A 108331-nucleotide genomic window follows, 5' to 3' on the forward strand; every position below is an offset into this window, starting at 1 on the left:
CTGCTCGTCTTGTCTTACTGAGTCACTCGTTTCTACACACAGCAAGAATGAGATATATTGCAAAGGACAGCAGACACAATGTACGTTACTGGAAAAGGTTCAATGACAAGCACAATATGCTAAGGCCCCTTCACGGACAAGAAGCAATACAAGCAAACTTCACTTGTCACAAAGTTAGATCTCAGTGTATTAAAATGGCTTAGAGAAGTTGACTCAAAGAGCCTGGTTTGGTTAATCAAGATTGGAGGTGAAGTCTGCTTATGGCAACAGTCTACCCTGCTAATTCAACTATGTCCTTCCTCCACAATGGCTCCACTTGAGGTGATTCAAAAGATGCCCTCCGTTGGAAATGTACATATCTGTACAAAATGATTGTTTTAATTTCTCAGATCGTGTTGCAGCATAAAGTTGTCGTCTGAGAATTATACATGTTCACCCTTAACTGGGAAATGCCTACAGTCTCTCCACCTAACAATACTCATCCACTTGTACATGCACATATAAATACATCTTATTTATAAATTGGAGAGGACATTTATCCACTTTCCACTCTAAAGCTACAGAACAGCTGACCTTTACCCTCTTACATTGTGTGATTAAAAGAACTTAAGTACAGACCGTAACCTAACCATCTGAGGGCACTTCCTAACCTGATGCATTGAATTCCCCACAATAAATAACTCGCTTTGGATGACCTGGTGGCCATCATGTTGCTTTAGTGCAGAGACTGAGAAATAGCTGGTGAAAACTGTTACATTTCAACATCAAATCCAGAGGGGAAAGTGACCATCACAAGAGAGAACTGGCCACTTACCATTCATTAAATAACAATGTTACAATTTGAAAAAGTGTAGAACAGCCAATAGAAAATAACAGTAACGGTGTACTTTGGTCAATAAATTACAAACAAGCATTACCAGTGTGGGGTAGCCCTAATTGATGAAAAAAAAAAGTCTGCATCAACTAGTAAACACTGATGTGCAAAAAGTAACATTGGATGGATGGGCACACTGACATTCCCGGACTGCAGGTACTGCCCAGCCACACTCCTCTCTGGCTCCATCCTACATTATGGTACCGGTCAATTGTGATCAAGCCAAAGAGAACATAAAGATGTTTTTTAGTCTTCCTCTGACCACAACAATGGAATATGCACCGTCACTCACACACCGCTTTCTAAGATTGCACAGGAATAACCACTAGCTGGGTGATTGTGTTTTAGCACTAAGAGATTTGGAATTAAAATTTCCATTAGGTCTTCTCAGTTTAGGTAAACACTTTCCTATGCACCGAATCATTAATATGGTATTTCTGCTTTGAGGTAGGCTATAAGCATTTCGCTACACTCGCATTAACATCTGCTAACCATGTGTATGTGACAAATAAAATTTGATTTGATTTTAATTGGAAAGTGGAAATCATATTTCTTAAACCTTAGCTCTTCAGTTAATTTCCTCCCTGAAATGTTAAAATTCATGAGCTTGCCCTGAAGTGTCCTAAGGGGTTCTAAAATAAAGCGACTAGTCTTCTCTTTAAGGCGGACAATAATAAGACTGACAAGCCCAAAACCAATATCAATGTTAGGTCAAATGTATAATATTTAATTCAAGTTATACATTTCCTTTAATAGAGAAAAGCTAGAATCCAAAATGTCTCATCTGAGATCAGTCAAATATAATAGATACTTTTAAATCATGATCTGTAATGTAACAAAAATAAAATTGGGAAAATAAACTGGACTGGTATAAACAGAATTTGCTCTGTGCTGCAGATGAGTTGTAAAATGAAAAACGTTCTCCTTCCTCGCCTTGTGTATGAATGTCTATTCCCCAAACATTGTGCAATTAAAAACACTGCTTCCCTGCTCGATCCACTGTTCTTCCCACTCCATGATGTTTGTCTTGGCTCCTTAAAATATGTGCATATTTCATCTTTGTGCTCAAGCCATCCTCTTGGTTTGTGTAACCTTGACAACAAGCCAAGCCAGTTGTCCATCCCTCGCTCTTTGCCAGTGTTCCGTTTATGTCTTGCAGGAATTTTAGGTGTCAAAGGAATGCTAAATAAAGGAATGGATGCATCATCTTCAGTCCATGCGTGTACATTTCAATGTTTTATGAGATATGTACACACCAACCATAAAGCATACAGTCAAAGAGTTTCAGTGTGTGTGTGTGCGCGTGTGTGGGGGGTGGGTGGGGGTTGTAAGAGGAAACAATGGACAGGTGGAAATGTTCTTGTCGGTTATGCATGGGGATGAGTCGTGCCAAGGAAGTCACTGGAAGAAAAATGAAATCAAAACAGAAATACGTTTAGCACAACTCGGTACAAAGGCAGCCAAGAATGTAGACACCCAGTGTACAACTAATTGCCTACATTTAATCATTTCTGCTCAGTTGGCCTAAGGTCAAGACACGAATTGTCAACAGCGAAACACTTCTTGCCACAGTGTATATGTGCGCAACTGGTCTAGTTGCTGTACCTGAGTATGTGTGGCAGCTCAGGACTCCTGTAGATGAACTTGTGCTTGTAGGCCAGAGAGACAGGAAAGGGGATGAACTGAAGCTTGTGTCCACTCAGGCTCTTGGACTGGGAAGCAATGTTGTACAGCTGGGAGGAGGGGGAAGGAAATAAACACAATGGAGTTATGGGAGGATTGTGTTCAGTCCAGGTTAAAAGAACAGCCAATATAGAACTGGCCCTGCTCTGAACTATGACCTCTGTGCTATAAAGCATTACAGAGGTCTGCAGTGGTGATGAACATTTGAGAGGATCATATTTATTTTTTAGAAGCCAATGAAAGAGATGACCAATTAATTAAAACGAGAATAAATAAATAAATCATTTTTTCTGTGTTCCTTCACTGCTATAATACAGTAGCTCGACTCAAATCTCAGAATAGTTTGTGATTTTGGCAATGGTCCTTTATCAACTTCCCCAGAGTCAGATGAACTTGTGGATACCAGGAAGTTGCCAACTAGCATTAGCGCAATGACTGGAAGTCTACGGGAACGGCTAGCACGCAGTCATTGTGCTCAAGTTAGTTCACATTGGCTCACAAAACTACCTCAAACTTCATTCATACTGGACGCAGCGACATAAAAATGCTATCCAAGAGTACATCTGACTTTGGGGAAGTAGATTTGGGGCATTTTAAAGATATCATTAAAAAATATATACATTTTAGCTCATTTAAGTGATAGGAATTTGAACAGCAACAAGCGAGTCGTTTTCAAGACGACAGCTGATTATTAATGACCTGTATTAAATCTATGAAATTAACTTAGCTTTTTTTGGTAAATCAAATAGCTTCCTGTGTCCTTTGAAAAAGGAGGACCAGATGAAGGCTGTATGAGGTCACGATGATGTGGCTGACTTTTATGAAGCCCAAACTAAAAAGGATATACCTTCTTCCCTAGATGGAAGGGCACGACTGAGTCATCCTCGGCATGAAGGATAAGCAATGGACAGGATATGTGGTCCACACTACAAAAGAGAAGAAACAAGCTCAAATTACAGTCAAGTCTCTGAAGATCTTGGAGTGTCTGAATATGCATGGTTGGTTAATGGCCCTTATACTATACTAGTGCTTGGCAACTCCACGAGAAAGTACTGCACAAAGGAAGTCTTGACATAGATGAATGTCCTCTGTAGGCCACCTATAATACAAGTCTGACCTTCCGAGTTAGTCACCTCAGCACCCCTCAGGTTCAGACTATGCCTCTGCTCTTTAACATGCAAACACGCAGTCTGTTAAAATAACATTTGATACAAGGGTTTGAGCTCTTGATGAATGGTTGTGTGTCAGAGAGATCTTATTGACTCAACAAGCCGTTTGTATGAAGACACCAGTTTGAAAACATATGAGCAGGAACGAGTGACGTGACACACGGCTTTAAAACTAACGTTAAACTAAACGGTCCGGAAAGAATCAAGTTCAACCTACTTTTCGTCACTGGCAAATCGAATGTCGTTTGCTGAAATGGTATCTAAAAAGAACCATTCAAAGCCTGGAAGGTACCGGTAGACCTACAAGAAGCAATGACACAGACGCTAGCTAATAAAATAAAAACGTTACATCAAATACAATTAAATAAGACTCAACATGTAGTCAAGGGATTAAGAGGAAATGCTTGCCATAGAGAAGGGGTGGCTCTTGGCCTCCTCTCGGATGTTGGTGAATGGAGATTCCAAGACTAAGGAGTTTGGGGGCGTCCCTAGAAAATAGAAAAGTCATTCAAATCAAACCAACCTTCATGAAACATAACCATACGTATCTAAGATGTAGCAATAAGTTGCCTTGAATTCACTTCCTTCAGACATTCACTTTCTTGAATAAAGCAGTCACAACAAGCCACTTTCTGTGACCCTGTAACCCAGTCAGATGGGTGTGAAAAATTCAAGCTGTGGACACTTGAGCTACCACTGGAAGAGGAGCCTTGTGTCTGGTGTGTTAAGGTCAACAGCCAATGAGTTAGTTCCTCCGGTAGTACACAACACCAAGTTAATGTTTCTCACTTGCTGTGATCGACTATACTTGAAAATGGGATGAAGCCTTATAATACTGTATGAGCATTCAACCTGTACAGGCCATTGGGTGAGGAATGCTTGTAAAGGCGTGCAAGCATGTGCCCCTCAAACTTAACGTTACATAAATGTCAAAATATTTTGTCAAACTTTTCAGAATCCCACCCTGGACTCCAAAACAGGCTCTCCAAGCACCCAACACAAAGAGGGTAAGTTGACCCACTTCATTTAAACAACTTTTGAATAGTTTAACTTGGTGAATTTTTTATTTTACCTTATTTTAACAGTAATAAAGAGCACATGTTCAACTAAATACCCCCCCCCCCCCCCATTTCAAGACGTTAAAAAAAATAAAAGACTAGAGTAAATGCCTATTAAATGCCAAATAAAGTAAGTGTTGAAGTCTTCATCTTTTAATCAGCCTCGAATCCACTTGTGGCAGGGGGAATGGTAGCTTGTTGTGTGCACGGAGGGGTAGTTGAATGCAAGCGTGACACAGATATTTTTTTATTGTTCAAACATTTCCAGCTTGTCAACCCTGCTACCCATAGATGGACGTGTTAAGCTCAACCTGAATTTTTCTACCAGAAAAAAAAGAGTAGAACCAGCTCACCTGCTTTTACACTGTGATTTGACTATTAGATGTTCAATGTCTCTTGAAAAGTTGTTATTTATTTATTTTAAATGGAGGGAGTAGTTATATTTTTTATGAATCACTAATAACATTTCATATACAATATCTGATTTATTGCATTTTAAAATGTGGTCCATCTTAAAAAGGGCACTTAATTTAATATAACAGACTGAAAAATAGATATTTGTGCACAATTTCTACTTAAAGTGCAAAAGGCACTCATTTCATGGAACAACCCATATAACACCTTAATTCTAAGGCCACTTTATTTAAACTCAAAAAATGTGTGACTCTTGTTTATATAAAACATTTTGTTGCGTGATACACGCAGCACCTGCATTCACTAAAGTCTACATAAATAAAGTACATACAGTGCATTAGGAAAGTATTCAGACCTCTTGACTTTTTACACATTTTGTTACCTTACAACCCTATTCTAAAATGGATTACATTGTATTTTTTCCTCAATCTACACAAAACCCCATAATGTCAAAGCAAAAACTGGTATAATTTTTTTTTGCAAATGTATCAAATAAAAATAACTGAAATATCACATTTACATAAGTATTCAGACCCTTTACTCAGTACTTTATTTTATATTGATTTTATTTAACTAGGCAAGTCAGTTAAGACCTTGTTCTTATTTACAATGAAGTCCTACCAAAATGCAAAAGGCCTCCTGCGGAGATGGGGGCTGGGATTAAAAATACCAAACAAAATATAGGACAAAAACACATGACAAGAGACAACACTACATAAAGAGAGACCTAAGACAACATAGCATGGCAGCAACACATGAAGCACCTTTGTCAGCGATTACAGCCTCGAGTCGTCTTGGGTATGACGCTACAAGCGTGGCGCACAGATATTTGGGGAGTTTCTCCCATTCTTCTCTGTAGATCCTCTCAAGCGCTGTCAGATTGGATGGGGAGCGTCACTGCACAACTATTTTTAGACCTCTCCAGAGATGTTCGATCAGGTTCAGGTCCGGACTCTGGCTGGGCTACTCAAGGACATTCAGAAACTTGTCCCGAAGCCACTCCTGCATTGTCTTGGCTGCGTGTTTAGGGTCATTGTCCCGTTAGAAGGTGAACCTTCCCCTCAGTCTGAGGTCCTGAGCACTCTGGTTTTCATCTAGAAACTCTGTACTTTGCTCCGTTCATCTTTCCCTCAATCCTGACTCGTCTCCCATTCCCTGCTGCTGAAAAACATCCCCACAGTATAATGCTGCCACCACCAACACCATGCTTCACCATTGGGATGGTGCCAGGTTTCCTCCAGATGTGACACTTGGCATTCAGGCTAAAGAGCTCAAACTTGGTTTCATCAGACCAGAGAATCTTGTTTCTTATGGTTTGCGAGTCCTTTAGGTGCCTTTTGGCAAACTCCAAGCGGGCTGCCATGAGCCTTTTACTGAAGAGTGGCTTCCGTCTGGCCACTCTACCATAAAGGCCTGATTGGTGGAGTGCTGCAGAGATGGGAGACCCTTCCAGAAGGACAGCCATCTCAACAGAGGAACTCTGGAGTTGTCAGAATGAACATCACCTCTCTGACCAGTCTCCCCTGATTGCTCAGTTTGGCCAGGCAGCCAGCTCTAGGAAGAGTCTGTGGTTTCAAACTTCTTCCATTTAAGAATGATGGAGGCTAATGTGTTCTTGGGGACCTTCAATGCTGCAGACATTTTTGGTACCCTTCCCCAGATCTGTGCTCGACACAATCCTGTCTCAGAGCTCTACTGACAATTCCGTCGACCTCATGGCTTTCTTTTTGCTCTGACATGCACTGTGAACTGTGGAACCTTATATAGACAGGTGTGTGCCTTTCCCAACCTGGTCCAACCAATTGAATTTACCACAGGTGGACTCCAATCAAGTTTTACAAACATCAATGGAAACAGGATGCACCAGCTCAATTTTGAGTCTCATAGCAAAGGGTCTGAATACTTATGTAAAAAAGGTGTTTTTTTTATTGAATACATTTGCAAAGACTTCTAAAAACCTTTTTTCGCTTTGTCATTATGGGGTATTGTGTGTAGATGAGGTAAAAAAAAATATTTCATCCATTTTAGAGTAAGGCTGTAACAAAATGTGGAAAAAAGGAAGGTGTCTGAATACTTTCAGAATGAACTGTATTTAGCCTGGGAGGTCGGAAGTCACAGCCTTAATGAGCAGATGCTTACCTCTGTCACACAGACGTCGGACTAGGTTAGTGGCCACCCTGGAAAATGTGAAAAATACATATTTTAAAAGTTACCACTCTGTAAATTGACTGATTTACCAGTACAAACAAATTCACCCAAAGTATATGTTCATCCAATTGTTGGTTCATAATCATACAAGTGTTTATAATTTTACACAAAATGTATTTGTGAAATGTTGAGCTGAATGTGATGAGAGAGATGTGTGTTCCTACCCTGTCCCCAGTGAGTGGCCCCAGACGTTGAGGGGTTTGCTCCCCACCCTCTCCTTCATCCACTGGTAGAGGAACAGGGCATCTGACGTCATTCCGCTCTCAGAGGGGCTCCCGTCTGAATCACCCCAACCTGGAACAACCAGAGAAGTATGAAAGAAGGGATGAATGGTGACCTAAGATCAGATTATCTTTTTAAAAGGGATATTGTGATTGTTAATAAACTTAGAAACAGCTCAAAGTAGAACCCCACTTACCTCTATAATCAAATGTGACTACGTGGTAGCCTAATAAACTAAGGACCTGGGGAGGGGAAGCCGAAACGCATCAAATCTCAACTCCAGATCAGACAAAGCAGGTCAATTCACAAAAAATGTATTGCATTCTGTTTGTTGGTCAGTACTCAATATAGCTAGATACAGTATGGGTGGGATACAGGCGAAGCAAGTTAGTGTGTTTGCAATGAAATCCTCTCACCTTGTAGAGCTGAACTCTATGGTCCCCTCCTCTGAAACAGACAGGATGGACAAGTTTATAAACCAGGTGAAAGGTAAAGCAACATATCTCAGCCATTCTAAAGAGCACATTGTGTTAATATGGTCCAAGGTTGTGAGTCAGCTTCGACAAACACATTTAAAAAGGTGGAAGGTTGTCATGTGAGTTAAGGGTATACACCAGGGGGTACTGCACCAGAGTAGCACTGAGATGGTACAATTAAAAGTGCTTTTTAAACCAAAATGTATGATCACCTTGTCCCAGCGTTGCCGTGAAGGTACAGCATGACTGGATAGGGCGATTTAAAGGTACTGTCATACCACTCTCTGTCCTTCCCCTGCGCCTCTTTCCACATCTGGTCTGGGACTGTGTGCCTGGGTAGAACAGGAGCAGTGATATAGACAAGGAGAAAGCTGTAAGCAATGTACACCTACTATAGACTAAGAGGTGTGGGGTGGGGCAAACTGGTTTAATATACGCTAGCATCTCATCTGTACTTCAGTCTAACTGGGGACAAAGACTATACTGTAAGAACTAGCAGATTGGAGTAGGCTACATGTTTTACATAACTGGACACACAACCCCCATGTTCTAAGAGAATAGCCCTGAACAGAGACGTGTCTATTTACATATCATCACCTCAGCCTTTAGTCTTTATCTACCACATCCCACACTGCTAAACTCCTCTGGGCTCAACATGCCTTTCCCACAGTCAACGTTCCCCAGTTAGTCTGCTCAAGTTCCTACCCCCCCGGCCGGTAAACATCCACAGGGACTGCGGTGGTCTTCCCCCCTGTGGTCCAGTCTCTTCTGTATCATTCTCAGACACACAAAAAAACACACTGCACCTTTTCCCCGAGAGGCAGTGTGGTGTGTGTTATTGTTTTCCCAGCCGAGGAGTTCATTACACCCCTGAGACAGCGGGACAGCTAGAGGGCTGTGTGTGAGAGAGAGACAGCGAGAGGGCTGTGTGAGTGAAAGACAGAGAGCATATACAAATGGCGCCGGAGGGCATGGCTGCCGTTTTACGGGCTCCTAACCAACTGTGCTTTTTTGTTTGTTTTTTCACATTGTTTTTAACTTATTTTGCTACCATCTCTTATGACTGAAAAGAGCGCCTGGACATCAGAACAGCGATTACTCACCTCGAACTGGATAAAGAGTCCAACGCAAAGGATATACTGCTTCCTGGAGACCAGGCCCAAATCCCATCATTCACGTGAAGAAAAGACGGAGATACAGGGAGTGAAGGCCGGGGTGCATTGTGAGGATTCGTAGGCGAGTGAGAAAATCACCACTATCGGTTCTATTGGCCAATGCGCAATCACTGGAAAACAAACTGTATGCTCTACAGTCAAAACTATCCTACCAACTGGACATGAAAAACGAATATCTTATGTTGTTTCACCGAGTTGTGGCTGAACGACGACACGGATAATAGAGCTGGCTGGGTTTTCCGTTCATCGGCAGGACAGAGCAGCTACATCTGGTAGGGCGGGGTTGTGTGCCTATTTGTCAACAGCCTGTGCGCAATGTCTAATATTAAAGAAGTATCAAGGTATTTCTCACCTGAGGTAGAGTATCTCATGATAAGCTGTACACCACACTATCTATATTATTCGTAGCCGTTTATTTTCCACCACAAACTGATGCTGGCACTAAGACCGCACTCAACGAGCTGTACCAGACCATGAGCAAACAAGAAATTGCCCATCCAGAAGTGGCGCTCCTAGTGGCCAGGGACTTTAATGCAGGCAAACTTAAATCCGTTTGACGTCATTTCTACCAGCATGTTACATGTGCAACCAGAGGAGACAGAAAGAAAATACATACATACACTCATACATACACACATATTTTTGTTTAACTCTAGACAACCTTTACTCCACACAGAGATGCATACAAAGCTCTCCATCCTCCATTGGGCAAATCTGACCATAACTCTATCCTCCTGACTCCTGCTTACAAGCAAAAACTAAAGCAGGATGATGAAGCGGATTCTACACTAAAGGACTGTTTTGCTAGCACAGACTGGAATATGTTCTGTGATTCATCCAATGGCATTGAGGGGTATACAATCAGTCACCGGCTTCATCAATAAGTGCATCGAAATCATCGCCCCCACAGTGACCGTACATATCCCAACCAGAAGCCATGGATTACAGGCAACAGCCGCACCAAGCTAAAGGCTAGAGCTGCCACTGTCAAGGAGCGGGACACATAATCCTGACCCTTATAAGAAATCCTGCTAAACCCTCAGACGAACCATCAAACAGACAAAGCATCAATACAGGACTAAGATTTAATCCTACTACACCGCCTCTGACGCTCGTCAGATGTGGCATGGCTTGCAAACTATTATGGACTACAAAGGGAAACCCAGCTACTGCCCAGTGACACGAGCCTACCATGCTCGCTTCGAGGCAAGCAACAATGAAGCATGCATGAGCACCAGCTGTTCCGGATGACTGTGTGATCATGCTTTCCGTAGCTGATGTGAGCAAGACATTGAAACAGTTCAACATTTACAAGGTTGCAGGGCCAGGGGGATTACCAGGGCATGTACTGTGAGCATGCACAGACCAACTGGCAAGTGTCTTCACTGACATTTTCAAGCAGACCACCATAGTCCCTGTGCCCAAGAATGTGAAGGTGACCTGCCTAAATGACTACCGCCCTGTAGAAATCACATCTGTAACCATGAAGTCCTTTGAAAGGCTGGTCATGGCTCACAGCAACAGCATCCTCCAGGATACCCTAGACCCACTCCAATTCACATACTGCCCCAACATATCCACAGATGATGCAGTCTCTTACACTCCACACTACCCTTACCCACCTGGACATAAGGATCACCTATGTGAGAATGCTGTTCATTGACTACAGCTCAGCGTTCATCATCATAGTGCCCACAAATCTCACTATTTAAGGACCCTGGGACAAAACACCTCCCTCTGCAACTGGATCCTTGACCACCGCATTGGCCACGCTGATCCTCAACATGGTGGACCCTCAGGCATGCGTGCTTAGTCCCCGCCTTTATTCCTTGTTCACCCACGACTGCGTGACCAACCACGACTCTAACACCATCATTAAGTTTCCTGATGACAACAGTGGTAGGCCTGAAAACCGACAACGATGAGAGCCTATAGGGAGGAGGTCAGACCTGGCAGTGTGGTGCAAGGACAACAACCTCTCCCTCGATGTGAGCAAGACAAAGGAAATGATTGGGACTACAGGAAAAGGTGGGCCGAAAAGGCCCCCATTAACTTCTTTGGGACTGGGGGGCAGTATTGAGTAGCTTGGATGAATAAGGTGCCCAGAGTAAACTGCCTGCTACTCAGGCACAAAAGTTAGAATATGCATATAATTAGTAGATTTGGATAGAAAACACTGACGTTTCTAAAACTGTTTGAATGATGTCTGTGAGTATAACAGAACTCATATGGCAGGCAAAATCTTGAGGAAAAAAATCCAACCAGGAAGTGGGAAATCTGAGTTTTGTAGGTTAAGTCTTTGCCTATCCAATATACAGTGTCTATGGGGTCATATTGCACTCCCTAAGGCTTCCACTATATGTCAACAGTCTTTAGAACCTTGTTTCAGGCTTCTACTGTGAAGGGGGAAGAATAAGAGCTGTTTGACTAAGAGTTCTGGGAGAATGCCATGAGCTAAGTCAGGCGCGCGGCCGTGAGAGCGAGCTGCATTCCTTTTCATTTCTAAAGACAAAGGAATTGTCCGGTTGAAACATTATTGAAGATTTATTCTGTACAAATAGTTTGACATGTTTCTACGAACTGTAATATAACTTTGACTCGCGCATTGTGCATTTGGATTACTGGGCTAAACGCGCGACCAAAAAGGAGGTATTTGGACATTATCGAACAAAAAACAACATTTATTGTGGAATTAGGATTTCTGGGAGTGCATTCCGATGAAGATCATCAAAGTGAATATTTATAACGCTTTGACACCTCTCCTTCTTTGGAAAATGGATGTATGTTTTTCTGCGACTCGGCGCTGACCTAACATAATCACATGGTGTGCCTTCGCCATAAAGCCTTTTTGAAATCAGACACTGTGGCTGGATTAACGAGAAGTTTATCTTTAAAATGGTGTATAATAATTGTATGTTTGAGGAATTTAAATTATGAGATTTCTGTTGTTTTGAATTTGGCGCCCTGCAATTTCACTGGCTGTTGACGCTAGCGTCCCACATATCCCAGAGAGGTTTAACATCGACGGGGCTGTAGCCGAGCGGGTCGAGAGCATCAAGTTCCTTGGTGTCCACATCACCAACAAACTAACATAGTCCTAGCACACCAAGACAGTCATGAAGAGGGCACGAAAACAACTTTTCCCCCTTAGGAGACTGAAAAGATTTGGCATTGGTCCCCAGATCCTCAAAAAGTCCTAAAGCTGCATCCTGACCAGTTGCATCACCGCCTGGTATGGCAACTGCTCTGCATCCAACCAACCGTAAGGCAATACAAAGGTTAGTGCGTACGGCCCAACATGTCACTGGGGCCAAGCTCCCTACCATCTAGGACCTATATACCTACTAGCCGGCGTCAGAGGAAGGGCCAATTTTTTTTGGAAGACTACAGTCACCCGAGTCAGCCTGTCCTCTCTGCTACCGCACAGTAAGCAGTACTGGAGCACTAGGTCCAAAAGGCTCCTTAACAGCTTCTACCCCCAAACCATAAGACTGCTGAACAAATAATCAAACAGCCACCCAGACTATTTACATTGGTTTTTACACTGCTGCTACAAGCTGTTTATTATCTATGCATAGTCACTTTACCCCTACCTACATGGAGAAATTACCTGGACTAACCTGTACCCTTGCACATTGACTTGGTACCGGTACCTGCTGTATATAGCCTTGTTATTGTCATGTAATCTTATTGTGTTACTTAGCAAATATTTTCTTCACTCTATTCTTGAACTGCATTGTTGGTTAAGGGCTTGAAAGTAAGCATTTCACGTAAGGTCTATCTATACCCGTTGTATTCCTGCGCATGTGACAAATAACCTTTGGAGAGACGAGAGCGGGATCGAGAGAAGCCATCATGAACAGCAGACTGTGGTCACTGAGAAAGTGCAGTAATGTCCTGAGCAAAAGTCAAAATTGGATTCCTACCAAATGATCAAACATCAGACCATATGTATACCTTACATACCCTAATTGCCTTTTTACTAGACTCCACTCATATAACACACACACAAAATGTGCTCCACAGGGAACTTCAACTTGGCCGTGAATGAACTGAAAGAAAGGAAGGAGGGCTTTCTATGCCATTGAACAATCTAGTAAATTAGACATAGCAATTAGGATCAAGGTTAAAAATATTCTGATCAATAATAGAACCAATTGCACTATATGGCAGTGAAGTGTGGGGTCTGTTTACAAAGCAAGAATGACAAATGGGACAAACACCCCTACTGAAACCCAGCAGGAGGAATTCTGTAAGAGCATCCTCAGAGAACAGAGAAAACAACTCCAAATGCATGCAGAGCAGAATTAGGCCAATTCCCTCTTCTGATTAATATCCAAGAAAAGAGCCACCAAATGTTATCATTTAAAAAACAAGTGACCACCAGTCCCTACCATTACAAAGCCCTCAAAAGCCAAGAGATGACCATAGAAATGAGTCCTCAGCCAGCTGGCTCAGTTCACTAACCCCTACCTACCCAACAAAGCCTCAGGACAGCACTCAGAAAACCTGTCCCAACCAAATCACGAAGCAAAAATAAAAAGCTCACCTATTGGAAAGGCACCACAAAAAAAATCAAAGTAAACGTCAACGCTATTTGGCCCTAAACAGTACATGGAAGCAGACTATATTACCACCGTGACTACGTACAGACTAAGTGAGCACGGCCTGGCAATAGAACCTGACCGTCACACTCTGCCCTCAGAAAGGTTAAGACAGAGCTGCATTTTCTCCTACACTGCGGGAACTATACAGACATGCGGACAATTTTCTTTCCTAGAATCTAAAATAAATAGTTTGAAAACAGAAAAGGAGAAAATCCAATACCTAATGGAACAAAAAAACCTTTATGCCATATTAGCTGCAAAATATGTAGCTTCCTGCCACACCCATAGAGTCAGTCAGTGGAACGACCAACCAGAGCAATAACATTGCTACTTGTTTCTCAACATTTCATTATTGCCCTAAATCATTTCTGCCTGTAGTGTCCTGTTAATGGTCACTACTCATTGAGTATTATTATTTTTCCTATTGTCACCGGTGTCATCATTGACTTGATATGTGAAAGTAGAGAGCGAGAAAGTACGAGATCCATCCCACACAGTCTTAGCCAAGCAGCTGGTGTGTGTGTGTGAGCATGTCTTCTTACCATACACCAATGTTGACACCAGTCTCTGGCTGCAGGTAGAAGTTATAGGTGTGGTTCAACCCATGGTCTTGTGGCCTTTTCAAGTCAATGAAATAGGGCAGCCGCACTGCAGGGGGTGGGGTTGGGTAGAGGGTAGACAGAGGCTGTGTTAGATGTGCTAAGACAATAAGATATCACTGACAAAGCAGCAGCACTCAGCTAAAAATCCACAGGACAGCTGCTCTAGAAATAGCAGGGCTCTGCCTCTTTCCACTCAATAAGGTTACACGAGACAGTCACAAGTCAATGTCCACTTCCTGTACAGACATATACTGTTTCACTTCCTCACTGAATACAAAGAAAACCTCCAACTGTCTGCCATCCACAAGACATTTGGGTCTTTAGCTGCACTGCAAACCATTCAAAAGATCCCAAAAGAAAATCAGGTGTCACTGAGTGGGACAGAAGAGCATGTTCAAATCTGATGGGGTTACATGTTTTACAATGGATAGTTCCAGTACTGGATGTTGATTGGTTGAAACCAAGTAACTAGAATCAGACGTGGTCACAACACACCACTCAGTACTACTGAATCAATGTTTTAGGTGCAATCCTGCCCATTGCTGCCTATAATGCATGAAACTACTACAGTTACACACGCACACTGCATATCAGATGGAGGGAGCGGTGAAGGTATTGGATGCTTGCAGGTGGAATATACACCCTCTTAACTGCCTCTGTCTGGAGTTTCATGCTGTGTTGGGTTTCAGGTTCAACTGATGAGCAGGCTCTCATGTGCACACATTAGCACATGCACCCTTGCTTATGTATGCAGTATGCACACATACTAAATGAGCTACAAGTATCCACCTACCAAATGAAACACGCCAAGGCCAGAGCTAACTGATGAAGCAAGCTTATTTAGTCTCATGTTTTATTTTTTATTTTTTTTAACAATTCTTATATCAATGCAAACAACTAGCTCGAACAAAACATACCTTACTGGTTTCTATATCTATACTCACCAAAATTTAAAAATACTAGTTTTGCCTGAATTGAGGGGCATAGTTTGACGAGGAAGGGGATGGTTATGTAGACTCCCAGCACCCACAGGAGGATCCTCTTCAATCTGCCCATTAGGCCATATCTGGAACACACACGCATGGGAGAGACAATGTCAGCATTTTACATTGATCTTCAAAAACTAAAGTAGAAAACTTTAAGATTTGAGATGGCAGGTAGCCTAGTGGTTAGAGCGTTGGGCCAGTAACCGAAAGGGTTGCTAGATCGAATCCCCGAAATGACAAGGTAAAAATCTGTCGTTCTGCCCCTGAACAAGGCAGTTAACCCACTGTTCCTAGGCAGTCACTGTAAATAAGAATTTGTTCTTAACTGACTTGCCTAGTTAAAGGTTAAATAAAAATAACAGTTAAGACTGCTATCCATTCCAAATTGCACACAGATGTGTACAGTACAAAAATAGTTAAATATTAAGCCTAGATCATAGTGTTATCAGGATGGGGGTTCAGAGTTCAGACTGTTTAGGAAATAACAACTCTTCCCTGTTCATCCAGAGTAAAACCAGATGTTGCTTGGTTCTAGCCTAAGAATTCAGAGGGTGATGTGGTTCAAAGAGGGTCATGACAAAGTCCTCGTTACAGCCTGTAACCTGCACCTTTCCTCCCTTCCTTCCTTCCAAACTGTTTCATCCAGGTAGACGTCAGTCTGATGTTACTGCAGAATTCTGACCTGGGAGCAGTGGAGATCATGACATCTGGCCATTTCAGAGAGACGTTCAAAATATCACAGGAAAATGCTGTGTAAAACACACTGCACCTTAGCCTTGCTCAATGCAACCCTTTATAAATGAGGAAGTTCTACATGGCCGTAAGTCAGAATCAAGCCTCGTTCACATTACCAATAATGTTACGTTGCGCCGATTCCACTCCATTGTGGACACCCCCATTTGAAATGCATGACGCATTTCAAATGGGGGTGTCCACAATGGAGTGGAATCGCAACACCCCCTTGAGGTTGAAGGCTCCATTGCGAGACGGACGCCACATACTTTCAAATGTTCCAAAATAAGCATCGTCTTCAGTCCAGCCAGTGTCGAAGAACAGGAAGTTACCAAAACTCTGCACGTTTTCAGTGATGGCTTTATGGGATAGCTAGCAACTTGTAAACAATTACCCATTCCTGTAAGTGAGTACTATTTTAATAGTAATGTTAAATACACACTGGCTGTTGCCTCCCATTTAAGTTTAATGTGATAAGGACGTTTTTATTTTATAACAATTATTAGGGGGAAGTCACTAGATATAGTGGCATCTTAAACCTGCAGTGCAAGCCAGCTTGACTTGCTATAAAGTTAGAGAAACAAGTTGATGAAAAAGTAACAAAACATGTTTTACCATCACCTAAAACATTTATCCTTTCTTGAATTAATAGGTCATATTTTGCAATCTTCCAAAATAAATGCCATCTTGCGGTTACACTTGTCCGTTCAGTAGCGAGGCGAGACTCTGAAGATGACGTACGGCGTAATGAAATACGCCACGATGCATCACGTCTAAATTGGTGTCAGCTCTTCTCTGAGCACACCGTATTTCCTAGAGTCTTGCTTGGGACAGAATGTGTAACTTTATGGCAAGTTAATAGGACTATCCTTTTAAATCCTCTCTCTGGGAGAGCTGCTGTAATAACAGAGGGACTGCTGATAGTCACGAAGTCACCCATCTCCCTTCCGGATCTATGGACAAATCACTTTGTTTTTCCTCCAATATTGATGACATGCCTTATGACATAACTTACCCCACATGGAGGGTGAAGTCCCTGACAGATACTAGGCCCAAACAGCACACCCTGCAGCAGAGGAACAAAACAAACGTCCTCCAATCTGTGAAACGGACCCCACAGACGCCAATGAAATGAACGGAGATGACCCCAGTGTGACAATATGCAAGAGGCACGCATGCATTCAAGGATGTGCTCATGTCTCTCAATGTCAAAAAGGTCAGGGGAGGGCTGGAGCGGACCCTCTGCTGCCCTCCCCTCCGTCTCGCTGGCGTGTTGCATAACGGATCTCTACGGCCCGGTGCACCCGGGGGACTCGGATACTGTATGTCATGATGATGTGGCTGGAGCGTCAGTCAGGGAGGGGGGCCAGGGGAACTTTATTCACTACTGGGGGTGTGTCATAACCTCTAATTTACTGGATGTGTGATGAACGTAAAGCAAGCAGTGGAGATACTGTATAATTACTGTATGAGTGCAGTGGCACAGGAAAGGCTGCTTTATGGCACTACAGACATGTCACTGGGAATAGCGTATAATGAATTATTCACCAAAAAAATATATAATATGGACAGTTCAACTGACCTAAATTAAGTCTTATCCTGGACTAAATTGCACTTTAATGAATATGTATGAAAGGATCCAGTCACAGACTCCGTAGTATAGACAAGGTTAACTAATGCTCATGAATTCTATTTTTAGATTAGCAAAGCCAGAAATAAACCTAGGCCTACTCCATTTAGTCTAGCCTAGTTCTTAAATAGCCTACTTACATTCACATTTAAGATGTTTGTTACATCTGCTGTTGTTTTCAGCCTCTCTACCTGACCAGCTTTGCCAGAGATGGAATCTAACAGCTCTAACAAAATGCAGACACACACACACACAAATGCACCAAGTGCAGTTTGTGCAGACATGGTAAACCCCTTGGAGAGTGTACACAGAGCTCTCTCTGGCCCTATGAATAATGCAGAGTGCTTGAGAGAGCCTGTTAGATACTGTGTGCTGCGTTATCAAGAAGCCACTGTGAGAAAGAGAGACATCAAGTTAGACACTGGAGTAATACAACAATTAAAAAAACACTATCCACGCCTTCATTTGGATGCATTGTATTAGCTCCACCTCTGTCCCACCCATCCAACTTACAGCTGTAGTTAGCACAGGCAAGAAGTACATCTTCACAGCTTGACTGGCCCTGCATAAGGTATTTCATAGTGCTTTTAAATTCTTATTATTTACAAAAGGAATGGTTATTCTGGTTGCCAGGTAGCACAGTATCTTATGACTGGTCAATAGCATAGCCCTAGTCTCGTTCACTCAACAATTGGAAGTCCAGCGAACTTCAGATTTGGATTTCGAGTTTTGAATGGAAATGGTGGCCTTCAGCGCCTTTTAAACGCAACAACTTCAAAGATTTCACTGAGTTACAGATCATATAAGGAAATAAGTCAATTGAAATGAATTCATTAGGCCCTAATCTATGGATTTCACATGACTGAAAATACATATGCATCTATTGACCACAGATATCTTTTTTAAAAAGTTAGGGGCGTGGATCAGAAAACCGTCAGTATCTGGTGTGACCACCATTTCTCATGCAGCACGACATCTCCTTCGCATAGAGTTAAGCAGGCTATTGATTGTGGCCTGTGGAATTTTGTCCCACTCCTCTTCAATGGCTGTGCGAAGTTGCTGGATATTGGCGGGAACTGGCACACTCGGTCGTACACGTCGATCGAGAGCATCCCAAACATGCTCAATGGGTGACATGCCTGGTGAGTATGCAGGCCATGGGGAGAAAAAAGAAAAAAAAAAACTGGGCCATTTTCTGCTTCCAGGAATTGTGTACAGACGTTTGCGACATTGGGCTGTGCATTATCATGCTGAAACATGAGGTGATGGCGGCAGATGAATGGCACGACAATGGGCCCCAAATTGCCAACGATAAAACACAATTGGGTTCGTTGTCTGTAGCTTACGCCTGCCCATACCATAACCCCACCGCCACCATGGGGCACTCTGTTCACAATGTTAACATCAGCCCAACACAGTTGAAACCGGGATTAATCTGTAAAGAGCACACTTCAGCGTGCCAGTGGCCACCGAAAGTGAGCATTTCTCACTGAAGTTACCCACGCTGAACTACTGTCAGGTCAAGACCCTGGAGAGGACGACAAGCACATAGATGAGCTTCCCTGAGACGGTTTCTGACAGTTTGTGCATAAATTCTTCAGTTGTGCAAACCCAGTTTCATCAGTTGTCCGGGAGGCTGGTCTCAGACTATCCCGCAGGTGAAGACAGTTGTGGAGATCCTGGGCTGGCGTGGTTAAACGTGGTCGTGAAGCTGGATGTGGAGATCCTGGGCTGGCGTTGTTACACGTGGTCATGAAGCTGGATGTGGAGATCCTGGGCTGGCGTTGTTACACGTGGTCATGAAGCTGGTTGGACATACTGACAAATTCCCTAAAGAGGAGGCAGCTTATGGTAGAGAAATTAACATTCAATTCTCACTCTAAACAGCTCTGGTGGACATTCCTGCAGTCAGCGTGCCAATTGCACGCTCCCTCAAAACTTGAGACATCTGTGGCATTGTGTTGTGTGACAAAACTGCGCATTTTAGAGTGGACTTTTATTGTCCCCAGCACCAGGTGTATCTGTGTAATGATCATGCTGTTTAATCAGCTTCTTGAAATGCCACACCTGTCAGGTGGATGGATTATCTTGGCAAAGGAGAAATGCTCACTAACAGGGAGGTAAACAAATTTGTGCATAAAATGAGAAACTTTGTGCGTATGGAACATTTCTGGGATCTTTTATTTCAGGTCATGAAACATGGGACCAACACTTTACATGTTGAGTTTATATTTTTGTTCAGTGTATAACTAAACACAAGATAGTTCATCTGTGTCGATTTCAATGGGAGCATATTGAGCATAGTAGGCAGACCCAAGCACAAGCTAGCGAGATCCTTGGCGTGTTCTAGCATATTTCCGTTATGTTGGGCATACACTACACAATTGTGCCACGTTTTGCCATCCCAGACACATGATTGGGGTGAAATCTTCTGGACTAGTTTGAGGGGGGTCAAGGACGCACCGATGACGGCTGTTCCGTTCTCCAGACTCAAGTCAGATGTCCTGAAAATCTTCTGACATGTTAGAAATTTGGTTTGTGCCTCTTGTTTTATGCGCATTGCTATGACACGATTGGGCAAGGACTGCTGCCAATAGCCAATGAGCACTCAGCATGTGAGACCAAAACAATGGTGAAGAGAAAAGCAACAACATGAACCGTGTGGACCAAGGTGATGAAAGATTGGAAGAGCTGTAAGAGAACGCAGCTGCCTTCTCAATAAAAGTCTTCTATTACCTCCAATTCCCTCTGTACAATACAAAGTCCATATAGTCCACGTCTGCCCAACAACAATTTGCGGGTCCATATCCTGCGCCTCTGCTCTTTTTTGATGTTTCTGCACACTAATAAAGCAGCTCGCTGTTTGCGTGTAAACATATCTTTTTAACCCCCCATACGACAGAAACGTAGAGCAGGATCAACTAGTGAATCATCGTGTAATGTGAGCACCCACGTCCTGGGGTTGAGGATGGATGCAATTAAAGATTTGGGACCAGGAAATCGGGAAATTTGAGCACGTCAAAGTTGTTAGAAGTTGTGTAGTGTATGCCCAACATTAGGGAACACCTCTGAAGTGAATGTAAGCAATAATTCAATTTGTCAACTACTCCTTGTAACACAATTTTTGTAAAAAAAATCATAAAAAAAAAAAAACTTAGTGCACTCTGTTCGTAACAGATGTAGTTTTGGGAACAGAAAACTAATCGAGATCTTGATTTTCTTTGACAATATCTGCAGACTGTCGGCCCAGTTCAATCTCGCTCCATACTCTCCCACTGCCGGCCACTGGGCTTCCTCTCAACATATTTGGTGGGGAGTGGAAATTCCAACCGTATGCTTCAGATTTATACATCCGGTGAAACATCTGGCTCCTTGTTCTGTGGTAGAGGCATTCCCTTGTGTTTTGTTTTTGTTTTTCTTGTTTTTCTCTTTTCCTACAGTGTCAGAGAATATTTTAGTAGCCTATGTAGTATCCGTTTTGTATTGGAAGTCTCTTGAACTCCATCCATGCGGAATCTTGATAAGTGGCAATGCGTCACTAGTTCCCATCTAGACTCTGCCGTACTCCACCCCTTTTTATCTTCTTTCTGAAAGGAGATCTTCCCCAGGCTTTCGAACAGTACAGTAGAAGCCTGGGCTTCCAAGGCTAGCATAGCCCTAACCAGTCACCACCCTCTCAATAAAATCAACATTGCTTTGTGACTAACATGTGCATGGTTTAATTTGTCATGTGCAGATGACTCCGCACAAATAAGTACACCATAGCCAGTCAGTACTTGACAATAGTATGTTACGCCTGCCTGAGTGTGCATACCAGTACATATACCAGAGGGATATAACAGAAAATGCCCATCATCCTCCTCCACAGATAATTAAACAAATAAGATAGGTTTTGAACACTGTGGCAGATGCATGTTCAGCCAACTGGAGCACAAGGCTGACCAGTTTTGACCAAGCGGACAGCACTCTTGCTTTGTTCAGAACAAGCAGTGAACCAGTCATGCCAACCAAACAGATGGTGGTCTAACTTCACAGGCACGTGGGGCCCAGCGTTTTCTTATGGGGTACCTACTGCAGACAGACCTCCAGATGAACCATTGGTGGGCTGAAGGTTAATTGCCATGTAGAGAACAATTCCGTCAAGGGTTACGCAAACAGATCTGCCTGTTTCCACCCTATGCAGGCATAACAGCAGGAGGCACTGTTGATCAACAGTGGTGCAACAAGACAGCAGGACAACACCTGCCCTGCTAGCTGGCCTCCAGGCGTTAATGCGTTTAGCTCAGATGCCATATGGACCTGATTACAGCCTGGTAGACATGACGAGATGAAGCTACATTGCATTAGATCACATTGGTCATCAACTTGGCAGAGAGTATATGTTTTATTGTCACTTACACCAGATAGGTGCAGTAACATGTGTTGTTTACAGGGGCAGCCATAGTAGTATGGCCCCTTGGAGCAAATTATAGGCTAACACCTATGCTACCTGCTGCACTAACCATTCAATAATCAGATTCATAAAGGACTTCAATAAAGCCATGTTATCCATGTAAAACAAGGCGACAATACCATGGCAGTGTGGTTTTAAATTAATTTAACTATCATTCAGCTATTCATCCAGAAGACTGAAGTCCATCCTGTGGCCAGTGCTGCTTCGCCACAGCTCCCTGTAGAGAACTTCCCTTCCCCCGATCCCTGTCCAAGGTGACAGTGTAACAGCCAGGACCTTGACAGAGCCATGGCTGCCAAAGTAGGGCCAATCAGGGCAGGAGATAACTAATGCAGTCTGACATGGGATTTTGAGAAGAGGCTTTGAGCAGTGTCAATGCCACCCTGTCTGGTTGGGCGGAAAAAGAACAGCCTAGAGCCCTAGGACCAGAGCAAGACTACGAGACAGTCAGGGGTCAGGTATAACCAAAAGGGATCTCCAAGGACCAAAATAATATACACTTCAGATGGGTACTCACAGCAGAATATGAGTTACAGTATGATAAAAAAAACAACACTAGAGCTAGGTTCAGCAGATAAATATATTCAAACCCTTTGACTACTGCTGTACATTAAGCAGCAGCTGCAGGAGAAGCACCTCCAAGGTTAACAGCTTCTGTGTCTGAAACCAGATTCTTCTTGGTCATTGACACCATAGAGGCTGAACTTGTCTCAACTTCAAGTTGGAATACTTCAGCCCACGAGAGAGCTGGCCATCATGTTCTCAGTGAGGCTTCTAAAAATGAGCCTCTGCGATGAGCACACCCACACTATATTCCATAGAGAAATAGAAATCCTCTGCTAGCAATGGGAGAGCTGTCAAGAGGGCTGGAGGGATCCTAAAATAACAGCCATGACGCAGCCGATTCCAGCCGCTTGAGCCTAAACAGCCTCGGACAGGGCCAATCAGACCAAAATAATTAATCCCCTCACGGGAGGGCCAGTCAGCCAGAGCAATCACAGCCCTGTTTCAAAATAAATAACAGAAACTTAAAAAAATTTAAATCTGCATGCTTTGGTTTGGTATGAAGGGCATAACAAAGCAATATTTTATTAGCTAGGAGGTCTGGCAGGCACAGTCGGACATAATCTGAAACAACTACAGGGTGTTAGTACATGTGCACCCCTATAAGCTAATCAATACTTGGGTTTTAAGCAGAATTATTGCCACCATGCTAGGGGGGAAGGCAACAACACTAAATTAGTTAACCCTAGTTATTCCTCACTAAACTTGATACTGGGTGCTTAGCACAATTTCCCTTTGGAGATTTACGGGCACAGCCACAGAACATTCACACTTGTCACCCTTGTGTGCGAAGTTCCTTCCAGTCAGATCATCATGAACCAACTACAAGCCAGGAAGACCCATTGAAGTTGCTGGCAAAGAGCACCTGAAATTACTTGGTTGATGTCATGTGCAACATGAAGGTCATATTGGACCGTATACAGTGGGGCAAAAAAGTATTTAGTCAGCCACCAATTGTGCAAGTTCTCTCACTTAAAAAGATGAGAGGCCTGTAATTTTCATCATAGGTACACTTCAACTATGACAGACAAAATGAGAAGAAAAAAAAATCCAGAAAATCACATTGTAGGATTTTTAATGAATTTATTTGCAAATTATGGTGGAAGTATTTGGTCAATAACAAAAGTTTCTCAATACTTTGTTATATACCCTTTGTTGGCAATGACAGAGGTCATACGTTTTCCACCATAATTTGCAAATAAATTCATTAAAAATCCTACAATGTGATTTTCTGGATTTTTCCTCTCTCATTTTGTCTGGCATAGTTGAAGTGTACTTATGATGAAAATTACAGGCCTCTCATCTTTTTAAATGGGAGAACTTGCACAATTGGTGGCTGACTAAATACTTTTTTGCCCGAGTGAGTGAGTGAGTGACATATACATATATACACATACACATACACACACACACACACACACACACACATACATATACATATCAGCCAGTCGTGGTGGGAGGAGTTATTCATGTGCATTAGTACAGTCAGTTCATGAATCTAAAGGTGACTGCACATACTGTAGTTATGAACCACCCAACAGCCCTGTACAGTTGTGCAGTAGCACACAGAACAGCTAGTTCCTCATGTATCACATGGGAATGAGTGAAACCTACTCCTCAGCCTGAAGTTACGCTAGCGAATAGCTAGCTTGTCGCTGACTGGTGAGACGCTTCAGGGTGTTCACTTTCACGTGTTCACGTGTGCTAGCAAGGCAGAGATCCTAAGTTTGTGCCCGGTATGGGCCAAATTGGGAGGAAGTGGTACTCCCTAAGCAAGCAGCGTGACATCCTTTACACTCTCAGTCTAGAAACACAGTGAAAAAAATAACATAAGAAATGTATGGTGCAGTCCATCCTGCAATATCTTGCCCAGGCCACTAAAGACTAACTGGCTGGCTGAGACTTCAAGGCAAAAAGAGACCACTGTAGCTAAATAGGCTAAGGAACTGCCACTCATTTCTGCAGAGTAAATAAATATCCCTAAACTTAGCCTAATAGTTTGATTAAGAAATGGGGCATATGCTGCCAAATTTGCCCAAAAGGTCAGACAATGTCTCCTGGACTTTCTGTTGAGGAAAGTAATGCTAAAAATGTAATGAGACAAAAATAAACAAAATACAGGAAGTGGATCTGCAAGACCTTTGTGTCTCAGGGTCTGACGGATTCCAGTGTGTTTATTGGAAACAGGTTAATGCACTATGACAGGGCAGCAGCAGTAGCTAGCAGTCTTGCCAATTGCAAATCTGACAAAATTGAGAGAGGAAAAAAAAAACGTGCAGTCATCTTGACAGATTGCAGCTGTGGGAATAGACTGACAGGTACAACACATGACACCTCAATAAACCAAGTAGGCAAGAGACACTAAGGAAACAGAGTGACCCTGGGAAGCCTATTCCTGAAGTGTGGGTAAAAGAGGGGAATGTTGAGAGGAGCACCTAGTGGGAACTGAAAGTCGCTGTGTAACGCTACATATTCCGCAGGAGGGAAGGGAAACTGTGCTTTCTGCTCTCGGTTCTTATTTCCTTTGCACTAATGCGTGTCCCTGGCTTTCCAGCCGGCCTTCTGTAAATTGTTTGAACAGTGATGCCAGTGCAAGTTAGCAGTGTGCCTATATGCAATGGTCCTGTCCTGTACACATTTCTATTAGATGTCCCATCAATGGACCCACATTCACACCCAGAAAAGACTGTTTGAAGCAGCAGTAGCCTAAACAGAAAATTTGAGCAAGTTCTAATCTAGCCTAGTTTTGATACCTTGGAGCTTGCAGTTTAATAGCGTTCTTAAGGTTAACTGGCCAACACCCCTGCCCGAGGTAACAAAATCAGTGAATATAATTTATTCTCCGGAAGAGGGGAAGAATAGCAATGGAGATGTCACATCCAGAAGAATATTTATCACCATCATTAAAAAACAGGACCTCACGTCACACCTGCCCCAATGACCAGAACACAATCATATAGTCCTCTGTCCTCCCACCCAGTTAGTAGAGTTCAGTGATCACAAGAGGTGCCCTTGAAGGATGTTTTCTAACCAGCAAGCTTGTTATCTTTATCATCATAGCCAGCCAACTCAAATGTGAATCACTCCAACATGGCAGTGTTGAGTTCCGGCCTGAATTACAGTTCTCTGAACAGGATAGTGACTAAGGACCTGACCACTGTCCTGATGTGAACTGGCATCAGTCCAAGTGGTTACATGAGCTTCAAGGACTGAGAACCGTGGCACTAAAAATACCTCTTCATGAGTCTCTAATAACCAGTCACCAAACCACAATGACTAGCTCAGATAAATGGAATGCAATGCCTTCTTAACTAGAACCAATGTCAAGCCACAGCTTATTTATTGTCGAGACAGAGCTGTATTCAGACTCAGTGGACAGGGCTCTAAACAAGCCTCAAAGCTCATCTCCCTCACTCTGCCTAACCTTGGTGACTGGCAAAGGTTCTGAAAGGAGACCGAGGCTATTGAATATTTAATCAGAGTATTCTAGTCACCTCAAGCCAGCCCCTACCCTCGAGTGAACTGAAGACTGGTCTTTCAAGATAAGAGCGCCGGGCCAAAAAACAAACACAAACTAGGCTAGAATGACTTATCACACTTCCCAAAATTAGTATTGGAAAGTGAAGAGGGCAGCAATAGCAATCACATTTGCTTGATGATCACTGATGCATCAACATGGATTTCATGAATACAGTACAATTACAAGTTCGAATTCCATCATAGTCTGAAATGTGGTACTTCTTTCAGGAACAGGTCACAATAACAATGCATAAAACAGGTATGTTCTACAAGAATAAATCTCGAAGGGACTTATACCCATTTGTGTGGGATGTTAGTGTAGCCTACTTATTGTTTTTAGTTTGATTAAGTAAAAGCATATTATCTTGCTGTGCATTTCTGATGAAAATAATTAGATACAGTAGGCTAGATATAGTCCAACTGAGCTGTCATTTGGATAACTAGGCTCAAAGTATAGGGTTGACATTTAGTCCACTTGAAGAGCCCTTATACACTACATATACAAAAGTATGTGGACACCCCTTCAAAATTTGTGGATTCGGCTATTTCAGGCACACCTGTTGCTGACAAGTATATAAAATCGAGCACACAGACATGCAACCTCAATAGACAAACATTGGCAGTAGAATGAGCTCTTCAGTAAGACCAGTGACTTTCAACATGGCACCGTCATCAGATGTCACCTTTCCAACAAGTCAGTTCGTCAAAGTTCTGCACTGCTAAAGCTGCCCCGGTCAACTCTAAGTGCTGTTATTGTGAAGTGGAAACGTCTAGGAGCAACAACGGCTCCGCAGTGAAGTGGTAGGTCACACAAGCTCACAGAACGGGACCACCGAGTGCTGAAGCGCTTAAAAACAGTGTGTCCTCGGTTGCAACACTCAATACTGAGTTCCAAACCGCCCCTGGAAGCAACGTCAGCATAAGAACGGTTTCGTCAGGAGCTTCATGAAATAGTTTCCATGGCCAAGCAGCCACACAGAAGGCTAAGATCACCATGCACAATGCCAAGTATCAGCTGGAGTGGTGTAAAGCTCTCCAGCCATCTGGAGTGATGAATCACGCTTCACCATCTGGAAGTCCGATGGACAAATCTGGGTTTGACGGATGCCGGTAGAACGCCAACTGTGTGCTCCAATGCATAGTGCCAACTGTAAAAGTATGGAGGAGGAATAATGGTCTGGGGCTGTTTTTCATGGTTCAGGCCCCTTAGTTCAAGTGAATGGAAATCCTAACTCTACAGCATACAAAGACACTCTAGACAATTCTTTGTTTCTGACCTTGTGGCAACAGTTTGGGGAAGTGCCTTTCCTGTTTCAGCATGACGATGCCCCTGTGCACAAAGCGAGGTCCATACAGAAATGGTTTGTTGAGATTGGTGTGGAAGAACTTGACTGGCCTGCACAGAGACCTGACCTCAACCCCATCGAACACCTTTGGGAGGAATTGGGACACCGACTGTGAGCCAGGCCTAATCGCCTGTGCTCACTAATGCTCATGGCTGAGTGGAAGCAAGTCCCTGCAGCAATGTTCCAACATCTAGTGGAAAGCATTCCCAGAAGAGTAGAGGCTGTTCTAGCAGCAAAGGCGGGGATCAACTCCATAATAATGCCTATGATTTTGCAATGAAATGTTCGATGAGCAGGTGTCCACAAACTTTTGGGTCATGTAGTGTATAATAAGGGGATTATAAAGTATTCACTTGGAAGACACAGTAATCCCATAAGTAATGTGGGCATACCCATAAGTCTTAAGATGTAACTCAAAACACCATCCTCAGATAACAGCATATCAACAGCTCTGTGCCTACGGTATGTACATCGTTCCACACCCACCCCAAGCAGTTCCACTCCTAACAAAAGACAACTAAAGTTATCCAGTAAAACCTGTGTGACCGGAGGCAGAGGGATAACTGTTTCATATAACTTAAAATGTATTCACAGTGAAATGTCCCTCCTATAACCTAATCAAAAGGTGCAGGCGTAATGTGATTACAATCTTGAAATATGAATATGTCCTCATGTCAGCCTGCCTGGAGTAGAAGCTTGAATTAAAGTATGTTTGTTAAATACACATTTGTATTCTTGAACCCCCAATCTTCCACAACACAGTAATGAGATTAGTGTACTGGCTGGATAAATGTAGGTTGCCTATTAGACTTCCATGGTGCAAACGTTTCTTACCTTCGAAATGGTCTGCCCATTTTTTTGTCTGATTCCGAGCTAGATGGTACACAAGGCTCAGGAACCCCTTCCCCTCTCTTGTGACAGTAGTTTATATCCGGACTGCTGTCCAGCAATGTGTTGGTGGAAGAGCTGTCATGGTCCACGGTGAGCGAGTTATTTCGCTTTCGCATCACTGAAATGTAAAAGCACAATGTGAAAGAAAAGCGACAAAGGATGTGAAACACCGTCTATCACTATTGCATTTGATTTGACAGCAATACTAGGCAGCGCCGGTGATGTAGTTTGGCAACGAATTCTCGGTAAGAAGCCGGGTAAAGATGAGGTCAGGGTGCCGTTGTTTTCTCCCCAGCACCGCTGACTATCAGCACTTTTGCTAGCTACATTGTTTGTAGAAGTCCGATATCTGCAGAGACCAGCTGATCAAATCAACCTTTCCCCTGGGTTCCCATTTAAGCCAATCAGAGCAGACCAGTACGCCATCTTTTTAAAGGAAATGTAGCTACAAAGCTAGTTCGCCATTTAGAGCTAGCTAGCAACTTTTCAAAACCCACCACCTCAGTTATCTAGCTAGTAACTAACTACATAGTATTGCAGAATAAACCCCCATATATTCCAACATTGAACTAGCTAACATATGAACTGTGACATCTAAACTATCTCCACTAGCTAACCTAAATTGACAGCAAGTGGTTTCGCGTTAAACACTAGCTAGCTAAGCAACACAACGTGATGTTTGTTGTTGTATTCGAATGCAAATACTATTTATGGTTTTAATCAAATGAAAATGATAAAAATACAATACCTTTGTTGTTATTTTTTTATTAAACTGACAACATGACAAGCGAGGACACCGGTAATGTGCTGTCCGCCAGCGGTGACAGCAGCAGGTGTGGTGGGTTGGTACAATTTGTCTTTCATCGGTACCCATAGTTTCCGCTTATGTGATCATAACAAAGCATTTTGCCGCGAAAACTCAGCCGCTGTCTGACAGTAACTATTCACATCATTCTAGATACGGTGAAATAATTACAGGATAATCACTAATTTAATGCGAGTGTAAGGTTTAGCCTACTGTTAAGTCTAACTTGATATACGGTATCCTATTCATTTATAACAATATTTACCAAGAGAGATGTTTTGTGAAAAGGCAATCGAAATAATCAGAGAACTTCACCGGATGGGCGATGGTCAACTGCCTGCATTCAATGTAAGTGGCACATTCAGCAGGTTATAAAGATATACTGGATTTGTAGCCATTAGTGCAGATGGAATTGCTAACTAGTTAGATTGTTAGTTTACTCTAGTGATGCAGGAGTCAACACTGTCTTGACACGTGATACCTAGTACACCCAACTGCCACACATAACATACTATTATTGGCTTAGCCATATCAACCTCCTTAGGGCTGCACAATTAATCGCATTTTCATCGCTATTGCTATATAGACATGTGCAAGAGGCTGCATATTTTTTTTTACGCCATGAATGTAAATTCTAATGTAATAAGGGTCCCCTGAGAAACTCTAACCAACACTTTGTTCCTATTCTGTCACAACAACGTATACGGTACCTGTCTTTTTCATTCGTTGTCATACCAAACAACACCAACCATATGATTTAAATACTACTTTGATTTATATGACTCCAACAGTACAGTGTTTTGATCTAAATCGCAAGTAAAATCTCTATCGCAATATTTGGTTAAAAACAAATCGCAAGTAAATGATTTGCCCATATGGTGCAGCCCTATTCCTTGCCCTGCTCTTCTGACTTAGGGTTCTTGAGAGCTAATATCAACCTAGCCAGCCATCACTAGAATGCGTTTCACTCAGTAATAGCTAACATCAACCTAGCCAAATTATGAATACAAAGTGAAGACGTTTAGATCAGTTTGATTGTTAGCAATTTGGTTATAATGCCACTGACTACATGGTCATTTGACTTTTATTACTGCTCACTAACTGACACCTTCTTTGCATATATGCTCTCTGCAGGAAGATGGTATTCGTCAGGTGCTGGAGGAGATGAAAGCATTATATGAGCAGAATCAAAGTGATGTGTGAGTTAAGACATTAAACATTGTCACACATTGACATTCTCTTTGAGTATTCATTGAATATTTGAATGTGTCTCTTTCCCATCGAGTTCTGAAATAATTACCTTGTGGGTTTTAACAAATACGTTTTATTTCACACTTCAAAGCAATGAAGCCAAGTCTGAGGGAAAAAGTGAGTTGATTCCAACCATCAAGTTCCGTCACTGCTGTCTGCTGAGAAACCAACGTTGCATCGCTGCCTACCTGTGAGTGCCTGATGTGATGAGTTGATTTTGAGCTCATCATCACTACTAATGTTTTTGTTGACAGTTACACTGACCATCTCATAGTTTCTTAGGATAGGACAACATCATTGCTAATTTCCTCTCCTCAGCTATGACAGGCTCCTACGCATTCGGACTTTGAGGTGGGAGTACGGAAGTGTGTTGCCCACAAACATCCGCTTCCACATGTGTGCAGAAGAGGTATGTTTCTTTCTTTCAAAGGCAAGAAACAAATTGGACAGAAGATGGCAGGGTGATGGCATCTGACTCTTAAAATGTCATGTTTCATTTTGAATAGTTGGAATGGTTTAACCAGTACAAGAAGTCACTGGCTACCTTCATGAGGTCACTTGGAGGAGAGGAAGGACTTGACATAACACAGGACATGAAGCCTCCAAAGAGTTTGTACATTGAGGTAAGATACACAAGGGAACTGCATGCCCGCAAGGACCTGACCAGAGACTAAGTGAATGTTGGTAGGGACCACTTGTGCCGTTAGTCAACAACTGTATCAATTAATTCAAACTGCAGCACATAGACCCTTGACTATTAGGTGCTCCTTCCTTTGGTCTTCATTTAGATATTTTTACATATTGGTCATGTTCTATTGATTTGACCCTCTTGCCATTTAGTTTTTCTCACCATGTATTTCTCTCCATAGGTGCGCTGTTTAAAAGATCATGGCGAGTTTGAAATAGACGACGGGACCATCATTCTTCTGAAGAAAAACAGTCAGGTATAAAAAAAAGAAAAAGTATTATATGTGAAAACCATCACTATACTTGCACATTGTGTAAAGAATTGAACATGAGTCACTCTTGTCTCCGCAGCACTTCCTGCCACGATGGAAGTGTGAGCAGTTGATTCGCCAGGGGGTCTTGGAGCACATCATGTCTTGAATCAATTGCCAGAACTATATTACCTTTTTTTTTCAGAGGATTATCCATTTAAGTGAGACAATGCATAAGGTGATGCTATTTTGAAAAAGATCTTTAAAACAATAATTAATTCAAATACACTTATCTGTAGGTGATTTATTACTGGGTCAGTTCTGTTTTACTTTAATTGTGGAGTGATTGTAGTGCATAACAAATCCATAGCTTGCATGTTAGTGTTTTTACAATAATTACCTACTTACATTGTTCGATTGACAAGACATTGTCGCAACAATCTTTTTTAGTACTCAAATAGTTTAGGAATTAAAAGGTTTGACTGTACAGCAGTGCTTGAGGATTGAACATTGTGCAGATGTATCAAAACTTTACATTTGTAAATACTGTGCTTTTGGTTGGTAATTTAAAATACCACAAAGAACACTTCATTAAAAGTTGCTAAACCCTTTCTTTGATTCATTTTGTGATTAAATTAGGATTCAGCCTTTTCACATACAGTACCATTCATCTCCTACAGTCTGACAGACTTAACGTTAAATTCAGTACCTTGAGTGTGTTTGATGATCAAACTGGAATGTTATACCATTGGTCCCATTATACATCTAATCGACTCTCAGACCTACCAACACAGCATGATGCTGGAGGATAGTCTGTAACCTAACATACTGCCTGCCTCTGCAGAGACCGAATAAAATACTTCATGTGAACTTTGATTGACCTTCACAAAAAAAATGAGTCTTGCGTTAACCTCAATAAAAAAATATATACACAAAAAATAAAGTACATGCATAATACCCTGGTGGCTGAAAACACTTAAGTCTTGTGCTGTTCCACTTACCCAAATAACTTGTGCTAATTGTGTGCAATCAAACCCACCATCCCACGAGGGAGTTGTGACACAGTGATTTTGTTATGGATTTTACAGAATCATTGTGGACCACCTGCCACATTACGCATCAATGTTTCATTGGGATGGTCATCCAATAATAAGGTTAAGGGAAGGAAACTTAAGAGGTCTTTCACAGTTGTCAATGTCTTTTGGGGAGTAGCGTTGTTCTGAGTAGCAGGGAACTGCTACGCAGAGAGGGAGGCAGGGGTGATCTTACGAAGGAGCTTGTTGAGGGCTGTAATCTTCTCCTCTAAGACAAAGTTCTTTTTCTCTGCACTCTTCTGTCGCTGCTCAGTGACCTGCAGTGCCTTCATCAGCTGGGAGTTCTCCACATACAGGTCCTTCAGCATGATGTCTGACTTGGCATTCTTCGCCAGCTGTGGGTGGGACAGGGACAATGAAATACAGTCAGCTTTTCAGGGCATGTTTCTCTGCCATTTGTCTTGTATGAATGGTAAACTGACCTGCTCCTTCAGCTGGTTGACCTTCTCCTGTAGCATCTTGCGCACACTCCTCAGCTTGGTCTCCACCCCCTCCATCCCCTCCTGCATGTTCCCTATCACCTTCTCATATTGCTCCTGAGCACAAACAGAGAGCCAGCACTTACAGCACGTAAAAGTTGGAAGTTTACATACACCTTAGCCAAATACATTTAAACTCAGTTTTTCACAATTCCTGACATTTAATCCTAGTAAAAAATCCCTGTCTTTGGTCAGTTAGGATCACCACTTTATTTTAAGAATGTGAAATGTCAGAATAATAGTAAAGCAAATTATTTATTTCAGCTTTTATTTCTTTCATCACATTCCCAGTGGGTCAGAAGTTTACATACACTCAATTAGTATTTGGGCATTGCCTTTAAATTGTTTAACTTGGGTCAAACAATTTGGGTAGCCTTCCACCAGCTTCCCACTATAAGTTGGGTGAATTTTGGCCAATTCCTCCTGACAGAGCGTGTGTAACCGAGTCAGGTTTGTAGGCCTCCTTGCTCGCACATGCTTTTTCAGTTCTGCCCACAAATGTTCTATAGGACTGAGGTCAGGGCTTTGTGATGGCCACTCCAATACCTTGACTTTGTTGTCCTTAAGCCATTTTGCCACAACGTTGGAAGTATGCTTGGGGTCATTGTCCATTTGAAAGACCCATTTGCGACCAAGCTTTAACTTCCTGACTGATGTCTTGAGATGTTGCTTCAATATATCCACATAATTGTCCTTCCTCATGAAGCCATCTATTTTGTGAAGTGCACCAGTCCTTCCTGCAGCCACCCCCGTGCTTCATGGTTGGGGTTCTTCGGCTTGCCAGCCTCCCCCTTTTTCCTCAAAACATAACGATGGTCTTTATGGCGAAACAGTTCCATTTTTTTTTCATCAGACCAGAGGACATTTTCTCCAAAAAGTATTATCTTTGTCCCCATGTGCAGTTGCAAACCGTAGTCTGGCTTTTTTGTGGAGGTTTTGGAGCAGTGGCTTCTTCCTTGCTGAGCGGCCTTTCAGGTTATATCGATATAGGACTCGTTTTACTGTGAATATAGATACTTTTGTACCTATTTCCTACAGCATCTTCACAAGGTCCTTTGCTGTTGTTCTGGCATTGATTTGCACTTTTCGCACCAAAGTACATTCATCTCTAGGAGACGGAATGAGTCTCCTTCCTGAGCGGTATGGCGGCTGCGTGGTCCCATGGTGTTTATACTTGCATACTATTGTTTGTACAGATGAAAGTGGTACCTTCAGGCATCTGGAAATTGCTCCCAAGGATGAACCAGTCTTGTGGAGGTCTACAATTATTTTCCTGAGGTCTTGGCTGGTTTCTTTTGATCTTCCCATGAGGTCAAGCAAAGAGGCACTGAGTTTGAAGGTAGGCCTTGAAATACATCCACAGGTACATCTCCAATTGACTCAAATTATGTCAATTAGCCTATCAGAAGCTTCTAAAGCCATGACATAATTTTCTGGAATTTTCCAAGCTGTTTAAAGGCACAGTCAACTTAGTGTATGTAAACTTCTGACCCACTGGAATTGTGATACAGTGAATTATAAGTGAAATAATCTGTCTGTAAACAATTGTTGGAAAAATTACTTGTGTCATGCACAAAGTAGATGTCCTAACCGACTTGCCAAAACTATAGTTTGTTAACAAGAAATTTGTGGAGGGGTTGAAAAACGAGTTTTAATGATTCCAACCTAAGTGTATGTAAACTTCGGACTTCAACTGTACATTTATGGATCACTTTTAGTTCTGTGTTAAACTATGGTTGATTCTTCTGAGAAGTCTGAAAGGGTGCAAATCATGCCTATTGAACTGTAACCAGTGGCTGGATTGGGTGCATCCTGTACACTACCTGCTGCAGGCCTATCTGGGTGCTGGCTTGCTGGGCCTGTGTGCGGAGGGTCTGCTGCAGCTTCTTCCCCCTGCGCTTCTCATCTGCCAGCTGGGCTTGAAAGTGTGCCAGCTGCTCCATGGAACCCAGGCCTGCCTGCTCCCTCAACTGCTGCAGCTCCTGGACATGCTGGGCCTGGGCTAGTGTCAAGGCTGTGTCCACCATCAGTGCCTGCACCATAAAACAGTGTGTGTTTGAGAATCAACTACATTGTAGTCAGACTGTACAGTGAGCCACTAATAGCCTAGCACCCCAAACTATTCTTGCTCAAACTGATCCCCTCAAACACGCTGATAGACTCAATAGGATATGGAGTTTGGAAATGTTCATGAAATGAATTTCTGCAAGCCTGGATTAGTGCACATTTGTACCATGGTGTTAGTTGCTCAATTTGAGTTTGAATTGGCAAACCTGCATTCAGTTTAGAATTATATTTATCAATTATTTGACCAAAATGTTTGAATTAGTCACCTGATCCTGTGCCTCTGCCCTGGCAGTCTCCAGCTGTGTCTGTTTGTTCTTTAGAGTCAGGCACTCCTCGGTCAGACTCTGAACCTCCACATCCTGGCCCTGCAGCTGATACACCTGAAGGAAACAAAGCACAACAACCACTTCAAAAATAATTCACCTTGAAAATAAAGCATTGCATGCAAGCATCAGTGACCGCATTTGCAGACTAACAGTAAGATTTAACTCAACAGAGCGCACATTCAAGGATCAGCCCAAAGGCTTCATTATTTGAAGAGGTCTGAAAAAATATGGGCCTATTTTCATGGAATTCTACGTCATTTGGCAGATTAGAGTCTTCTCTTTTTAGCAGTAGATATTTGATTTCCAAACTGTGTTTTCCAGTGATTGTATTTTGAAATAGAAGGCCAATTTTACCTGCTGTTCACTGAAAGCCGCAACTCAACAATCAGCTGATATTGGGCTCCCGAGTGGCACAGCGGTCTAAGGCACTGCATCTCAGTGCTAGAGGTGTCACTACCGACACCCTGGTTTGAATCCAGGCTGTATCACAACCGGCAGTGATTGGGAGTCCCATAGGGCGGTGTCATCCGGGTTTGGGCCAGTGTCATCCGTGTTTGGCCGTCATTGTAAATAATAATTTGTTCATAACTGACTTGCCAGGTTAAATAAAATAAAACATATTTGCCACGCACTGCCCAAGTTGCAGGCTGTAGTTGCATTTATGCTTAAAAACAATCCACCACAGCTATTTTTTTAAAGAAGCTAGCTATTGGTCCTCTATGGCTAAATTATAGTATCTGGTGTAGTATTTAGAATTTGATCTATTTATGTACAAACAAGAAATACTACATACTGAACAAAAATATAAACGTAAAGTGTTGTTTCCATGTTTGATGAGCTGAAATAAAAGATCCCAGAAATGTTCCATATACACAAAAAAACGTTCAAATTTTGTCCACAAATTGGTTTACATCCCTATTCGTGAACATTTCTCCTTTGCCAAGATATGCCACAACGGTCAGGTGGATGGATTCATCATTACACAGGTGCACCTTGTACTGGGGACAATAAAAGGCAGCTCATAAATGTGCAGTTTTGTCACACAACACAATGCCACAGATGTCTCAAGTTTTGAGGGTGTGTGCAAATGGCATGCTGACTGCAGCAATGTCCACCAGAGCCGTTGCCAGAGAATGTTCATTTCTTTACCATAAGCTGCCTCCAAAGTCATTTTAGAGAATTTGACAGTACGTCCAACTGGCCTCACAAACGAAGACCAAGTGGGAACCACGCCAGCCCAGGACCTCCACATCCGGCTTCTTCACTTGCGGGATCGTCTGAGACCAGCTACCCGAACAGCTGATAAAACTGGGTTTGCACAACCGAAGAATTGCTGCACAAACTGTCTGACATCGTCTCAGGGAAGCTCATCTGCATGCTCGTCGTCTTCACCAGGGTCTTGACCTGACAGCAGTTTGGAGTCGTAACTGACTTCAGTGGGCAAATGCTCAACTTCGATGGCCATTGTCACACTGGAGAAGTGTGCTCTTCACGGATGAATCCCGGTTTCAACTGTACTGGCATAAAGAGTGTATGGCGTCGCGTGGGTGAGCCGTTTCCTGATGTCAATGTGGTGAACAGAATTGAATTTTATCGATGGCTGTTTGAATGCACAGAGATACCGTGATGAGATCCTGAGGTCTATTGTCGTACCATTCATCCACCGCCATCACCTCATGTTTCAGCATGATAATGCACGGCCCCATGCCGCAAGGATCTATACACAATTCCTGGAAGCTCAAAATGTCCCAATTCTCCCATGGCCTGCATACTCGCCAGACATGTCACCCATTGAGCTGTTTGGGATGCTCTGGATCGATGTGTACGGCAGCGTGTTCCAGTTTCCGCCAATATCTAGCAATTTTACACAGCCATTGAAGAGGACTGGTTTTCTGATTCATGCCCCATATATTTTTTAAGGTATCTGTGACCAACAGATGCATATCTGTTCATGTCTACATTTGACACTTCAATGCGACTTCTGCTATCAGAATAAGATAGCATTGAAAAGACGGTCTAGTCACTTTGTGGTCTGATTGGGTGACCAATTGTGGTCTGAAGTGGCTGACCACTTCAGGTGGTGGTCAGGGATGCATTGTGTGCATATTTCTCTTTAGTCTGGATGAAATCAGGCTACCGAAAGCCATGCAGTGGACGACGTTATCACACGTTCCTCCCATAAGTCTCCAGAAAACTTGTGTTTTGGGACTGAGGCACCTTTTCGTTATAAAATTGGAGGAAATACGTTCCTAGTGTGTGAGGAACATGTTTCTAGGCTTCATAAATGCATTTTCATTTTTATGCTTTGCCATCTCTTTAGCGTTGCTTTCTAGCTTGCTGGCTAGCTACAGAGATTAGCTGGCTAATTAGCTACATTAGTTAGCTAGAGACGGCCTCTGTATTCCCTGTCATGTGAAATCCATAGATTAGGGCCTAATTCATTCATTTCAATTTATTGATTTCCTTATATGAACTGTAACTCAGTAAAAATCAGAGAAAGATTAGCATGTTGCGTTTATATTTTTGTCCAGTGTAATTTTGGCAAAATATATTCCAATTTACAAGGGGCTGCTGCAGCACCTCCAGCACCCCTACATCCCGTGGCTATGGCTTTAAGAGCAAGTAACGTAGCTCTACCCTGTGGAGCAGCTCCTGGTTTTGGAGGCGCAGGCTCTGGCACTCCTTTTGTAGGGCCATAGTGGCCTCCTCCTCATGTTGTTTCTGGGCCAGACGCAGCTGCTCCTTCTCCCTGCTTAGCCTGCCCATGCTGGCCTCCAGCTCCTTTACCTGATGATCAGCAGACAACAATGAAGTCAGTCAAAGTGCTAATGTATCACAACACTTCATTAAAGATCACATTCAGGACCAGCAAACAGTGAGCAGACATTTCTATTGTTTTCGTCGTTAGTATGTCACCTACCTTGTCCTGGGCATCCTGTATCATCCTCTGGTGGTTGGCTACTTCCTGGGTCTGGCCATTCTTCTCCTGATCCACTGCCTGGAGCTGGGAGCGAAGCAGCTCCACCTGGGAGTCCACAGAGAGAAGAGACTCTTGGAGCTTCTCAACCTGAAAACAATAACATCATAATTCATACATATTCAGTCAGAGGAAACTGACTGAACAGAGTTGCAATAGCCAAGTACATCCTTCTCTCACCTTCTGGGTCCTCTCCTCCACCTCCCTCAGCAGCCTCTCCTTATCCTGCTCCAGCCATTGGTGCTTCAGGGTCAGGCTGGTCAGTGAGGACTCCACCTCTGATAAACACTGGAGCTAAGAGCAAACAAGACATTTAAGAACCAAGATACATAAATGAGGCCCATTCATTAAAAATGCTGACCAAGAAAATTCTCACAAACTTCAATTTCCCATAGACCAAAATATAGTATCTAGACAATGGAAAACTCTACCACAACTGTCCCAAAAGTCCCCTATATATACACACACACACCTTTTCCTTGATGGTGTGGAGTTCTCTCTCCAGCAGCTCCTTGTCGTGCCGCCAGGCTGCCTGCAGGTGGAGTCTCTCCCTCTCCTGCTGGGTGGAGGTCTCCTGGAGCTGCCTGGCTGTGGCCGCCCCCTCCTCCTGCTCCCGGGACACCTGCGCCAGCCTCTCCGTCAGCATCTGGACCGCCCCCTGGTCGGCACGGAGACGGGAGCTAAGCTCAGCGTTCACGCCGCTCAGCTGCAGGTTGTGGGCTCTCAGGTCCAGCACCTCTTCCTGGTACTTGGCGTTCTGAGAGGGAAGGGAATGGATGAAGGGTTTATCAGACTGGGATTGCTCATCACTATGCAGTGACCTCGGGTGATTGAGAGAATGATCATGTGTCCAATGATCAAATGTAGGCTATTAAAATCTATCAGGCTAAAAGGGTCAGTTGAACTATGCAGGGTGATTATAGTGAAATGGAAAACGATTGAAAACAAACCTCTTTGTGAAGTCTCTCCTGCTTCTCCCTGTTCTTCTCGTGTTCCTGCTCCACTTCGTCCAGTTTCTTTCTGGTGAAATCAAAGACGGAACGGAATGATTAATAGCTGTGAAGACAGAATACATCTTAAATAACAACCCCTTCTGTAACATACATTTGTAAACCATATCTGAATTTAACATTATCTCACAGCAACACATTACTGACGGATCAGCTTACTTCTTCTTGACGATCTCTTCCTCCATTCTCTGGACATCCTGCTGTAACATGGCCAGTCTGTCCTTCAGAGCACTGTTCTCACAGTTCACCTCATCTAACTGAGAACTAGAGTTGAAATAGTTTACATAGGAGTTTTTCCTCAAAGGCATTTTAATCTGGAAGATATTTAAACATAATATTTATCTGGAGATTGATTTGATAGAGGCATTTATAATTTGAAGCAAACATTTGAGTTCCAGATGAAACTCTGGGTGAAATCAATGCACTTATGTGGCGAAAGTAAAATGGACACTGGTTTAGACAAACAAACATTCAATGATATAAAATAATGTTAGTCAGACAAATTAAATCTAATATCATGCACCTAGGTGAAAATCATGCCGCTAGAGAGACAGAAAATTGTTAATGCATTCCAGACAATTAAAGTGTTAAGGTTTAGAGAAGGTTAAACACTTGGAGAAGGTTTGTGAGGAGAAAAGGTGAGGATCTCTTTCAGATGAGAGCAGATCGGTTGCAATTAGTCATTCAAATTTCAGCCAACATGTTTGGGGCAGAAACACATTGGAATGTTTCAAGGCAGGTGGAGGTTAGTCATTTGAAGGTTGGTTTGGTTTGATTTCCGGCAACAGGCCTGCACGTCACAAACCTGTGTGGACTGGTAGGATCCATCACCATCTCCAGAGCCATGACCAGCTTCTCCATCTCCACCAGCTGCTCCTTCATCCTGCCCTTCTCCCACTCAAAGTCCTCCTCCAACCTGTGGACCTCTGCCTGAGAGGACAGCAGGGCCTGCTGCAGCTGGACTGTGGTGCTGCTGCCAGCCTTTCCTCTGAGGGAGCACAGCTCTCTCTCCTTGGTCTCCAGCTGGGTGTTCAGCAGCTCCTCTTCCCTATAGTGCTTATTGGACAGGGCTTCCGCTATCTCTACCAGACCTGCAGTCTGCTTTATATCTGATTCAAGGTGGTCTACTTCTGTGAATTTGGCCTCTAGCTGGGTCCTGAGATCAGAAACTAGGTTGGACATTTCAACCAGTTGGGCATTCAGCTGGTGGATGTGGTCTTGGAGTTTGGATGATTCCATTTCCATTTCTACGATCTGGTTGGAGAGTTGGTCTGCCAGGCGGATGTAGTGGGCGTTCTCCTGGCCCAGACAGCCCATCTCTTCCCTTTCCAGGTCCAGGGTGGATTTGATCTCCATGACCTGGGTTTGTTCCAGCCTCAATGCTTCCTGTAGACTCTTCTCTGCCCTCTTCCACTGGTTTAACTCCTCAGTGACACAGTCAAGATCTGACTGTAGACAGTCAACAGTTGTTCTGTGTTTTCTCAGCTCCTCCATCAGCTTCGCTCTGTCCGTCTTCTGGGAGTCCAGCTCAGCAGTCTGCCTTGAGCATCGTTCAACTTCATTTCTCAGAGCCTCCCGTGCCCTCTCCAACTCCCCCCTCAGGGTATCCGTGTCTTCCTCTTTGGCCCTCAGCTGAGCTTGCTGTTGTAGGAAGGTGCTGGACAAACTGCTACAGTTCTCCGCCATCATTTCCTTGTCCTGAAGAAGTGTCATATATTCAGACCGTAGACTATGCAGCTCCTCTCTTAGCTGAGACACCTCACTAAGGATCTCTCGCTCTCTATCCCTCACCAACCCCAGTTCCTCCTCTACATCATGCTGTTCAGAGGTCAGACGCTCGGTCAAAGCCTCAGACTCCAGACACACAGTGCGTTCCTCCAGCTCCAGCTGGGCACAAACCACTTCCAGTTTGGCCTCTAGTTGACTGCACCGATCGCAAGTCTCTTCCAGTTCAGCCTCTAACTGACTGCACTGTGTTTGATAGTGCTCTAGTTTCACCTCTAACTGACAATGCTGTATAAGTGACTTCTGCCTATCGGAGGTCAGATCTGCCTGCTCCTGCAAACTGGCTATGTGCTCTTTCAGCTGCCGGACTTCCTCCTGGTGCCCTTCCTCCAGCCTCTTCCTCTCCACAGCGGACCGGCTGCAGATCCTGGCCTGCTCCTCAACCGCCCTCTCTGTACTGTGGAGTCTCTCCCTGTGCCTCTCCTGCTCCAGTTCCAGCCGCAGGCGCTCACAGCGTAGCTGGTGCATGAAGCTGCGCTGGGCCTCGCCTTGCTGAGTCTTCATCTGAGACACCTGCTGCTCTGCCTCTTCCCTGATTACATAGCACACACACTGTTCACCAAGGCACACAGAGACAGATACATACACATATACAGTACGAGTGAAAAGTTTGGACACATACTCATTCAAGTTTTTATTTGTATTTTTTTACTATTTTCTACATTTTAGAATAATAGTGAAGACATCAAAACCATGAAATAAAACATGGAATTATGTAGTAACCAAAAAACTGTTAAACAAATCAAAATATATTTTATATTTGAGATTCTTCAAATAGCCACCTATTGCCTTGAAGACAGCTTTGCACTCTTGGCATTCTCTCAACCAGCTTCACCTGGAATGCTTTTCCAACAATCTTGAAGGAGTTCCCATATATGCTGAGCAGTTGTTGGCGCCTTTTCTATTCACTCTGCGGTCCAACTCATCCCAAACCATCTCAATTGGGTTGAAGTTAGGTAGTTGTGGAGGCCAGGTCATCTGATGCAGCACTCCACCAACTCTCCTTCTTTGTCAAATAGCCCTTACACAGCCTGGAGGTGTGTTGGGTCATTGTCCTATTGAAAAACAAATGATAGTCCCACTAAGTGCAAACCAGATGGGATGGCATTTCACTGCAGAATGCGGTGGTAGTCATGCTGGTTAAGTGGGCCTTGAATTGTAAATACATCACTGACAGTGTCACCAGCAAAGCACCATCATACCTCCATGCTTCACGTTGGGAACCACACATGCAGAGATCATCAGTTCACCTACTCTGCGTCTCACAAAGACATGGCGGTTGGAACCAAAAATCTCAAATTTGGACTCATCAGACCAAAAGGACAGATTTCCACTGGTCTAATGTCCATTGCTCATGTTTCTTGGCCCAAGAAGTGTTATTCTTATTGGTGTCCTTTAGTAGTGGTTTCTTTGCAGCAATTCGACCATGAAGGCCTGATTCACGTAGTCTCCTCTGAACAGTTGATGTTGAGATGTGTCTGTTACTTGAACTCTGTGAAGCACTTATTAGGGCTGCAATTTCTGAGGCTGGTAACTCTAATGAACTTATCCTCTGCAACAGAGGTAACACTGGGTTTTCCTTTCCTGTTGCGGTCCTCATGAGAGCCAGTTTCATCATAGCGCTTCATGGTTTTTGCGACTGCACTTGAAGAAACGTTCAAAGTTCTTAAAATGTTCCGGATTGACTGACTTTTATGTCTTAAAGTAATGATGGACTGTCATTTCTCTTTGTTTATTTGAGCTTTTCTTGCCATAATATGGACTTGGTCTTTTACCAAATAGGACTATCTTCTGTTTACCACCCCTACCTTGTCACTACACAACTGATTGGTTCAAACGCATTCACTTCTTAGGGAGAGAAAGAAAGAAATTCCACAAATTAACTTTTAAGAAGGCACACCTGTTAATTGCAATGCGTTCCAGGTGACTACCTCATGAAGCTGGTTGAGAAAATGCCAAGAGTGTGCAAAGCTGTCATCAAGGCAAAGGGTGGCTACTTTGAAGAATCTCAATTATAAAATAATACTTTTTTGGTTACTACATGATTCCATATGTGTTATTTCATAGTTTTGATGTCTTCACTATTGTTCTACAATGTAGAAAATAAAAATAAAAACCCTGGAATGAGTAGGTGTGTCCACAATTTTGACTGGTACTGTATATACACACAGTACAATACCAGTCAAAAGTTTGGACACGCCTACTCATACCAGGGATTTTCTTTATTTTTCTACAAAGCTTTCATCAAGACAAAGGGTGGCTACTTTGAAGAATCTTAAATCTAAAATATATTTTGATTTGTTTAACTTTTTTTTTTAACAACATGATTCCATATGTGTTATTTCATCATATTATTACTTCATTATTATTCTACAATATAGAAAATAGTAACAATAAAGAAAAACCCTTGAATGAGTAGGTATGTCTAAATGTTTGACTGGTACTGTATATATACACACGCACATACACTGAGTGGACAAAACATTAAGAACACCTTGAGTTGCACCCCCTTTTTGCCTTCAGAACAGCTTCAATTTGTCAGGGCATTGACTCTACAAGGTGTCAAAACCATTCCACAGGGATGCTGGCCCATGTTGACGCCAATGCTTCCCACAGTTGTGTCAAATTGGCTGAATGTTCTTTGTGTGGTGGACCATTCTTGATACACACTGGAAAATGTTGAGCTTGAAAAACCCAGCAGTGTTGCTGTTCTTGACACAAACAGGTGTGCCTGGCACCTACTACCATACCCCATTCAATTGTACTTTATGTCTTGTATTGCCCATTCATCCTCTGAATGGCAAACATACACAATCCATGTCTCAATTGTCTCGAGGCTTAATTTTTCTTTAACCTCTCTCCTCCCCTTCATCTATACTGATTGAAGTGGATTTAACAAGTAACATCAATAGGGGATCATACCTTTCACCTGGATTCATCTGGTCAGTCTTCAGTGTGTCATATCAAATTTGTCACATGCGCCAAATACAACAAATTCAACCTTACAGTGAAATGCTTACTTACAAGCCCTTAACCCCCAAAAAAGTGTTAAGTAAAAAATAGAAAATGGTAAGAGTGTTCATAATGTTTTGTACATTAAGTGTAAATACATACACACAACGTACACCAGTCCCAGCTCACACACCATTGTTGTGTAAGTCCAGTGTATATGTTATGGAGTTAAAGGGACTCATGCAAAAGTTACAGTTGGCACAAAAAATGTTAAAAAAAATTGAATGCAAAACCGGGAGCCAACCTACACAAGAATGTGAACTTGAAATTAATTTGTTTTAATTTCAGAAGACAGCCCTGGGGAGGAGGATAGTCTGGCCACACTCACCTTACGAGCAGCAACTCTTGGTCCATCTTGAGCTTCAGCTCAGCCTCTAGCTGGTCTTTCTCAGAGGTCAGTCTTTGGACCAGGTTACTGATCTCCCGGGCATAGTTCTGCTCCAGCTCAGCCTGTTCACGCTGGGCCCTTCTCTCCTGGTCAGCGCCCCAGCCTGGCCCTCTCAGGCCCCTGGAGCTGCTCTGTAACTCGGTCTGCAGCTTCTCCACTGCCTCCCTTAGCCTCTTAACCTGCTCCTCAGCCTGGGCCTTCTGCTCCTCCAGCTCACTGATCTCCACCTTGAAGCCCGAAGAGATGTCCTTCCTCTCCACCTCCATGTTCCGTCGCATCAGCTCCAGGCTGCGCTCGTAGAAGTTCACCTGTGAGGCGAGGATGATGAGGTGGTTCAAGGCTATCCCAGAATTAGAAAAATGGGCCTCCCATGTAAATACTGAACTAACTTCAGTACATCTAGTGTCACTCAAATTGCCAACAATTTTGGACCTTTCAATTTCACATACAAAAATAGGAGATGGTAATCAAAACTATACAAAAACGTGTGAGCTAGGGTTTAATGGCGGGAACCGGGTTACCGAGCTTTACTGGAATTTCCCGCCCAAACCCATCTTTTCCCGGGATAAATGATAGTGAGAAACCAGTCAATTATAAATTATTTCTATGAACAGAGTGAAATAAAATGTAAATGTTAAATTATGTGCAAAGTCTAAATCTGTCATCATACGGCCTGCTCTGCTATCTGCATGATCAATAATCAATGCTCAGGGTGTGTTGTTGTAGCCTACCGTATTTACTTACAAAGTCACTAATGGTTGGCCTATCTGCTTTTTTTACACTGAGCAAAAATATAAACGCAACATATAAAAGGGTTGGTCCCATGTTTCATGAGCTGAAATAAAACATCCCAGAAATGTTCCATACGCACAAAAATCTTATTTCTCTCAAATTTGGTTCCATCCCTGTTAGTCAGCATTTCTACTTTGACAAGATAATCCATCCACCTGACAGGTGTAGCATATCAAGAAGCTGATTGAACATGATCAGTACACAGGTGCACCTTGTACTGGGGACAAAAATAGGCCACTAAAATGTGAAGTCACACAATACAAGGCCACAGATGTCTCAAGATTTGAGGGAGCATGTAATTTGCATGCTGACTGCAGGAATGTCCACCAGAGCTGTTTCCAGAGAATTGAACGTTTCTCTACCATAAGCCGCCTCTAACGTCGTTTTAGAGAATTTGGCAGTACGTCCAACCGGCCTCAACCACAGACCACGTGTAACCACGCCAGCTCAGGATCTCCACATCTGGCTTCTTCACCTGCGGGATCGTCTGAGACCAGCCACCCGGACAGCTCATGAAACTGTGGGTTTGCAGAAGACCTCATGTTCCAGCATGATATATGTATTCCCAGTCATGAAATCCATAGATTAGGCCCTAATTTATTTATTTTAATTGACTGATTGATTTCCTTATATGAACCGTAACTCAATAAAATCTTTGAAATTGTTGCATTTTTAGTTTTGTCTGTGGGGCAAAGTTTGACAAAAATGATTGCCAACGAGGCCAAATGCAAAACCGACCTACTGAAAATCCTCTCTAAGGAGGAAACAGATGGGTCAAAATACATGTTTGAGGCACTCGCAACGATCCAGGCCACCTCCATGGAGACCAAGAGAGTCTTCTCAGTCTGTGGCCAATTTGTGGCGAAGATCAAAAACCGCCTATCTGGGAAGAATGTAAGCACTGCGCGTTATGAGAGACCACTTCATCGGAGAAAATCTAAGTTAACAGGTACGGCCTATAGCCTATGCACATTATTTTGTTTGTTTGTTATCTACATTACAGGTTGTAATGCAACAAAACAGGAAAAATGCCAAGGAGGGTGAATACTTTCGCAAGTCCGCTCTGACAAAATGGCTGTAAAAACAGTCAAAACAGCCACAACCTTCCCAAATTTCACCGATAGACAGTTGTAAGGGGAGAGAAAATGACCAAGCTCCATCTTTCAGTCAAAGGTAGGCTAAAACAAATGTAATTTTCAGTAGACTGTAATAACCTCATAATATTTTACCAGTTGGCCAACAGTGCGTCATACACCTGTTAACTAGGCTACATCAATTAAATAGTGTGGTGACTTCGAGAGAACTGAGTTGATTGAATTGCAACAAAGACAACAAGAAACCGTTAGATTCATGTGTCTATTTCTCCAATATAGTGGTATAATCATGTCAGATTTTTTTCCGCTGGTATTATAGCTTTTAAATAGCACTTCCGGTTTGAACGGGAATACCGGGAAGCCCGTAATTTCTTGCAATTTTCTCAGGAAGGAAAATGTGTAGTTTCTTGAAAATATTAAAACCTAATGTGAGCATGCATATCAGAATGCCTCCTCTACCTTGGTCTCTAACTCAATCTTCAGGTCCTGCACCTCCTGGCTGTGCCTCTCCTTAAACTGTTCCATGGCCATCTCTGTCTCAATGCTCACAACCGGACCTGGCAGACTCTCCAGACAACCCAGGCCTGAAGGAACAGAAATAAAAACACCAAGGTGGCGAGTCAAACCCAACAGGTTTTTACAGAGAGGGAAAAAATGATTGATGTTTCCAATTCTTACCATTCTTATTGGCCACTTGTAGCTTTTTGCTAGCAATGGGAGATACACCTATTTTCATCTCAGGGTCATCTGAAGCACAATGGATAAGATTACTGTAGAGAGTAGGTCAGTGGCTAAAGTGAAACTGTCAGTGTAACTGGAGTGGGACTGAGTGGAGAAATGAGAGGGTGTGTGTGAAAGAGGGTGTGTATGTGCATACATGGGTGGGGAAGAGAGATAGGAGGGGCCTTTCAGTCCTCCAAGGACACGGCCCATATACTGTATGTTTAAATAAATAAATATATGTTCTAATCAGGGCACGAGTATCAATTCTAGGGACAAATCGGGTGAACACAGTATATGGCTTAGGGCTATGAGTGGGATTTACCAGAGTCAGACTCAGTGGTCAGTGATCGTCGGCTGGACCAAGCGTGTGTGGACGTGTCTCTTGCCCGTCTGGGTCGCCTCCCCATCCCCTGACTCTTTAACATCTCCACCTCAGAGTTCAACTCGTCATTCCGGTCCCGCAGCTCCTGTGAGACAAAGACGTGTCATTTAACATGCAATACTTCCGACAAACATACATAACAAACACAGCAAAGCACAGCAGAAATAGTATAAAGATAGAGCAGTATTAGTCACAATGTCCTCACTGCCACGCACATGCTATTCAAACCACACTGCATCACAAATTCTGTGAACCTAGAACAACACACGCTCACCTTCACTTTCTAGTTTCCCAAAATGGGAGGCGTTTGGATAAATCAAGAGGATTGTCATTAACACACTCAAAAACAGCTCTCGGCTCTGTCCGGGCAAGTAAACAAAAAGTTTTAAAAAATAGTTTGACATAAATAAATCATGAATGTGCATAACTAATGTGTATAACTAATTACTGCACTATGTTTTGGAAAATTGTGAAAGGTAAACCAGGTCGAGCGCCCTTGGGGGTTCCACGCAAGGCATGATTATTTAAACACACACAACCTTTCTTATTTTTTTGACCCCCTTTTTCTCCCCAATTTCATGGTATCCAATTGGTCTTGTCTCATCGCTGCAACTCCCAAACAGACTCGGGAGAGGCGTGCGTCCCCTGAATCACAACCCAACCAACCCAACCCAACCAAGCCACACTGCTTCTTGACACAATGCCCACTTAACCCGGAAGGCCGTGTCAGCGTGCACTGCGCCCAGCCCGCCACAGGAGTCGCTAGTGCGCGATGGGACAAGGACATCCCTGCCGGCCAAATCCTCCCCTAACCCGGACGACACTGGGCCAATTGTGCACCGCCCCATGGGTCTACCCATGGGTCTACCGGGCGCGGCCGGCTACAACAGAGCCTGGACTCGAACCCAGAATCTCTAATGGCACAGCTAGCACTGTGTTGCAGGGCCTTAGACCACTGCGCCACTTGGAAGGCCCAACACACACACACACTCTTACCCGGCACTGCAGCTCGTACTCCTTGATGATCTCAGAGACGCGCTCCTCCTGGTTCAGCAGTCCTGTATTGTTCGGATCCAGGCTCCCAAACTGTGTCAGCCAAACAAAACGGAAACCCTCAATCATTCATTCCTGGCAAAACCGCACTCCTCACTCCCTGAGGGATGAGTTGCCACAGCAGGACATCATCACGCTAGGGTGACCACATGTCCCGGATTGTGCGGGACAGTCCTGCATTTTGGCCCTTTGTCCCGCTTTTGATCAACAAATTAAAACAGTCAGATTTCCTATTCATTTAATGAGAATATTCATTCCAACCGGTCTTTTCTGAAGTCACCTTGCGCTTATGACAAGATATATCATAAGGATGTGGTGCTGGTGATGTTAAAACATTTCTCCAATCATTGTTGAGAGCTGATAGACGTAGGCCAATATCATATTGTCAACCAATCCCATTTGTGAAATCTTTTTGGGCTAAATTCCAAATAAACTTGGAGAGAGGACAGTTAACTACCAGTACTTCCAAAACGCGTGCGTCTAATGAAGAGCTACAAAAGTACGTAAATTGCCATATTAGACTGAAAGGTAATTTCATAAAACTCTCCATGCTCATTAGTTGCTAATTTAACATATTTGCTGCTACTTCACTCAATCCCATTTTAAAAGTTTCCACTTCCTAACTGTTTACATTCCCTGAGGGGTGCGGCCTGAAAAAAACATTCATGTATAGGCTACACTGTCCCGCATTTGGGAATTTTAAATCCGGTCACCCTACATCAAGCCCATCCTCACATAGTTCCCTCTCACCTTGTCTAGTAGGAGCTGGTCCAGGTCTCTCTGCAGCTTGGAGATGGTGTTCTCTGCATCTGACAGCTTCCCCTTCAGAACACTGCCCTCCTCCTCCAAACGGTGGTTCTCCTGTTAGCCCAGAGGGAGGGTTATTGAGAGTGATACGATACCACTTTAAGATATCCACAGCAACACTGTGGGGTACTGACGATGGGGGATTGTTACGAAGCTAAGCAGGAGTCTGGCATTCGTTGGTTGTCCGTGGGCAAGTGGGTATAGAGCATGGATGTTGCAAGCAGGAAGGCAAAAAAACAAAATCACATGAACTAATCTAATCCTCTCTTTTGAGGTCTCTAGAGAGGAGACTGGGATGGAGATGAAAACAAACTGCTTGCAGAAACTTAACTAGTTTATACTCATACAAAAGACGTGCATTCAAAAGCACGAGGAGCCTCTTATGAAGTGAAATCAAATAGAGGTTAAGCTCAAGGAATCTTTTAGGCGGGTTGGTCAAGCAATCGCCTGTATTCCGAGTACTCCTTTATCATTGTAGAAACCTCACAGTGTGTATCTATAGTGCTTGTCACCTGGGTGGCATTACAGATTTCCTCCTGCAGACTGGCATCCTGTGCATGTAAGACCTCCACTTCCTCTTCGAGCTTGGCCCGCTCACGCTCCACCTGTTGCAGCAAGACCTCGCTCTCCTGCTCCGATTCACTGCGCAGGGCCGTTAGCCTATACCGGAACTCCTGCTCCAGACCCCTGCCAATCAGAGGGAAGTTTATGTAAAAGGTTCCATCCCCCACGCATGACAATACACAACCAGTCAAGCAAGATTTTCCAACCATCACATCAGTCTAACATACAGAATAATATGGAGGTGAGAAGGAAGAGAAGGTCTTACTTGATTTTGGTTTCATTCAGTGACTCAATAGTGGCGTGCCTGTCATCCACCTCTCTGACCAGCTGGAGGTTTCTCTTGTCGGCCCACTCCAGGTCGGCCTTGACCTTGTCCCTTTCCTGACACGCCTGGTCTGCTAGGACCCTGAGGGACAGACAGCGGACAGACAATGAGCATGGACCTAAGTACAACACTCACCAGAATGATCTGATCATGGAGGACTCACATTAACACCAGTTATTCTATGTACATTATGCACAAAGAATAAAAAAAGGCAGACCACAGCAGTTTAATATTGACAAATTAATACTTACTGAAAGAATGCAGTATTATGGTTCCAAAGTTGGTCAGTAAACCAACAAGGCAATGATTGTTACAATAAACAATATGAAAGCATCAACATCTCTCACCTCTAGGTGGAGACATACTAATAAACTATCAACTAAAAATCCATGATGTAAAATGTAGGCTACAGGTTTTGTGTGATTATTACAGTGTGAAGTTGAACCAATGATTCCCCCTAAAGCAATTATTGACCATGAAATCAATAAAAATAGTTGATGTAAATGATTTGGTCTCAGTTTAAGGTCATTGGCTCACACAGGAAATGAATCCAGAGGATGCACTAAAGTGCCTTTGACCATAACCTCTATAGAGTCCATAGAAGCATGCAGTACCAAAAGTATACAGAATCAAACAAAAGACTCACTGGAGGAACTGGATCTCGTTCTTGTAAGAGATGAGAGCGGCCTGGTGGATGCCGTTGCCGCTGACCAGCAGCTCATTGTCCAGGGCCAGGGTGAGCTCCGCCAGACTGACTCGCTCCTCCAGGGGAAAGTCCAAAGTCTGGAGGGGATAGAACAGCATGAGGTCAACTGACAAATTTATGGCAGTGGTCACCTAATCATCAAACCTGGTCCTTATTTTACTGCAGGGTTGGAACAAAAGCCTGCAACCCTGTAGCTCTCCAGGACCAGGGGCCTAATTTATAACCATATTTTACACTAAATATCTGCGTGCGCCATTTCTGAAAAGATTGCATGCTCACAAATATATGGAGATGTATACATTTGGCTAACACCATACATATACATGTTATAAACCAGATATGTGCCTGTGTGAACGAGCATTATACAATGCATTCGAAAATAATGCAGACCCACTGACTTTTTCCGAATTTTTTTATGTTACAGCCTTATTCTATAATGGATTAAATCGTTTTTCCCCCCCTGATCAATCTACACACATTACCCCATAATGACAAAGCAAAACATCTGGCCCAGCCAGAGTCCGGGTTCTGGCTGGGCAACTCATCATGGCCAGAAAAGATGTAGAATGTATTCTGCAATGATTATAATATATGCATTATGTTAATAAATGAAATATTTACTCGAGATATGTGAAATTACAGTATTCAGATGTCGCCTACATACCTCAATGGAAAAGGTGAACCGTCTGGTCTACCTTCGAACTGCACATTGGATCGCAAAGAGCAAAATACTTGAAATAGCCTATCTATTTACTACTGTGAAGTGGGTCAAATTAAATGAGAGATGGGACGTTTCTACATTTTAGTACACGCTCTTATCCAGAGCATGTGGGAATTGAACCCACAACCCTCAATCTTGGCGTTGCAAGCACAATGCTCTACCAACTGAGGCACATGAGACGACGGGTAGCCTATCCTAACTTTTTGTAGGCCTCTAGGCTATTTCGCGAGTACGAAACCATCAGTCAGAAAAGGTGAGGAATTTATTCTCCACTGATCATGGAAATGTAATAAATAATGGGAAAAGAAGGCCTATTTCTAATGATTTTAGAATGCAAAGACCAAATAAATAGATTCTCACTAACTGCAAATTATTGCATGTTATTATTTTTAGCAACCTGTTTTTTGTTATGAAAAAAAGTGTTGTGTATTCCTGCACAAGGCTACTTTTGCCTTCTTGCAATGCAATACTTCAGCCACAAGAAACTGTGTGTACACATGGTCTAAAGATTGCGGGAGGATAAGCAAATTCTCACGTCAAGTTCGGTTTTTATAAATGCAAACTTTTGCATGAAAACAGGCGCACGCTTGTTTTCGGGCATATTTTGTGCATACGCAACATTTATAAATGATGTTGGTGTTTTGACAACTGGTGTATGGTAAATATAAATTCAGGTCAAAGTTCAGTTCATCCTCATGCAACAAAATGTGTCAGATTTACAAGAGGATTATTTCAGTAACACGTAATGTAACTAGAGTGTGTCTAGCTAGGGCCTTTTGTCGGCAGTGTTCCATAGATTATGGTTCTACACCACAGCATGTAATCTAAACCAAAAGACCATCCGCTACATGTAACTGGAACTCACAATCTCAATTCTACTCCTATTACACATTTTACACACAGGAAGGAGATATGCCCCTAAAGGAGTCAGAAATACAGTTTATGTAACTTGTTTTTATCAAAATGATGAAATGGGAAACCTTGCAGCCTTCTTCATTTAAGTGATAATGCCCGAGAAGCCGTGCCAATATATCCTCCAAACACCGGCTTCGAGGGCATTTTCACTTTTATACAACAGGTTACCAACACATTCAAATACCGATTAACATACTTTAACTTAAAACGTTATTGAGATTAATTTAATCATTCTATTTCATCCTTCCACAAGATATAGTCTCGACACAAATCTTGGGTTGCTACCCAAGCCGGCTGGTCGTCCGTTCTATTGAATCGGTTGCCAGAGATGCGACCCAGTCGTTCAGTCTTTTTGTTCTGTATCTATGTACGCGACTCAGTAGTTCGCTCTAAATGTTCCATTGCCATATTGGCTGGCAACGTTCTTATCAGTTGCTTGCTAGCCAGCCATCTACGGCTAACTTACTGTCACGTCAAACGTCAAAAAGAACAACAACATTAGCAGCATTTGCATTTGTTGAAGCTGTTTTCTAGTGCCATTTATTTCGATACATCCATAACAATGATCTAATGAGGCGCGATTTCGCCTGGCAAATCAAATGTGCCCTCTCGTCAGGACACTGTTGTTCAGAAGAGCTAGCCAAGAACACAGCTAACACAATCACTTCAAACATGGAAGCTGTAAAGACTGCACTTCGTTTGACCTTTTTTCAATTGACATTTCTTTGTATATATCCATAAAAATGATGCCAGCTGATTCATGATTTCGACTGGCTGAGAAACGCTGCCTGCCTGTTTGTCTCGTACCAACTCCCAACACGTTCATTACTATGGGACAGCTGGAGATCTAATTTTAATATTGAAACAAGGTTGCAAATGTCAGTGAGACAGACAGCAAGGTTCATACAAATCTCTGCTTTTGAAAACTAAATGTTAGTCTAAAAGAAATGTGAGGTAATGTTTAGATGCTTTTTATAGTGGATATCAAGTTTATACATTGCCTGGGTGGGGCTGATCAGACAGTGGACTGCACATTCAGATGGAACAGAGTAAATAGGCATTTTAACCTCATAGATTTAGCAGGTGGAAACTTGTGGAATAGACACCCTGGCTGGAATGTGCTTTTAACCAATCACCATTCAGGATTAGACCCACCCATTGTATAACCTGTACCAATTTCTGAACACCAAGGCTTTTCAGCAACATATCAATTCAAGTAGCCGCAAAGGAAGAGTAATCAACATTTCAAGGCTACTTCTGAAAATAACTGGTACAAGCAATGAGTGTGTACAGTAATAGGATGAAGACGTACATTGGTTCTTAACTTTCTCACAAGGCTTACCTTTCACAGATTCTGCTCACAAGCCCAGAGCATGCTAAACCACTAAAAATCACATGATGTTCACACTGGCTGCTTATTATCTAACATCAAACACATAGTGTGACAGGATCCAACTAGCCTGACCTGTCATGGTTCAAGTCCGGCACTGACCTGTAGGATGTCCCTGCTGTTCCGGATTCCCTCCTCATTCCAGAGGGTGATGACCCTCTCTGGACTGGTGCAGCCCGACCCATCGTCCAGCCTGGTCAGCAGCCTCTGGCCCACGGTGGCAGACAGGAGAGAGGGAGAGGTGGAGCGCCCCATCCGCTCCTCAAAGGCCTGGCAGAAAACAGAGGAAGACATGAAAGCTACAGGAACAGACTAGCTGATGGCCCAATTTAGTTCCTCCTCCATGGAACACTGCTGTAGATCAGTGTGGCACTGCGTAGCCTCACCTCTGTTCCCAAATGCCATAGAAATACAAAAAAAGTTCTACAAAGAAGGGCATTGTAGCAGAAACACCTCCTCCGGTCATGCCGCTTTCTCTAAGAATAACCCGACCTCCACTGTGCATTGTGTAATCCAGGCTCCCACAGACAAAAGAGTTTCAGCACCACAAATACATTTATTTCACACGCCACTAATAAACGCCATTTTATTGTCATAACACTTAATATGGCTTAGCCTACATTCCATTCCCCATTTGCTAATGGTTTACATCCCACACCAGTTTGGGACATGGAGGAGTAGCAGTAGTATTTAGGTTCTGAGCAAGCCTGAGAAACACACATTTGTCTCAGTGCTGGTTCATGTACCTAGTTGTTCCTAACACATGGGAGGCATCAACATGCCAAGCTTGGAAAGAAAGGATGTTGTCTTTCATAGCCCATGTTAACAGACCACAGCGACATATCAGGCTTGAAGTGCAATACATGATTTCATACTTTGGCTTTCTCTTCGTGTGGAAATGGTCATTCAGCAAGCGAATGCAGGAAGGGCAAACTAAGCTTTGTCCCCAACAGTCAATTTTATGATTGGCTGCTGCCTTAATTGACCAGCAGGAAATTGGAGCATTCGTCATCTGAGAGAGACAGACAGACAGCCTACTATAGCGAACAAAAATATAAACGCAACATGCAACAATTTCAACGATTTTTAAAAATGCGCTGCATGGTCAATACGACGCCTGCATTGGCCATACAGCATTTACTGTTGTGAAGGAAGTTGTCAAGGAAGTGAGTTTGTGTTTTACAGGACCTTCCGCCCTCAACTACTGTTAACCAATCATGTAAATGCTGAGCTATACGGAGCACTATGCATTGTTACAACATTGGAGAGGCACACGGCGATGTGGTAACCTCTGGGGCTCCACAATTACGTCACACCATCCATAAGGCACCTCCAACACTTTAGAATAATGCATAAATTGGCTCTTACAGTTCATATAAGGAAATCAGTCAATTGAAATAAATTCATTAGGCCCTAATCTATGAATTTCACATGACTGGGCAGGAGGGGCGTGGGAGGGCATAGGCTCACCCACTGGGGAGCCAGGCCCAGCCAATCAGAATGAGTTTTTCCACACAAAAGGGATTTATTACAGACAGAAATACTCAGTTTCATCAGCTGTCTGGGTGGTTGGTCTCAAACTATCCCGCAGGTGAAGCAGCAGGATGTGGCAGTCTAATTGGTCTTTTGACCAGTCACATCAGATCTTCATATATTATATATTTTTCAGATCTGATTGGTCAGAAATATCAGAATTGGGTTAACGTTTCTGTGTATAACGGTTTGCCTTTTATGTCAGATACTGAAGGGAAGGGACAATTTCTAATCAATAGCTCATATTTTGAAAACTTTATTATGCCTTTATCTTAATCCTAAACTAAACTATGAGCCACAGAATATTTCAAGAGCCTCCCCGAGCAAGCACATAACGTTCGTCGAACCATTTGTTTCTTGGTGAGAGTGTGGTTGTCCTATGGTTATTTTGCCTACAACCTTCCCACACCTTTCTGGGAATGGTACAGGATAGTTGCTTGGCTTTGGAACAATCTCAGCACATTTAAGGAACTTGACAACAAAAAAAACATTTTCTTGTTATTTCATTACTTTAACAGAATGTTTCCTAAAAGTTAAAATATGGTACATTTAATTTCAATGTTCTAGGAACATTCTCCAACTGGTTTGACATTGGGAATGTTCTCAAATAGATGAAAGTTAGAAAAACATTCTTCTGTGGGAATTTCAGTACTTTTCTGCAGGTTTCCTTATGGTTCTATTTAAAATCATATTATCGAACATTAATAAAACTTTCCAGAAAAAAAACACAAGAAAACATTAACGTCCAAAGAATGTTATTTAAAAACGTATACATTCCGTTCTCAGTGTCAACAAAACTCTATCATTTATCTTGTAAAGTGTTTTCAGGCCCACTAATTGGCCACCCATAATCTTAATTAGTGCTCATTTCTGTTGAAATGGGTTATGTTTGAATAGATTAAAATTAACAGCTTTGTATGAGTTTAAAAAAACATGGCATCCTAGCACCATCCTGGTGGCGCAGTGGACTAATTCCATGGATAGAGAACAGAAGATCATATGTTTGAATCTCAATAAAAAATAAACCTGTTTGCATGATTAATGCCGAAGGAAATTCATTTCTGTGTGTCCAATCTGTACTCAGGGTTCAAAAAAGTTAACACCAAATAATAATTTCCACTGTAAGAACATTAAAGTGGCACTCCAGTCTCCTTTTCACCTCATTTAACACCTAATTTACTTAACAAAAGGCACATCTCAATAGGTGGTCCAGATAAGTCATGTCAAAGCACAAATGGCTGGGGGGGTATGGGCCTTTCCTATTTTGTTCTCTATTGTTCCTCAAGCAAGGGGGGGGGGGGCTTATAACATCACAAATTTGCATCAAACTCCTTGAACGACCTACACTTTGAGTTTGCAGTTGTGCAAACTGGAAACCACATATCCTGAGGCTGCATTTATTGTAGCTGGAGTCTTCAACAAAGCCAATTTGAGGAAAACACTACCGAAGATTTATCAACACATTGCCTGTAGTATTTGAGCTTCAAAATCTCAACCATTGTTACTCTCCCTTCCCGGGATGACTACAAGGCCCTCCCCCGCCCTCCCTTCTGAAAATCAGATCACGACTCCATTCTGCTCCTCCCTTCCTATAGTCAGAAACTCAAAACAGGAAGTACCTGTGCTAAGGTCTATTCAACACTGGTCTGACCAATCGGAATCCATGCCTCAAGATTGTTTTGATCACGCGGACTAGGATATGTTCCAGGTTGCCTCTAAGAATAACACTGACACGGTGACTATTAAAACCTACCCAAACCAAAAACAATGGATAGATGGCAACATTCGCGCAAAACTGAAACTGTGAACCACCGCATTAAACCACGGCAAGGTGACTGGGAATATGGTTGAATACAAACAGTGCAGTTATCCCCTCCATAAGGCAATCAAACAGGCAAAACGTCAGTACAGAGACAGTGGAGTTGTATGTAGCAGGGACCCATGACAAAATTGGATTACAAAGGGGAAACCAGCCACGACGCAGAGATCGACACTACGCTGATCCTCAACACAGGGGTCCCATTAGAGTACGTGCTCAGCCCCCTCCTGTACTCCATGTTCACCCATGACTACGTGGCAACGCACCCCTCCAACTCAATCCTCAAGTTTGCAGATGACACAACAGTAGCAAGGTGAGGAGGTGAGGGCCCTGGTGGTGGTGCCAGAAAAATCACCTCTCCCTCAACAAAGCAAAGGAGCTGATCGAAAACAGCAGAGGGTGCACCCCCTTATCTACATTGACGGGACCGCAGTGGAGAAGGTGGAAAGTTTCAAGTTCCTTGGCGTACGCATTACTGACAATCTGAAATGGTCCACCCACACAGACAGCGCCTCTTCAACCTCAGGAGGCTGAAGACATTTGACTTGGCCCCTAAACCCTCAAACTTTTACAGATGCACCACTGAAAGCATCCTGTCAGGCTGTATCACCACCTGGTACGGCAACCGCCCACAACAGCAGGGCTCTCCAGAGGGTCTGCACAACACGCCACCAGGTACACACTGCTTGCCCTCCAGGACACCTACAGCACCCGATGTCACAGGAAGGCCAATAAGATGATCAAGGACATCAACCACACGAGCCACAGCCTGTTCACCCGTTATCATCCAGAAGGCGAGGTCAGTACAGATGCATCAAAGCTGGGACCGAGACTGAAAAACAGCATCCAACTCAAGGCCATCAGACTGAAAAATAACCATCACTAGCCGGACTCCACCCAGTACCATGCCCTGAATTTAGTCACTGTCACTAGCTACCACCAGGTTACTCAATCCTGCACCCTAGAGACTGCTGCCCTATGTACATAGACATTGAATCACTGGCCACTTTAATAATGTAACACTTGTCACTTTAATAATGTTTACATACTGTTTTACTCATTTCATATGTACAGTGCCAGTCAAAAGTTTGGACACACCTACTCATACAAGGGTTTTTCTTTATTTTTTACTATTTTCTACATTGTAGAATTTTATTTACTTATTTTTATTTCTTCTTTATTTAACCAGATAAGCCAGTTGAGAACAAGTTCTCATTTACAACTGCGACCTGGTCAAGTTAAAGCAAAGCAGTGCGACAAAAACAGTCAATAACACAAAAGAAAAGAAAAATCTTTATATTTATGTACAGTGTGTGCAAATGTAGAAGAGTAGGGAGGTAGGCAATAAATAGGCCCTAGAGGCGAAAATAATTACAATTTAGCATTAATACTGGAGTGATAGATGTGCAGATGATGATGTGCAAGTAGAGATACTTGGGTGCAAAAGAGCAAGAGGGTAAGTAATAATATTGGGATGAGGTAGTTGGATGTGCTATTTACAGATTGTCTGTGTACAGGTACAGTGATCAGTAAGCTGCTCTGACAGCTGATGCTTAATGTTAGAAAGGGAGATAAGACTCAAGCTTCAGAGATTTTTTGCAATTCGTTCCATTCATTGGCAGTAGAGAACTGGAAGGAAAGGCAGCCAAAGGAAGTGTTGGCTTTGGGGATGACCAGTGCAATATACCTGCTGTAGCGCATGCTACAGGTGGGTGTTGCTATGGTGACCAGTGAGCTGAGATAAGTTGGGGCTTTACCTAGCAAAGACTTATAGATGACCTGGAGCCAGTGGGTTTGGCGATGGATATGTAGTGAGGGCCAGCCAACGAGAGCATTCAGGTCACAGTGGTGGGTAGTATATTGGGCTTTGATGAGAAGAGTGTTGGAAGCTATTTTGTTAATGACATTGCCGAAGTCGAGGATCGGTAGGATAGTCAGTTTTACGAGGGTATGTTTTTCGGAATGAGTGAAGGAGGCATTGTTGCGAAATAGGAAGCTGATTCTTGAGTTAATTTTGGATTGGAGATGCTTAATGTGAGTCTGGAAGGAGAGTTTACAGTCTAACCAGACACCTAGGTATTTGTAGTTGTCCACATATTCTAGGTCAGAACCGTCCAGAGTAGTGATGCTAGTCGGGCGGGAGGGTGCAGGCAGCAATCGGTTGAGGAGCATGCACTTAGTTTTACTAGCATTTAAAAGCAGTTGGCGGCCACGGAAGGAGTGTTGTATGGCGTTGAAGCTCGTTTGGAGGTTTGTTAGCACAGTGTCCAAAGAAGGGACAGAAGTATACAGAATGGTGTCGTATGTGTAGAGGTGGATCAGAGAATCACCCGCAGCAAGAGTGACATCATTGATATATACAGAGAAAAGAGTCGGCCCGAGAATTGAACCCTGTGGCACCCCCATAGAGACTGCAAGAGGTCCGAATAATAGTTAAGACATCAAAATTATGAAATAACACATATGGTATCATGTAGTAACCAAAAAGTGTTAAACAATTCAAAATATACTTAATATTTTAGATTCTTCAGTAGCCACCCTTTGCCTTGATGACAGCTTTGCACACTCTTGGCAATCTATCAACCAGCTACAGGCGAAATGATCACTTCCGGTCTCAGAACGTTTAAAAAATGTTGTGCTTTACCAGTCAGGAAAGATATGGTTTTCTTCTCAGTAGCAATGGGAAACCCAAAACTTAAGTTCCCACAACTTCCAAGGAACCAAATGTGCTAGCTGGGTCCTTAAAGGTACAATATGCCAAAATCACTCTGCCATTTCCTGGTTGCTGAAATTCTAATAGTTCTCCTAATTTCAGCTTATGTGTCAAAACAAGCAAGTATAGTGTTTAGAATCATTGTACCATCTAAACTGCTGTAACCAAAATTGTAGTATTTACAGCTGATGAGGCTAGAGTATCAAAATCAAAAGTAAAAGACAGAAAAAACGAAACATTAGAACGTGAAGCACAGAAATAGAGCACATAGAACAAATCTACTGCTTCTTAGACTTGCTTTCAATGAGAATGACAGATCTATAACTTACATTCGTATGTGAATTTGGTCCGGGCCCCAAAAAGTTACATATTGCAGGTTCAAACACCAACCAGCCCACATTTAATGCAAAGTGACAGTTTATTTGTTATAAATAGAATATCAAATACTCCCTTCAGTTCGAGACAGAAGGCGGTCCCATGTGGCAATGTGTTGTCATTTGTATTGTCCACGGATCATTATTCTGGCCTAATTACATACATTTACTCTACTGACCCAAACCCACTCACATAGTTTTCCATATAAATAAATTACTGTTAAACATGTACACGTTCCCTAAAAAGGGTGTTGTTCTGTCTGTCTTTCTGCTTACCTGCTGGAGTGAGTGGTGGGGGTTGGGGCGTATGGGGGTGGAGGAGGTGGGAACTGGGACACCCTTTTCTCTGAAAAGACCCTTCTGGAACTTCCTGAGGCTAACCTTCCCATCCAGGTCAGTGTCCAACTTCCTGAAGAGGGCGTCCAACTCCTGTGTGATAACGCGTAGAGTCAGGGGTTAAAAACATGAAGTCAAATTCAATACAGAAACCAGATACAGAGAGAAACCAGATACAGAGAGAAAGATTCAAACTACCAAGATTCAAACTACCAGATACAGAGAGAAATATTCAAACTAACAAGATTCAAACTACCAGATACAGAGAGAAATATTCAAACTAACAAGATTCAAACTACCAGATACAGAGAGAAAGATTCAAACTACTCATATCTAGGATAACACACCCAATATATATACAAAAGTATGTGGACACCGGTTCAAATTACTGCAATCGGCAGTTTCAGCCACACCCGTTGCGGACAGGTGTATAAAATCGAGCACACCGCCATGCAATCTCCATAGACAAACATTGGCAGTATAATGGCATTACTGATGAGCTCAGTGACTTTCAATGTGGCACTGTCATAGGACGCCACCTTTCCAACAAGTCAGTTCGTCATATTTCTGCCCTGCTAGAGCCACCCGGGTCAACTGAAAGTGCTGTCATTGTGAAGTGGAACTGTCTAAGAGCAACAACGGCCCAGCCGTGAAGTGGTAGGGCACACAAAGCCCACAGAACGGGACCACCAAGTGCTGAAGTGCGTAGCGCGAAAAAATTGTCTGTCCTCGGTTGCAACATTCACTATCGAGTTCCAAACGGCCTCTGAAAGCAACGTGTGAAGCTCGTTGGGAGCTTCACACAAGCCTAAGATCACCATGCCAAATGCCAAGCATCGGCTGGAGTGGTGTAAAGCTTACAAATCTGTGTTTGGCAGATGCCAGTAGAACGCTACCTGCCCCAATGCATAGTGCCAACTGTAAAATTTGGTGGAGGAAGAATAATGGACTGGGGCTGTTTTTCATGGTTCGGGCTAGGCTAGTTCAAGTGAAGGGAAATCATAATGGTACAGCATACAATGACATTCTAGACGATTCTGTGCTTCCATCTTTGTGAAAGGCCCTTTCCTGTTTCAGCATGACAATGTCCCCATGCACAAAGCAAGGTCCATACAGAAAAGGTTTGTTGAGATCGGTGTAGAAGAACTTGACTGGCCTGCACATTGCCCTGACCTCAACCCCATTGAACACCTTTGGGATGAATTGGAACTCTGACTGCGAGCCAGGCCTAATCGCCCAACATTCGTACCCGACCTCACTAATGCTCGTGGCTGAATGGATGTAAGCCCCCGCAGCAATGTTCCAACATCTAGCGGAAAGCCTTCCCAGAAGAGTGGAGGCTGTTATAGCAGCAAAGGGGGACCAACTCCATAATAATGCCCATGATTTTGGAATGAGATGTTTGATGAGCAGGTGTCCACATACTTTTGGTCACGTAGTGTATCTTTGGCAAGTAACCACTGACTGCAGTCAGATGATTCCCTGCCTGTCTCCCTGAGGTGTGCACTCTTTTACTCCCCCTCATGGATTAAAAAGGAATGGACTGATGTATACTGGTATAAGAGGTATTGATGAAACTCCTTTGGCCCATATTTACACTAATCCAATGTCTTTGATCCCTTGACGGGGAGTCAGCAAGTACACAGATCTGGGAAGTAGGGAATTAAAACAGCCACTTGCTGAAATGTTGGGCTGGCCATACCTCTGAATTCAGGTCCTGCAGGCCAAGGTGGTCACAGACCAGGGAGAGTTCCTGTCTGTTCAGAAAGCCTCCTCCTCCTACTCCAAGCTCCTCCCATACTGCCCTCATCTGGCTGTCTGACACCTCGGCCCCTGGCCCAGGGGATTGGAGTGGGCTCCTCGAACTGTCCCGCTTCCATCGCTTCTGCTGCCCTGAGACACACGTACAGATGTTAGGATGAAATTCCCTCAAAGAGTATAGCATTAGACTGTATGAATAGAGCTTGGAGTTTTTCCTGATCACATGACCTAACTAGGAAAACTCCTGTTTTGAAGACTGAATGTACAATTAAGTAAACTTGAAAAATATTTAAGTACCTTGTGCCTCAAAGGTTTGATGGATGGTGTCCTTATGGCTTCCGGTTTCCTCATCTGACTTGAGACTCTGGAAGTAAGACAAAGAGTGTCACCAAGTGTTCAAAACTGGAACAACAACTACCTTGCCTAAATGCTGACCCATATGCCCGTCCACATACAGTATCATAATCTGGCTATGTTGTTTAGTCAGTGTGTCGGACACGTGTGAGAACTGCACTGTGAAAGCTAGTTTACCCTACTACTAAGTGTATGCGAGAGAGTTTGTACAGCAGATGAAGTGTGTTTGTGTGTGTGTGTGTGTGTGTAAGTGTGCCTGCTAAGTGCCCTCTAAATACACCTCTGGTGTCTTCAACCAGGATCTCAGCGATCACTGCCTCATTGCCTGCGTCCGTAATGGGTCACCGGTCAAACAACCACCCCTCATCACTGTCAAACGCTCCCTAAAACACTTCAGCAAGTAGGCCTTTCTAATCGACCTGGCCCGGGTATCCTGGAAGGATATTGACCTACTTCCGTCAGTAAAGGATACCTAGTTATTCTTTAAAGGTGCTTTCCTCACCATATTAAATAAGCATGCTCCGTTCAAAAAATGTAGAACTAAGAACAGATATAGACTTGGTTCATCCCAGACTTGACTGCTCTTGACCAGCACAAAAACATCCTGTGGCGTTCTGCAATAGCATCGAATAGCCCCCGAGATATGCAACTTTTCAGGGAAGTTAGGAACCAATATACACAAGCAGTTTGAAAAGCTAGCCTTTGCTTTCCTAACAGAAATGTTCCTCCTGTATCACAAACTCCAAAAAGTTCTGGGACACTGTAAAGTACATGGAGAATAAGAACACCTCCTCCCTGCTGCCCACTGCACTGAGGCTAGGAAAAACTGAACAGCTGATGTTCTGAAAAAGCTTCAAAATCTGGACCCCTACAAATCAGCTGGGCTAGACAATCTGGACCCTCTCTTTTTGAGAGGATTGAGAGGATTTTTGCAATTGTTGCAACCCCTATTACTAGCCTGTTCAATCTCTCTTTCGTATCGTCTGAGATCCCCAAAGATTGGAAAGCTGCCGTGGTCATCCCCCTCTTCAAAGGGGGAGACACTCTAGACCTTAACTGTTACCTACCTATATCTATCCTACTCTACCTTTCCAAGGTCTTTGAAAGTCAAGTGAACAAACAGATCACTGACCATTTAGAATCCCACCGTACCTTCTCCGCTATGCAATCTGGTTTCTGAGCTGGTCATGGGTGCACTTCAGCCACGCTCAAGGTCCTAAATGATATCATAACTGCCATCGATAAGAGACAATACTGTGCAGCCGTATTCATCGACCTGGCCAAGGCTTTCGACTCTGTCAATCACCGCATTCTTATCAGCAGACTCAACAGCCTTGGTTTCTCTAATGACTGCCTCGCCTGGTTCACTAACTACTTCTCAGACAGAGTTCAGTGTGTCAAATCGGAGGGCCTGTTGTACCGACCTCTGGCAGTCTCTCGGGCCGACTCTTTTCTCTGTATATATCAATGATGCCGCTCTTGCTGCGGGTGATTCTTTGATCAACCTCTACGCAGACGACACCATTCTGTATACATCTGGCCCTTCTTTGGATACTGTGTTAACAAACCTCCAGATGAGCTTCAATGCCATACAACTCTCCTTCCATGGCCTCCAACTGCTCTTAAATGCAAGTAAAACTAAATGCATGCTCTTCAACCAATTGCTGCCCGCACCTGCCTGCCCACCCGTCCAGCATCACTACTCTGGACGGTTCTGACTTAGAATATGTGGACAACTACAAATACCTAAGTGTCTGGTTAGACTGTAAACTCTCCTTCCAGACTCACATTAAGCATCTCCAATCCAAAATTAAATCTAGAATCGGCTTCCTATTTCGCAACAAAGCATCCTTCACTCATGCTGTCAAATACCCTCGTAAAACTGACTATTGTCATGGAAAATTGCGAGATTATGTTATAGTGCTTGAAAGATTATATTATAATCTTTGTATTGCATTAGACTGGTTGTTTTATTTCAACAGAATAGAATCTGTCAACTATTGTGTGTTCAGTGTTCCACTGAGGATGGGCCTCTATGAGATAGCACTGACATGTTTTTGTACTTTGAAGTTCCAGGAACGAGATTAGAACCTCGTTTTAGAGACCAAACTGAACCATAATTTATAGCTAATGCTATCTGGCTATGGGATACACCTTTCTCAAGTAAAAGGCCCTTTGTGAAGTTTTCCTATGATCTGTGGTTCGTCATGTAAGTTGAGAGGGGTGTATCTTTTCTATAAAGATCTCAGTTGCCATTATGTTGACACTCAACTTTTCATTAAAGATAGTGAATTGTTGAAAGTCACAGGGCTATGGTGAAGCTCATATTATTAAACATGAAGTTTAAGTATAACTCTGACTGGTGTGTGGTTTGTGACTCTCCTCATTTGGTAATAAAGGAAATTGCTACGACACTATCCTACCGATCTTCGACTTCGGCGATGTAATTTACAAAATAGCCTCCAAAACTCTACTCAACAAATTGGATGCAGTTTATCACAGTGCCATCCGTTTTGTCACCAAAGCCCCATATACTACCCACCACTGCGACATGTATGCTCTCGTTGGCTGGTCCTCGCTACATATTCATCGCCAAACCCACTGGCTCCAGGTCATCTATAAGTCTTTGCTAGGTAAAGCCCCGCCTCATCTCAGCTCACTGGTCACCATAGCAGCACCCACCCGTAGCAAACGCTCCAGCAGGTATATTTCACTTGTCATCCCCAAAGCCAACTCCCCCTTTGGCCGCCTTTCCTTCCAGTTCTCTGCTGCCAATGACTGGAACGTATTGCAAAAATCACTGAAGCTGGAGACTCATATCTCCCTCACTAACATTAAGCATCAGCTGTCAGAGCAGCTTACAGATCATTGCACCTGTACATAGCCCATCTGTAAATAGCCCATCCAACTCTCATCCCCATACTGTTTTTATTTATTTATCTTGCTCCTTTGCACCCCAGTATCTCTACTTGCACATTCACCTTCTGCACATATACCATTCCAGTGTTTAATTGCTATATTGTAATTACTTTGCCACCATGGCCTATTTATTGCATTACCTGCTTAATCTTACATAATTTGCACACACTGTATATAGACTTTTCTATTGTGTTATTGACTGTATGTTTGTTTATTCCATGTGTAACTCTGTGTTTGTGTTGCACTGCTTTTCTTCATCTTGGCCAGGTCGCAGTTGTAAATGAGAACTTGTTCTCAACTGGCCTACCTGGTTAAATAAAGGTGAAGTAAAAAAATAAAATAAAAAGAGATAAAGCTGAAAGCGAGTGCTATCCTGTTAGCATGACCAAGGATAACAGAGAGAAAAACCCAGCTAAAACATAACGTTCTGAGAACCATATGTTTCTTAGAGCGTGGTTGTCTTTTGGTTATTTTGCATACAACCTTCCAACAAGAGTTGCTTGGCTTTGGAACATTCTCAGCACATTTAAGGATCTTGACAAAAAAAACATGATTTTCTTAGTATTTCATTACTTTAAACACGTGTCAAACTCATTCCACGGAGGGCCGAATGTCAGCAGGATTTTGTTGCACCCTTGTACTTGATTGATGAAATAAGGTCACTAATTAGTAAGTAATTCCCTCACCTGGTTGTCTAGGTCTTAATTGAAAGGAAAAACCTGCAGATACTCGGCACTCCGTGGAATGAGTTTGATACCCCTGCTTTAACAGAAAGTTTCCTAAAAGTTCCAACATGGTTATATTTAATTTCATGTTCTAGGAAAGTTAAACTGATTTAACATTGGGGAATGTTCTCACATAGTTCAGAGAAAGTTAAGAAACAGCGTTCTTCTGTGAGAATTTCTGTACTTCAGCATAATGTTTCCAAGTGGTGTAGGGGAGGGTATATGCAGGTATACACTGCATACCCACTTATTTTTGAGTGAGCATTGTGAATACTAATTTCTTTCTTGTAGTGGAGGCATACACCCTGTCAATTAAAGCTGCAATATGTAACTTTTTGGACAACCCAACAAAATTCACATAGAAATGTGTGCAATCGATCTGGCATTCTCATTGAAAGCAAGTATAAGAAGCAGTATACAGTGCCTTGCGAAAGTATTCGGCCCCCTTGAACTTTGCAACCTTTTGCCACATTTCAGGCTTCAAACATAAAGATATAACTGTATTTTTTTGTGAAGAATCAACAACAAGTGGGACACAATCATGAAGTGGAACGACATTTATTGGATATTTCAAACTTTTTTAACAAATCAAAAACTGAAAAATTGGGCGTGCAAAATTATTCAGCCCCCTTAAGTTAATACTTTGTAGCGCCACCTTTTGCTGCGATTACAGCTGTAAATCGCTTGGGGTATGTCTCTATCAGTTTTGCACATCGAGAGACTGAAATGATTTCCCATTCCTCCTTGCAAAACAGCTCGAGCTCAGTGAGGTTGGATGGAGAGCATTTGTGAACAACAGTTGTCAGTTCTTTCCACAGATTCTCGATTGGATTCAGGTCTGGACTTTGGACTTGGCCATTCTAACACCTGGATATGTTTATTTTTGAACCATTCCATTGTAGATTTTGCTTTATGTTTTGGATCATTGTCTTGTTGGAAGACAAATCTCCGTCCCAGTCTCAGGTCTTTTTCAGACTCCATCAGGTTTTCTTCCAGAATGGTCCTGTATTTGGCTCCATCCATCTTCCCATCAATTTTAACCATCTTCCCTGTCCCTGCTGAAGAAAAGCAGGCCCAAACCATGATGCTGCCACCACCATGTTTGACAGTGGGCATGGTGTGTTCAGGGTGATGAGCTGTGTTGCTTTTACGCCAAACATAACATTGTTGCCAAAAAGTTAAATTTTGGTTTCATCTGACCAGAGCACCTTCTTCCACATGTTTGGTGTGTCTCCCAGGTGGCTTGTGGCAAACTTTAAGACACTTTTTATGGATATCTTTAAGAAATGGCTTTCTTCTTGCCACTCTTCCATAAATGCCAGATTTGTGCAATATACGACTGATTGTTGTCCTATGGACAGAGTCTGCCACCTCAGCTGTAGATCTCTGCAGTTCATCCAGAGTGATCATGGGCCTCTTGGCTGCATCTCTGATCAGTCTTCTCCTTGTATGAGCTGAAAGTTTAGAGGGACGGCCAGGTCTTGGTAGATTTGCAGTGGTCTGATACTCCTTCCATTTCAATATTATCGCTTGCACAGTGCTCCTTGGGATGTTTAAAGCTTGGGAAATCTTTTTGTATCCAAATCCGGCTTTAAACTTCTTCACAACAGTATCTCGGACCTGCCTGGTGTGTTCCTTGTTCTTCATGATGCTCTCTGCGCTTTTAACGGACCTCTGAGACTCACAGTGCAGGTGCATTTATACAGAGACTTGATTACACACAGGTGGATTGTATTTATCATCATTAGTCATTTAGGTCAACATTGGATCATTCAGAGATCCTCACTGAACTTCTGGAGAGAGTTTGCTGCACTGAAAGTAAAGGGGCTGAATAATTTTGCACGCCCAATTTTTCAGTTTTTGATTTGTTAAAAAAGTTTGAAATATCCAATAAATGTCGTTCCACTTCATGATTGTGTCCCACTTGTTGATTCTTCACAAAAAAATACAGTTTTATATCTTTATGTTTGAAGCCTGAAATGTGGCAAAAGGTCGCAAAGTTCAAGGGGGCCGAATACTTTCGCAAGGCACTGTATATGTTCTATGAGCGCTATTTCTATGCTTCCCGTTCTTAAGTTTAGTTTGTGTATTTTACTTTCGGTTTTGTACACCAGCTCCAAGGCTTAAAATACAATATTTTTGGTTATGGAAAATATATTTCACAGCAGTTTAAAATGGTACAATGATTCTCTACACTAGCTTGTTTTGTCACAAACTATTCAAATATTAACCAAGAAATGGCTTAGCGATTTCTGCATAATGCAGCTTTAAAAATTAGCTACAAATATTAAAATGTATTGAAAAATATATATATATTTTGACAGTATTGAAAAACAATCCTGTGGCTTTTTCCAAATACCCCGGTATACGGTTTATACAGTATACCACCCAAGCCTAGTTCTAAGAATGTTATTTAAAAACAAATATACAACAGGTGGGTCTAATCCTGAAAGCTGAGTGGTTAAAACCGCATTCCAGCCGGTGTCTTTTCCACAAGTTACCACCGGCTAAATCTATTACGTTAAAATGCCTATTGACTCTTTTCCATCTGATTGCGCAATCCCCTGTCTCATCAGCCCAGCCAGGCAACTTGATCTCCACTATAAAAAGCAGCTAGACATTATCTCACATTTCCTTTAGACTAAAATATGTTTTCAACAGCAGAGATTTGTATAAAAACCTTGGGGTTTCTCTCCGACATTTGCAACATTGAATTTGAAAATTGAAGCTCCAGCTGTCCCATAATGACGTGTCGGGAGTTGAGACATGACAGACAGCTTCAGTTTGAAGTGATTGTGTTAGCTGTGTTTTTGGCTAGCTCCTCTGAACAACAGTGTCCTGACGAGACAGCACATTTTCTATGCCAGGCGAAATCGCACCTCACTAGCTAATTGTTATGGATGTATCCAAATAAATGTCACCCGAAAACAGCTTAAACAAATGCAGCTACTGTTGTTATTCTGGCTGCACTGTTTGACGTGACTGTAAGTTAGCCATATTTGGCTAGCTAGCAAGAAAGGGATAAGAATGTTGCCAGCCAGTATAGCAATGGAACATTTAGAATGAACGACTGGGTCGTGTCCACAGATACAGAACAAAAAGACTGAACGACTGGGTCGCATCTCTGGCAACCGAACCAATAGAACAAACGACCACCCGGCTTGGGTAGCAACCCTAGATTTGTGTCAAGACTATATCTTGTGGAAGGATGAAATAAGTATGAATACATTTATCAAAATAACATTTTAATGAAAATATGTCAATCATATTGGTTGGTAACCCGTACCCATATATGTTGGTAACCCGTTGTATAAAAGTGAAAATGCCCTTGAAGCTTTTGAAGTTTGAGAGTTTTGAAGTATGACTTCGTTTCCACAACCAATGTGAAAACAAAAACATTATGTTCCCACAACTTCCAAGGAACCAAATGTGCTAGCTGGGAATGAACTGACCATAAGGAATTCCACCATGCCAACATTACTTCTGCTACACTGAGTAAAAACAACCAGCAGATTGTGATTCCAGCAGTCTCAAGAGTAGACTGGTACTACCCAGCAGCACATGTGGCCGTTGGCTCTCACACAGTGGAGCTTATAGCCTCCTCCACGTGTGTGTGTATACTTGCTGCAGACTCTTACTAATTATGGTCTACATAATAGCCTATCTGAAGGGATGAAATTCAACTTAAGTTAGCAATGGATTAGTTATGGAAGTTAATTATTGAGTACCGTCTTACTCATAGCAGTCTCTCTTTCAGGCTGGGAGGCACACTTACAGGGTTTATAACACAATATCTTCACTTTTTTTAAAGGATGAATATTCGCATGGTTTGTATCAGACATAGCTTGTCAAGGGAATGTCGTGAGGATTACAATTCAACTAATGTCCTAAATGTTGTGTATAGCCAAATATGTAGTGTGTAAAATAAATATACCTTTGTTATTAACTATAGTGAAATAAAAATGTAATCTAACCAATTATGGTTGTCGCCATGTTCCCTTTCCAATCTTTGGTTTGTTGCATTTTAGCGCCAACCAGTGGTATACAGAGGCAAGTTCCAAAGCACTTTGTAGAATGAAATGCATAACTTCAGTTTATTATGTAATACCAAATTCCATAATTATGTAACCAAATTAATCCTGGTAACACCTAAAACAAACAGAATTTGTGGGAGAATCGGTTGCTACCCATCTTGGTTCAAAGGTCAAATTTTCCCCCTCAAAATCTTTGAAATGTACAGTATCATCTCAATCAATCCCATGTGGAAGATGGGTGTATTCATTTCATAGCTCCATTATAAGATATCAATCTGGGCATGGCCCCAAGCTGCAGCACTACATCAGAAACAGGCCGCTCATCATGACGCAACAAGCCACCGTCAATCATCATCAGCTTTAAATATTGAACAATATTACGTAACTCATCCATGAAAGGCTTTTCAAACGGGAACACTGTGATGGTTTCAGTATTGGCTACTCTCTCTCTCATTCTTGTTATACCTCTCTCTCCCTATCTAATCATTGTGGTTCTCTCCAACACATGGCAGGGCTACACTTGGTCAGTGAATTTATTATTGTTGTCATCAGCACCACTTCGGGGTCGGAGAGCACCATTGTGCTCCTTACTGCAGTGGCTCGAGGCTTAATAAATATAATCGAACTCTGTACCAACACAAACTGGTGGGAAGTGATGTAGACAGCTGAGAAGGGTAAGACATGACTAATCCTCTCAACATATCAATAAAGAAACATTCAAAAGCAATCCTTTCAGCTGGATGAATGAAATCATATTGCTTATGTCTGGAAGTCAACAATAGATTGAAGACTCTTGACAACCAGCTTTAACCAGACAAAAAAGGAATTATCTGTCTGAATTGAGAGCATAAAGAATTCTCAACAAATAGAACGTGAGATAAAAGGTGAGTGGAAACCGGTGCTAATTTAAGCAAGCCAGCCTAATGGGACACTAATATTAACATGTCCTTGAGAAGGGTCCTTCGGGAATTTAACCCGGACGGCACGCTGCATCGTAGGAGGATGTGTAGACATAAATGTAGGTTGTGTATGATAACTAAATAAGACATATAAAGTGACGTAAAGAGGAGGGTGAGCTTGTGTGAAATATTTAACAGGACCGGTTCAATTATTTACCCAACAAGGGCTAGCTGTTGGCGACATTCCACCACAATACTTTCACAAGACATACGTGTCTTTCAGCCCAACAGCGGTGAACGATTTATCAACTCCCCAGCCCAATTAATCCACCCCTCCCCAACTCCAATCACATAGTTCACCCAGACTGTATGTTCCTGTTACCAAGGAGTACCCATCTCCTGTAAGGGAGGGGATGCCATACAGTAGTTCCCTCTCTATCTTCCAGTAACTAGGAATCCACCAAGGCTTAAAGCTGCTTACGTATTGCCTTAAACTGCTGGAAATGTTAACTATTTAAAAGAGATTATTGGTGGAGAGCTTAATGAGAAACATGGCACGGGGATCTATCTGGCACTATGGCCTGACGAGGGAGAGAGGGGCTTTGGAAAGACGTAATCTCTCAAGCTATCAGAGATAGTCAATGCAGCGTTACATAAAATATCTAAATATTTCAAATGGGACAGAAAATCTGGGATAACAGAATAGGTTTCTAAAATGAGAGCTGTGTTAACAGGAAGCGGCAGACAAGTCAACCCTTGCTCGTTGTGTATTATGTCGTTAATGTATGAATTTTCATAGATAAATGTGCGAAATGTATATTTTCATAATCAAAATCTCCATTATGTAACTCTTACTTCAAGTAACCTACTGAATCCAGACTCGAAACAGAAAAACTAACTATGCACACACACAGAGAGACAGCGAACAACGGTGGCCGACGGCAAAAGGGCCCCAAACATTTCACTCTCAGCAGGGATTTCACACTGCATCTTTAACACTTTTAACACTGACAGATACCCCCCGTCACCCACCACCATGACCTTTCCTTCACTTGTCTTCTACTGTTATACAATTTAGAGGCCAAAACAATGGGCCTTCAATAGACATGATGTTGTGAGGTAAGCACACAGCAACCTCCAACCATGACTTTTCCTGGGCCTCATTACTGTCATTTCACACCTAAAAACAATGTAATAAAATGTGATGAAACTATTGGAACCAATGAAAGAATAAGCCATGGAAGAAGGGAGAGAGGAAGAAACAGAGGGACACATCTTTGATCCTTAGCCAAACAGTGAAGGATGGATGGTGTGGGGTGGGAGCGGGGGCCACCAATGAGGGCTGCCAGTAGCACATTCCATATAATCCCACTTCCTGAGTGTGGAGTAGGACCGTCTGGCCAAAACCCCATGTACTCCTGAGATTCTACTCTCCCACTCTGTCTGAAGAGTGTGTCAGCCAGAAACATATACTGTATATTTGAGACAGGCCTCACCCAGCACCAGCACAATGCACCATTCATTGGGTACACATGAGAGAAATGGAAGTGAAGCACTGAGTTGGGAATTTCTCTCCAAACAGTCAGATCTTCTCTAGGCCCTGGCCCAAGCTTGAGAACTCAAGAGTCAGCTATCTTTCTTGGCATCTCTCAAATGATGGTGCATGGCCACAATGTAAACACAGCAGACAGAGGGTGAGAGGGAGGGATTAGGAGCAAGTCTCTTACCTCCACACTCTCCAGAGAAGTGGAGCGTCGGAGTTTGGCCCTCCTCACGCCAGAGGGAGAGAGCTCCTTCTGCTCTGTCCTGAAAGGAGGAGAGTCCTCCAATTCAGCTGGGAGCTCAGAGTCGGGCCTGTCAGGACGAGACCGCCGGCCGTAGCGCTTGGTTCCCTTCACAAACTTGGGCTTCACCTCCTCAGGAACAACTAGAGAGGAGAGGAAAGAAAGGAGGTGGGGAAGGACATAGAGAGATGCAGTGGTTAATTGGTGTCTACTATGATATTACAGTAGAATGCCTTTATATAGAAAGGAATATTTTAGACCGGCTGGGCATTTTTTCTGCCCACAATTACAACTGCAAACATATTCTCACAGAAGCTTGGCAATGTTAAGTTACAAAGTAACAAGGGAGAGAGTCTATAGTGAAGGTCTAAATTAGAGATTGTATAACCAGAGATTTGCCAAAAACATTGTTAAACACACTCTTTAAAAGGGCATGTCCCCAGAAACTAACTTGGCAATAAACTTCATCATACTGTAACATTCTGAGGGAAATGAGGGAACTCTGCTGCCCTCCTAGATCCTCCTACTGCAATCCCCTATAATCCCCAACTCAAGAAACACATTTCAAAATACTATAACACATACCAATGAGTTGTCAAATATTATTCAGAAATCATATCAAGTGAAAAGCTGTACAATAAATGATATCTCAACTGAGTTAGGATTTGTTAAAGGTACAGGAAGTGTAGTATATTTGAATCTGTATTTGTTAGAGAATAGAATCCAGCCTGGGGCTAATAAGGACAGAGATTATTAACATGATCAACTATATTTCTTTAGGGAGGGAAAATACGAAATATACTGTATCCCTTTGATGTCTCCACTAGTATTTTCCTCATTTCGGTGAGCTCATGGTCAACCACCCGGGCAGTAGACAAACAACCAGAATAGACCAAAACACTACTTGACTAAGTAATGCTTTTTAGTGTGCTTTTAATGATGTCAAACTAACTTAGGTAGACCACAATGGCTCCAGTCTCAGCCTCAGTCAGTACCTTTGTCAAACATTGAACATGTAAATTATAAAAGAAATGACCCCAAGGTTTGCCGTTATCCACAAGGACACATTGTTTACATAAAGCAATCTTATCGAATCCCCCACATAGGGCCCATGAACAAATGTAAACCGAAATCTAAACTACTTGGGTATATAAACAACTGATTTAATTGGTTTGCACAGCCGTGTAATCAATGAAAACCAGACATACATCAATCCCCTCCTCACCACTCAGCATGCGTGCTTTACCTGGCTCCAGGTAGCTGCTCTCCTCTTCTGAGGTGCTGAAGTCCAGAGAGCGTGATAACACAGCTACAAAGCCTTCTTTGAACTCCTCAAAATTCACCTGCATAACAGAAGGAAATTTTGTTAATTGTCAACAGTGTGAGACATGACTACTGTTCTGTCAATAAGGTAGCAACATGATCAAACATGTATTGGGCTTCTGATTTGAGATTTCAAATGAGCATACAGGCTTACCGAATAACTATTAGAAAATGGAGAGTGGTCATAACACAGCTATTATACAACTACTACACTTTTACTATAACAACGCATTTCAGAGCTTTACATATGTTTTAATGAACTGCTGGTAAGGGAAATTTAAGGCAAATCCACAACAGCGAGAGATGTTACTAAGGTGGTCTGGTCTCATACCCGAGCATAGTGGTGTGGTCCTAGCAAGGTGTCCAACAGTAAGGGAAGGTGAGCATCCAGGGACAGCTTGTGACAAAGGGATGACAAGTCTTCCTTGTCCAGGTAACCAGTGCCTGTGGTGTCACAGCTGTCAAACTCCTCCTTCAGCTGGGCCACATAGCGGTTCTGCTCTTCCTCATCCATCCCAGTACATATTGTAGGCTTGCACCTACAGTGAAGTAGAATGGCGATCAGGAAAAGACTGTGTAAGCACAATAAAAGTTCAACCACATACTGCCACACTCTTGCACAAACACACACAATGCAACTTCAATTAGTATAACATCCAGGGAGGCTAATCTATTCATTTCAATAGACTACCAGGCTTGGACTACGTACAGTAGTAGAATGTTTTATAGTGAGATGGTCCATCTAAATATATCTGCTGCTTTTAGGCTTGGATTTGATTCCCTTGATCTTGGATTAGAGCCACAGGCCAGAAACATCTGCCTCAGTGCTTGCAATGTCCTGTACTGAATTCTGCAGTTGGTCCTGATTGCCATTAGTTATGTAAGGCGGGGGAATTCTGTCTTTATTGTTATTGTCACCCACCACTCCCCACAAAAAAGTAAACAACAAAAACAAAAAGGCAAATCATTTTTACTGGTAGGACTATTTGTTTGCCCCATACACATACTATTGCCAAATCTTACTTGCTATATAGGGCGGCCGATTACTTTGGGGTTTAGTAACCCAAGAAACAGCAGTTTTATATCAGGATATAAAGCAATGAATCATGATACTCAGCAATAAATGTCAATTTATGTCCGTTTGAATACATTCTGACACGTTGTAAATGATTGGGGGTGACATTTGGCAATGAATAGGCTCGAAGTAGGAATAAACAAATTCCTATCAATCGTTGCTGCATTTGTCTTTTTCCAATCTTCTTCGAGAATGAAAAAGGCAGTTGCCCATAATTGCCCACCATGCAAAGAAAATATATGGCCAGTCTAATGTCATACATGAACAGTTCATTGCTCGTTCTATCACAAATTGATCAATAATAGGCAGGCTCCCTCCTTGGCTTGGAGTAGTGAGTCTGCTATGCTTCACCATGGGAACGGGGAACCAGCTGTGGCAAAACAAAGGTCAGGTAAAATAGGAAAAAATAGACTAAAAAGTATCCAAACTCTCAACCTTTCGCACACTCTCGGAACTAAAACCGTTACAATGTAGCATTAGCCTGTGCGTTTGTAAACAATTGCCATTTTAGCCGACCTCTGACAAAGACAAGGCTAGCACAATAATGAAATTGCCCTTACCGTTTTAACAGTACACCGAAGCCTCTAAAAAAAATTCACGGATGGTCCAACATGTGCATCGGATGCTTTTTCATTTTGAAAAGATGTGTCTGTCTGCCTGTCCCGGTGTTATTTTATGGAAAAACGGGTCATGTCTCCATAGCTCTTCTCTATGAAGTGGCCACAAGTATGCGTGGCGGGTATAATGCTGAGTTCATAACCAAGTGGGAAGTAGGAATTTACCACCCGATTGTTAGATAGAGGACTCAGATGGATAAAACCAGTCTTGGAATGGACATAGCCATTGAGGACTCCACCATTTTAAAGTAGTCAACTGGGTAGAACTTCCTATGGGTGAAGGGAGGATCACATGATTCCATCCAGGTCATCAGCCAATGAATTACAATTGTGAGCAAACATTCCATAACTGTAGGCTTCAGGAAATCACTATCCTTGGCTTTATACGTGTTCAAATAACACACTCTAGATTGCAGTATGCACATTTTCAGTTTGTTTCATAGAAGTAGTAGAAGTAGAAAATGGACTACTTCAAAATGGAGATGGCCTCAATGGCGCTGCCTCTACACTCACAGGCACCATAATGTATACACATACATACAGGACACTTACTGTATACATATGATATCTCTATCATTCTCTATGTTTACCATATAGGACTGGGACAAATCTATTTGAACGGCCCCCTGACTGGTAATTACTAGTGGGAAACTAATGTATCAGTCTTGAGCTCCAAGTGAGAGGTGTCGTAAATTCCAGTTGGATGCATTCAGGTGGTTTGAACTAGTTTAGAAACGCCCGATTGGCTGATGGCCAACAAGCCATAAATTAAAAGTACAACTATCAGGCTTGTAAACAAACGATAGTGTTCAACAACCATATTAATAGATTGCTTTTTTTTAAATAATCTTTTGTAGTTGCATTTAACTGCCAAATATATATTTTAAATGAGCATGGCCTTATTTCTATTACAGGATATTGGATTACTGTCATTCATATTCCAATCACCCAGCTCAATGTAACATTGATTGGTTTAGGCTACTACATGATACATACAACATGACACACAAACATTTAATTAAACATCTAGATTCCCCCCCCCCAATTAAATTATTGCACTAGGGCCACATTACTCCTGTTCGAGCGGAGTAAAATACACGCCAGCAGAACGAGGAGCAAAAATACCCTCCCCACAGTACCCCCACCCCAAAACATCTTCCCACGGCCATGCGTGACCAATAAAATGTTATTTGATTTTGAAACGCTACACAGCTTACATCGTTGTCACCATATTTGTAAGGAACGAGGCTGGAGTTGAGAAGCAGGTACGGGGAATCAACATTTAATCGGAACAGACATGAAAACAGGACAGGAACAGCGTCAGAACCGGGTAAAACACAGACGTAAGACAATTAATGCAGCAGCGGGGAACAAAGGTGGGGAACTGAAAAATATAGGGGAGGTAATAAACAGGTGATTGAGTCCAGGTGAGTCCAATAATTTGCTGTTGCGCGTGACGAGGGAAGGCAGGTGTGTGTAATGATGGTGGCAGGAGTACGTAATGCAGGGCAGCCTGGCGCCCCTGAGCGCCAGGGGGGAAGAGCGGGAGCAGGCGTGACAGTACCCCCCCAGGTGCACCTAGGGCCTGACAAGCAGGCCAAGGTACGGGCGCTGGACAAGCCGGCTGGGTGTAAAATCCCAATGAACCGGCAGAGGCATGGGAGCCTGGCGAGCCAGCTGAGGCGTAGGAGCCTGACGAGCTGGTTGGGCGTAAAGACCTGACGATCTGGCTGAGGCCTGACGTGGGATGGGCGCCTTTTGAGCCAACCGGGGCAAGGAAACCTCTCAAGCTGGCTAGGGCATGGAAGCCCAACGATCCAGCTAAGGCACCCCCGGTTTCATTGGCGGCAGCCCTCGGACCCGACGTCACTACTAACCGAACCGCAAGCACTCCCTGATGCTTCATTTGATGGCTGCTGCATTCTGTAAGGAACGAGGCTGGAGTCGAGAAGCAGGTACGAGGAGTCAATATTTAATTGGAACATATGAAAACAGGACAGGAACAGCGTCAGAACCGGGTAAAACACAGACGTAAGACAATTAATGCAGCAGCGGGGAACAGAGCTGGGGAACTGACAAATATAGGGGAGGTAATAAACAGGTGATTGAGTCCAGGTGAGTCCAATAATTCGCTGATGATGGTGGCAAGAGTACGTAATGCAGGGCAGCCTGGTGCCCTTAAGCACCAGGGGGTAAGAGCGGGAGCAGGCATGACAATTTTGACGCTATAGTCAACAAACCAAAACTAAAGTGTTAGTGAACCCACAATCCATGTGTACAATCACTCAGTACAGTGTACAGCAAGCAGTTTAGTAGTTACACCGGTGGGCCCTGGTAGCAAGACATTTATAAAACCAAAAGCTTACCTTGACTTGGAAAAGTTGCAGTGTTATAGCTTTAGACAGCTAGCTAACATAGAAGAATGTTATCTATGTTTGAGTTAAGTTGTTGAGTAGGTTATTAAATTAGCTGCATTAGCTAAGTAAGTGAAAGTTAACTAAAATAAAAAAAATACAGTGAAATATAGCTCTCACTGCTTCTTAACTTTTGAAGAAATTCATTTGTTCAACATTTAACTATTGTCTTTCTCTCTCTTTGAGTCGGCTCCTCACCAAACTTTATGCACTGCAGTACTAGCTAGCTGTAGCTTATGCTTTCAGCACTAAATTCATTCTCTGATCCGTTCATTGGATGGACAATGTGTCAGTTCAATGTGCAAGAGCTCAGATGGGTTGGAAGACGTGCTCCGGAAATACTGTGTAAGTGTGTAAGTTTATGGAAGGGGTGAGAACTATGAACATCCTAGGTTTTGTATTGAAGTCAATGTGCCCAGAGAAGGCTGGAAAATAGCTGTCCTCCGTGCTAGACTGAGTATTGGTTCTGAATAATCGAGACTGGAGGCTGACACAACGGTACCGAAAGCGAGGCTACGTTAGACGTTACCTGTGTGAAGCTAGCCACAATAACGATGAGTGGAATTAGCGGTTTGCCTTCCAAATAAAAGTCCCCCAATTGAAAGTGATGCAAACGGATACAAATAGTGGAAACATGCCATATTTGGACTAGATAATGCTAAACATGGTTCGGATATTGTTATATAAATTCAACAAAAGACAATCATTTGTTAATTGTACACAAACAAAGTACAAATCAGTTGAAATCACAGTGGGTAAATTAGACTTCAGAATTGCATTGGGGGCATACTTACATGCACTGTACAGCCTTACCTATGGATCTTGGGTCCATAAAATTGAATATCAGCCAACTCAGTGACACCCACAGATTACAATACTGAATAATTTACACAAATATTAGCGTCGTAGCTCATATTTGGGAACTTTAACTGTGGGAAATCATGTCTTTATTTATTTTGGGCTCCCGAGTGACGCAGGGGTCTAAGACACTGCATCTCAGTGTAAGAGGTGTCACTGCAGTACCTGGTTCAAATCCAGACTGCATCACATCCGGCTGTGATTGGGAGTCCCATGGCGCACAATTGGCCCAGCTTCGTCCGAGTTTGGTTGGGGTAGGCCGTCATTGTAAATAAGAATTTGTTTAACTTGCCTAGTTAAATAAAGGTTCAATTTAGCCTATTGTTCGCATTAACATACATATTGCAGGGTTTACATTAAGCTCACCAGTAAACCTACTAATAGAGGTCATAAAAATTGTTAAAAGGTTTAAAAACTATTCTAATAGTGCAACATTTTGACAGTCTATGAAGATATTCCAAACGATTTGAAATGTTTAAATCCATCAAATATTGACTAAATTATATCCCATAAAAGATTTTACAGGCACGGAAAAATGTGGTGTTCGGGGATTTTGATGAAATTTCTGGTACTCAATTTGTCAAATGTCTTTTTTTATTTTTTCAAATGCACTCATATATACATTTTTTGATGGTATCAGGTATTTATTTGATATTGTGTTAAAAATAAAGAATATTATATGTGCCTTGTTTGCATAAATACAATGGTGTATTTGCATATATAAATATATCTACATAAATGGGTGGAATAGAATAACTTCCTCTACCTAGACCTACTTACACTCACCTGCACTGTCTATAGACTGCCTCATTAATTCCTGTTGTCACATTCTGTTGCATAATTCAACAAGTGTGTCAGTAGCAGGGCTGTGTTCAGTATGTTTTAACATTCTGGAATGTTTAGTTGAAACGGTGCTGTACTGAACGACCAGTTGAAAAACAGGGAGGGGTTGGGTTGAGGAATGCTGTCAGCATTGCCTCTGCCCTTTAAATACGTTACTCATTGCTTCAAGCTACACCTCACCACACCCACCAAATGGGAGCAAACGTACCTCAGTCTGTTCAAGAACGTTTTGGGGAAACGTGTCGTTCTGTACAAACCGTTCCACAACGGAGTAAACGTTCAAGAAAACTGAACGCACTTCAGGATGCCCTCGGTTTAAAAATCACTTGGCTCTAGATTACACCTGTACTTTGTTTGCAAAATCAGACATATCACTCTAACCTGTGTTCATTTCCCAGAAATTGCTTTAATTTCTTCTCTTCTAATTTGAAAACATTTCAACTGTAGCAAATTGCTTTTCAATTGCACACAAAAAAACACCCAACAAAACAAATGCATCTTTCCTGGGGTGTAAGTGTCGAGATGTGTTAAATTCCTTACAAAGCGTTCTCATAGATCCAACAGAAAGACAATGTTGAGTAGATTCTGCAGTCCTCAAACACAGGAAATAGATGGCTGAAAAAGACAGATCCTCAGGTGGGCGGGGCATACGTGTTTCTACTACTATGTTGAACATTCATATTGCAATGTATAGGGTTATCTGACAATTAAATGGTGTACCAGCCTACTCAGTGGCACCCACAGAACGCAACTGTGAAAAGGTTTCACAAAGATTAACCTCGTACACACAAATACTCACTGAGAAGGTTTATACCCCATTTCATGGACCCAAGATCCACAGGTAAGGCTGTAAATTGCAATATGAATGTCCAATACAGTAGGTTGACAGATTAGTATAACGACACAAGGTGAGACCCAGATGCAGACACAGGAGGCAGATGCTTTGAGCTCTGATATTTATTATAGTCCAAGGGGTAGGCAAAAGGCAGGTCGGGGACAGGGTCCCGAAATAAGAGCTACAACACTCACATTTGTGTAAACTCTTCACAGTTGTGTTCTCTGGGTGTCACTGAGTAGGCTGATACCCCATTTCATGGACCCAAGATCCATAGGTAATGTTGCACATTGCAATATAAATGTCAATATGCACAATAGGCTGGACAGTGAGGTGATTTCCCACAAAGTCCTGGTACCCCATTTTAAGGACCCAAGTTCCATAGTTAAGGCTGTGTTTTGCAGTTTTGCAGTGTTTAGCATTATCTAGTGTATAGTCCAAAGGTGGCATAATTTCACTATTTGTTTCAGTTTTCATCACTTTCACTGAATTACTTTTATTTTTTAAGGCAAACCACAAATTCCACTATTGTGGCTCACCGTTATTGTGGCTAGCTTCACATAAGTACCACAACCTTGTTCGTTTGCTCCTTCCACATAGTCGACAAGAAACCCACACCTGAAAATTCCTGCCCTGCATTTCGGTTTGGGCCCCTTATAGCCTACATAGTCATTGCTTGAGGCCTGAACACTCACAGCCACGTTTACATGCACACCAATATCAGAATACTTGAGTAATGATAACGGACGTTATTATTAGGGATACTCAAGTAATCTTATTTGGAGTTGACACATTAACATCATATCCCGTTTACAATAATCCGAAAAAATGTGTATCCCGATTATGAAAAACCCGGATAAAATGTATGGGATATGCTGATTTTAGATATTGGCTATCTGTGGCATGTAAACATATCCTGTTAACTGTTGTTTTTCTGGTCTTTGCAAGCTGTTTCGCATATCAAGGGTGTTGTGTGATGTCATCTGACTGTCATACAAATCACATAAAAAGTAGGCTTCCTGATCAGTTCGATGCACTATAATTCTATCATAGTTTATGTTGCCGATACTCTGTAGTGGAACATATAGCCGGGCTACTTTCACCCCTAATTTAGACAACCTTCTGCTTATTATTTCCGACATTTGGTAGGGCATTTGTTTGTCAGCTATAGTTTGATGCATGCTGCTTCTCTTCTGTCATAACTTGTTGTCCCAGAAGACTAAATAAACTTTCTCACCAGAATAATGTCTTACATTGATAGAATGTATGCATAAGTAATCTATTTAACACATGCTACATTTGTATTTTTATTTTAGGGACCAGGAGGAAAACGCAATAACTCCAAAACAGTGGAAAGATTAGTTTTGTGTAAAATGTAATCAGTTTCAAGTAAATGAAAAGCGAGAAAACATGAAACACGTTTCTGATAAGACTTCACGTCATGGGTGCATATTTTATGTGGTTGAAATCATGTCTGCTTGCAAAGATAACACATTACACAAGCATTTGCATTTTCTCAAGAGATGCTGAAATAAGTAAATAATATTTCTCTACTCTTTTTCCCCAAGACAAAATGGTCATTTGTTGTGTCATTTTACTGCAAGAAATGCATAATTCTGCAGGAGTTAATATATTAGAGCGTTATAGGCCTACAGTCAGTGTCTATATTTCAATGACTATTCCATTTAACCCATATGAATTTAAATGAGGAATATTCTGTTTATTCATGGTGCAGGGATACACGTGAGCGGGATATCAAAGGTGCTTGTAAACAATTTCTCCCGAATAGGACCTTAAGCGGGATATGAACTACTATCCGGAATAGTGTGCGCATGCAAAAGTGATTGTGAACATCCCAGTGGTTCTATAAAGCCCACTAGCGGCTGCCCAGGCTATCCCCATTGAGAGGAGAAAAAAAACTGTAGACGGCTATGTGGAGCAGTGTTGCCAATTTAGTGACTTTGTCGCTATATTTAGCGAGGAGCTTAGGCTGCATTTCGCAGTCACCGCGTCCAGTGAACACTGCTACATGGCTGAGGTTGTATACTCCATGTACAGTGATCCTCAAAACATATTGTATCTGACTTTTTTGACGTCAGTGCTGGGTGAGGTACAGTTGGCCATCAAGGCTTTTGAGGGAGAGCCAGTAGATCCTCTTAAAGCAACTTGACAGCTTGGTTAGCCTGATCAAGTCTGTGAGCAGCAGGGTCCTGAATCCACTGGCAAATGTTGATGTACTCAAAGGGCCAATAGATGGATACATCAGTCCCAAACCATACATTGGTTACCTTTTTGAGTCAAATGCAGCTGAGCTCCACCTATAGCGCCTGAGGATGAAAACAATGTCGGAAAGCGGTGTGTAGCCTTCACCATCTCCCTCACTAAGGAGTTTAGGGTGAGACTGCCGGACAACATTGAAGCATTACAGTACATGTCCGTTTTCAATGTGGAGGAAACTCTAAAGCACAATAAGAGCCTTGGAGAAATAGAAAAAATAGCCAAGCTCCTTGGCTACTCCCCTGCAGAGATAGACAAGATTGTCCAGCAAAGGCGTGCCATCCATCTTAGTAAATGGAATGAGACAAAAAACACACTGGGCTTCTGGAATGAGATTTGGAAGTTCAGGGATGCAGCTGATATCAACCCGTTTCAATAACTTGCCATGGCTGCTGTGTCTGTGTTGTCCTTGCCACACTTGAATGCTGAAGTCGAGAGAGTATTCAGCCAGATGAGTGTGGTAAAAAGCAAACTTAGAAATCGGATGTCCTTGCAGACCCTTAACTCCATCCTTCCTGTACATCGATATGGACTGAAGCTGTCTGGTGAGGCTTGTTATGAGCACCAGCTGCCTGATAATGTGTTGCAGCTTTTTTGGCACATCAACTGCTTACTCATTTAAGTCAGCTCCCTCAGTTGCTGAACCTGCCATAGAGACCCTTGACCAAAATTACGATGACCCACTCTCTGTGAGCCAGCACAGCCTGTGTGTGTGTGTAGAGGGGGCTCTGGGGAAAAAAACAATTAACCTGAATTAGGGCCAGACTAGTTACGTAATTTTTTCTCTCTTTTTGGTCCATTTAGATTGTTAATGTAGATTGGATACATTTTTTTTTTAAATGTTATGTTTTACTGTGACTTGTTGTAGGCTCATAAGTGGACCATAAGGTTAAAAACCAAACCAAATTAAGAAAACTAAACTAAAATAATAAAAACTAAAATAATAAACTAAGTAACTCCATCAGTGTGTCTCTTTTGGGTCACTTTTGCCCATCCCAAGCCCAGATAAAGGCGGAGGGTTGGAATTGTGACATAAAAAAAAACAGGAATGACAGAAGAAAGTTAATTTGTAGTTCTAAATATATTTAAGGTGTTTTTAACTCACTTTTTGTCTCGCCCACGATGTTATTCCTCTCTCCTACAGCATTCATCACAATTACATGCACATGGCCAATTATGCAAATTAGGCGACGACGTCATGTAGCGACTTTTAGGACAGCCAATAGCTACTTTCCTTACTGAGGCGTTGACAACACTGAGAGAAGACGGGAAACCACGCTGGAAAGTAAGGACGACGAAGCGGTTGTAGCCTACATTTTGGTAAGTTAATTTTATTCGTGTTATTATAGTTTCAATATGTAAATTAAAGTTGAGTGGTGCCGATTTTGTATTTGATATAAGTAAAAACTAGGGTAGCTCATGTCAACTAGATATGATAGAGAGTCGCTGAATAACGGCATTTGGTTAATCATTTCGGAGTGGACATTTTTGTAATGATTTTTCTCGGGGAGTTTCATTCTAAATATATATTGCCACGGTTCCGAGGCACAGGGTATAAGGTACAGAGCGTGTTCTTGAATTGCGAACGAACTCTGTGTCATAGCCTGTTAAAGGTAACGTTAAGCAATTTAACTGTTATGGCTAAGCCGGTCACTGACTCGCTACAATATGTCAAGGTGTGAAATGTTACAATATTCTGATGTAACTGTAGCAGATGAAGACTGTCATTAAATGTTCCTGTGTAAACTGCCAAGTCATTGTTGTCTTGTATATAACGGGTGGGTCTAATGCTGATTGGTTTAAACTGCATGCCATCCGGTGTCTATTGCACACATTACCACCAGCTAAATATGACGTTTAAAATGCCTAATTACTCTGTTCCATCTAACTGCGCAATCCACTGTCTCATTAGCCCAGAAGGTGAATGTATATACTTGTTCGCCACAATTAAAAAGCATCTAGACATTATCTCACATTTCTTTTAGACTAACAAAATGTTAGTTTTCAACGGCAGAGATTTGTATAAACCTTGTGTCTCCGACATTTGCAACCTTGTTTCAATATTCAAATTCTATCTCCATCTGTGTCCCATAGTAATGAATCTTTCGGGATGAGACGGGCAGGTATCGAAATCATACATTAGCATAATTGTTATGATTATATATTACATTACACAAAGAACTATCAATAGAAAACAGGTCTAACGAAACGGAGTGCAGCTAGTTTGAAGTGATTGTGTTAGGCTAGCGCCTCTGAACGAGAGTGTCCTGACGAGAGCTAATTTTCTATGCCAGGTAAAGTCGGCCATCAATAGCTCATTGTTATGGATGTATCCAAATAAATGTGTTACGATTTGTATTTGCATTTATTTATAAGGTTTTTTGTTGTCAGCCCTATCGGTGTAGGCCAATATTTTATTTTCAATATTTTCACTCCATATTTGCTGAATGTACAAAACATTAAGAACACCTGCTCGGTCCATGACACTGACTGAAAAGATGAATCCAGGTGAAAGCTATGATCCCTTATTGATGTCACTTGCTAAATCCACTTCAATAAGTGTAGATGAAGGGGAGGAGACAGGTTAAAGAGATTTTTAAGCCTTTGAGTCTTGGATTGTGTATGAGGGGTGCAACTCAATAGTATGAAGGTGTTCTTAATGTTTTTGTGTGTAGTTTGTTATTTCTGAGAGTACTTTGACTCTTGTAGGGAGTATTTCTTGATCTTACATTTCTTTCATACCAGAAATGTTTTAAAGTTTTCATTACCATTTCACCCCTATCGTCATAGCCTACAGACAATGGGCAGCCAGGTATCTGTAGACAATGTTCATGTTGTGGTGGTTGGCGGGGGTTTCGGTGGCACTGCCGCCGCACAACAGCTCAAATCCAGGGGGATACCATTCACCCTCATTGACCTCCGTGACGCCTTTCATCACAATGTGGCTGCCCTCCGTGCCGCTGTTCAGAGTGGTGAGAACCTTTGACCCATTGAAAATTGTAACATCACTGGAAAAACACTGATCTAACAATTCCCACTTAAAGAACCTTTGACATTTCTAGTTACTTTCTCACAGGCTTTGCCCAGCAGACCTTCATCCCATATTTGAAGACGTTTGGAGAGAATTTCCTTCAGGGTCGAGTCATATGGGTGGACCCAGTGTCACAGACTGTAGCGTTGGATGGAGGAAAGGTACAGTAGACTGTATGGGCATGCTGGGGTTTATTATGTAATGTCGCTTTCTCTAGTCAGTTCAGCTCTAGCTGCTGAATATTAACTCGGCTTTGTGTTCTTGGTGTACTCTCCATACTTAGGCATATGCTCGCAATTAGGCCAAAGCAGACCGCTTCTGACAGGCTGGAGATGTGACAGTTTGTTCCTGTAATTTGACTGTGTCATTGTCTTACACCACAGGAAGTTCATTACTCACACCTTATACTGTGCACTGGCACAGACGGCCCTTTCCCGGGGAAGTACAACATGGTGGCCTCCTATCAGACAGCCATCCAGAAGTATGAGGACATTGTGAAGGAGGTACATTTTCATGGAAGTGCATTCCCAGGGCTGGTTTGTTGGTGCAGACTTAATGTTCATGTTTGATCTGCACTGAACAAAATATAAATGAAAAATGCAACATTTTAAATTATTTTAGAATTCCAGTTCATATAAGGAAATCAGTCAATGTAAATTAATTCATCAGGCCCTAATCTATGGATTTCACATGACTGGGAATACAGATCTGTTGGTCACAGATACCTTACAAAAAAAAGGTAGGGGTGTGGATCAGAAAAACATTCCAAACATGCTCAATGGGTGACATGTCTGAGTATGCAGGCCATGGAAGACATGGGTCATTTTCAGCTTCCAGGAATTGTGTACAGATCCTTACATTATCATGCTGAAACATGAGGTGATGGCGGTGGATGAATGACGAGCTTCCCTGAGACTGTTTGACAGTTTGTGCAGAAATTCTTCGTTGTGCAAACCACAGTTTCATCAGCTGTCCGGGTGGCTGGTCTCAGACGACCCTGCAGGTGAAGAAGTTGGATGTGGAGGTCCTGGGCTGGTGTGGTTACACTTCCTCTGTGGTTGAGGCCAGTTGGACGTACTGTTAAATTCTCTAAAATGACAGAGGTAGGGCTGGGGGGGGGGGGGGGGGGGGGGGGAGGAGGAGGAGAGTCCCAAAGGTGTGAAGGCAGGCGACAAGCTTAGGTCCAAAATAAGCCCATCTTTCTCTATGTTTACACATACCAAGCCCCTACCTCTTACGCCAACAAAGTTGAGAGATCACATCTTCCTCACTGACAGGGGTTTCAACTTGCTGTTTGTGAGGTTTGGTCCAACATAATCTGTCATATGGACAAACACATTGAGGCATTATTTTATTTAAATACTTGGTGGTTTGAGCCCTGAATTCTGATTGGCTGATAGCCATGGTATATCAGACCGTATTCCACGGGAATGACAACATTTATTTTTACTGCTCTAATTACGTTGGTAGCCAGTTTATAATAGCCATAAGGCACCTCTGGGGTTTGGGATATATGGACAATATGCCACGGCTAAGGGCTGTGTCCAGGCAGTCAGCGTTGCGTTGTGCATAAGAGCAGCCCTTACCCGTAGTATATTGGCCATATACCACACCCCCCTTGTGCCTTATTGCTTCAGTAGTAGAGAAGTTAACTTTTCTAACAATACCCTTTTTATATCTCTACTACTCAAATTGCGAGCAGAGCAGACACCACTAAAACGAGAGTATCCATGAACATTGATTCTGGAAAATTAACACTCAGTTTGTCGCGTGTGGCATTGGGGTACCACTAGCAGCATTTGAGCCAAATACTCTTATACTAGCTGCCTAGTCTGTTTTATAAATAAGCATGAACACAATTATAAACTCAACAAAAAAGAAACGTCCTCACTGTCAACTGCGTTTATTTTCAGGAAACTTAACGTGAAAATATTTGTATGAACATAACAAGATTCAACAACTGAGACACAAACTGAACAAGTTCCATAAATGTGACTAACATAAATGGAATGTGTCCCTGAACAAAGGGGGGTCAAAATCAAAAATAACAGACAGTATCTGGTGTGGCCACCAGCTGCATTAAGTACTGCAGTGCATCTCCTCACCAGATTTGCCAGTTCTTGCTGTGAGATGTTACCCCACTCTTCCACCAAGGCACCTGCAAGTTCCTGGACATTTCTGGGGGGAGGGGGGGAATGGCTCTAGCCCTCACCCTCCGATCCAACAGGTCCCAGATGTGCTCAATGGGATTGAGATCCGGGCTCTTCGCTGGCCATGGCAGAACACTGACATTCCTGTGGAAATCACTCACAGAACGAGCAGTATTGCTGGTGGAATTGTCATGCTGGAGTGTCATGTCAGATTGAGCCTACAATGTAGAAGACTGGTACTGTATAATGGGAGATTCACAAAAGTAGAAAAAAAGGAAACGTAGGCAATATCACACAGCCCTAGTTGGTGGTTTATGGTAGAGAAATTAACATTAAATTCTCTGGCAATGGCTCCAGTGGACATTACTAGAGTCAGCATGCCAATTGCATGCTCCCTCAACTTTGAAACATCTGTGGCATTGTGACAACTGCACAAGGTGCACCTTTGTAATCATGCTGTTTAATATGCCACACCTGTCAGATGGATGGTTTATCTTGGCAAAGGAGAAATGCTCACTAACGGGGATGTATACAAATTTGTGCACAAAATGAGAGAAGCACTTTATGTGTGAAATTTCAGGAATCTTTTTTCAGCTCATGAAACATCGGACCAAACCTTTACATGTTGCATTTATATTTTTGTTCAGTGTATTTTGTAATACATTTGACAATTGTTGTACCCACGTTCATGTGTTTTAATGAAAATATTAGTAAATGACAGGTGTTTGTTTTCTCCCTGCTGTTGGTCAGGTCCAGGCCGCAGGTTCGGTTCTTGTGGTAGGTGGGGGATCCACTGGTGTAGAGATGGCTGCAGAGATCAAAACAGAATATCCAGACAAGAAGGTAATAATATCCTACATCCCTTTGTTATTCACACCTCTTAGAGACTTGTGGTTGGAGCACAACTAATGGAGCTTGCCCTCCATTCTCAAACACCCCCATGTTTCCAGGTGATCCTGATCCATTCCCGTGTTGGCCTAGCCGACCCAGAGCTGCTGCCCAGTGTCAGGCAACAGGCTAAGGAGGTGCTGCTGGAGAAAGGGGTGGAGCTGCTACTGGGTAAGAGGTTATGTCTGGCTGAGGAAATGTTAGTCAGGGTGACACAGCATCACCAGTCAGTGAAAATGCAGTTTTGATTATGGCATGTTCAGCAGACAGAGAATGTCCAAGAGAGCTCATGTGTGTGCAGAGGGTGATTGCCTCCCTTCCTCATTATTGGATGTGGAATGAGGATGTCTGTTGTGACTGGCACAAACAGTAAATGCCTAGAGAACTTTTCTTTGATCATCTGTTTCATGCTAAACGCTTAGTATAATTATTATCTCAGTGCAATTCACCTGCTGTTATGTAATTAACTTATCTTTCACACTGTGGCCTCACCTTTTCATCTGACTCTAGGGCAGAAAGTTTCTAACCTGTCTGTACTGGAGCTCAATGTGACCAACAAGAACATGGTTATCATGACAGACAAGGATACCGAGATCACTGCAGACCTCGTCATCTGCTGCACAGGCATGAAGATTAACTCTGATGCCTATAGCTCCACCCTGAGTGAGTTGTCTGTCTTGTCCACTAGGTGGAGGGATTATGCCATCTGAGTCCAAGGCAGCCCAGAAATTCAAGAAGTACTGCTCAAAGCGCTGTTGATAAAACTACTACAGGAGAGTTCAAAATCTGTTAAACAGTTTTGCTGGATATATAAAAAGTTTAAATTAATCACAGAATTCCTGTGAAAGATGACTGGTTAGAGAAACCTCATATGATGAACTTGCATATTAAATTCCACATCTGCTCTTTCCATGACATCGACTGACCAGGTGAAAGCAAAATTCCCTTTATTAATGACTTATTAAATCCACTTCAATCAATGTAGATGAAGGGGAGGAGACAGGTTAAAGAAGGATTTTTAAGCCTTGAGACAATTTAGACATGGATGTGTGTGCCATTCAGAGGGTGATTGGGCAAGACCAGATTTAAGTGCCTTTCAACAGGGTATGGTAGTAGGTGCCAGGTATAACTGTTTGTGTCAAGAACAGCAATGCTGCTGTTTTTTCTTTTTTTTTTTTTTTTTTTTTTTTTTTTTTTTTTTACACAAACTGTTGAGTGTATCAAGAATGGTCCAATGCCCAAAGGAAATCCAACCAACTTTACAGAACTCAATATTAGGAAGGTGACCAGACCGCATGCGCCATCTCACGCATGTTGATTTTTGTCCCCACACCAGAAGCGATCAGGATATGCAGGTTGAAATACCAAATCAACTCTGAACCAACTATATTAATTTGGGGACATGTCGAAAAGCAATAAACATTTATTGCTCGAAAAATATTTAGCTAGCTGGGAAGCTAGCTAGCTTGCTGTTGCTAGATAATTTGTCCTGGGATATAAACATTGGGTTGTTATTTTACCTGAAATGCACAAGGTACTCTACTCTGACAATTAATCCACAGATAAAAGGGTAAAAAAAAGAATAATTTCTCCTCCTTCAGGCTTCTTTTGACTTGATATGACGGTTGGCAACCAACTTTAAGCTACATTACCACTACTGACTGGAGTGTGGACCTCGGTTCATCTTTCAATCACCCATGTGGGTATATGCTCATAAAAAACAATTTTGGAGATGGGAGAGGTGGGACTTGCAGTGCATCACAAATAGAAGAGATCTCTATTTTAGCTCCTGGCTACGCACACGACGCGAGCTGTGTGGTCAGCATGTTAGTACAGTAGTCTAAACACTATCTACATGCATTTATTAAGTTTCTCTGTTTATATTTCAGATGGATGCCTAGCAGAGAATGGGTCCCTGAAAGTGAATGTGCACCTGCAGGTGGAGGGCTATGACAATGTGTACGCTGTTGGGGACTGTGCTAATGTTAACGAGCCTAAGATGGCATACCATGCAGGTCTCCATGCTGGGGTTGCTGTTGCCAACATCACCAACAGTCTGATGGGGAAGCACCTGGAATCTTATCACCCAGGTAATTGAGACTGTCTCCTCTCTCCTGTAAACCCTACTTCTGTCAATGTTATAGTTTTGACCTTGATCTCTGACTATAGAACATTCTATCATGGGTATATGTCCACATGTTTTCCTGACAGGGAGTGTGACCATGTTGTTAGCCATGGGCCATAATGATGGAGTGGGCCAGTTCAATGGGCTGAGGCTTCCCCGTTGCCTTGTAACCCAGGGCAAGAGCAAGAACCTACTGCTGTGGAAAAGCTGGAAGGAAATGGGTCAGAAAGCTCCTTAATTAACGTGTGCCATACAGAACATTGTGGAGCGAAGACGTGTGTGTGCCAGCACCGCCTTGAGAGTGCCTTACTCAGGTGACAGCTTGCAGAAGTTTTGGCGTTCTGACATGACTATTGATATGAGACCATATATTTGTAAAATATTTCTACGCAAGGTAATGCAAACTTTGTACAATGTCCATTTTTGCCAATGAATGTTAATGTATGTCTTGATAAAAAATATATATATATATGACTTATGGTTAAATATATTTCTGTAATTTGATACAATTTCAAGAGCAACTGAGCTGAACTCGCCGCTTGTTTTTCTGCTGCTCATTATGAAAAACAAGATTTGAGCTTTGGGGGTGTGGTGCGATGTGGGTGTGTTTTATCGTACCCTGAAAGTTACTGTTTGTCCCTCTTGATTGACGATAGCGACAACAGCCACTACAATGGTCAGAAAGATGAATCTGTAATTCACATTTTTGCAGAAGAGATCTTACATCTAGCGTAGGTGTTAGGTCCAGCATTTCAAGTAAAAAAAAATGTGAATGAAAAAACTAGTCGGTGCACTGCAGACAGTATTGAGTCCGCTGCAGCTGGCTTCGCTCAGGACTGGTTTCTGAGAACATGTCTACAACTTCATCAGCAAGCTGTTAGCCTATCGTAAATAAAGCATAAACTGCGACACTTAGAAAAATGTTCAGTGCCCAAAATCGCTAACTAGGTAAGTTCCATCTGTTTGTCAATGAATCAACTTAGCAAGTCACTGGCGACGTATGCTTGGGTTTAGTTTCTATTTTTAAAACGTTCTCACAATCTATTACCAGAGTGTGTCTGTCTGGCAATGTTTCATAGTGAATCAAAAGAACCATCACGCACTCCCAGAAGCTTGGCACGCAAATTCATACAGAGATGTATAAATGGTCCGCACTCAAATTTCACAATGCATTTTTTTTGTGCAAGTGCACATTGTCTCAATTGTCATTTTTGCCCAAAACTGTGGCAGACTCAAGTGATCACTCTCAGTCACATCAGCAAGTGACCACTTCATAAAGGGCTTATGGTACAAGTGTTTCAACATAACATTGGTGATGTGTTGTCTTATATAAACAAGTCATCTCCATTATGCAGCACCTTGGACTATCTCGCTGTTTGCTGCCATGATTTCATAGAGCGCAAATCACCGCAGCTGTTTCTCTGTGCATGACAATTCTACCCAGGCATTACAATCCCGTGTTAGTGGGAATGATTGTAACCCAACGCTCATGTAAGTCGTGACAACCTCAGTTACACATCTCGCAGAACTCAGTTTTGGAATATACTTTCTTTAGAACCAAAATTATTCTTACACTTTGGTAAATTTTGGCACTAGAATAAATGTTTGACTAATATTGCCACAGGCCATTTTCAACCAGAGAAGTTGGTTTTTGCTTTCAGTTGCCCTTTTAAAACATTGGTTGTGTCTTGGAGAAAGGATGAGTTCCAGAGCAACTAGGTAAAACACCTGCGCAGTTGGCCCTCCCTCACATGCTGCCTGCCTCACCTGGGACAACTTTAGAGATCCTTGTTTTTCAACAGTCTGGACTAAAATGGCCTCAAGGCAGTTGACAACCAAAGCAACCATTATTGCCGTTGTTTAACATAGCATTCAATCTACAGTATTTGGTCTAGGCTCAAAATGAAAGGTCCAATGCAGCTGTTTGTATCTCATAATTTCTGGGTAACCATTAAGTACCTTCATGCAATTGATTTCAATTAAAATGGTCAACAACAAAATTGCTTCTTGGCAAAGGACAATTTTGCTGGGAGTGGTCTGAGTGGAGGGGAAAATTAACTGTTAATGGCAGAGGTTTGGAACTCTTATTTTACCACCTGGTGATGCCACCAGGTAAGCCAAAACTCCATCCCACCAAAACCGGGTTGAAATTTCAAGCGGCCTTTTCAAAAAGCTCTTTGGGCATGTGCACAGATGGGGTCCAGCTATGCAGAGCACATTTCCCTTTGCCCTTCCAGTCTCCAAAGTGCCCTTTTGGTATTTTTTTTGTCATTGTTCTGAACCCACTGCCCACAAGTTGTTAAGTTTGCCACCCCTCAGCCTGTTTGTTCGTTGCTCCTTTTGATCAGGGCCCAGTTTCCCAAAAAGCATCTTAAGGCTAAGTTCCTCGCTAACCTTCATAGGAGCATAGTTAAATATCTGTGCTTTTGCCCAAAACCATTGTTATTAATGTTAAATGTTCGTAATCTAACGCCTGCCTCAGACCACTCATAGAACAGCGAAGTGCGTTTGTTAGACTTTGGAGAATGTCATGAGATGGGCAAAAGTTATTTTCAACAATGCAAATAGTCTGGGTAGCCATTTGAGTAGCTGTTCAGGAGTCTTATGGCTTGGGGGTCAAAGCTGTTAAGCCTTTTTGACCTAGATTTGGTACTCTGGTACAGCTTGCTGTGCGCTAGCAGAGGAACAGTATATGATTAGGGTGGCTGGAGTCTTTGGCAATTTTTATGGCCTTCCTCTAACAGCGCCTGGTATAGAGGTCCTGGATGGCAGGAAGCTTGGCCCCAGTGATGTACTGGACCGTACGCCCTACTCCCTGTAGTGCCTTGAGGTCAGAGGCCGAGCACCAGGTGGTGATGCAACCAGTCAGGTTGCTCTCGATGGTGCAGCTGTAGAACCTTTTGAGGATCTGAGGACCCATGCCAAATCTTTTCAGTCTCCTGAGGAGGAATAGGCATTTGTCGTGCCCACTTCACGACTGTCTTGGTGTGTTTGAACCATGATCGTTCGTTTGTGATGTGGACAACAAGGAACTTGAAGCTCTCATTGAAGCTTATCCATTAGTTTACTCCAATTAGGGTAGGGATGGTAGTGGGGGGAAGAAAGTATAGAGAATTAATTTTTTAAATAAAGGGGATTAGAAATGATTCAAACAATTACATTTTATAGATTGTAGATTATATTTGCAATATTAAAGCTGATCTTTTTTTTCGCATCACATTCTACACAGAAGATCTCTGCTAAACCGAACGGTTTATCCGTCTCTGTGACCTCAACAATGTTGACTACAAATAAAGATGCCAATAGAGCTCGTGAGCTTGTAGTCCTTAAACCTGGAAATTAGTTACCTGGGGTTTGTTCAACCATCCCTATGGGGAAAGTTAATGGAGAAAGAAGAGTTGTGATAAACGCTGAAAATAAGGTCTGATAACACAGGCTCAGATCTTACGTTTTGTTCTATGAGATACCAGTCAGGCTTCATAGTTAATTCATAAATATCATGTTATGTGCTTAGTGCCTATATAAATTACATAAATGCTTCAAAATTCACAAAGTGATGTTAGCTGATGAAGATTCTCATAGAACAAAACATGAGATATCCTGTGTTTACCACAGACCTTGTTTGGCGTCTATCCAAAAACACTACAAAAACTCAATTTTCCCATAGGCTTTGTCCAACTAACCATAGTGGAGATAGTGCCTACAAAAAGATGCCATTACTATTGCTCTCAATGTATGAAGCGAACGACCAAGCAGTGGAAGAATTTATTGTGAGTTGTCAGACTAGAAATAAATAGGCCTATACTCTATATGCTAAAAAATGCTTATTTTCGCTAGAGGCGTTTTGGTATTTTGAGATATGAATTATGAAAGTGCCCCCTGAAAGGTCTTTGCATGGCCCTGCAGCTCTTACACTAAAAGGGCATTTTCACAGTATTATTCCAACCTCCATTTTTTTTAAAACATACTTTGTTGATGCGCCTTTGTCAGCGATTACAGCCTCAAGTTTTCTTGGGTATGACGCTACAGGCCTGGCACACCTGTACTTTGGGAGTTTCTTCCATTCTTCTCTGCAGATCCTTTCAAGCTCTGTCAGGTTGGATGGGGAGTGTCGCTGCACAACTATTTTCAGGTCTCTCCAGAGATGTTCGATCAGGTTCAAGTCCGGGCTCTGGCTGGACCACTCAAGGACATTCAGAGACTTGCCCCAAAGCCACTCCTGGGTTGTCTTAGCTGTGTGCTTATGGTTGTTGTCCTGTTGGAAGGTGAACCTTTGCCCCAGTCTGAGGTCTCGAGCACTCTGGAGAAAGTTTTCATCAAGGATCTCTCTGTACTTTGCGTCGTTCATCATTCCCTCGATCCTGACGAGTGTCACTGTAGGGATGGTGCCAGGTTTCCTCCAGAGTTCAATCTTGGTTTCATCAGACCAGAGAATCTTGTTTCTCATGGTCTGAGAGTATTTACAGTGCCTTGCGAAAGTATTCGGCCCCCTTGAACTTTGAGACCTTTTGCCACATTTCAAGCTTCAAACATAAAGATATAAAACTGTATTTTTTTGTGAAGAATCAACAACAAGTGGGACACAATCATGAAGTGGAACAACATTTATTGGACATTTCAAACGTTTTTAACAAATCAAAAACTGAAATTGGGCGTGCAAAATTATTCAGCCCCCTTAAGTTAATACTTTGTAGCGCCACCTTTTGCTGCGATTACAGCTGTAAGTCGCTTGGGGTATGTCTCTATCAGTTTTGCACATCGAGAGACTGAAATTTTTTCCCATTCCTCCTTGCAAAACAGCTCGAGCTCAGTGAGGTTGGATGGAGAGCATTTGTGAACAGCAGTTTTCAGTCCTTTCCACAGATTCTCGATTGGATTCAGGTCTGGACTTTGACTTGGCCATTCTAACACCTGGATGTGTTTATTTTTGAACCATTCCATTGTAGATTTTGCTTTATGTTTTGGATCATTGTCTTGTTGGAAGACAAATCTCCGTCCCAGTCCCAGGTCTTTTGCAGACTCCATCAGGTTTTCTTCCAGAATGGTCCTGTATTTGGCTCCATCCATCTTCCCATCAATTTTAACCATCTTCCCTGTCCCTGCTGAAGAAAAGCAGGCCCAAACCATGATGCTGCCACCACCATGTTTGACAGTGGGGATGGTGTGTTCAGGGTGATGAGCTGTGTTGCTTTTACGCCAAACATAACATTGTTGCCAAAAAGTTAAATTTTGGTTTCATCTGACCAGAGCACCTTCTTCCACATGTTTGGTGTGTCTCCCAGGTGGCTTGTGGCAAACTTTAAACGACACTTTTTATGAACGACGCTTTCTTCTTGCCACTCTTCCATAAAGGCCAGATTTGTGCAATATACGACTGATTGTTGTCCTATGGACAGAGTCTCCCACCTCAGCTGTAGATCTCTGCAGTTCATCCAGAGTGATCATGGGCCTCTTGGCTGCATCTCTGATCAGTCTTCTCCTTGTATGAGCTGAAAGTTTAGAGGGACGGCCAGGGCTTGGTAGATTTGCAGTGGTCTGATACTCCTTCCATTTCAATATTATCGCTTGCACAGTGCTCCTTGGGATGTTTAAAGCTTGGGAAATCTTTTTGTATCCAAATCCGGCTTTAAATTTCTTCACAACAGTATCTCGGACCTGCCTGGTGTGTTCCTTGTTCTTCATGATGCTCTCTGCGCTTTTAACGGACCTCTGAGACTATCACAGTGCAGGTGCATTTATACGGAGACTTGATTACACACAGGTGGATTGTATTTATCATCATTAGTCATTTAGGTCAACATTGGATCATTCAGAGATCCTCACTGAACTTCTGGAGAGAGTTTGCTGCACTGAAAGTAAAGGGGCTGAATAATTTTGCATGCCCAATTTTTCAGTTTTTGATTTGTTAAAAACGTTTGAAATATCCAATAAATGTCGTTCCACTTCATGATTGTGTCCCACTTGTTGTTGATTCTTCACAAAAAAATACAGTTTTATATCTTTATGTTTGAAGCCTGAAATGTGGCAAAAGGTCGCAAAGTTCAAGGGGGCCGAATACTTTCGCAAGGCACTGTACCTGCTGGAGCGTGTGCTACGAGTGGGTGCTGCTATGGTGACCAGCGAGCTGAGATAGGGCGGGGCTTTACCTAGCAGAGACTTGTAGATAACCTGTAGCCAGTGGGTTTGGCGACGAGTATGAAACGAGGGCCAGCCAACGAGAGCGTACAGGTTGCAGTGGTGGGTAGTATATGGGGCTTTGGTGACAAAACGGATGGCACTGTGATAGACTACATCCAGTTTGCTGAGTAGAGTGTTGGAGGCTATTTTACAGATGACGTCGCCGAAGTCAAGGATCGCTAGGATGGTCAGTTTTACGAGGGAATGTTTGGCAGCATGAGTGAAGGAAGCTTTGTTGCGAAATAGGAAGCTGATTCTAGATTTAATTTTTGATTGGAGATGCTTAATGGGAGTCTGGAAGGAGAGTTTACAGTCTAGCCAGACACCTAGGTATTTGTAGTCTTCCACGTATTCTAAGTCAGAGCCGTCCAGAGTTAGTACTGATGTGCCACCGAAAGCAGCAGAGGCCGTAATGTTACGGTTTGAAGTGCTGGCTAGGCTAATGCTAGAGGTTGGAGTGCTAGATGGGCCTGTCTCTGGGCTCGTAGTCAGGTCCTCTGCCTCAACGATGGCAGTATTATCAGTGGCACCGGACTTGCGTTCTCAGGAAATTAAAAATGATATTTTCACAACCCGGCTCTTCTTAAAGCGCCTCACAGCGTTTTTGCCGCAGCTTTACAGTCAAAGTAGCATTTGCAATCATATCACATGAAACAATGCATGGGCCGTACAGCAACTCTAGTCAGGGTGGAATGGTCTTAAATATGAACCAGTCCGTGGGTGATTAATATAAAAATGTGTCTCAAATTGATTAGTCAATAGTATGGCTTGATTGACACAGCCCCCAGAAAAAGTTAATGTGGCCTCAACTTATGCCCAGCTCAGGAGGCCCTTTGATGTGAGGAAGTTGCCTCTTCTACCTAATGGTAAGTCTTCCACGGACTGCTCCTACTGCCATTGGCAACTACTTGCTTGTTTACCAGGGTTATAACAAATAGTCAAATAAAGAGATTCCAAAATAAGAGCTTTATAATCCACTACAAGATTTAGTACATGTCATGACACTTCAGATCAGGACCACAGTAGAATTCATAGGCTGGAGTCCATTTGCGCAACATTGGCAAGACCTACAGATGAGAAACTGGACCATCATCTTGACACAGGGTGGCTCAGCATCATTTGGCACATCTTAACCGAATACATTTCTGCACATTTGACTTTTTTTTTTTTTACATCTTCAGTTAGGCTTTTAAAGGGACTAACCTGTAAACATTTATGCACAACCCCTTGAATTTGTAAAATTAAATTACATACAGAACTAAATTAAGAGAAAGACAAAGTTAGCCATGTCACTTAAAGCACCACATTTGTCTTTTATGGAGGTAGAGGGAGACAATACCTGACATTCACAACAGAACAGACTGTAGTTAGGAATTCCATTCAATACACAGCATTCTCACCAGAAAGTGACAAAGTGAAACATGTTCTCAGATCCTGAGTACCATAATATATATTTAACCTGCATCATCTCTGGTGCAAAAAAAAAAAAAAAAAACAATTGTGGAGTGAGACCAGTTTCACTTTTCTGGCACTATTCCAGCTACAATCATATGATCAAATTAATAAAAACATATATATTGAGTGGTGCCCCAGATCGAGGGAGATTATCAGTGGTCTTGTATGTCTTCCATTTCCTAATAATTGCTCCCACAGTTGATTTCTTCAAACCATGCTGCTTACCTATTGCAGATTCAGTCTTCCCAGCCTGGTGAAGGTCTACAATTTTGTTTCTGGTGTCCTTTGACAGCTCTTTGGTCTTGGCCATAGTGGAGTTTGGAGTGTGACTGTTTGAGGTTGTGGACAGGTGTCTTTTATACTGATAACAAGTTCAAACAGGTGCCATTAATACAGGTAACGAGTGGAGGACAGATGAGCCTCTTAAAGAAGAAGTTACAGGTCTGTGAGAGCCAGAAATCTTGCTTGTTTGTAGGTGACCAAATACTTATTTTCAACCATAATTTGCAAATAAATTCATTAGAAATCCTACAATGTGATTTTCTGGATTATTTTTTTTTCTCATTTTGTCTGTCATAGTTTAAGTGTACCTATGATGAAAATTACAGGCCTCATCTTTTTAAGTGGGTGAACTTGCACAATTGATGGCTGACTAAATACTTTTTTGCCCCACTGTATATGCCTGTTGGAATGCATAGATTGGAACTTCTGATACAAAGAGCAAAAAACTTGTAATACGCCATGGACTGTAGGATGTGATGAGGCACAATCTTCATAAACATTTCTTTAAACACTTCAGACCATGTAGTGTGGCTGTGACAGGTTCAGAAAAAGAAAGCAAATAGTTCACTGCTGGTAAACTAATGGCATAAGGTGTATAGAGAATGGACAGACATTGCCATCGTTGCAAAAAGCTTAAAATGGCCCTGTCAGGGCAATGCAGCTTAGTCAGTCTTGGAGCTCTTGCCAGTGTTTGCCACCTTTGTCTTTCAGGTAAGTCTGGTAGAAGGAGGAGAAGAGGACCAGGTAGCTGAGGTACACGAGGGAACTCCACACAATGTTGTTCAGGTGGGAGTGGCAGTCCCCGTCCTGCATCCAGCGGAAGACCAGCTAACTGACCATCAGCCCCATGGCCATCTGGGTGATCTGGAAGGTGGTGATGACCACGGCAAAGGGGCGTGGCACCCGGTAGCCCGCACTGCGTAGTAGCTATACATGAGTGCGTGAACAGAGTAGTTCATGGTCATGAACCAGCCGCCTCCAGCCACCTGGTCCTTGTAGGAGTACCAGGAGTAGAGCAGCACAGTGACGTGGTGGTACCAGTGCAGGAAAAGCAACCGCTGCTTACGGAACACGATGAACACTGTATCACCTGTGGAGTACTCTCGTGAATAAAGGCTGCTATTTGACTTTAAGACCGGGCTCTGTCTATTTCTATAAAATAAGGGTCATACAAATTCTTATTAATTGACAGTGTTTAATTTTAATTGGGTATTAAAACAGAGGAATTCAATTCCTGCAACAATATCAAAGCATGGTTTATGCAAAAGAGACCAGTTATATGGTTTGCCATACATTAATTAGATATGGTACAAGTGGACAAAATGTCAAGATCATACAGATGCCTGCTAGTTCCAACCCCAGTTCTTACCCAGTTCCGGGGCATTGCTCAGGACAAAGGCATAAGCACAGAACTTGCTCACTGGTCCACTGTAGAAGCTCTAGTCACATATAGACTATTTGAAACCACTGGTGGAGAGGACATACAGCATGTACCATCCTGTTCGAATTGCTCCAACAATACTGCAATTGAGAAAGAGTTAAGCATTGGACCAGAGGGCAAGTGGCAAAATAATATAATCCAAGTTACATTAGCATTGCATCACAGCCTTGCACACAAGCGTAGATCGTTTTGAGACAGTGATGAGACATCACATTTTGGAAGGTTTTGTTTTGGGAACTCTGACCCACATTGGTCACCATCCCATTAGCCAGAAAGTTATGAGTTTAACACACAGAGGGGATAGCTCATGAGAATAGGCAGCCCTCCGCAATCAGGCTTAACCTCTGACATCAGTGTACCGGTCACATTACTCTGAATGGAGAATTACAGACTGCTGACATGTACCACCTATGCTAGAGCATAAACCTAACTTTCTCTTTAAAAAATTATAAAATGAAGGCCCCAGAGATGATTACTGTATGCAAACAGACCACTGCAAATTGAACCCAACTAAGCCCAAAAATAAATGGTATAATTTTTTTTAGTTTTAAATCCTACATTGAGACAAACCTCTTTATATGGGAACACTTAGAAACATATTTCCTAAGTGAAACACATTTTTAGCTGAATTCCTGGCGATTTGACAGGCTTTACAGTTACATTTTTTACTGTGGAATGGTTTTGGGCCACCAGCAGCATGTTGCCGACCCCTGTTGTGCATCTTCAATTCATTCAAAAGTCAGAGGCAAATGTGGGTGTTCTGTGCTTTAACTCACCTGAAGATGGCCAGGCTGAGTGACCACAGAAACCAGTGGCCCACGTAGATGAAGTTGAGGCCTTTACTTCATGAGAAGTTGGCCTCCAAAGACTAGCGCTTCATACAGGCCACAGTACACAAAGGCCGTGCTCCTGGTGAGAGAACTAACAAAATCAACCATGTCTGTCAGTTTCCTTAGATTGTGCTCATGATGGGCAAGGTTACTCAGCTGCAAAGGTATTTCAGTAATTGAGCACAACCTAGGTCTTTGCTGAAGTGCCATTTTTACATACCTTTACCATGAATAATTGTGTATTTAACATGGCAAACCCAGCTTGCTATGGTGATAAGTGAAATGTAGGGCTGCTGACTAAAGAAATCTGCCTGACGACTCAAGTATGCGGAAGACTTCAGTTTGTCTGGGACTGCCATTGTTTAAGCTGTTTGTGGTGACGTCAAAATGAGGGGTGTAGTACAAAACAAAGTCATATCAGCAATTGGATCATCTAATCAATTGACGTATCAAAAGGCAATGACATTTTCCAAAAGCCAATTTACCCATGCGTGTTCTAGCTCTGGCCCAACCCATTGGTTTCTGAGACCAATCAGGTCAAAATGTTTGCATTCCAGAAATCATTGGGATGTACTCCGATCCACAATCATTGCAGAGAAGACACTAACATCTGTGGGAGTGTCATAGCATTTGTCAGGAGCAAGTCGTTTTGGGAGCGTGATCATTATGCCGATTCCATTGCAAAGCGTTTTGCAACAGAAACGTACTCCAAGCGCAAACGAGAGTTTCTATTGGACAAATTTAGGTAGGTCCCGCTCCGTTTCATTTGGTTTTTAAACAGTAAATGGTTTACATAATAAATACACCCAAGGCAAAAAGCACTCAGCCCTATAGCCACTTTGGTTGATATTCATAGCCGTGGGTAGTATGGGTGCTGTAGCACCCCCTGTAAAATCTGAATAAAATGTTTTATAAATGTTTTCAGAAAAGTAGTGCACTTGGCCTTTACTAGTATTAGCGGGCGATAAATGTCTGTAGAGGAAGGCAATACAAAAAATATCAGCATCTCCACTTCGGCAAAAGAAGTGGTTGCATAATTAAGAACAGTATCTTGCAGGATTGAGTAGTTGGAATTGTATGAGTTGTTACCCTGTCCCTTTCTGTGATGGATCCAGAAAAAAAGTTATGGGTAAAGACTAAACAGCCACAGCAAATTGATTGTTTTTCTTGATAAAAAAAAATAACCACTAGGCTACCTACCTGGGGCGGCAGGTAGCCTAGTAGTTAGAACATTGGGCCAGTAACCGAAAAGTTTCAAGATCGAATCCCCAAGCTGACAAGGTAAAAATCTGTCGTTCTGCACCTAAACAAGGCAGTTAACCCACTGTTCCTAGGCCATCATTGAAAATAAGAATTTGTTCTTAACGGACTTGCCTAGTTAAAGATAAATAAAAATAGGGAAAACCACTTTGTGCAGTATTAATTTACTCATCCTTACAAACAACTTAATGTAAATGTCCATTACTGTATTGTATATAGGCTGGTCATCTAGGTTTAATTTTAATTTTATTCAACTAGGCAAGTCAGTTAAGAACAAATTCTTATTTACAATGACGGCCTACCCTACAAGTTTGTACCTGTAGACTTTCCATCACTATGAAGAAAAACAATGTACAATATCACCCCAAACTACTTCCCGCGACGGCTATGTTGATAATAGCTAGCTTGAAATGAAGTATAATGATTCCCATTTAAGTTCCAATCTTTCTCCATGCAGTCCAGCTTACTTTAAAAAAAAAAAACTTTACTAAACCACTGCTAGATTTGTGGAAATTCTCAGTTCAAATGTCAAGGCAAGAAAATAACATGGCTGCTATTTGAATAATGTGTTAAAGTACGGGCAACTGCCAAAATAAAGGAAACACCAACAAAGCTTCTTAATAGGGCGCTGGGCAACCACAAGGTGCCAAAACAGCTTCAATGCGCCGTCGCATAGATTCTGTCTGGAACTCTATTAGCGAGATGAGACGCCATTCTTCCATGAGAAATTCCATAATTTGGTGTTGTTAAACGCTCTCTCAGGCACAGCTTTAGAATCTCCCATAAATTTTCAATTGGGTTGAGATTTGGTGATTGACACTTTAAACTCCCTGTGCGCCTTTGAGACCCCTCTTTAAAATTCACTTATCTCTTCTTCTAGCCATGGTAGCCAAAATAATGGGCAACTAGGCATTTGTATACATGACCTAAGAATGATGGGATGTTAATCGTTTAATTCACTCAGGCACCACACCGGTGTGGACAGCCTGGTCTCAGATAAGTAGTAACATAGTAAATGTAAATCCAGGACACAAATTAGCACGATTGTTACTTTTGGTATGCTACATAAGACAGAAGGTTAGCACCCATCCCGTTAGCGGGATCATTTACGTCAACATCAGCTGGATTGCAGCGCGCCAAATTCAAATTAAATTCCCAAAAATATTTAATTTTCATGAAATCACAAGTGCAATATAGCAAAACACAGCTTAGCTTGTTGTTAATCCATCTGGCGTGTCAGATTTCAATACAGCTTTTCGGCGAAAGCTATCCAAGCGTTTATGTAAGAACATCTCTCTCAGTAGACAAAATATTACAAACAGCTAGCCGCCAAGTAGATTGTCACGAAAGTCAGAAAAGCAATAAATTAAATCGCTTACTTTTGATGATCTTTGGATGTTTGCACTCACGAGACTCCCAGTTACACAATAAATGTTCCTTTTGTTCCATAAAGATTATTTTTATATCCAAAATACCTCCATTTGTTTGGTGCGTTATGTTCAGAAATCCACAGGCATGAGCGGTCACGACATCGCAGACAAAAATTCCAAATAGTATCCGTAATGTCGACAGAAACATGTCAAAGTCTTTTATAATCAATCCTCAGGTTGTTTTTTCAATATTTAATCGATAATATATCAACCGGGACTTTAGCTTCGTCAATAGGAGAGAGAGACACAATGGCTGCTCCAAACTGTTGCGCAAGCAAAATTCTGGGGACACCCAGAACACTAACGCGATGTGATCTTTCTTGCTCATTTTTCTAAATAAAAGCCTGAAACTATATCTAAAGACTGTTCACAACATGGGGAAGCCATAGGAAAAGGAATATGGTTGATATCCCTTTAAATGGAGGGAAGGCATTCAATGGAACATGGAGCTTTCAAAATAGAGGCCACTTCCTGGTTGAATTTTCCTCAGGTTTTCGCCTGCAATATCAGTTCTGTTATACTCACAGACAATATTTTGACAGTTTTGGAAACTTTAGAGTGTTTTCTATCCTAATCTGACAATTATATGCATATTTTAGATTCTGGGCCTGAGAAATAGGCAGTTTGGGTAGGCAGTTTAAACTTGGGTACGTTTTTCATCCAAAAATCAAAATACTGCACCCTACACTCAACAGGTTTTAAGGCACAAACAAAAGGAGGGTGGTTGCAGTGGATGGGTGGGCATATAACGCAAGTGTCTAGCAACCCAGAGGTTAGCATGTTCAAATCTCACCACAGACAACTTTAGGATTTAGTTCATTAGCAACAACTTTTTAGCTACTTTGCAAATAAACTGAACAAAAATATAAAACGCAACGTGAAGGGTTGGTCCCATGATTCATAAGCTAAAATGAATCCCAGAAATGTTCCATAGACACAAAAAGCTATTTTCTCAAATTTTGTGCACAAGTTAGTTTACATTCCTGTTAGTGAGTTCGAAACCATATTCGGAAAATGGTACTTGATTTTCAGTCTCATTCATTTTCGATCTTGCTCTCTCTCTAAAAGCTTTAACAGAACTAGTCTATGTAGAATTTATTCTCTGGGATCTAAATCCCCAGTAGATGCCAAACTAATATTTGTTAGATTGAGTTTTAGTAAAAGCGTCGTGCTCACACCTGATTTAATTTATGTACAAATATAACCTTATTAAATACGGGCGTGGACAATGGTGGGAAACTGCCCTGCCCTCTCCCGTCCCATTGTGGGCGGATTTGCTACTTTGTGAATTTTGGTTTCGACCTAGGTCATCATAGAAGGACAAACATCAGGAAAAATCACAGAACCAACACGTATCAATAGCCTATAATTTATTATTTCGGTAATTTTGTAAACTACACATTATTACTTTGAAAATGCTGCGGCACGCGGCAGCCACAGCAAATTGTGCCTTGGACATAATTTTCCTAGATTCTAGGATAGATCTGAATCGGTACAAAGGCTTTGACACCACAGGGCAAAATCATAACCTGGGTATCCCGCAGAATTGATGTCATAAATAGAGATGACAGTTGGTTATTGCGTCAACGGGCATAAGGCGCATAAAATTGCTCCAGAATATTCAATTTCCCACACATTTAATTTTATAATACACAGATAGTCAGCTATAGTAGTTTGAGTTGTAATGTTTAGGCTACTCCTTGTATTTGAAAATTAGGCTATATTATAAATCAAAATGGCACAGCACGCCCACAAGGAAGGTTGCAACATAGAGATTGTATTTGTGGTGTAGTTCTATCTCATAATGCCAGTTTATGCAAAGCCAACACTCCTGCAAATGTTTTGGATACGTCATCTTCTGCTGGAGAACAATACCTTGATCTACTCTGTTCAGAAACAACCTGGAAACAGACCAATTTTTTTAACACATAGTTTGGACAATTTGAGAGTTTACTGGTGAAATGTGAGACAGGAATCCAAAAGTTAGCCAAGCCCTAGCGTTAACAGAGTGAAGTCAGAGAGGCAAATGCCTGAGCTTGAATTGTGGCAACATTTGACGTTTTCGATCTGATTTCCGCAGATGGTAGACCAGGTAATGTGGACCAATTGACTGACTAAAGGATATCACGGACCCTACACAAATTCTAAATACTCCCAGGGGCTTGTAAAGACCCTAATTTATGTTCTACAGATTACAAGAAACAAACAGCATCACATGGGGAATTGCATTTTATTATGTTCCTACTATTTGCCCATTTCGATTAACATTTCAATAAAAAATATGTGAATGTGTGAATTTCACATTTGTGAATTGTGAAATCCATTGTGAAATAGATTTTATATTTTGTTCAGATGCAGGTGATGAGGACGTCTTCAAACTGTGGGGAAAAGCTCCTAAAACTCAATTAAATCAAACCCAGAGTCAACATATTGACAGACCCTTCTTACTCTGAGCCACTTGAAAAAGTTAACTTGATTTTGGGCCTCTTTTTCTAGGGCTTTATCATGATAGGTAGATGCATAACATTTGACTGTCTTTTTACTGTATGGAAATGTATTGTTCTGCTTCATCAGTTGATATTGACTTCAATCTAATGTAGAACGTTCTCTGTATGTCACCATGAGCAACAGCTGGGGGATGTTGCAGCTACAGTGTTATCATGTTTGGTCTGGGACTGACGTCTGTCTTTTTCACCAGTGTTTATCTATGACTTTGTCTGAGTCTCCAAGGAAGCCAGTCGGAGATCTGATGCTCTAGCTGCTGCCAAGCTGAAGAGAAAACAACCACCCCCTGTTGAAGCAGTCAACTTGATCCAAATGTACCCTCTCTGATACCTTACTCTGTGTGGCGTTCACTTGCTTGAATATGTGATCCCTGGCTAAGTTAAGTGTAGGCTATACTGACTGTAGGGTCTTACATTCTGTTGTAACAATGCTCCACTTTAGAGCGGGAGAGCATCGCTTCATAGTTTCGTTTGAAAAATACATAATCCACGGCTAATGATTTGGAGGCGAATTTTCCCAAGGTTATGTTCTTTCTTCTGTTTTTTGTGAGATGCAATAACAATAGTCAAAAATATATAATCTAGATGATATATAAAATAAGATGTACATCTTTTAAACTGTCTATATATTAGTCTGCTTGTTATATAAGTATGTTTTACACAAAAAATTGTGCTTGTTTATAGATATGCAGTACTCAGATGTACAACATGGGTTAAACGAGGTTCTCAGTCTGCATAGGTGGTTCATGATGTAGATTTTGCTCTTAGCCTAGATTATTTATCATATCAGTTCATGGAAAGATACTAAATGTATTTAGTCTGTATTTTTCTCCAGGGTCTCAGCTGACTGTTTGCATCAACTACCACATCTTTAACCCAGTGATATTTAATGGAAGGAACAGAAATCAAATCTCCAAATAAGATCATGTTGAGACTGCCACCTTTGAAGACTGACACTTTCTGTCTCGTCACTAAGCCCCATACAATGACTGTTTAACGGTTTAATGCAACCCTCAGGTTTCAACCCTTTAGGATAGACCAGTGAGGAGACA

General features: G+C 42.3%; 4 protein-coding genes, 1 long non-coding RNA gene and 1 pseudogene across 10 annotated transcripts; 2 read left to right on the top strand and 4 right to left on the bottom strand.

The window, feature by feature from the left end:
* Window positions 1-1459: 1459 nt before the first annotated feature.
* abhd12 (abhydrolase domain containing 12, lysophospholipase) lies at window positions 1460-29491 on the bottom strand. 2 transcript variants are annotated; one of them, XM_021608942.2, is made up of 14 exons: window positions 29358-29491; window positions 28553-28727; window positions 15433-15554; window positions 14429-14534; window positions 8317-8436; window positions 8045-8075; window positions 7825-7870; window positions 7571-7700; window positions 7338-7375; window positions 4135-4214; window positions 3944-4026; window positions 3405-3483; window positions 2480-2607; window positions 1575-2275 (listed from the first exon to the last, which is right to left on the bottom strand). In XM_021608942.2, the coding sequence occupies exons 2-14, from the start codon at window positions 28723-28725 to the stop codon at window positions 2242-2244; spliced, it is 1170 nt and encodes a 389-aa protein (XP_021464617.1). In that variant the 5' UTR covers window positions 28726-28727; window positions 29358-29491; the 3' UTR covers window positions 1575-2241. The 2 variants fall into 2 exon arrangements, with proteins under 2 accessions (XP_021464609.1, XP_021464617.1); XM_021608934.2 differs by lacking the exon at window positions 29358-29491 and having other exon boundaries at window positions 1460-2275; window positions 28553-28996.
* Window positions 29427-32214, top strand: gins1 (GINS complex subunit 1 (Psf1 homolog)). Its single transcript, XM_021608956.2, has 7 exons — window positions 29427-29762; window positions 30549-30613; window positions 30757-30855; window positions 30984-31074; window positions 31172-31288; window positions 31535-31609; window positions 31704-32214. Exons 1-7 carry the CDS (start codon window positions 29688-29690, stop codon window positions 31770-31772), a joined length of 591 nt encoding a protein of 196 aa, XP_021464631.1. The 5' UTR covers window positions 29427-29687; the 3' UTR covers window positions 31773-32214.
* ninl (ninein-like) lies at window positions 32162-84949 on the bottom strand. Of its 4 annotated transcripts, none has more exons than XM_021608877.2 (28): window positions 84812-84949; window positions 75119-75326; window positions 74711-74807; window positions 73408-73607; window positions 63047-63113; window positions 62691-62881; window positions 60929-61081; window positions 54316-54483; window positions 51128-51264; window positions 50422-50562; window positions 50105-50279; window positions 49536-49646; window positions 48729-48818; window positions 47673-47817; window positions 47306-47374; window positions 47087-47211; window positions 44682-45049; window positions 40362-41873; window positions 39716-39820; window positions 39497-39566; window positions 39019-39303; window positions 38727-38840; window positions 38490-38636; window positions 38207-38356; window positions 35510-35623; window positions 35000-35209; window positions 33120-33233; window positions 32162-33032 (listed from the first exon to the last, which is right to left on the bottom strand). In XM_021608877.2, exons 2-28 carry the CDS (start codon window positions 75299-75301, stop codon window positions 32841-32843), a joined length of 5433 nt encoding a protein of 1810 aa, XP_021464552.2. In that variant the 5' UTR covers window positions 75302-75326; window positions 84812-84949; the 3' UTR covers window positions 32162-32840. The 4 variants fall into 4 exon arrangements, with proteins under 4 accessions (XP_021464552.2, XP_036839221.1, XP_021464545.2 ...); XM_036983326.1 differs by lacking the exon at window positions 84812-84949 and adding an exon at window positions 78846-79069; XM_021608870.2 differs by lacking the exon at window positions 84812-84949 and adding an exon at window positions 76423-76728.
* aifm2 (apoptosis inducing factor mitochondria associated 2) lies at window positions 84908-92402 on the top strand. Of its 2 annotated transcripts, NM_001165245.1 has the most exon segments (9): window positions 85000-85026; window positions 86497-86678; window positions 86783-86898; window positions 87121-87240; window positions 89638-89730; window positions 89838-89946; window positions 90286-90438; window positions 91665-91865; window positions 91987-92402. In NM_001165245.1, coding segments are annotated over 8 exon segments (1116 nt in total). In that variant the 5' UTR covers window positions 85000-85026; window positions 86497-86506; the 3' UTR covers window positions 92139-92402.
* Window positions 92403-100480: 8078 nt separating this feature from the next.
* On the bottom strand, window positions 100481-100938 carry LOC118966711 (annotated as a pseudogene).
* A 68-nt stretch (window positions 100939-101006) lies between these two features.
* On the bottom strand, window positions 101007-102536 carry LOC118965291. Its single transcript, XR_005052590.1, has 3 exons — window positions 102306-102536; window positions 102032-102176; window positions 101007-101335 (listed from the first exon to the last, which is right to left on the bottom strand). It is a non-coding gene; the product is annotated as an uncharacterized LOC118965291 (long non-coding RNA).
* Between the last annotated feature and the right edge of the window lie 5795 nt (window positions 102537-108331).

The sequence above is a fragment of the Oncorhynchus mykiss genome, chromosome 1 (assembly GCF_013265735.2).
Source record: "Oncorhynchus mykiss isolate Arlee chromosome 1, USDA_OmykA_1.1, whole genome shotgun sequence".
Taxonomy (NCBI): domain Eukaryota; kingdom Metazoa; phylum Chordata; class Actinopteri; order Salmoniformes; family Salmonidae; genus Oncorhynchus; species Oncorhynchus mykiss.

Coding starts and splice junctions, on each gene's coding strand:
- abhd12 (XM_021608934.2), bottom strand. CDS start 28,725: ATGCGAAAGCGAAATAACTCGCTCACCGTGGACCATGACAGCTCTTCC. Junction 14,535..15,432: donor ACTAGTATTTTTAAATTTTG/GTGAGTATAGAT, acceptor CACCCCCTGCAG/TGCGGCTGCCCTATTTCATT. Junction 4,215..7,337: donor CCGACGTCTGTGTGACAGAG/GTAAGCATCTGC, acceptor TCTATTTTCTAG/GGACGCCCCCAAACTCCTTA.
- gins1 (XM_021608956.2), top strand. CDS start 29,688: ATGTTTTGTGAAAAGGCAATCGAAATAATCAGAGAACTTCACCGGATG. Junction 30,614..30,756: donor GAGCAGAATCAAAGTGATGT/GTGAGTTAAGAC, acceptor CACACTTCAAAG/CAATGAAGCCAAGTCTGAGG. Junction 31,075..31,171: donor TCCACATGTGTGCAGAAGAG/GTATGTTTCTTT, acceptor CATTTTGAATAG/TTGGAATGGTTTAACCAGTA.
- ninl (XM_021608877.2), bottom strand. CDS start 75,301: ATGGATGAGGAAGAGCAGAACCGCTATGTGGCCCAGCTGAAGGAGGAG. Junction 50,563..51,127: donor AACGAGATCCAGTTCCTCCA/GTGAGTCTTTTG, acceptor TCTGTCCCTCAG/GGTCCTAGCAGACCAGGCGT. Junction 38,637..38,726: donor TGGAGGAGAGGACCCAGAAG/GTGAGAGAAGGA, acceptor TATTGTTTTCAG/GTTGAGAAGCTCCAAGAGTC.
- aifm2 (XM_021567740.2), top strand. CDS start 86,507: ATGGGCAGCCAGGTATCTGTAGACAATGTTCATGTTGTGGTGGTTGGC. Junction 87,241..89,637: donor ATGAGGACATTGTGAAGGAG/GTACATTTTCAT, acceptor GCTGTTGGTCAG/GTCCAGGCCGCAGGTTCGGT. Junction 89,947..91,664: donor AGGGGTGGAGCTGCTACTGG/GTAAGAGGTTAT, acceptor TTTATATTTCAG/ATGGATGCCTAGCAGAGAAT.